The sequence below is a fragment of the Prunus avium genome, chromosome 2 (assembly GCF_965620075.1).
Source record: "Prunus avium chromosome 2, drPruAviu1.hap1.1, whole genome shotgun sequence".
NCBI lineage: Eukaryota > Viridiplantae > Streptophyta > Magnoliopsida > Rosales > Rosaceae > Prunus > Prunus avium.
Window position 1 is genome coordinate 35777073 of NC_142285.1, and position 138750 is coordinate 35915822.

Here is a 138750-nt window from a genome sequence, read left to right on the forward strand (position 1 = left end):
TTTCTAACCATTTTGTTTTGTAGAGTTAGAAAAACGTTTGTGGGTATCGTATCTGTTAAACCCTCAGGAGACACAACTCCTCCTACTAGGGATGCCTAGAGGTTTAAAGGCTTGTTGCATATGCTCAATGCAATCGAGTTACCTACGAAAGTGGTCTAGTTAATTTCTTATTTTGTTTTGTTTTTCTTCATTTTCCTTTTGTTTTGCTCGAGGACTAGCAAAATCTAGGTTTGGGGGTATTTGATCGGTGCATAATTACATATCATTTTATACCCTTCTAATTTATGATTTGGTTATGTTTTTGAGTTAAATTTGTGCTTTTAATAAGTTTTGTGTTTATTTCAATGTGATAAGCTTGAGAATCACTAATTGCATTTTGGAGACAAGTTAGCTCAAAACGGTGTCTGCAGATCAGTCAACTTCACGGATTGGACTGCACTTGCTCAAGAAGAACCAGATGATGAGCCATACATCATTGGAAAGATACGGAAGTCTATTTTCTGTAGAATTTTACGGTTCATGATTCCGAGTCTTCTAGAGAAAGTTATACATGTTTTGGCAACTTAAGGTCAAATTCGGCAGCATCTGCGTTACTGGGCAAAAAATCACATTTGAAGGCCTTCCGGATTTTTCCTTGAGTTGGGCTGCATATGCTTGGAAAGATAATTCAAAGATCTTCAAGATCCATATTTTTCCAGAGTTTTATGGATGGAGAAACAAGCCCAAAACGAGCCCAAAAGAAGACTGCAATGCATTGTCATGCTTGACATATGCATGAGGTGTTATTGATTGTGGGGAAGTTAGGTGAAGCATATTCAATTCCTATAATTGAGTGGAATTTTGCAGCAGCCAAATGAATTGAAAGATGTTGAAGTGGATGATGCAACACTAAGCTTAATGACAAGAAGAATTGTTTTCAAATGCAATTGTGTGTTAGGTTAAGTTGATGAATTAAGTGTTGTGTGTTAGGTGAAGTTAGTGTGTTTAGAAAATTCAATTGTATAATTCAGATTTTCACTTCCCCTAGGCCTATAAATAGGGAGGTTCTCTAAGCTTGTAAACACACCCCAAGGGGGGGAGCTCTCAAACACTTCTCTAGAGCTCCCTTCCCTTCTCTCCCTCAAATTCTCTTAGTTTCTCTTTCTAGTTTTCAATTGTTATAATGAGATCTTTGTGCTGAAATTCTCCTTAAGTTTTTCCAAGTTCTACTTTAATTTTCATTGTTATGTAAATTCTTTTCTTTAGTTTCAAGTTTGATTAGTTTCCAAGTTTCAATTATGATTTTTGTTCTTATTCATTATGCTTATAAGTTAATATGCTAGTTTGAATGATTGATCACCATTTAGGCTTGCATGTTAGCTATCTTGGTTTGAATTAAGAGTAGACACCATACTTTAATTCGAATTGAACTATGAATAGGAAGAGTATGTATGGACATTCGACAACAGGGATTAGATACATGCTTGGTTGTTTAAATTGTTCTTCTATGCTTAATGGGTTCCTAATGCTTAATTTTAGGTTAGACAACAAATGATCAAATTAGGGAATTAGGAACACAAGGTTATGACCACACACCATGGCTTAATCATACATTAGCTAGAATCAATCCGTTAATCTAATTGAACTTGGGAATTTATCTGCTTGAGTTAGTTATTTTCTTTCTTCCTTGTTTTATTTATTTCCCTTCTTTTTCATTTCTGTTTTGTGTAGGGAAAATGAATTGAATCATTCAATCACCAATCCTCGTGGGATCGACCTCGCACTTACATATGCTATACTACCAAACGGCTCGTGCACTTGCGAGTATCACAAGTTGAGGATGCAGTTGAACCCATTTTGGTGCAGCTGTATCTACGCAACAGGGTATTGGAGTTTAGCATGTAAATTTGGTTTTTCCTTAATTAATTAATTTTTATTAAGTCTTGCTTTTATTTTTATTTTGATTTTTTTTAGTCACTTTCCGAATACATATGATGAGATTGTGATAAATGTTTGCATGACTTAAATGAAAATTGGATTTCATATAAAAAAAAAAAAAAAAAAAAAAAAATTGGCATTGTTCTAGCATGATATGCTTGAAACCTTCTTTACACTTGCCATTTGCTTCATAATTTTCCAATTAAAGGATTTGCATGATCTAAAGAATTGTATGAAGCATAAATTAGACTTATATAACCAACCATATAATGTGAGCTTTTGAGCCTTGTGCTTCATTTCATGAGTGTTATACACATACTCTTATTTTCTTGTCATCAAAGTTGTTGTTTGATCTCATTATTCATTGATTTGGTTGAACACTTAAAAGTCATTCATTCTTATGCAATTTGATTTCATGACATTTAAAGAAATGATATTAAGGCCTTCTTTGGATCGTTTGTGCCTTTCAAGCTAACCTTATGCATGCTTAAGCATGATTTTCCATTGTTAACCATTTTGAGCCTACATGTAAACCTTTTCTTTCATTTTACCAATTATATTTCCTCGCCTTAGCCCGAAAAACAAGAATTTACCTTTCTAAGGAACTCATGAGCTCTAATTCGGATGTGTTTTTCATGCTAAGTTTGGGAAGGGATATTACATAAAGAAAAAAAAAATTCACTCAATTGGTGAAAGAAAAGAAAAGAAAAGAGAAAAATTGTGATTAAGTGGTGGTTGAATGAAATTTCATTTTTGGGTTTCATTTTTGGGCCTTCTAAATAAATTGGTGTTTGTTCAATTCAAGGAAAGGAGTATGAATAATTGTAAATAAAGGTATAAGGAGTTTTGATCGTGTAAAAGAAAAAATCTATTCGTGATGATTCGAAGTCTTGTAAACAATTGTTTTATGCTCTTATATTTTGAGTTTCTTGGACTTTGTTTTATCCATACCCTTCATTTCTTACTCACCTTACACCCTTGGCCCCATTACAACCTATGCTAAAGACCTAAATTGATCTTAAATGTCATGTGGTTGAATTGCATTTATTTTTCTACTTTTAAGTGTTTGGCATCCTTCTTGAGATCATATTAATGCAAGTTCTTCATCTTTCTATTGCGAGTTAAGTCCCTTATGGTTTAACTCTAATCTCATGTTTATAACTGAGTGTTGCATTGTAGCCCTCTTCCGAGTGATTCATTTGTGAGAGGACAATTTTGGTGAGATTTGAAGTTGAATTTGTGCTTTGTATGATTTTTGAAATTATGTGAAAACTAAGATTGGGGAATTTGTTGCATTTGGCTATCACACTACCACACTTTGAGCATATTATGTTTTGAACTTTGCCGCTTTGTGAATAATGTCCAAAATTGAGCTTTTATTGTTAAAAACTTTTGAGTCATGTGCATGAGTCATTTCTCTTCAGAAAATGTTCGGAAAGATTGGTTTGAGTTCTTTTTATTTTTTTAATTGTTTTTCTTTTTGTTTTATTTTTTTTTGTTTTTGTTAATGTATTTATGTTTGTTTTTGTTTTTTGTTTTGCTTAAGGACTAACAAATCTAATAAGTTTTCTAACCATTTTGTTTTGTAGAGTTAGAAAAACGTTTGTGGGTATCGTATCTGTTAAACCCTCAGGAGACACAACTCCTCCTACTAGGGATGCCTAGAGGTTTAAAGGCTTGTTGCATACGCTCAATGCAATCGAGTTACCTACGAAAGTGGTCTAGTTAATTTCTTATTTTGTTTTGTTTTTCTTCATTTTCCTTTTGTTTTGCTCGAGGACTAGCAAAATCTAGGTTTGGGGGTATTTGATCGGTGCATAATTACATATCATTTTATACCCTTCTAATTTATGATTTGGTTATGTTTTTGAGTTAAATTTGTGCTTTTAATAAGTTTTGTGTTTATTTCAATGTGATAAGCTTGAGAATCACTAATTGCATTTTGGAGACAAGTTAGCTCAAAACGGTGTCTGCAGATCAGTCAACTTCACGGATTGGACTGCACTTGCTCAAGAAGAACCAGATGATGAGCCATACATCATTGGAAAGATACGGAAGTCTATTTTCTGTAGAATTTTACGGTTCATGATTCCGAGTCTTCTAGAGAAAGTTATACATGTTTTGGCAACTTAAGGTCAAATTCGGCAGCATCTGCGTTACTGGGCAAAAAATCACATTTGAAGGCCTTCCGGATTTTTCCTTGAGTTGGGCTGCATATGCTTGGAAAGATAATTCAAAGATCTTCAAGATCCATATTTTTCCAGAGTTTTATGGATGGAGAAACAAGCCCAAAACGAGCCCAAAAGAAGACTGCAATGCATTGTCATGCTTGACATATGCATGAGGTGTTATTGATTGTGGGGAAGTTAGGTGAAGCATATTCAATTCCTATAATTGAGTGGAATTTTGCAGCAGCCAAATGAATTGAAAGATGTTGAAGTGGATGATGCAACACTAAGCTTAATGACAAGAAGAATTGTTTTCAAATGCAATTGTGTGTTAGGTTAAGTTGATGAATTAAGTGTTGTGTGTTAGGTGAAGTTAGTGTGTTTAGAAAATTCAATTGTATAATTCAGATTTTCACTTCCCCTAGGCCTATAAATAGGGAGGTTCTCTAAGCTTGTAAACACACCCCAAGGGGGGGAGCTCTCAAACACTTCTCTAGAGCTCCCTTCCCTTCTCTCCCTCAAATTCTCTTAGTTTCTCTTTCTAGTTTTCAATTGTTATAATGAGATCTTTGTGCTGAAATTCTCCTTAAGTTTTTCCAAGTTCTACTTTAATTTTCATTGTTATGTAAATTCTTTTCTTTAGTTTCAAGTTTGATTAGTTTCCAAGTTTCAATTATGATTTTTGTTCTTATTCATTATGCTTATAAGTTAATATGCTAGTTTGAATGATTGATCACCATTTAGGCTTGCATGTTAGCTATCTTGGTTTGAATTAAGAGTAGACACCATGCTTTAATTCGAATTGAACTATGAATAGGAAGAGTATGTATGGACATTCGACAACAGGGATTAGATACATGCTTGGTTGTTTAAATTGTTCTTCTATGCTTAATGGGTTCCTAATGCTTAATTTTAGGTTAGACAACAAATGATCAAATTAGGGAATTAGGAACACAAGATTATGACCAAACACCATGGCTTAATCATACTTTAGCTAGAATCAATCCGTTAATCTAATTGAACTTGGGAATTTATCTGCTTGAGTTAGTTATTTCTTTCTTCCTTGTTTTATTTATTTCCTTTCTTTTTCATTTCTGTTTTGTGTAGGGAAAATGAATTGAATCATTCAATCACCAATCCTCGTGGGATCGACCTCGCACTTACATACGCTATACTACCGAACGGCTCGTGCACTTGCGAGTATCACAAGTTGAGGATGCAACTGAATCCATTTTGGTGCAGCTGTATTTACGCAACACCGGCTATACTATTTATATATATAGACCTACCCAGCGCCTATGCGCCACGTGTCAAAAAGTAAAGCCTTAGCTATACTATTTTTTAAATATATATTATTTTTATTCAATAATATGTGAGAATTATGTGTATAATACGTGAATTTTGTGTGTCTTATTGAGATTTTTGTAAAAAAGACATGTATTAAACATGAGAAATACGTGCATTCGTGTATAATACATTATTAAAAAAGAAAGTGCTAAAATCTTTATATGGGTAATAACTCTGAAAAAGTGAAAAATAAAAAAGGGACAATAGATACTCGAGTAATGGCCTAATAATAATGGATAGGGCTCTTGGGCTATGGACAAATTTAATTAAGACACCCAAACGATTTCACAAAAGACTTGATAAATAAAAATTAATTATTTTGTGGACATTTTCTTTAATTTTTTTTTATATTTAAGTAATTCAAAAAGGCTAAGATATTACTTAATTACATATTTTAAATTAAAGAAGTAGGGTTAGCCCCTCAATATCCAAATGTTGATGTGAGTCTTTTTGGGTTGCTCTTTCGTTCACGCGAGGAAAGCCTTGACGTTAGGGTTAGGGTTTCTCCAGTTTTCTTTACTCATTTTCTGCGCCGTCTCTCTTAGTCTTCTCTGATTGTCTATTTGGGTTCATCTTGGTGAATTGGGTATGACGTGTTTTTGCTCTTTTGTTCTCCATGGGATGGCTGCGTTGGCTTCCTTTTTGGGTTCCCAAGGAGTCAGTCATTGGTGAGGGGTCTCCATCTTAGTTATATGGAGATGGCCACTGCCTCTTCTGCTCAAGGAGATGACAAGTATGTGGCACCAAGCAGGAATCAGAAGAGTGCGAAAACGGGTGTTGGGCATCTGATTGTTAGTGGCATGGATTTTTCAGGTAAGCATAGTTTTTGTATCAAGGATATTGTTGACAAGGAGGAGGAGACCAACCTCGAGAGGTCTCCAAGATCTTCCTAATAATTCTCGTATGGAACGTTCGTGGGCTTGGCAACCGATGAATGTTCCTACTATGAAGATCTTTCTTCGGAATTTTCTTCAGGCTAAAAGGCCAATCTTGGTGTCCCTTGCTTGTCAGCTGGGATTTTGGATCAAGAAAATTGGAGGTGGCGGCTGGTGTTTGGCTAGATCTGTTATGATACTCACAATATGTTTTTGACTATGTACGAAGAACTATGTGTTTTTTTTAGATCATATGAGGCTTTCTTTGATAGTATCTGCGTAATGATGGGATGTGTTTCAATGGTTTTGCGGTTGGGTGATTAGCTGGATCTATGTTGATACCCATAGTACATTTTTGACTTTGTATGAAGAACTATGATGGTTTTTCTAGATCATAGGAGAACTTCTTTGACAGTAGCTATGTAGTGATGGGATGTTGTTTTAAGGGTTTTGTGGTTGGGGTTTAGGTTGGTTTGTTTCGTATAAGTTATTTGACTCTTTTGTTTAGTCAATAGCATGGGTGATACTCTTTCCTACCCGGGGATTTTGTTTCTCTGGGAAGGTTTTAATGAGGCTGCCATTAACATGCTAGTTCTTACCATGTAATGTTCTTTTCGGTTGAATGAAATACCATCTTTTCTCAACAAAAAAAAAAAAAAAAAGTAGGCCAAAAAACAAAAGTAAAGAAACTAATTATATATTTTTAAATTAGAAATCGACGAAATGTCGTCGGCACAGGTGTATGCTGGCGAAATTCGCAAGATTAAATTTTCTTTTTAAAAGGTATAGCCGCGTGGCTATACTATTTATATATAAGAAAAAGGGCGTGCCAACGACTAGGTGCCACGTGTTAAAAAGTAAAGCCGGGCGGCTATACTATTTCTTTAAAAAAAATTAAAAAATAAATAAAGTATAATTACTAATTAAAGTAATTCAAAAAGACTAAGATATTACTTAATTGTATATCTATATATATAAAGCAAAAGGAAACATTCAAAATACCAGAAAATGCCATTGGTTAATGTAAACATTAAGAATTGAAATTATTAATTAAATGAGGATAATATGGTAAGTTCACAATTTTCATATTTTAAAAATTAAAATTAAAATAAAATTCAAATAATGGATCCTATTTTTATGGAACACAACTACCCATTCTCTTTTTTAATTCTAAAATAAATTTAAATTTTTTTAGAAAAAACCTGTCGTAAGCGCGGAAGCGCGTGCGGAGAGGTTAGTATTAAATTAAAGAAGTAGGCAAAAAACAAAAATAAAGAAATTAATTATATATTTTTAAAATAAAAATTTAAAAAAAAAACCACTCCCGACAAAAGTTCGGGAAGAGATGCCTATGTCAATTTCCAAAAAAATCCAAAATGTGGAAAATGTACTCTCAAAGAGTCTCTAGCATATTTAGGCCTGGGCACGGTCCGGTTTGGACCGGTTTTCAGGCAAAATTGGAACCGAAACCGGTACTGTTCACCGGTCCGGTCCGGTTTGGATTTTAACAAAAATACCAGACAAAACCGGACCAACCCGATCCAGTTTTGATCCGGTTCGGTTCCGGTTTTTACGGTTTGGGCCGATTCTTCAACTTAATTGAATATTTTTTTGTTCTTAAATTTTTTTAAAGCTTCAGCCCAATTGATATTTAAAACCTTTTGGGCCTAATTATTACCGATTGGCCCAATTCACATTCACACTGCAAATTGAATGAATCCATCAAGCATTAATACAATTTTTTGACAAAACAACAAATAGCAAGCATTAATATAAAACTTAAAACCTAAAAACAAAACAAAATAAAGCAAATTTAATTACAAACAAATTACAGAAATAGAACACATTCAATTTTCTGCAACATCTTCAGTCTTTCTTTTTATCCATGCTACTTCAGTACCTGTTTCAAAGAGCAACAAATTGTCAATTGTTGTAATGTTATTTTCTTTTTCTGAAAAATAATGAATGAGCTTCTCTCCCATCTAAAGTTTACAACAACGTTCAAAGATTTGCATGCCACTGAGGAATGATATCAGGAATAAAGAACAGGTATGTCAAAACACAACAGGAAAAAATCGAAAGAAGAAAAAGAAGAGAATCAGACCTCAGTAACATCATCAGCCCCAAATCATAGAAAATATCAATACCATATCAGAAGAAACAAATGAAACCAAAAGTGAAATAAACGCACCAAAATGGATAGTTGACCAAAAAAAAATACAGATCTGCACAAGGGATTGGAGAGATAAGAGACGCTGACCTGCTTTGGACTGGGACTTAACCCAGATCTCCAAGAACTTCACCCAGATCTACAAGATGAACACATATATGTACAGAGAAACAAAAAATGAAGAGAAAAAAAAGAAGAGAGAAATACAAAAACAGAGTTGCAAAGAAAAGAGATATAGAGGGAGAGAGAGAAACATAAAACCAAGAAGAAAAAAAATCAGAGTAATAGAAAATCAGAGAAAGAGAGGAAGAAAAAAAGAAAATAAAGACGAAATGAGAGGAGAAAGAATAAGAGAGAAGAAAGAAATAATAAGAGGGAAAGAAGAAAAAAGAACTGAGAGGAAAAGAAGCAGAAGAGAGAAGAAAGAAAGAAGAAAAAATAAGTTGAGGAACCGAGAGGAAAAGAAGCAGAAGAGAAAACAAAGAAAGAAAAAGTAAGTTGAGGAAATCTGAGAGGAAAAGAGAGAGAGGGCGTGAGAGAAAGAGAGTGATGTAAGATTTGATAGGATTAGGATATTAAAATATGGCTTGTTGGACTTAGGCAATGGACTTGGGAAATTTGGGCTTTTTGTTGGTATAATGAAATAGTTGGGTTTGGGCCTAAAAAAATTTCACAAATATATATATAATATATAAATATATAAAAATTAATTCTATTGGACCGGTTCGGATTGGACCGGTTCATTAGGGTGAAAAACCAGAACTGGAACCGGTTTGAACCGGTTCGGTTTGGATTGGACTCGGTTTTTGACTTTTCCGGTCAACACGGTTTTTTTCGGTTTTTTTCGGATTGGTTTGGTTCGGTTTTGCGGTTTTACGGTTCCAATGCCCACCCCTAAGCATATTCCTTCCTCATTTGGATGTCCAAGGGCAAAATCGTTAAAATGACCCAAAAAGGGCTTTTTCCCTACCACAAATTCTCATCCCATAAATACTAGTCCTCCCCAGCTCATAAATTCTGCCTTCCTCCACTCTCAAGCTTCCAGAGCGTTTCACAAAGCCTGTAAATTGCTCTCTCTGAAATGCTGACTGAAACCAAAGGCCTCACATGGACTCAGTTGTAACAAAGCACGCATTCAGTTCCTTCAAGCTCAGCCCATCACAGACCCAACAGCCCCTCCACATCACCACAACACACTTCTCCTTCTTGAGATTCTCTCACTGCAACAGAAAATCAACATCTTCAATCTCTTGCTCTCATATACCTCCTTCCAATCCCAGACGCCCAAAATCCATATGGGATTCTCATAACTTACCCTTAAATCCCATCTGGTTCTTGGTCCCAGTCCTCCAAAGCATCAGAGTTTTAGCTTCTTCACGAACCCAGAAGTGGGTTTCTTTCTTACAGGCTTACAAAGGCACGGAGAGTTTTGTACATGAAAATAATAATGATTTTTTACATAATAGCGGGATTGGAGTTGCTTTGTTAAGCGTGACATCCAATGCCAAAGTAAAAATTAGTCCTTTCGTGGCTCAATTGGCCGCGAATCCGACCTTTGTTTCGGGCTTGTTCGCGTGGTTTATGGCACAGTCGACAAAGGTGTTGTTGAATTTCTTTGTGGAGAGGAAATGGGATTTTAGAATATTGTTTGCTTCTGGAGGCATGCCTTCGTCGCACTCGGCGTTGTGCACGGCTTTGACGACCTCTGTGGCTCTTTGTCATGGTGTTGCAGACTCGCTTTTTCCTGTTTGTTTAGGGTTCAGTCTCATTGTTATGTATGATGCTATTGGTGTTCGACGACATGCTGGTATGCAAGCAGAGGTAAGAAGTCAATTTGGTTTCTTTCTATTTTGTATATCAATAACTTATTGAATCTTTTTCTTTCGGGATGTTTGTTTTGTAAGCTGGGTTTTATTGACAGGCTTTTGTCATGATTGATTAGTGTAATATGACAGTTGAATATGATTAACAAATTGGAAGGTTGAGAGTTAATTGATTAAGACCTTGGTTTGGTTGGTCATTCATTGCACTTGGAACTCTTGGTCTAAATGTTGTTGGGGTTTAAAGTAATAATGTTACATCATGAGGTAGATGATAGATTTTGCATCATTGTAATGGAGCCATACAACCCATTATCCTCATCCAGAAATGTCTTACTTCTGAAAGCAATGAGCCATGAGAGAATTCATGAAACTGAAGTACCAAAGCGCAATTCCATATCCTTTCATTTTAATTTGATGTTTGAGTTACAGGCCTATCTGTAATCACAAGTTCAGTTATGTTTAATAGTTCTCTCTGACTGGCCTGTTGAATGTGCAATGTATGTGAGTAGTACTTTTTAGTTTTCTCTAAACAAGGTGCTATAGGATTTATGCCTGTTGTGAGAGTTAACAATTTGTGTCAGGTCCCATTGATCCTAAAAATAAAGAAGGTCCCTCATGCTTTTCTGGGTGTTTAAAAGGTGAAGAAACAGAGAAAACTATAACTTCTGTGGTTAATGTGTCACAGAGTTTATAGGAGGGCATGTAGCATTGGGTCAGGTCTAATAACTAGGAAAATTTTCACTTCTGAATTTTCATGGAATTGAACCTAGGAAAAAATCACAAATCTAAGGTGATATTAATGCTAAAATTTGTATGAATGAGAGGACAATCTAAATTTTGCAGCCTTGCAGTCATAATCTTTGTTGATTTTCCTTCTCATCCCAAATGGCAACCAATTTTAAATTTTGCTGGCATCTTATAAATTCTGCAAATCCTCTGTATTCTGAGCAATCGTGCAATTAGTCATGTTATAGTTCTGGTAGGTTGCTTAGTTATTTACTTGTTTCCCTTACTTGCCAAAGACCGTTCTCTTTTTGGTGTGTGTGTGTGTGTGTGTGTGTTATTTGACTTACCGGTGTTGTATTTTGATTTTCTTGTGAATATTTGTGACTGCGATGACACAGGTTCTTAATATAGTCGTTGAGTACTTGTTCGAAGGGCATCCCATCAGCCAAAATAAGCTCAAGGAACTGCTTGGCCACACTCCCTCTCAGGTTATAGCTGGAGCTCTCCTCGGCATCATAGTCGCTTGTGTTTGTTGTCAGGGAAGCTTGGTTGCTACCTGAGCTGACTTTGCAGGTAATTTTGGTCAGATTGTGTTGACACACACACCATTCTAGTGTTGACATGGCCACAGAAATGATTGTACTCGATTTCTTCATTCGATATCAGATAGACTTTGGTTCAAAAAGTTGACGACAGAAATGTTATTTTGTACCTCTGAGGCTCTGAAACTGTTTAGAGCCATGCCTGACTATAAACAGATTTGAAAAATGTATACAGAGACCCTAGACATGAAGCAAGCTTGCATAACTATCTTGCAAGCAAGTTAGAAATTTCAGAGACTTTGCTAATTGCTTTGGAAGGTCCTAGGCCAGATAATTTGCGTTATGATGTTGCAGAATTCCAAAAATGTTGGCCAGAAATTTGCCTTCAAAGGACTCTGCTGTAAATTTGCATGCAATTTGTATATAAGTGAATAGTTGACGACGTTGACATTTCCTCCATGGAAGTAGCTTTCAAGATTATTTCCTTTTACCAATAATTCCGACCAACATGGTTAATGGAACCCGAGCCTATGCATTTAGAGGTCGTGTATTTATCAACATTTGTTTTTAAACTTTGTTGGATCAACGGAAGAAAACCACATGACACACCATGCTCTTCAAAAGTTTATGAAAAATAAATTGCTCTCCCTTGAGAAAACAGAATGGCCGTATTCTACCAAGGAATCCAAATTAGCGTCATGAAAGATGTAACGAAGTTAGATAAGCCACGTGTTCCAGCTCATGTAATGTGACACCGAGGGAGGAAGATAAGGAAGTTGTAGATTCTAAATGAATAAAATAATTTCCCCAGCCTCTACTCACAATCTTACATCTTATCAATATGTCTCAGTAGTAAAATGTTATGAAAGATAGTTTCGTTTTACTAGCCCCTTCAGCACGTGCTTCCGCGCCTGCGAGAGGCTTTTGTTTTTAATTTTTAAATATATTTTAGAATTAAAAAAGTTAATGGGTAGTCGTGTTTCATAAAAATAGGATTCATTATCTGATTTTTCTTTTCATCTTATTTTTTTAATATGAAAAAAATATGAATTTACCATATTATCCTTATTTAATTAATAATTTCAATTCTTAATGTTTGCATTAACTAATGGCATTTTCTAGTATTTTGAATGTTTTACCATTTTCTGCCCTTTGCTTTATATATATAGATAAAGATAACGGGAACTTGTAATCTCTTCCAACATTATATTTCAGAAATAACAATAATAAGCAATATGTCTTATATCAACGAAATTTCTGTCCGATATGTCATCAAATAATAGAATGGCAAATAACCTCGGACTCGCACAGACCAACATGCGTTTGACCAATACAATACAGTTTGCATAGATTAATTAAACAAGACACATATAAGTCTACAATTTTGGCTTAAATCCACCATAAGAACCATAAGGAGATTTTCCACCAGTCAAAACAAGGAGCAACAGAAAAGATTGAAGTTCAGAAACTCGCAGGAAAAAAGAAGAAGGAGAAGGTTGAATAGGTTGCTGCAACTCAAAGAAAGAGAGAGCCAAAGTTGGCCAAAATGCCAAACCAGCATCTGGGTTGCAGCATCCTGCTGTTCTTGCTTCAAAACCCCCTATGAGTTTAATTTGAACATTGATTGGTTTCATATGTGCTCACACTTTCTGCTCCCTACCAAATATATTTTGTTGATTTTGTTAAATTCAAGTGTGGAAATCTGATGATCCATTTACGTTTTGGCATTTGGCAGTTTCTGTGAGTGAGGTGGAGTCTTTGTATGAGCTGTTTAAGAAACTCAGCAGTTCTGTAGTTAAAGATGGGCTTATACACAAGGTGCGCTTAATTTCCTCCTAGTGTTTTAGTTCTTCTTGAAATGAATATTATGTGAATCATGTATTAATTTATAATCTGTCTTGCTTTGAACTAATTTTAGATTAATTTTGATTAATAGGAAGAGCTCCAGCTTGCACTTTTGCAACATAGCAGTAAAAACCTCTTCTTGGACAACATAGCAGTAAAAACCTCTTCTTGGACAGGGTATGTGGTCTTAATCTTGTTTTTTTTTGACTGCCGGATTTTTCTTTTTCTTTTTTCCATGTAACAGAGGAAAGACTTTATGAAATGCAGCGATTTCGATTTACAGAACCTTGTTTTGGATAAAGCTCCATATGATATAGAGCTATAATTTCATTAAGACTCTCATTCCTAAAAAATTTATGTTCTTCCATGCTTTGTCGGTATTTGATGTTTTCTACGTCAATAACAAACAATGGGCATATAGAGTTTGAAGAATTTGTCCAAACTTTGAGTGTTTTCCACCCAAAAACTCCTGATGCAGTCAAAATTACATGTAAGAACTAGACTCATGATATTAATTCCCTGGTCTTTGAAATCTTCTGCCACAGTACTTTTCTAACTCATATGGGGACACTAAAATGGGTATATCTATGTGGCAGATGCTTTTAAGTTATATGATTTGAAGCACACCGGTTACATCGAGCGTGAGGAGGTAAGTACATTGGATTCTTACTTTTTGCTCTTGATTGTTCATTGAGTTAAAAGATCTTGGTATACAAGTTTTTCATTTCCTGTGGACTAGCTTTCTATTGAAGACAGATAGATATTCTTGATTGTGCTAAATGGTAAGTCAAATTAATTAAATCAGCTTAGTTAAGACCTCATACTTATAACCTAAAATCATCATCATGTTCTGTTTATTTTTAGTAACAAGTTTTTATGCATAAATTTGTCTCTAAATTAGGGTACTCATATAGCAGCTAACTATTTAATGAACTACAGAAAGCTAGACAATTGTAGAACCAGCACCTTACATTCTGGTCTTTGATCTAACTTTGTTTTCACGATTGAAAGAGTGATCCGGTCATCATTCATCAGCCCTGTGGACGATCACTATTTTCTGAATACAAATAGTACGAAGAGAGTTCAAATTTCTTATTAGTTATCTTTCATATTCATGACTTCTGCTTTAAGTGACATAAAGCCCCTCTGTGTTAAAAACAGTTGAAGGAGATGGTGCTGGCTCTTTTGAACGAATCTGATTTGATTCTTTCATATGATATTGTTGAAATGATTGTGGACAAGGTATGGATTTGACTCCACTTGATAATTGCACTTTCCCCATTTTCTGTCTCGATGATCATACTTTCTTATACCAATGTCACAGACATTCATGGAAGCATATAGAAAAGCAGATGGCAGGATTGACGAAGAAGAGTGGAAGGAATACGTAGCAGATAATCCTTCTCTACTGAAAAACATGACTCTTCCATACTTGATGTATGTTGTCCTACGTTCTGCAAACCTTGTCTGGTGTTTGGAAATACACAGCTGAGCAAGTCTTGCATTTTTTAGATCATCCCCGTTTCGTCTTGCACCTCAAGCATCTGCATTTAGAATGCAGATTCACTAGCCTTCAAGTTTTTGGAAAAGTTTAGAATTGTCATCTCCTTTTCTGTTTGCAGGTGTGATTTTCCTTGGATTTTAGTTTTGATATTTCCATATGCACATGCAGGGACATATCTCTAACATTTCCCAGGTTTGTGCTGAACTCTAAAGCATAAAAAATCCGAATTATAGACACGAAGCCAGAAATATTGCTGCATGGAATATAGAATATGGAGAAGCATACACAGTACACTATCCTGTTTGGAAAAGTTTTGCTGACAAAAGATGAAAGAGGATGATCATCACAGTAAAACAGGCAAAATGTACAATATAAATATAGCTTCACTGCTTGAGAGCTTCTATACTGATAGACCACCATGGACATGGAGATTCTAATTCTCTGTCTTAGTTGTTCATATTTTTGTTGAATTTCACTGATTTGTATGGTCAAAACCAAAATGTTCTCAAATGTATAGCATCATAAATACTGCAAATTCTATAAAAGTATCATGCCCCCTTCTTTTCTGTTCTTGTTTTCCATTTTGAACCAGACTCAATCATATACAGCAACATGTCAAGTTACAAGTTACGATCAAAGTTGTCTCAAGTTCGAATCTTCTCTTTTTTCTCTTTTCTTATTAATAAAAAAGAAAAAAACGCGTAAAGTTTAAAGCCGATTGCGAAGCACAAAAGCCGATCTTCAACCGGCCCAACTTGCCCTTATTGTAAAGTCCAAAAAGATAATTATACTTTTTTTGGTCAAGGAAATGAACATGTCATTACCTAATAGGGTTACATAAGAGCCCAATACAAAAGTCAGAAATAAAAAACAAGGGTTCAACCAAACAAAATACAAGCCCAATCCAAAATACAAAAAAGCCCAAAATAACCAAAAAACCCCAAAAATACAAAAACCCTAGAATCAACCCTAGATACACCAAGCAGCCGCCGCCACCTAATCTGCCACCGCCGCCGCAACTAGAAGAGCAAGAAGGTTCAGGGGAACCAACAATGGGGATCTGCAGAGCATGGAATTGGGGGAGCAAGCTGTTAAAAATGTGCCCTAAGAGCCAATACATTTGATGTAATCTCCTTAGAATACATTTCGTATATGATACATAAAGGGCAAACTTATTTGTTATCTTTTATATCGTCTAAAGAAACAAATGTCCAGAGTATGCTAAATAAGAGATAAAGTAATCTAAAGAAGATTAGATTCATGAGACCTTTAATCTCTAATTGTAGTATCCCAAAATGTTCCTAATCATAGGTTATCAAATGGGCATTGATAAATGATCGGTTCATAATTGTATATTATTTCTTACCCTTCTAGCTTATGATTTGGTTATGTTTTTGAGTTAAACTTGTGCTTTTAATCCTTTTTGTGTTTATCTTTCAGTTAATTGAGCTTTAGGTAACAATGATGGCTTTGGAGAACATAATTCATGCAATTCAAGCATGTTAAGGCCTAATTTGGATGAATTGATGAAGAGCTTAAAGACAAATTCATTATGGCTACAGCCCCCTGCCAGTCCAGTTCCGTAGGTCATATTGCAAGCTTTGTTTCAGCAACCTACATAGCTCGGATGAGGCCACATTCTTCATGAAAGTTGCTCCAATTGGTGTGTACTATAACATATCCAAAATTCAGCCCCATTGGATAAATCTGGAGTCCGTTACCTAGCAAACACAGAACCATGCTCAGGATGGATCTTATCAGCGCGGAAAATGAGTTAGCAATTTGTTTCGGCCTTAACTTCTTCCTCCGACCTTGGATTAGCCCAAATAACATATGGCTGGAAAGAAGACATTCTGAACTTCAATTTAGAGTGCTTAAAGTCCTAATTTGATTAAGAGAAGCCCAAGTTGTAAGCCCTTGAAGTTGCTGGTCATGCTGACCTCAGCATGTGCTGGTTGGATGCTTGGTCATGGTGAGCTAGGTATGAGCTATCATTTCTGGTTGGAAGCTTGGTCATGGTGACATGAAGATGAGCTAGGGCTGCTGGTGGGATTTAGTGATGAAGTGCATCAACCAATTCAAGATTTTCTAATACAAGTGCATCACCCATTTCAGATTTTCTAATACAAGTGCATCAACCATTTCAGATTTTATAATTCAAGTGTTGTATGCATTAGTCTTATTGAATTCTGATTTTCACTTCCCCTAGGCCTATAAATAGGGAAGTTCTCTAAGCTTGTAATAACACCCCAAGGGGGGGAGCTCTCAAGCACTTCTCTAGAGCTCCCTTCCCTTCTCTCCCTCAAATTCTCTTAGTTTCCCTTTGTAGTTCTCAATTGTTGTAATAAGATCATTCTATTAAAATTTCTTTGTACTAAATATCAAACATTTTTCCTTTCTCTTCTTCTAAATTCTTCAAATACTCTCCATGTCTCAAACACTTCACAAACACATTTCTCTTCCTTCCCTAAGTTCTCAAATTCTCCAAGTTCACAAACATCCTCCAAGTTCTCAACCACTCTCTTCCAAATTCTCAAAGTTCTTAAACACATTCCCTTCCAAAATCCTCAAAGCTCTCAAACACATGTTCTTCCAAAATTCTCTAAAGTTCCCAAACACTTTCTTCTCCCTCCTCAAAGTTCTCAAACACTTCCTTTCTTCCTCAAAGTTCTCTTAGTTTCCTTAATGTTTTCTTAGTTGTAATTTATTTTTCTTTGTTATGTAAATTCTTTTCTTAAGTTTTCAAGTTGAATTAGTTTCCAAGTTTCAATTATGGTTTTTGTTCTTATTCATTATGCTTATAAGTTAATATGCTAGTTTGAATGATTGATCACCATTTAGGCTTGCATGTTAGCTATCTTGGTTTGAATTAAGAGTATACACCATGCTTTAATTCGAATTGAACTATGAATAGGAAGAGTATGTATGGACATTCGACAACAGGGATTAGATACATACTTGGTTGTTTAAAATGTTCTTCTATGCTTAATGGGTTCCTAATGCTTAATTTTAGGTTAGACAACAAATGATCAAATTAGGGAATTAGGAACACAAGGTTATGACCACACACCATGGCTTAATCATACTTTAGCTAGAATCAATCCATTAATCTAAATTGAACTTGGGAACTTATTTGCTTGAGTTACTTATTTCTTTCTTCCTTGTTTTATGTTCTTTGTTTTTGTTTCTATTTTGTGTAGGGAAACTAAATTGGATCATTCAATCACCAATCCCTGTGGAATCGACCTCGCACTTACATATGCTATACTACCAACGGTTCGTGCACTTGCGAGTATCACAAGTTGAGGATGCAGCTTAATCCATTTTGGTGGAGCTAAATCTACGCAACAAGTTTTTGGCGCCGTTGCCGGGGATTGGCAACATAGTTTGGTTCTATTTCTTTTCCCTACTTGTTTTATTTTTATTTTTCATTTTCATGTTTTTCTAGACAATTTCAAGTTTTAAAGTTAATGACGTTAATGGACAAGTTGTGTTTGTAGTCCAACAGAAAAGGACAATTGCCCAACAAGCAAGAGAACTGGGTTTAAGTCCCAGCTTACACAACCCATTGGTGCTTGTTACTTTGAAGCATGAAATTGGATGTGTGTTGATTTTCCTTTTCATTTTAGTTTTTATTTCCTAATCTTTTAACTCTGTTTCAAGTTTTCTATATTTGTTTTAAGCAATTTATGACAGCTTAATAAAAATGGAGAGAGATGGCAACCTCAATCATAAGAATGGGAAGTGTGGAGCAATGGGAGAAGTCGCGACCTCCAAGTGCATCACATTCGACCTAATCGCTTCAAGGGGGAGCATTTCAATCCTTTCTCTTCTTTGAATTCTGTTTATTTCCGTAGTTGTTTTTGCCTTTTGGTCCGCGCTGAGTTCTTTGTTTTTCTATGCTGAATCTAACCATATAAACAACGTGAAATTTGGACTTACGGTTGGAAAGTTATAGCCTAAAAACTGAACACAGGTCGAAGCTGAAAAACAGAGAAACGAATCTGTCCAAATGGTGATAAACGGGTGATAGAAAGTGTTGTTTGTGTTTTTCTTTGGTTTATTGGTTTGTTTCTTTTAGTACAACAATTTATGTTGTTTGTTTGAATTTGTTTAGAGTACTTAGTTCATTTTCGTTTATGGTTTGTTGTTCCATTTTATCTTAATTTGTTTTTGTTTCTTATCTTAAAAATTTTAAAAAGATTTTTCATATGAGCTGACTTATGGTAACTCCAGTGAGCACTTCCGTCAATACAGTGTCTAGGAGTTCTATAGGCGACACCTTCGGTGTCTAAGAAGTTTGGGTTTTAAGCGGGACCATTGTGACCCCTCCAACCTTCCCGGATCCCCTGGCTGTGTTTTCTGAGGCCCTTAACTGGTCATCCATGAGTTGCTTGTATATTCGTGTGTTTTTAAATTAAGTTTTTTTTATTTTTTTTATTTTTTTTTTATTTTCTTTGTTTTCTTTTCTGTTAAGTCTTTGTTTTTGTTTTGTTAAGTTAGTTTATGTATTTATTTACGTGGTATGGTTAGTTAGTTTTTTTTTTTCTCTGAGTGTTAAAAACAAACTTTATTTCAATTCAAACATTGCATAAAAACAAAAAAAACAAAAAAACAACATCATCATCATCTTCATCATCATCTTCTTCATCTTCTTCATCTCCATCATCATCATGGCTTGCCTCTATTTTCTCGCACTTGTAGAATCTGCAGCAGCTCCACATGGTCCTCATTTTTTCTCTGCAGTGCTTCCACGTGCTGATTGGCACAGTAGAGCCGCTTCTGCAAGTCCGCCACCATAGCCTTCAAGGAAGCTATTTCCTCGCTCATCGCGGCACACTCCCTTGTCCTCGCCAGTAATCGCATGCCCAAATTGGTAGCGGAGACCGCGTGGAGCACAGTTAAATTGTGGGACTCCTCTACCGCTGCCTTATCAGACCTCTGTGCCACATGCAGATGATCTGTCGGAGTGAGCTTGCTGCTAATCATGCCTCCTAGCAGCACTGCTTTGTTCGACAGTGCCTCAGAAAAGTTCGGTATTGCCTCAGCAAAGTTTGAGGCCGTGCCGTGATGATATGAAGAGTTTGGAAAGACAGTGTTTGGAGGAGCCCTTGTCTGGGCATTCGGTGGTGCAAGTGAGAGCTCAAGGTTGAGATCATCAAGGTGAGTGCATGAGGATGCCATTTGTTTTGCTTTTGAATTTTTTGATGTTTTTCCTTGAGTTTGCAGGAAGAAATGCTGGGTATCATCCGCTTGCAGAAATGTGGTTTAAATAGACATATGCTGATGAGAGAGAGCCAACACCATTTCGGATTTCCCGGGCATGCTCGACCTAATCGCTTCAAGGGGAAGCACCTTTACTTTACTTTACTTTTTTTCCTCCGTGTTTTCTGGTGTTTAATATTTTTGCCCGTTACTTTCATTTTCTAGAGCTTTGTGTTTTTGCTTTTCCCTTTCGGCTATCATCTTTAGTTTATTTTAGTTAGGGAAATGTGTTTTCTTTTCCGTTTGTCGTCTTTGTTTTATTTTAGTTGGGAAGTGTGTTTTCTTTTTCTTTTTTTCTTTTTCTTTCTGCAACCTTACTCTTTTATTTCCGAAACAAAATAACGAAAATACAAAAACAACAAAATAAAATAAAAACAACAATAATGCAGTAGGAAATCATTTCTTCTCGGTGCTTGGTGTCTCGACCATTGGAGCTTTGAGTTTGGCCCTCTGGCTGTCCTCTTCCGGGGCTTCACGCACAGCTTCTTGGGGCTCATCACTTGAGCTCCCAAAGATCGCAATCTTAGCTTGAGCGTAACTACTCTCGCGATCCGCTTGCTTGCGTTTACCCGGTCGGTCTAGGTCCTCCAGTTGCTTTCTCATGTCGCGAGAGTACAACTCTACCATCTTTGATAGATTTTTATTCTCGTCTCGCAATACTTCTAGCTGGTGTCGATTCACCTCCACAATCCTTGACCTCTCCCTTTTCAAGCTTTTTATAGCACTCTGACAGTCTTCAACCAAACTTCGCTCCGCCGCCAACTGAGCTTTAAGCACCTCTACCTCATGGGACTTCGCAAGTAGGCGATGACCCAAACTTGCGACACATGCTGTACTCTGCACGCTCAGTGCCAGGGCATCACTCGTGACCCGGTTGTCATCCCTTGTCCCGAACACACGTATATCTTTGGGAGTCACTAAATTTCTGCAAACTCCAATGGCAACATCGTTGTCCAGGAGTATTGAGTCATTGACAGTCACAGGCCCCCGTGCGGAGGCAAAGTAGGGCATCCATACTGGTGCTACTGCTTGGCCTCGTGTCTGAGTCGGTGGAGCTAGGTTGAGATCTAACGAAAAGGGGTAGGAAGAAGCCATTTGATTTCTCACTTTTTTTTTCTTCTTTTTCTTGCTTCTTTTCTCTTTTGTGTTTCTGAGTTTGTGTGTTTTTTGTTTTTTGTTTTTTTTTCCCTTCTTTTTCCTTCTTATAGATGTAGTCTTTGACAAACAAACCCTAGCCGTTGCAGCGTCTAAGCGTTTTCTGAATATCCAGCGTTCCTCGAGTCCCACAACCTTCTCACTTTCCAACCGTTTCCAACACATTTGTCACGACTTGCTTTGTCTGAACGGACGCGTTCAGCAAAGTTGTCGCGCCTTTCCATGAGCCCGTAATTTTCGCTTGTGGATCTGCGGCGCCTCTATGCGTCGACACGTGGCTCCTGCTTTCTGCCCGTGACTATCCATGAAACGACATCAGGGACCACATTCCCTCTTTTTAGAAATCCCGCTTTGCGCTCATAATTCACGTTTTATCTTTTTAAGAAAAAAATTAAATTTAAACGTGTGGGCTTCAGATTTCATGTTGGGTCGGGTTTTACCGTTGTTGGGTTAATTTCATTTTGGGTTGGGCTTTCAATTGTTTGGGTTTCAGTTTGTGTAAGACTATCTGTTAGGGCTTACTGTTTTGAGTGTTTTACTGTTTCGTGTTTTTTTTTATTTATTTATTTTATTTTATTTTATTTGATTGTTTGTTTTGTAATTTTTATTTTGTAATTGTTTTATTTTATTTTTGTATGTTTTGTGATTTTTATTTGCTTTAATACCCTTCATTTGTTGTTATGACATTGGTTGTGGCTAATTTTTAAACATTGAGGACAATGTTCATTTCTAGGTTTGGGGGTATTGGAGTTTAGCAAGTAAATTTGGTTTTTCTTAAAATTAAAAAAAATAATAATTGAAAGAAAAAAAAAATTATTTATTTTTTTGCTTGTTTTTATTTTAAGTATTGTTTTGTTTTGTTTTTGTTTTGAGTCACTTTCCGAACACTTATGATGAGATAGTGATAAATGTTTGCATGACTTAAATAAAAATTGGATTTCATTTTATTTTAGTGTTTTTTTTTTCTTTATTAAAAAATAAAAAAAAATTTGGCATTGTTCTAGCATGATATGTTTGAAACCTTCTTTACACTTGCCATTTGTTTCATAATTTTCCAATTAAAGGATTTGCATGACCCAAAGAATTGTATCAAGCACAAATTAGACTTATATAACCATATAAAGTGAGCTTTTGAGCCTTGTACTTCAATTCATGAGTGTTATATACATACTCTTATTTTCTTGTCATCAAAGTTGTTGTTTGATCTCATTATTTATTGATTTGGTTGAACACTTAAAAGTCATTCATTCTTATGCAATTTGACTTCACGACATTTAAGAAGTGATATTAAGGCCCTCTTTGGATCGTTTGTGCCTTTCAAGCTAACCTTATGCATGCTTAAGCATGATTTTCCATTGTTAACCATTTTGAGCCTATATGTAAACCTTTTCTTTCATTTAACCAATTATATTTCCTCGCCTTAGCCTGAAAAACAAATATTTACCTTTCTAAAGAACTCATGAGCTTTAATTGGGATGTGTTTTTCATACTAAGTTTGGGAATTTCGAAGAAAAAAAAAATCACACAATTGGTGAAAGAAAAGAGAAAAGTTGTGATTAAGTGGTGGTTGAATGAAATTTCATTTTTGGGCCTTCAAAATAAATTGGTGGTTGTTCAGGAAAGGAGTGAATCAATGTAAATGAAGGGTATAAGGAGTTTTGATCAGGTAAAAGAAAAAAATCTAATCGTGATGATTCGAAGTCTTGTAAACAATTATTTTATGCTCTTGCATTGCGAGTTCCTTGGACTTTGTATTATCCATATCCTTCATTTCTTACTCACCTTACACCCTTGGCCCCATTACAACCCATGTTAAAGACCTAAATTGATCTTAAATGTCATGTGGTTGAATTGCATTCATTTTTCTACTTTTAAGTGTTTGACATCCTTCTTGAGATCATATTAATGCAAGTTCTTCATATTTCTATTGCGAGTTAAGTCCCTTATGGTTTAACTCTATTCTCATGTTTATAACTGAGTGTGCATTATAGCCCTCTTCTGAGTGATTCATTTGTGAGAGGACAACTTTGGTGAGATTTGAAGTTGAACTTATGCTTTGTATGATTTTTGAAATTGTGTGAAAACTAAGATTGGGGGAATTTGTTGCATTTGGCTATCACACTACTACACTTTGAGCATATTGTGTTTAGAACTTTGCCGCTTTGTAAATAATGTCTAAAAATTGAGCTTTTATTGTTAAAACGTTTAAGTCATGTGCATGAGTCATTTCTCTTCAGAAAATGTTCGGAAAAATTGTTTTAAGTTCTTTGTGTTTTTGTGTTTGTTTTTGTTTTTGGTTTTGCTTAAGGACTAACAATCTTTAAGTTTTCTAATTACTTTGTTTTACAGAGTCAGTAAAACGTTTGTGGGTATCGTATCTGTTAAACCCTCAGGAGACACAACTCCTCCTACTAGGGATGCCTAGAGGTTTAAAGGCTTGTTGCATATGCTAAATGCAATCGAGTTACCTACGAAAGTGGTTTAGTTAACTTCTAGTTTTGTTTTTTAACTTTGTTTTGTGTTGTTTTGCTCGAGGACTAGCAAAATCTAGGTTTGGGGGTATTTGATCGGTTCATAATTGTATATTATTTCTTACCCTTCTAGCTTATGATTTGGTTATGTTTTTGAGTTAAACTTGTGCTTTTAATCCTTTTTGTGTTTATCTTTCAGTTAATTGAGCTTTAGGTAACAATGATGGCTTTGGAGAACATAATTCATGCAATTCAAGCATGTTAAGGCCTAATTTGGATGAATTGATGAAGAGCTTAAAGACAAATTCATTATGGCTACAGCCCCCTGCCAGTCCAGTTCCGTAGGTCATATTGCAAGCTTTGTTTCAGCAACCTACATAGCTCGGATGAGGCCACATTCTTCATGAAAGTTGCTCCAATTGGTGTGTACTATAACATATCCAAAATTCAGCCCCATTGGATAAATCTGGAGTCCGTTACCTAGCAAACACAGAACCATGCTCAGGATGGATCTTATCAGCGCGGAAAATGAGTTAGCAATTTGTTTCGGCCTTAACTTCTTCCTCCGACCTTGGATTAGCCCAAATAACATATGGCTGGAAAGAAGACATTCTGAACTTCAATTTAGAGTGCTTAAAGTCCTAATTTGATTAAGAGAAGCCCAAGTTGTAAGCCCTTGAAGTTGCTGGTCATGCTGACCTCAGCATGTGCTGGTTGGATGCTTGGTCATGGTGAGCTAGGTATGAGCTATCATTTCTGGTTGGAAGCTTGGTCATGGTGACATGAAGATGAGCTAGGGCTGCTGGTGGGATTTAGTGATGAAGTGCATCAACCAATTCAAGATTTTCTAATACAAGTGCATCACCCATTTCAGATTTTCTAATACAAGTGCATCAACCATTTCAGATTTTATAATTCAAGTGTTGTATGCATTAGTCTTATTGAATTCTGATTTTCACTTCCCCTAGGCCTATAAATAGGGAAGTTCTCTAAGCTTGTAATAACACCCCAAGGGGGGGAGCTCTCAAGCACTTCTCTAGAGCTCCCTTCCCTTCTCTCCCTCAAATTCTCTTAGTTTCCCTTTGTAGTTCTCAATTGTTGTAATAAGATCATTCTATTAAAATTTCTTTGTACTAAATATCAAACATTTTTCCTTTCTCTTCTTCTAAATTCTTCAAATACTCTCCATGTCTCAAACACTTCACAAACACATTTCTCTTCCTTCCCTAAGTTCTCAAATTCTCCAAGTTCACAAACATCCTCCAAGTTCTCAACCACTCTCTTCCAAATTCTCAAAGTTCTTAAACACATTCCCTTCCAAAATCCTCAAAGCTCTCAAACACATGTTCTTCCAAAATTCTCTAAAGTTCCCAAACACTTTCTTCTCCCTCCTCAAAGTTCTCAAACACTTCCTTTCTTCCTCAAAGTTCTCTTAGTTTCCTTAATGTTTTCTTAGTTGTAATTTATTTTTCTTTGTTATGTAAATTCTTTTCTTAAGTTTTCAAGTTGAATTAGTTTCCAAGTTTCAATTATGGTTTTTGTTCTTATTCATTATGCTTATAAGTTAATATGCTAGTTTGAATGATTGATCACCATTTAGGCTTGCATGTTAGCTATCTTGGTTTGAATTAAGAGTATACACCATGCTTTAATTCGAATTGAACTATGAATAGGAAGAGTATGTATGGACATTCGACAACAGGGATTAGATACATACTTGGTTGTTTAAAATGTTCTTCTATGCTTAATGGGTTCCTAATGCTTAATTTTAGGTTAGACAACAAATGATCAAATTAGGGAATTAGGAACACAAGGTTATGACCACACACCATGGCTTAATCATACTTTAGCTAGAATCAATCCATTAATCTAAATTGAACTTGGGAACTTATTTGCTTGAGTTACTTATTTCTTTCTTCCTTGTTTTATGTTCTTTGTTTTTGTTTCTATTTTGTGTAGGGAAACTAAATTGGATCATTCAATCACCAATCCCTGTGGAATCGACCTCGCACTTACATATGCTATACTACCAACGGTTCGTGCACTTGCGAGTATCACAAGTTGAGGATGCAGCTTAATCCATTTTGGTGGAGCTAAATCTACGCAACAATAAACCGTCAAGATTAGCGCATATTATGTATGCTCAATTGGGAGGATGGTTAGTCTCAAACCATTTGTGTAGTTGACACTAATACAAGTATGTGGGTGCTCATTAGTGAATGAGTACACTGAACGCGATCAACCATAGTTCTCATATGGAGTATTTATCTACATGTCAAATGAGAACTCATAGTTGCAATAATGCAAATTAGTCCTTAGACCTGAGGCATCATGGTTGTCCTGTGATGTGTTATTGATCTTTGATAGCTCTTAAAGGCAAGCCGTAAAAGATTTGTCTTAAGTGTTGTTGGGATCTCTTAATTCATCATAGGGGCATGTGAATGTACAATAAGGAATCTCTACTTTCGATAAAGAAGGAGAATGTTTCAAGATGTGATTCAGTAAATCTTTGGCCAAAGTATTTTGAGCTTGATTTAGAAAGTTGTTCTTAATCACGTTCTTTTGAATCACTTGAGGTTGTAAATCATATTAGGGGTTTGACATAATCAATCCGTACCCTAATAATATGATTTGAAACATTGTATAAGAGAAGGACCGTATTGCATTGCAATTCCAACTGAATAGGTTCTTCATCTATTCTGGTTAGCTTGGGTAGCCTTGATATATTGCTAGATGTCACTCTTGGCTTGTGGAAGTCCTAGGATTGATTGTGATCGGTCCAAATAAAGGAAGAATTAAAAAGAGGGTTTTAATTCCAGTTGGTTAGAAAGAGTTCTAATATTTTCCCACTGCCTTGCTAATTAGAACCTAATGGATTGCACACCTTAAATGGTTAACTTTGAGTAATACAAATGAGAATGAGGAAATCAATTTGATTGATTTGATGTGGATGATTTACTACGTGTAAAACCGTATTTGGGCTAAGTAATAGTTAACGGAAAGCCCAAATGGTTGGGTATCAAGCCCAAGGGCTTAAGACAACTAAATATTATGGTTTAAGTGTCATAAGGCCCAATTTTGGAAGCCCAATGAGGTTTGGCCGAAAATGCTTAAGTGAATGTGTATGAGAATTGTTTCCATAAGCTCAATTAACACACAAAACACAATCCAACATCAACCAAATGGGTTTGGGAGATAAAAGAGAGTTAAAAGAGAGTTTTCAAGAGTGAAATACTTTCATCTTTCAAAGTGGTTTAGATTGAAACCAATCTTGAGAATCTTGCACTAGCATCCAAGTATTCTCAAGATACTTATTCTCATTTCAAGGTTCCATTGGTGTGGAGACTTAGAGGCCATATACTTTTGTGGCTCACATGGAGGAGAAAGATCAAGGAGCAAAGATCAAAGATCAAGGAGGAGATCAACAAAGAGGAAATCATCAAGAGAAGACCAAACACAAATTGGTTCATATAATTGCTTCAAGGGTAATTAGATCTTATCCTTTCTCTTGAATTTTCATTTATGAAAAACATATCAATGTTCATGGCTTAAGATACTTGGAAGAAGTTTTGTTTTTGGATTTAAACAACCACCTTAGACTTCCGTTGCGATTAATTTGATTAAATGCATGTTTAATATTCAAATGAACTTTGGAAAAATGTTTTGGAAATTCCTACACAAGCCACCAACATGCATCATGCTCAAGCGATCCAGTAGCAGGTATGGGTCCAAATGGACCATTAAACTACAAAGCCAACACCTCCATAACCTGATCTCAGATCTGAGGTTGGTTTGTAGGGGAGAAACAACAGCAGCAGCAAACAAGTAGACAACCAAGAAAATTCTAGGGAGAAAGGAGGATTTTAGGGTTTTAGTTTTCCTGGGATGGGGAGAGAAATGGACTGATGGGAGGTGAGTGTATGAAAGGGAAAAAGGGTGAGAGAGGCGTAGTGGCTGAAGAGTAGTGATGGAGGGGATGTGGAGGAGATCTGGGCTTACAAAAGGAAAAACATACAAGGAAGGGCAAACCAAAGCAAACTGAAAAAAAAGAAGAAAAGGAAAGCCACACCAAAGGGTGGCAGAGAAGCCACACAAGAGGTGGCGGAGGAGCCGCCCCGAAGGGCGGCGGCACAGCCACCAGCTGCTCAGAAGAGGGCGGTGGGAAAGGAGAGAAGTTCTAGAGAGAAGGAGGAGCCTCTCTCTCTAAAGCTCTCTCAAAAATTAAAAGATAATTATACTTGATCTGCCAACTTTAGCATATTCTCAAAACCTTTAACAAAGTTAATTATTTTATTTTATTCTTTAAAAAAAAATTATTTTTTCATTCTTAAAAATGCCAGTCATGGCTGGCCTGGCCCAAATGAGGATACAAAATTCAGCCGTTAGATCCATATGGACGGTTGAGATCAAATTTTCTCAATAACTTACAACCGGGTATGTGAAACCCAAACCCGAAATTAATACCTAGCAAAAATTCAACACATTCAACATCCACAAGGTTGAAGTTTGAACACAAAAACCCATAACGCTAAGAAACATAGCTAAAAAGTGATGTGTATTGAAATAAGAGAAACAAATGATAAATGCAAAGAATGAATATAACCCAAGTTACGCTTGAGGAGTTTGCTTATAGGGTTTGGCTCTATTAGTGATTAGTTGAACTTTTCCACCCCTATTCATGTGGACAGAGGTTCGAAACTCTTATATACCTTAGTAATATTTGTGTAAACTCAATTGCTTGTACTAAAAAAAAAAATTTACACTCTGAATTTTTAAATTTATTATCTCATGAATTTTTAAACACACTAACGACAACACAACATGTAAAGTTAAACTATTAGTGGAGAAGGGCATATGAACTTCACAATGGGCTGCCCCATTAAAGCCTGGTCTTTTTGTCTTTGTTAGCTTCATTAAAGCATGTTATTAAACTTAAATAAAAAAAGCCTGCAAGTTCACAAGTAGATGGGCCAATCCAATCCATATTTAGTTGTCAGGAAAGAAAGAGGTTAATCAACTATATTTGCGAGTTTCTGTTGGACATAGAGTAACTTAATATCTTTCTTCTTTTTACTTTTTTGTTGTTGTTTTGTTTTTGCAATGTTCAATGTTTAATCCATGTAACAATGCAGGCCCATGGAAAGGGAGGATGATGATTTTGGTAGTCTTCATGAGGATAGCATGGATGTCGGACTTCATGCAACAAATCGGTTGGAATTGAATGTAGAGCAGGACTCCCACCCACAGCCCAAAAGTTGTCTATGTCAACGACACTCAGTCTAATCCTCCCTCAATGGACGAAGACAGTAAAGATTCAGTCTTAGAAGTTGGTACAGAGTTCGAGTTCGAGTCGGATATGCAGATGGCAAATGTGCCAGAATGCTCTCAAGCACCTTAACCACATAGTAAACGATACCGAATCTTTTGCCCATGATTTCAAGAGCTGTATATAAGACCACAAAGATGAGGATGGGTTTATGTATGCTTGGGGGAATATTCTGGATAATTATGGTCTTCAGCAGAATGACTAGTGAACGAGAGAAATGGGCTGTGATATACGGCAGGAATACTTTTTTTGTTGACAGAAAAGGCTCACATCTGGTTGAAAGTTTGTTTCATGATTTGAGAAATTACCTATACTCTGACCTAGATGTGCTTGATTTGGTTAAGTATTTCGAAAGGGTGGTAGAGCAATGTTACAAAGAAATAGAAGCCAATGATAAAATGAACCGTTGCATGCCAAGACTAATGGGGAATGTGATTTTGCTAAAGCATGCAAGTGATGTTTACACTCCAAATGCATTTGATATCTGCACCACCTGGAGTGTGATGAGGCACTCTTGATGACATATAAAAATGCATTTGATATCTGCACCACCTGGTCAACTCCCATTTTTACAACACAAAATGAAGTTTATAACTTGAACTTGACATACAGAAAACCCAAGTTGTATATATGAACTTGGCAGGGCTTCAATGGAGGCAACCTTTGGTCCTTGAAGAAGAAGCTTGAAAAGCATCCATATGCTCAGGGACCTCAAAAGTCACTCTTTGCTGTGTTATAGCCTTTTCTTTCTTTTCATCTTTTTCGTCTATGTTTCTCTACGGACGTGAGAACTGCCCAACCTATCTGAGATAAAATACACATGTTATGCCTTTTATTTACTCAAGCACTAAAACTTTTTAGATGATTTCATTGGTATAGTTCACTATTATTATGCTTGTAAGTTGTAAAGTACATCTTTTCTTCTCTGCTTGATCCTAAATATTGCTTGGACAGGGATCATCCTAAATATATTCACTAACAATTAAGAGTTTATTTATACTTTCGTTAAATATAACATAAGACTTTGTGGTATCCACTAGTGTAAATATTTTAAATTGAAGATCAAATTTAGTCGTTGTATTCATATAGGGTCAAGGAGTGTAACTGTAAAAAAAATCATCAAAATCGGAGTTAAAATAACCGTTAAATCGTGATTTTTCATTTATAACCGTCGAAAAGTTTTGTCCCATTACTTGATCTCTGAATGTCTATTTTTTCCCCATTTTTGGCGTATATGATCTCGAAGTATAAACAAACAAGTTTGACAGTTGGATCGTTGAAACTAGTTTCTTAGAATGCGTATGCCATCAAAACAATATATTCACTAACAATTAAGAGTTTATTTATACTTTCGTTAAATATAACCTAAGATTTTGTGGTATCCACTAGTGTAAAATTTTAAATTGAAGATCAAATTTAGTCGTTGTATTCATATATGGTCAAGGAGTGTAGCTGTAAAAAATCATCAAAATCGGAGTTAACATAACCGTTAAATCGTGATTTTTCATTTATAACCGTCGAAAAGTTTTGTCCCATTACTTGATCTTTGAATGTCTATTTTTTCCCTTTTTTGGCGTATATGATCTCGAAGTATAAACAAACAAGTTTGACGGTTGGATCGTTGAAACTAGTTTCGTAGAATGCGTATGCCATCAAAACAATATATTCATTAACAATTAAGAGTTTATTTATACTTTTGTTAAATATAACATAAGATTTTGTGGTATCTACTAGTGTAAATATTTTAAATTGAAGATAAAATTCAGTCGTTGTATTCATATAGGGTCAGTTAGAGGTGTCAAACGGGACGGGCCGGCCCAGCACGGCACGAGCCCAGCCCGTTTAAATGAGGCACGGCACGGCACGAGCACGAATATTAATGGGCCGTGTCCAGCACGGCACGAAAACTTGGGCTGAGCGGGGATCAAAACAGCTTGGGCTCGGTTTTTTAACTGAAATTGAAGCCAAAATCGAGAAGGCCCAGCCTAGAAACTGTTGGATCTCGATAATGAACAATCTCGGGCTTTGAATTTGAAGAAAAGAAATCAGTCCAAAAATGAAGCCCAAAGTCAATTTCAAGAGCTACCAAATGAACCGAAAGAAAGTCCAGCCCATGTGCTCTGTGCAGCCCACGATCCAAAACTCAACTTGGGCTTGGTCTTGGTGTTGGAATATTAAATGAAATTGGAATCAGCCCATAAACTTTGAAAAAAGCCCAGGCCAGATTTGGGCACTATGATCAATCTCCCAAAGACAAACTCAACTTGGGCTTAGTATTTTAACTGAAATTGGGGAACCAGCCCAAAGATTGGAAGAAGCCCAAGCTATTTTTGACGGCTGCCAATTTTTCACTCAGGCGTGAAAATTAATTACCATTATGGGTAATTTAATTTAAACACGCCCAGCTCCAAAATTACCCAGCCTCAATCTTGATTTCCAAAGACCCAAGGAATTGATCTCCACCGTCCATCTCCAGACAAACAAACAAGAAAAGAGAATTTTTCCTCCACTACCACAAAGCTCATGGTGACTCATTCATAAAGTTGGATAAGGGCAGAGGAATTTCAGGAAAACAGATAGGAATGGGCGAAAAGTGAAGCCAAGGGGGATTAATCATCATGACAGATTGGATTAACAGGCAAGAATACCACAAAGGGAATATTGCAGCAAGTGATTGCCAGGTACCAAGGAGTAAAGCGTCTTGGATTTTGCTTATAAATTCAGAGAAACAAGAGTTCAAAAGGACAATCATCTTCAACAGCAAAATATAAACAAACACTCAAAAACCCAATCAATCAATGGCCAAAGCCACAAATTCTCAGTCAAGCTGACAAAATCAAAGATCATTTGATCTCAAAAGCCTTCAAATCCAGAAGCACTCAAGTCACTTGGCTTACAAAAATTATCTAGCCTTTCTAGCAAAACAGGCAGAACTCTGTTTCTGACCCCAAAAGAACATAACTCAGGTTCTTGGTTCAAAATCCAGCTCAAGGAGACAGCTCACAATCAGGAAAAACGAGATTCCATTCGTTACAAATTTGTTCAGCTCAAAGCCAAATCAGACAAGATTATGGTTTTCCACAAATATGAAAATCTCAACAAATTTCCAGGAATACTTTTGAGTCTTCAGAACAGCCAGAGCTGCTCTCAGCCCTCGTTTGATTCTTATCAAGCCAAGCAGGCATTGCAGCGCAACTCTCAGCCAGCAGTCATTAGTCTAATCATCTCCATCCCAGTGCAGGCTGACGAAACGGCAATTTTGCCTATCCAGCAAGCCTTTCCACGGCTAAAACAGATTAAAGCTCTGCCAATTTCAACATTGGTATCGATTTTCAGCTGAATCCCATCAGTTGAAGATACTGACGAGCAATTCCAGTATAGACACATCCAGTCCAGCCAGACTCACAAATCACAATCTAGGCAGAAGTGAAAGTCCAAGCCCTTGCCTACTTTTCTCTCAAATAGAAATGGCAGTTTTATTTTGTTTTAATGTTGAACATTGGTATAGTTCACTATTATTATGCTTGTAAAGTACATCTTTTATTCTCTGCTTGATCCTAAATATTGCTTGGACAGGGATCATTCAATTCTGGCCATCTTCTCGCTCCAACTGAAATCTTGATTGCTATCCACGTAATTGATCCCGACAGAGATGGAATTCCACTAAAGAAGGCATGTCATCTTTTGTTTTTATTGATTGGCTACCTCTCTGAGTGGCAATAATGAATTGCTGGATATGTTTTTTGTTGAGCAGGTCCCAGATGGATGCAACCCCTGCATTGAGCAGAGGCAGATATTAACCCAACAAGATCTTGCCAAAGTTTTGAATCAGTTGGTCTGTAACATTGGAACTTTATTAAATTTTTGTTACCACTGGTTTCGAGCAGAACTTAAAGACAAGCTTCTTAGTTGCAGGTTGAGCAGATTCCCTTCCTTTACTGTTCATACGCACAGTATTACAAGCCATATGTGCTTTTCCTGCACTGGTAAGATCCCAAAAACTCTTTAAACTGATTGAGGACAAGAAGGGAAATATGTGGGGTATCTGCTCTTTATTTAGTATGAGATGTATGCTGTAAATTGTTGAGAATTAATGAAATATAGGTAAACTCAAGGAACTTTCAGTATGTTGCTTACTTTTCTTTATCAAAAAATATTGTGGGAGCAAATTTCCCCACAAGAATATTCGATTGGGAAGATTCCTCTTTCTTCTTCACCGCCTCTTTCTCCCTTCAAAATAGAACAAATGAGAGGACCACACCCGGGGGGGTCTTGGCCAAAGGCTCTCCGAAGCCTAAATTAGTTCAAGAGTTTATGAGGAAAACACCAGCTAACTAGGGTACGGAGATATATGTGTTTATGGTGTAAACTGGGCGGCCGGAGCCTTTTGTAAGAGAGGGGGAGAGAGGAGGCGGCTAGGGTTTTTGAGAGGAAAATTTATGCAAAGTTTTAGTAGTAATTATGACGTACCTCAACCCTTGTGTATGGCCATCCTTTTATAGAGGTCTCGGGAGCTAGGGTTTCAGAGGAATAATTCCATAGATGGAAGGGAATTATTCCTCCCCAATTTGGGAATGATTTGATTAATTAGGGATTTGATTTATTAGGTTAAATCAAATCCCTAATTGTGGTAGGTATTAAATCAATTCCTAATTTAATTAGGTAACTCCTCCTTTAATTGGGAATTTCCGTAGGAATCAAATCAATTCTCAACCTAATTAGGTAACATTCCATTTAATTGGGTAATCCCCAATTAAATTGAGTAACTCCCAATTAGGTTGATTAATTCCAAATTAGGTCAAATAATCCCCAAATGGAAGGAATTATTTGACCTAGGGTTATGAATTAATTCAGTTCCCACAAATATCATAGGTGGATTTTCTAATGGAGATCCTCTCTCAATTTGTGAGCAAGCAGGCAACTTTCAGTATCCGAAGCATTTTTCTTGCCACTTCTCCTTGACCTGGCTTGGTGCATGAGTTGTGATGATCAGCAGCAGAGTTTGACATGGAGAAGAAAGGAAGAAAGGAAGAAAGAAACAGAGAAGAGGCAGAGTAATAGGAAATGGAAATTACAAAGAGGAGAGGGAGGGAACGTGGGAGGAGGAAGTAACGGCCTGTTGTTAGTGTTACAGAGTTTGTAAATTTAATTCGTTTTTATTTTATTTAATGGGTTTAGAATTTAAAGTGGGAGCGGATTTGTGATGTTGTTGAAAATCATACTATGTGACGTGGGAAAATCATCATGATATTCCCTCCCTCACTCCCATTCACAGTCATCGACTTTCTGTGTGAGAGTGAGAGAGAGAATTGGCCATGTGACGAATAGTGTGGGTTGATAATTTAATTGATATTTATATGTGGTTCATTAATACTTTACTGTGAGTAACTGCCATGCCAATAAGGAATATATCACTTTCGCTCTCTATCTCTCTCTCTGTATAATACATATATATCATATATCCATGTTGCAAAAGATCAATAATAACCGATAAATGGTATTTATAAATATATATGTAAAAGTAATCATGATATTCCTTTCGCACTCTCTCTATCTCTGAGAAACTGAAACTGCGTGTGTGAAAGTGAGAGTGAGGGACAGTAACTTTGCAACAATTTGCTTGGCCTCCAAGTCCTCACCTTTCCAAATTATTCACCACAGAAAATTTACTTACTTTGGTTGATACTCTCTCTCGCTCTCTCTTGTGAGAAAATGGTTCTCTCTCCTCTCTGCCACGCAGTATGAGAAACAGAGTGTGTGTTTGTTAAAGTGTGTGAGAGCGAGAGTGAGAAACAGCGCGAGAGTGAGAGTGAGGAACAGTACTTTTCAATTTGCTTAGCCTCCAAGAAAATCCTCTCTTACTACAAATGTATAGAGGAGAGGAGTAAGAGGCCCAAACCAAAGAAGTAATAGAGAGAGAGAACCAGAGAAAAAGAGAGAGAGAAAGAGATTGAAATTTCATGTGAGTTGTGCCAAGATGCTTTGCCCAGCCAAGCCAGCTTGACAAAGCATACGGAACTGGTCCACTTGGACCAGTATCCCGACGACCAATATCGGTGCTGTTGGCGCTAAAACTAGATGGATAGTAATTAGACCAACTTTAAGATGAGGTGGATGTTGAAGGTGAGGACCCTCAGTATGTGAGAGCATTTGGTAAGTAAATAGGCATGCATACAGAAGACAAATGTACGTGGTTCACCCGAATAATGGGCTACGTCCACGGAGAAGTATGTTCTCATTACGATAATGTGAGTATACATTGCACATAGGTTTAGACTCAAGGAGAAGAGGAAGAATACCGAAGGCCGAAGGCTGGAGGCTGAGGATCTGGCATGATCCATGGGTTTTTAAGTGGGCTCATGGGTAGGCCCATAAGGCCCGAGTAAGCCATATGGAGCCCTAGTAGCATGCCCAACACTCTTCCTTCTTCTTGAAGGAGAGGGGTCTTCTTTTATAAGTGAGGAAGAGTCCCCTCTTCTTGTGTTTTATCGTTGTGGGACTTCCTTCCCTTTACTTGGATTGGCTTGGGAATGCTTGGCCAGATATTGTACAAACAGGTGCTACTTGTGCACCCGCCACTTTGACTATAAGAATGGCTTCCTTGACCATGCCAAGAAGTTACACAGGGAAGAATTTGAAGTTGAGTGCAAATGTCCATGCTGCCGGCAAATCTTCATCAGTCGAGAAGATAAGCAAGTCCACCGATGCGACAAAAAGACTGGCTCTCGGGTTTAGGATCTGCTCTCCTAAATTTCTTTTGGTATATATATATATATATATATATATATATATATATAGACTAGTCGGTGGGGGATGGTAAGTTGGAGCGGTAGTGGATGGTCTTGGGTTTAGGATTGGGTCTCCTAAATTTCTTTTGGGTTATATATATGTTAGGCTAGGCGGTGGTTAGTGGGTTGGTGTCTGTTTGTCTTATCTCACTCCCATTCTCATGTAAATGTAAATCACTTCCAATTCTCTATGAATATGAGATAACTTTTGGTTGCCTTTGCAAGTTTTTTGGTAAATTACACTAAATGAAAGTCATCAACTGTATGAACTGATTCAGACAAAATTTAATATCAGTAACTTGTTTCTGCAGTCATACCACACCAAACAATATCCACAGTCATGTTCCCCTGAATTTTGTTTGTAATTCACTTTAGCCTTACTGCATAATTTTGTTTGTAAGAAAAGCAAATCAAGCAGATACAAAAAATGTAAACTTTGACCATGAAAAATTGAGCAGCCTCCAGAAGTATCAAATTGTCTTTTACAGTTGAACTTGAGTTGATCAGAGTGTTCTGCCTCCACCTCAGTTTCTGGAGCAGTAGCAGAATGTTCTGCCTCCACATCATCAAATAATTCCAATTCTGAGCTTGTGGGTTCTGCCCTCTGAGTCTCTTGCTGCTTTTTTGCCAAGGCAATGCTTTCTGCTATCACCTCAGCGGGAATCTCCTCCTACAGATGGACAGAAGTCAGAATAGAATAACAAACACAAAGTAGAACTGGTTAAGTAGTTGAAGAAAGAGACTCACCTCTTCCTCCACTTCTTTAGTTTTCTCTTAAGGTCCTTCCACGACCCCTTTCTCCTGCTCTACAGCTTCAAAAGCCTCTCTTAACTCCTTATCAGTTCCAGAAGTGGTTGTAGGAGCTGCTGTAGATTATGTGGCCACATATTCCACCACAGTCCTCTTCCTAAGTCTTTTTGACCTAGTAGGAGGAGGGGGAGGACTTTCAACTGCAAAGAACAGAAGATGGAGGGTTAGGATGATTGGAGTGAACAGAACATAATCAAAAAGTTCAAATTCTCGAGTTTTTACCTGAGGTTTCAGGCTGGACAGCATTGTCCAGAGCAGGAGCAGCCTCCTTTCTCTTGTTCCTTCTAGCAAAAGGAGTTGCCTCAACAGCTGGCTGTTCTGCCAAAGACTCATGTTCATCTTCTTCATCCCCAAAAGGAAGTTCCAGGTCTCCAACAGCTATAATAGAAGTGACTGCACAAAAGAAGGGAAAGTTAGAAGACAATCTAGCAAGAAAAAGGTAGAAGGACATGATTCAGGAATTTACCAATCACTTCTCCAACCTGGACAGCCTGACCTCCAATGTTCCTTGTCATAGAAGGATCTGATACAAATTGAGCAGATTGTTAGACATCATCACATAGGCAGAATGGGATAAATACAGACAGAATGGAGGAAAAAGAGGCAGAATTGGGAATCTACCTTCAATAACTTGAGCATTGATATCTTTAATGGTCTGCACCATGAATCCTTTGGCCTCTTCTCCTGCGAAAATGGTCCAAGAATCCCAGCTATCAAAAAGAACTTTTGTGGCAGGGCTTGAGGTAGACAGAACTTTGAACTTGGCTGACCACCAAGCATCAAACTCGGCAGAACTGTAAGAATTGGGCTCCCATGATGGATAGAGAGCACCCGCACTGTTGTTTATCTTGTTCACTGCACACCTGCAATCCTTGTGCACCTCCAAGTCGTCTGAATCTCTCCAGGAGGTGGCCCGGTTGCAGCTTCTGTAGGATTTAAGTGGAATGAGCTGAGGGCAGCCGAGTTGCCTTGCACAGAAGTTGGGGTGGTACACTTCTGCCCCCAAGTGATAGTTGGGAGGCTTCCCTCCTCCAAAGGGCAGGTCCCTTGGTAGTGTCTCGCTCAGGAACTTCTTCCTAAAGTCTATTCTGGCCACTTCTTCTTCTGGTTCCTTCTCGAACAATCTGAATCCAGGCTGGAAACAAGGATAGGTCCTTCTGATCACCACTTGCCACTAAGCTGCAGACCTCTTAGTACAGTGCCTGAAGAACATCAGGTACTCCTCAATTTAGCGCTTGGGCACTTCTGCCGACATCAGAGGAAGAACTAGAACTTGATCTTCAGGCAGAACTATATCTGGGAATCTCAATTCTGGGAAATAGACCTGCAGCCAGATCTGGATCATCCAGAATGCGCCATGAGCAGATAAATTCAGTGGATTCTCCAGGGTGGCAGTGTGCAGGTTCTTGTACAAGTGAGCTAGAACTGTAGGCCCAAGCCCTACATCAGTGTGGTTGTGTAGTGCTTCTGCCAAGTGCTTGTATTCAAGCAGAACTGTTGAGAAGCGATTTGGGAACACAAATTTGTTCAGCCAGTACATAAGGAACAACATGTGTTGTTGATCTTTATCTTTCTCTGTGCTGAAGTTCTTCAGATAATTTGAGAACGAGTAGTTCTGGTTGATTGTGGCCGGCGAGATGGTGAAGGGCTTTGCTAATTTTTCCTGGTTCTTCCTTCTGTGGTAATCACCAATTGCATCCACAAGTCTTCCATGAGGTCTGAACCCAAAAATCTGAGCCATGTCCAGCAGGGTAGGAGTCATAGGGCCCAGGCGGAAGTCAAAAGTGTTGCTGGCAGAATTCCAGAAACACAAAGCAGTAGCCAGAAGATTTTCATCCCTGTTGATGGACTGCTCGGACAGAAGAATTGAATCATAAATTCCTGCCCTTTTCCAGTGTGCTCCATACCTTGGAAGAAGCTTGTCAATCCAGTCTGCCCATTTCACGGAACTGTTTCTCACTTCACTGGATGGGAATGAACGGCTCAGATTCTTGCTAACCCAAGTACGAGAGGCCAGGGCAGAAGAACTCTGAAAACACAGAGGAGCCTCAGCATCTTCTTTGAATAGCTCAGCCATTTCAGCAGGAACAAGGCCAAACCAGTGAGAATTTCATAGAGTTGGCAATGGAAGAAAGGTTAGGGATTCTAGGGCTTAGATTGGAGTGACGGTGAAGTAGTCGATGTTGAGGTAGCGAGTTCGCATTTCAAGTTTCAAAATTTGAGAGAGAGAGAGAGAGAGAGAGAGAGAGAGAGAGAGAACAGACTGATTTTGGTTTTGGAAGAATTCAAATTGGCGCTTTAAATTTCGGCCTCTTATATTAATAAGAATGGCGCGGTTTGTTTGTACTAATTTGCGCACTGTTCGTATCATGCATTCTTGAATTGACTTGACTATAGATTTTTATTTTTATTTTGACAAAAACTTGACTATAGATTATGTACCAAGTTCCCCACCCAAAAAAAAATCTTCACATTTTTTATTTTTGTTTTTCACTCTTCACATTTGGTGACTACTTTTTCACTCTAGGACTTCACATTTTTACTAAAAAGTGATGTGTATTGAAATAAGAGAAACAAATGATGAATGCAAAGAATGAATATAACATAAGTTAAGTTTGAGGAGTTTGCTTATGGGGTTGGCTCTATTTATGTGGGCAGAGATTCGACCGATGAATATTTATGTAAACTCAATTGTTTGTACTTAAAAAAAATTACATTCTTTGAATTTTTAAATTAATTATCTCATGAATTTTTAAGCACACTAACGCACAAACACAACATGTAAAGTTAAACTATTAATGGATGGAGCAGAGCATATGAACTTCACAATGGGCCTGCCCCATTAAAGCATGGTCTTTTTGTTTTTGTTAGCTTCATTAAAGCATGTTCTTAAACTTAAATAATAAAAACATTCAAGTTCACAATAGATGGGCATTGGACTCGACTATTGTTTTTTTTTTTTTTTTTATATATCAAAGACTCAATTATTGTTAAATTATTTTCAGTTCTATTCCCTATTTATTGTTTAACAAGCAGTAATAGTAAAACTTAACAGTGTTAACAGTTCTATTCCCTATTTGATCAAAGACTCAACTTAAATTTTTGACACATGTCCAATCATTTGAAATCAATTAACTAAAACTTAAATTTATTAACCATAACCATCCCTGACTTGGCACGGTCGTCAAAATTGATTGGACTATGTTCATCATGCGAAATAAATATTCCTTCTTTTTTCTTTAAAATTTATTTTAATTACGCAATTATGAAATTAAAACGAGATGATGATCTAGGAAAACGTTCAAATTGGGAAGATATATATATGTAGGAAACACTACTTGTCGTGATAAGGTATTGGAAATTAATCCAAAACCCAAAGTTAATTAGCAAATGATCTCTGTTATATATGTATGCATATGCATGGTCCATGAAAATTCGGAAATAAACCTCTGAAAATGCATCGTGTGTGGTTGTATATGTCAAATTATATATTGAAGCACTTGCAAGAAAAGGAGATCAATTTGTGATGGTCTTGTGGGTCCCCTCCCACCAATAATACAATACAATATAGTATTAGCATGGTTCTTTCCTAGGGCCTAGCTTCCACCCTCTAGCTACAAGACTAGCGATTTTCTATTCTTAGCAGGAGAGAGATCAAATGTCTAGTTTGAGGGTTTTTGTGACTGCATTCCTAATTTTGTTTTTCTTTTTAACTTTAAGGTTTGACTACTCTCAGTGTTTCAATTCAGGGATAAAGGAGAGGAGGGTCTTATTAACCCGGTCGATTCCCACCACATTGGTCGAAAATAGTAAGCAAGTATATGACATTCGATCAGGAAATGAAAAAACAAACAAATTCTGGAACATATGATGAAGTCAAAGCACAGAAGTGAAAAGATTAGCAAAAGGCGGAATGAGTCAAAGCGATCGATCCACGTCATCACTAGCTCACCAGTCATCATAGGAGAGTAAAACTTTCATGTAACATGTGTTCCATACTTTTCGTTGTCTCTATTTCTCATCACAATTTCTCATCACATGATGTGACGAGAATGTGATGAGCGATAAAAGAGAAAAGTGCATTAAACGTGCGATATAGGTAAGTTTCTCTCCATTAGAGGGTGTGTATACCATATATGTTGTAATGTAGGTCCAATATATATAGCTAGCTCCAGTTGAAACACAATCATAATATAATATTATTATATGCAGCTAATCTTACTTGTGCTGAATTAATTGATATAAAGTTTAGCAATACTCGATGTGAGGATGGTGAACTGCAAATAGGGCCTGCCGATCTTCTAGTATTCATTGATTTTGCAGGGGAAGCATACAGAGGAGGTCTTATGAAGATGGGAGGTTGAATGCATGGGGAAGTGGGAGATCGGAGTATGGGAGTGCTGTATGAAGATAGTGGGGATGGCTCTGGAGTTCTCCAATAAATATGAGATGCAGATTTTCTTGGAGATTTTGAGGGTGATGATCTTGAATATGGTAGCAAGCAGGTTGATTTTGATTCTGGAACAAACAGAAACAAAGTAATTATTTGTTAATATCAAATATATACACACACTGAAAGTGTTGACTTTGGAGTTTACAGAGAAGAGAAACATAAAAAATAAAAATTGGTCAGAGTTCACTTGTTGTGGACATCGACATAATTATCTGTTTCATCCAGTATATCTTCCTGGAAGACAGAATAAAAGGAGTAATTAGCTTAATTTTCATAAATGATATAGGGTTTAGGGAAAAAAAAGATAGAAGATCTTAAACTGATGGATCAAATTGATTTTTTCGTAAGTAACTTGGTACCTGTAGCAGTTCGACGATATCTGAGGAGGGGTGGGGTTTTTTTTTTTTTAACTTATACCTTTTTACCAAAAGAAGAAAGAAAAAAAGAAGGGAACTTCGTTATACCCCGATAATTGTAAAACTACCCAATAAAAGCCAGTGAGTGAACTACAAAACAATAAAGAATAATAAGAAATATATTATTGTTTACAATTGAAACACTTATAGAATACAAAAGGGGATTTAAATTATTGATAGGCTAGGTAAAGAATAATAACAAATATAACTTCTCTTTTTATTGGTTACAATTGAAAAGTTGGCACAACCCAATACGGAGGTTTCTTGGTTGTCTTCATAAGAGCCGTAATATTTGGAGCGAAAGACTGTGAAAAGCTCTGACTTTTAACGTCATACACGCCAAAATCATGATGCAGACAACCTCTCAAATAACCACAATAACGATCATGATCATGGTTGAAGTATACGCAATTCGGCCGACATCCTAAAAAATTCGAAGCCAAAACAGATATTGAAAAGTTATCACCCAAAAAGAGAGCAACATCACCCAAGGTTTCTTTCTCAACCCACTCATGCTTATCAAAATCCAATTCATATATTCTAACTTTTTTCGTCACACGATCCTCATCTCCAAAAGCAACATACCTTCGAACCATCCATAATTCTTTATCACTTAAAACCACAAGATATACCTTCTCCTCCATATCATCATGTTGCATGCCCTCTGCAACCAATTGCTTGGATTGAGTAATAATATCAAAAGAAAAAAGTTGACCCCCTCCTTTAACAGCATAAAACTTCTCTTTGACATGAACAACATCTTGAACCATATCCAAGCTTTGACCAATGTATTCCAACCTTGGATCAACGTAAGTCCATGTTGTGTCTTTATTAAGTCTAATGAAAGCTAATTTACATGATCCCTCATAAATGACAACAACAACACAATTGTTGGCATCCAATATTGGATCGGCTGATATTGTAGCCTTGACGACAAATTCGACAATTGTTCTTTCATGGCAAAGATTACCTTTGTCTAGTGGAGGAAGATTGATGAAGGATTCTTTTCTCTTTTTTCTCCCTTTAACCATAAAGGACAGATTTATTAGGGTCACTACCAAATTGAAATTCATACCTATTAACCATCCTTTTGCATAACCACAAAATCGCTTCTTCGGCAATTTAAATTGCAAATCAAGAACATTACCAAACATAACGTTGTACAAATTCCATATATCTTTTTTGGCCGTATGAATCAAAACCATTGGAGAAGGATGCCTTTTAATATCTTTTGCTACACAATACCATGACATACAAACACGACTAAACTGAATATAGTTTGATTGTGTATAGTTTGATTGTAACACTAATCTCAAAATTGAATCCAAAAGTTCCTCAGGCAAATTTGCCCAATCTGAGAAGATTAAAAAGAAAAAAAAAAATCAATTAGAGAGGCTATAGTTACGTAAAATACAGATACAAAATTAATAAGGAGTTTTTATGCACTGAACAAACCAAATAAAAACTATTGAATGCATACTTTTTTTGGTCAATAACTGGAATTCATAAAACCAGAGCGCAAATAAACACGCCAAACGCCAAAAAGGTATTCAACATAAGAGGACTACCAGCAAACAACAAATATATAACAACCCACAATCCAACGATTCAAACCCCAAAAAGGTAGATCCCATCCCTTGTTTATTTTCGTCGTTTATTAGTCAAAAGATAGGAAAGCATACAATTCAAAAACAGTCTAATTAAGGATAAGCATGTAATTAAGCAAAATAACGCATGATTAATTCTGAATGATTTCTATTCCAACCAAAAAAAATATTCTGAATGATTTATATAATTTGATTTACACAAAACATTAGGATATCATAACAACAACTTGCAATATATACCAGAGATTTTATGGTAAAACAGTCTTCAAAATTACAAAAGAAAATTTAATATGCAAACAGAATTGTTTGAATGAGAAAACATACCTGAATCCATAACTCAAAACTCCAACAGAGTAATGATGAATTTTTTACTAGTGTATGAAACTGAAGGGTTTAGGCAATTGCCCTCGTATAACACTGACCTAATGTATACCCCTTATATAGGCAATTGAAAATTATGAGGAAATTAGTGAATAAAGATGAAACCTAATATGGATAGAAATCCGGAAACTTGTGTGAAAATTAAGGAATTAATTACCCATTTATGGTGTGTTTACTAATCAGGAAATTGGAATTAGAATTAGGAATTAAATTCCAATCATGGAGGATTCATGCCGTTTACTTCATATCAAAGAATTAAAAAACACACAAAATCAATTCCTGATTTAGGAGGAATTCAATTGTTGGGTGGAACTGGAAAGTGACATTCTAATTACTAGTGAACTAACCCATTAGGAATCCATCTTTTTTACAATTATAATTATTGGGCAGGAGCTTCTCACCCTTTTTTACACTCAATCAATCCCATTACCAAATTAACATTCAAGGGAAAAACAAAAAACAAAAAACAAAAAACGTATAGAAACCTCTCAGCACAGATAAGAAACCAGTTGGTAGCCTAAGCCAACTATTGTGGGGGGTTCAGCTTTAGGTTGGAACTTCATCACATTTTCAGACAGTAAACCAATCTATTATGGGGTGACAAAGGAGGAATATCGAATACATCAGGAGATGTTAATCTGCCTGCCTATAACGAGTGGACTTTCTTAATAAGGAACAGGGTGGTCCGTCTCTGTAGTAGTATAGTGAGTTAGAAACACCAACAGTTTGCTAGAAAACTGGGGAAAGAAGCTACCCATCATTTTGCTAATAGTATACCGTATACGAAAGAAACACCAACATAACAGTTTGCTACGAAACAGGGGAAATAAGCTACCCATTATTTTTCTGATACTATAAAGACGTTTTATTTCTATACATAGATGTTTTGTCACACAAACAGATCCAAGTGCATTGCAATATTTCTGCTACAATTTGGTTGTTCATTGAGTTAAAAGAACTTGGGTACCGTACAAGTTTTTCATTTTCCTGTGGAATAGCTTTCTATTGAAGACAGATAGATATTCTTGATTGTCATAATTGGTTAGTCAAATTAATTAAATCAGCTTAGTTAAGACCTCATACTTTGAAGTATAACCTAAAAATCATCATCATGTTCTGTTTATTTTTAGTAACAAGTTTTTATGCATAAATTTGTCTCTAAATTAAGGTACTCATATAGCAGCTAACTATTTAATGAACTACAGAAAGCTAGACAATTGTAGAACCAGCACCTTACATTCTGGTCTTTGATCTAACTTTGTTTTCACGATTGAAAGAGTGATCCGGTCATCTTTCATCAGCCCTGAGGACGATCACTATTTTCTGAATACAAATAAGTATGAAGAGAGTTCAAATTTCTTAGTAGTTATCTTTCATGTTCATGACTTTTGCTTTAAGTGACATAAAGCCCCTCTGTGTTAAAAACAGTTGAAGGAGATGGTGCTGGCTCTTTTGAACGAATCTGATTTGATTCTTTCAGATGATATTGTTGAAATGATTGTGGACAAGGTATGGATTTGACTCCACTTGATAATTGCACTTTCCCCATTTTCTGTCTCGATGATCATACTTTCTTATACCAATGTCACAGACATTCATGGAAGCATATAGAAAAGCAGATGGCAGGATTGACGAAGAAGAGTGGAAGGAATACGTAGCAGATAATCCTTCTCTACTGAAAAACATGACTCTTCCATACTTGATGTATGTTGTCCTACATTCTGCAAACCTTGTCTGGTGTTTGGAAATACACAGCTGAGCTGGAGCAAGTCTTGCATTTTTTAGATCATCCCCGTTTCGTCTTGCACCGCAAGCATCTGCATTTAGAATGCAGATTCACTAGCCTTCAAGTTTTTGGTAAAGTTTAGAATTGTCATCTCCTTTTCTGTTTGCAGGTGTGATTTTCCTTGGATTTTAGTTTTGATATTTCCATACGCACTTGCAGGGACATATCTCTAACATTTCCCAGCTTTGTGCTGAACTCTAAAGCATAAAAAATCCGAATTATATACATGAAGCCAGAAATATTGCTGCATGGAATATAGAATATGGAGAAGCATACACTATCCTGTTTGGAAAAGTTTTGCTGACAAAAGATGAAAGAGGATGCTCATCACAGTAAAACAGGCAAAATGTACAGTGTAGATATAGCTTCACTGCTTGAGAGCTTCTACACTGATAGACCACCATGTCGGCACGGAGATTCAAATTCTATATATCTTAGTTGTTCATATTTTGGTTGAATTTCAGTGATTTGTAGGGTCAAAACCAAGATGTTCTCATATGTATAGCATCATAAGTACTGCAAATTCTAGAAAAGTATCATGCTCTTTTCTGTTCTTGTTTTCCATTTTGAACCAGACTCAATCATATACAGTTTATCAACATGTCAAATTACAAGTTACGATCAAAGTTGTTTCAAGTTCGAATTTCCTCATTTTTCTCTTTTCTCGTTAATAAAAAAGAAAAAGAAGCATAAAGTTTAGAGCCGATTGCGAAGCCCAAAAGCCGATCTTCAACCGGCCCAACTTGCCCTTATTCTAAAGTCTAAAAAGATAATTATACTTGATCCGCCAACTTTAGCATATTCTCAACACCTTTAACAAAGTTAATTATTTTATTTTATTCTTTAAAAAAAAATTCAAATTTTTTATTTTATTTTTTCATTCTTGAAAATGACAGTCATGGCTGAGCGCAGTTTTTCTGTTACTATTTCCCTTGTGCCCCCATGTTTCTCTTCTTATATTTTTGACACGTGTTACATGACTTAACAGAAATTTAACACTGTTAACTTTATTTCACATAATAAAATTTATTTAAAAAAGCAAACTCCATTTCCTCGCCTCATCTATTCAGCAAAAACCATGTCTTTGTTTTTGTTGCTCCAGACCAAGTTCATCAGATCCGCCATGGGTTTGTTTATGCCTCCATGGGATGATGGGACCGCAAGTTATATCTAATCTCCACAACCACACCCATTCATCAGACCCGCCATCTCACTATGTCCATTTGCTTCAAGAAACTCTCAAACCCATATAGATAAAGTGCTTCCATGAAAGATTTGTCCCAAGGAAACGTCAATCGAGCACTGCTCTTTTTTTAAAGAGAGGGAGATCGAGAGGGAAGCAGAGAAATCAAAGGGGAGAGAGAGAGAGAGAGAGAGAGAGAGAGAGAGAGAGAGAAGGGGGGCAGAGGTAGAGAAAAGGAGGCTTTGCTGGCGGTGAGAAGGAGATGGGGTTGCTGCCGGCTGGGGGTGGTGGGAGGGAGTTCGCTCTTGGGTCTTCTTTTCCCTTCAATTTTCAGTTTTCATTTTTTAATTTAATTAAACTTAACACTGTTAACTTCGAGTTAAATGGAAGAACAGATGTCAAAAAGTTAGATGGGTAACAGGTGGGCACAGGAGAAATGGTAACAGGAAAACTGCACTCGTCATGGCTGGCCTGGCCCATGCTCAGTGCAAGACCAGCTTGCAGCGGGGGTTGGAAATCCAACTTTCCTACTTTTAATTCCAAAGAATTTTAAAGCTCCATTTCTTTTTCTTTAGGTAAAGGTATAGTTCCTAATTTACCCAGTCCGTTTTAGAAAATCTTAATTTAGCATAATCAACCCATCATTACTCACGTACACGTGGCAACCCCAGATTGGACAACACACGTAATTCAGTATTTTCCCTTTAACTTTTCCCACCACATCCTGTTAACTTGGTCAGTACTCTAAAAGCTGTCGTGTAGCTTCTGAGAATGTTCCTTACGGCAATTAAAATTAATGGAAATAATAAATGCAATCGTCGTCAAAATTCAACCCCTCACCCCTCCACTACGCATATTTCAGGCGGCTACACGCGTCTTCTCTGTCTCTCTCTCTCTCTTTTCTTGTCCATCTCTCCTGTTGTCTTTCAAAATTACAAACCCTAGCTGCTATACGACAAATCTAATCGAGCACCCTTCACTTCTTCGGTTCTTCCTTCTTGGTAAGAATCGAAATCTTTGTTGATAATTTTTTTACTTTTTTTTTTTGGGATTTTTGGCAATGGTCTCAGTGCTGTAACCCAAGCTACTGGGTTTTTGATTTGCCAATTGGTTTCTGGGGGCTCAATTTGTGTTTTTTTATATTCCCAGGTGATGAATTTATAGGGTTTCTGCCTGGGGGGCTTTTTCCCTTTCGTTTTGGAAGGGGAGGGGTATTCAAGTTTGTTCCTTTTGCTGTATAGTTTGTGAATATTGAATCTAGGGTTTGTTTGATCATCTGGGTAGCAATCATGTGGTGAATTTAGGATTCGGAATGGCTGCATTCTTGTAAAGTTGTGAAATTTTCGTAGGGTTTGAAAGTTCTGCATTTGTCTGAAGAGCTTTTGACTTTCTTGCAATTTTTCAAATTAAGAGCAAAATGTCGTCGGCCGGTATTGCTGCTCTTACACCGGCTCATAGTGAGCCCATGTTTTCGCAATCGTGTCTGTCATCAAATGAGTCAATTATGATATTTCTCTCTGTTTCTGGATCAACTACTCCCATGAGTGTTTTGGAATCTGACTCTATTGAGTCAGTTAAGTTTAGGATCCAAACCTATAAAGGGTTTGTTGCTAAGAAGCAGAAGTTAGTTTGTGGAGGTAGGGAACTTGCTAGGAGCGATTCCATACTCCGGGAATACGGGGTCACAGATGGAAATGTTTTACATTTGGTTCTTAGGCTTTCTGACCTTCAGGAGATCAATGTTCGAACTACTTGTGGGAAAGAATTTACTTTCCACGTGGAACGTGGTAAAGATGTTGGGTATGTGAAACAAAAAATCGCAAAGAAGAGTAAAGAGTTTGTTGATCTAGAAGAGCAAGAAGTTGTGTGTGATGGAAAATTACTCGAGGATCAGAGACTTATTGATGACATTTGTAAACATAATGATGCTGTCTTACATTTGTTGATTCGGAAATCTGCAAAAGTTCGGGCCAGACCAGTTGAGAAGAACTTTGAATTGTCTGTTGTGGCATCACATTTGAATGATGGGAAAAGTTATGAAGTTGATGGAGATAATGTGAAGCGACAATATGATGTCGGTGAACAAGACTTTAGGAGAGGTTATGAAGTTGATGAAGAAGTTGTGCCAAGAAAACCTCCTGACAGGGATTTTTTGTTCGAGCCTGTCATTGTTAACCCCAAGATTAAATTACCATCCCTGATTTGGGATATGGTTAATGAAACATCTAACGGATTAGATAGCGGGAGTTATCCAATTAGGTCCATGGAGGGTACAGGAGGAGCGTATTTTATGCTCGACTCAACGGGGCAAAAGTATGTATCTGTTTTTAAGCCAATTGATGAGGAGCCTATGGCTCTAAACAATCCGAGGGGGCTTCCATTGTCACTTGATGGGGAAGGATTGAAAAAGGGAACAAGAGTTGGAGAAGGAGCATTCAGGGAAGTTGCAGCTTACCTTTTGGATCACCCAAAGGGTGGGCATCGCATGCTGTCTGGTAATGCAAAGGGCTTTGCTGGGGTCCCCCCAACATTTATAGTCAAGTGCTTTCATAGTGCATTCAACCATCCCAAGGATGCAATTGTCAAGATTGGGTCCTTGCAGAAGTTCATGGAGAATAATGGAAGTTGTGAGGACATGGGCCCTGCCACTTTCCCAGTTGAGGAAGTCCATAAAATTTCTGTTTTGGATATTAGATTGGCAAATGCGGATAGGCATGCTGGAAATATATTGCTGAGCAAGGAGGGTGAAGGTGGCCAGACTGTGCTGATTCCAATTGATCACGGGTACTGCTTGCCCGAAAGTGTACGTACTGCCTTCGCTTCATTTTTGCTTAACTGAGTAATTTTATGTGTGTTGTTGCTGTGTTTGACATTTATTTTTGTTTCGTTTATGTGTGTTATTTTTGTCGCTGATTTTATTTTTGTTGTTCCTGCAGTTTGAAGATATTACATTTGACTGGCTGTACTGGCCACAAGCGCGCAAGCCTTATGCCGATGAGGTCATTGATTACATAAAATCACTGGATGCAGAGGAGGATATCGCCCTTTTGAAGTTCCATGGATGGGACGTGCCGCCTAAATGTGCTCGAACACTTCGCATTTCAACCATGCTTCTGAAGAAAGGGGTACGGAGGCGGCTCTCTCCCTTTGCCATAGGAAGCATAATGTGCAGGAAGACCTTGAACAAGGAATCCCTCATTGAGGAGATAGTGCAAGAAGCGGAGGATTCTGTGCTTCCCGATTCAAGCGAAGATGCTTTTCTTGAGACTATATCCGAAATCATGGATTGTCACCTTGATGAGATCGCTAGATCACCTTCTTGATGGTAATGCTACTGGATCATGTGGTGAACATAGGTATATAAGTGTATATGTCATGTGATTGACGTACATATGTTTGTATGGCAGGCCGACTAGATCTCCTCTTGCCCATACAAACCTTTACTCTTCCAAGAATTTCATCTTTGTTTTTTCGTTGTAGACCAAAATCCATTTCGTCTTTGTTTTTCCATTGTAGACCAAAGTCCATTCCGTATTTGTTTTTCCATTGTAGACCAAAATCCCTTCTGTTTGACATTGGTCATGATTCATTTCGTGATAATTTCTCATGCTTTTGTAATTGCACCTCAAATTTGTATTGATAATAGAAATTTCATTTGTTAGATTTGGGATGCCTTTTTTTTATTTTCTTTCTAGATACTGCATGTACCTAAAATGTATACAGAGAACCAAATTTTGGTACATGTACAACAACTAAGAGGGCAGTAAATATGTGTGAATTTGTTGGCCTAAAGGTATTACGGAAATACAATCCGATTGATTTTGGGTTTAGTGAGCCATCAGATATTGTGGAATATATGTTGAACTTTCCTCAAAACTAGTAGAGGGAAGGAAGCAGTGTCTCGAATTTCAGTCCTGCTGGAACTTTTTGGCCAGGAAATAATAATTGAATTTCATTTAAGAAACAAAGCCGATGATTCTGCTTGCATGTTGAATAAACTAGAAATTACAGTATTACAAGAACAAAATACAGTAAGGTTGGATATTATTCACACATTAAAAAGCAAACATTGAAACTAATATCTTAAATACAAGGAGTTCAAGGGAATATCAGTTCCCAGTTCCTACGATGAGCTCCCACAATCCACAGAGAAACTGCATGGATGTGTCACTGCGCGGGAATTGTATCCAGAATTAATTAGTTTTGTCTGGCTTCCCGGAGAAAGTGACCATGGTGAGGAGCTGGAACCTGTTATGGTACACCACAAACCAAATCTTCAACAGCCGCACACAAGCAGGGAATTGAGAGCTAGCTGAACTGCAATCCACCTCCAGCCTTGGGTGAGACAGAATGCAAATGAATCTGGGGCAGTAGCGGCTTTATACTCTTTGCTACCACCAAACAGATGCAGTTTCTTGCCACAATGACTCGGGTTAAGGTGGCTTGAAAGGTCAATGGCTTGCACCTAGTCATGGATCTCCAAACGCTTGCAGAGAGTTTGCCCGGCATTTGCGTAAGAATGCGGAGTACACATCCAAAGCCTCCATTACCATGAACTGGTCATATGGTCGATTATCGCTGTCTCTCGGAGTATGTATGAACAAGCATCACCTTTCTTTCTTGCTAGGCTTCTTCAGCGTCTGCTTTGATCTTTTTCTGCAATCAATCAAACAACAAGGCGTAAGAAATGTGCCTACAACGAAAATAGAACACAAAGATAAAGCAACACACATGGAATTTACCTCTTAGCGGGTTTGCCACCGAATCCAATTGCAGTCTTCATCGTTTGCTTTGATCTTGTTCTGAAATCAAGACAAACCAAGATAAAAAACGTGACTACCCCGAAAAAGAATGCAATGATTTTTGTGTGCCACATGCCAGGTAAATTATGAAACTACCTCTTAGTAGGTTTGCCGCTGAAACCAAATACACCCTTCATCAATGAGCTTATGTCCATAGAACGCTCCTGCATGATCTCATCATGATATATTTTGCTCCCGATCTCAGTGATCTGTTCCTCCACTTCTTCCAAAGTTTGGTCCACGTTGAGCTGAACCTCTCCTTTCCTAATGACAGTTACACCGAAGCCATTTGCTTTGGCTTCCCGAAAAACATCCTTGAGGGGAGATAAGAGACGATTCAGATAAATACGTCAAGCATCTCAACAGATCAAGAAAAATTGGACTAAAAACAACTAGATAGAAAGAGCACAATAAACCAGCAGTGAGTAACATATGAAAGTCATAGAGCACCAGATCTTGAGTCTCTTGAATTAAAAGGAAAAACATTACAAGTCACATACGTGGAAAGCAAGAATCAGGTATGTTCCACCTAAGTGGCCTCTCTTGGGATATGATAATTTACTAAGACCATAAATTGCACGGCAGTTTCCAACAACTGCAACTGAAAAATGATGATCTGCTTGAAAACTTAAATTCCGCATTATTTACCTTAGGTGGCTGGGCAACAACAAAGGCATTGCCATTCCCAAACATATCCATCTGTGCCTGGATGATATAACCAAGATTTTTGCAATCATTAGTGTCCTCGAAAGCAATAACATGATACGGCTTTGGTTCCAATTCAAGATCTGCAGCCATCTCCAATGAGTAAAATCCTATCCTTCGTTCTTCATTATCAACTGTGTACAACTCGATGCACTGGGAAATCAAGAGAGAATTAACTATTGGTTGAGTATTTTCTGTATAATCTGGGAAAATATCTAACATAAAACTAAAAATCAAGATGGATGGTTAGAAAACAAATAGTTGGGGATAAGGATGAGATGTTTGAAACCCAGGACCTCCTGGAACTTTTGATGCCGTGTGTTAGAACCAGTAAACTCCAAAAACATAAACTATCAGGAAAAGAACTAACAATGTAAATCAAGCTAAAACAAAATAGCAGAAAAGTCGAAACGCATGTATAGCTTACCAGCACATAAGGAAGATCTAACCACCACAAGTAATCTTCTTTCTTATCTTCTGCATATTCACGGTATTTGCTCACTACAGCTTGTGGGCCAAACAATTCCATCTCTCTTTTAAGCTTGCTGAGTTTCTTTTCCATGAATTTCTTGTTTTTTTCAGGCATTTTGTTCATCAGATCAGCAGCTTCCTGTATTTCTTTTTCTGTGATCCATCGATCCAAACCCTTCCCCATGTCCCTCATTGTGGCTTTAATTTCTGGGTCGGTCTCTGCATTGTAGGATTCCAAAAACCCCTGGGACCATTTTTTTGTGTGTTGCCAAAACTCCTTCCCTGATTTTTTGCCAGCTCTGACAGAACCATCACTCCCTTCTATAACTATCTTTGAATTTCTATTATCCTTCTTATTTGGGTCACCAACTACAGAAGAAGTGGCAATATTCTCATGGGATTGGGATTCTGTTGATTTCTGAAGAATGTTCTGCTCATCTTTTTTCACTGAAATCCCATCATTTCCAGCAAAAATTGCGCTGCGCTGCTCTTGGAAATAATTCAAGAACTCTGGACTCCTTTCTAAAGGGGGACCTTTCCATCGTGGTATAATTTTTTCTGGTGGATCATACAAGCTGATACCCTCTACATGGAAAGCAAAAGTTTTTATTTATTACCCCAAGCACTTTGAAATCAGAAATCTCATGTTTATGCATTCATATTTAAAAAATAAATAAATAAACATCTATATCTGCCTCTATGATGAAAAGTGGATCAATATATATGAGCCTAAGAAAGATTAATTACCAGCACCATAATCAAGATTTTCAATGTTTGAGTGGAGCCACTCGTGCAGTTTCGACAGCTTTTTATTCTCTTTCTCAACTTTCTTCTCAAGACCCTTGAAGAATGCATCCTTATCTTCAGCATCCATCATATAAAACGGATCTTGCCCTCCCAACTCATTTTCTCGGACTTGAAGAACAATTTCCCTGAGACTGTCATCTTTCATCCATTCAAGTTCACTGTCATCTTCTTCATTAGACCCAAGATGTGTCATGTCAGAACTCATACTTGATTGTTGATCTCCCTTTTCTCTTGAAACCATGTAATTATCTCTAAAACCAACTCCAATCTTCTTAGCTATAGGTTCAAATTCATTGAAGTTTTCCTCCATCCAGTTCTCATATTTTACAGATGGCTCTGTAATTGAATCACTGTCATTACTTTCACAATCTAAAGAAACCTGTTGCTTTTGAACATCGTCCCTGATGTATCTTTTCTCAGTTTCATCAGGTTTATCAATCTTCTTATCCTTCAGATCACAATGTTCACATGCATTTTCCATAGATGGAGAATCTGATGCTCTGTCTGGAACTTCAGGTGCAAATATATTATTAACCATGACCGGTCCCTGACTCACATTGTTGCCAGAGTCTTCATTACTTTGTAGCCGTACAAGAGCATCACTTCCTGTGACAGGTTCAAACTGGGGCTCTTCATTAAGCTTTATTTTGTCACGGGTTTTAGATAGGTACTCCCTAGCTTCTTTCACAGACCTTATGACCCTTGGTTTTACTTGGATAGAACTATTTTTGGGCTTGTTGGACTCCCTAAAAGGAGAATCATCTGTTAAGTGTAAATTATGTTCACTGCCTCTTACATCCTGGTTACTGCTTTGCCTATCATCTGAAACTTCTATATGTGGAATACTAGAAGTTGGAATATCCCCATCCTTAGCACAGTCTAACTTTTCAAGAGATGCAGTATCACCACTACCCTTAGTTTGTCTGCAATCTCCATTTAAAGAATTGGTCAGAGTATTTGCTCCCTCTTCTTCATGCTGTTTGGCAACTTCGATTTCATCCAAAATTTCATCTGAAAGTTCATCATTCACAGTGTCATCTGATATTTCATCATTCACAGTCTGAATTTCTTTTCTATCCGTACCAACCAAAGAATGTTCCCTACCCTCGATGTCACGCGCTTGCCTGGCCATATTTCTGATTTCCTGAACTTTATCATCAAAATCAGTATTTTCGGCAACGATCATGGAAGTTGAAGAATCTTGTAAAGCCAGGTTGCCATTTGACAAGTTTTCTCTCATAATAGCCTTCATAAGTTCTTGCTTATCAATGCTAGGCTTTTTAAAGGGACCTAGTGGCAATTCTGAAGATGCTTGAACAACTTCCACGCTGCCCTTCTCTAACATCTCTTTCTCCTTTCTTGATTTTATCTTTCTCCTCATCATTTCCTTCTCCAACTCTGAGTATCGTTCTTCTTTATTTCCAAAAGTGAATAACTTCTTCAATGCCCACAATGCAATGAAACCATACAACACCAGTCTCCCAAATCTAGATATCTTCGGCAAGAACTCTGGTCGAAAACTAAAACCCTGAATTGCCTTCATAAAACCCGAGTCCTCACCCTCAACAACAAACTTGGCTACCGAACTATTCCTTGGAATCACATTTTTCCCACTCTCCATCTCTCTAGCCAAACTCTCTGCTTGCAAAATTTTCAAGTTCACCTCTGCCGAGTCCTCCAATTCCAGTCTCTCAACTCGGCTTCTTCTCAAGATTTCATCCTCATTAACCGAAACCACTTTCACATTACCATCAGAATCTTGATTAACTGTAAAAATATGACCAGAACCAATACCCCAATACTCGGTATCTCTCTTATACTGCTCCATCCAACTATCCAATTTACTCAACAAAACAGAATCACCAAGGCTTTTTGCATTTGGTTCTTTTACATTACTCGTTTCAGCTACACTACTATCACCAGCAACAACCTCATTACTAAATTCACTCTCTTTCACACTATCACAGTTCACTTTCTCTAAGGGACTCTCGGTATCATCAAAATTATTATTCAAAAACTGAAAATCAAAACTTGGGTTTAAAGGAACGGAAATCTGGTTCACCTTTTGCTCGTCAATAAGCTTCTTCCTCAGCGAATTTCTGCGGCTCATGGGTCGACCAAAGTGTGCTAAAGCTCGAAATTTTGTGCTATGACATGAGAGTAAATAGATCGAAAATGATGGGTTTTTGTGTAACCCGAAGCTGGGAATGTTGTATCTACATGGATTTTTCTTGTTCCAAGAATTGGCGGGAAAATTGGTAGGGAAAGGTGAATTTAGAGAGAGAATTTTGCGGTTGGTTGGGGTTGAAGAATAAAAAACCTCCATGGATGAAGATAGAGAGGAGGCTACATAGAGCAACTCTCATTCAGAGCTTTGCGGAGATTTTGGGGAGGTTTTTGAGTATTTTACTCGTCGGTAGTTGATAATATATAATCTACCTGTCGTTCCAAGGAGAACGACACTACAAAATAAGTCGTTCTAATTACAAAATCTTCATTCAACTACACCCCTAAGATTGATGGTGTTTTGATAAATCTAGTTCTAGTAATCCAATCCAATTGTTTGTATTTGCACACCGCTTTAACTTAATGTGTACCACATCACCACTTTTGTCCATACTTGACACGTATTAGTTAGCGTTGTTTTTTCCGGTTCTATAAATTGAGCAACGACACTAAATTTTATATTTTTAAATTTATTTTCGGCAACTTTACTTTATACTAGCCTCTCTGCACGCGCTTCTGCGCCTGCGAGAGGCTTTTTTTTAAAAAAAATTAAATTTTATTTTAGAATTAAAAAAGATAATGGGTATTTGTTTTCCATAAAAATAGGATTCATTATCCGATTTTTCTTTTAATTTTAATTTTTTAAAATATGAAAAAATGTGAATTTACCATATTATCCTCATTTAATTAATAATCTCAATTCTTAATGTTTGTATTAACCAAGGGCATTTATGGTATTTTGAATGTTTCACCATTCTCTGCCTTTTGCTTTATATATATTGATATTAGCAAATTTTAATATATATATATAACTTAAAGAATTCGATATTAGCAAATTTGGTGTGTATGATTGCAGGTGTAGACTCAATAAAAAGGTATGTTGTAGAAAAAGAAAAAAATAAACTAATAGAATAATAAAAGAAAGATAAAAGGTGGATTTTAGTTGACCATACAATAGGAAAGTAGAGAGTAATAATTTTCTTTATTACTGACATGGAGTAATATACACAAAGATTTACATTCCCGATTTACTACAAATATTTATCTCAAATCACATGCAATCGAGTAATTTTTGAGTGTTCCCGGTACACCACGTGGTTGGTGTACCATCCAATAGACGGAAGACATATGGAATATGTCCAATACAGTCCGCCACATGTCATAAGAAGAAATGCAGTAAATTGGATAACAATTCCACATGTTCTATGTTTATTGGATGGTACACCAGACAGGTGTACCTGGAACATTTAAAAATTTCTCCATGCAATCACATCCGATCATGTCATTTATTATTCTTTTAAGGTTACCCTAAACTTCATCCCATATATATATATATATATATAGGTTACGCCGAAACCCCAAATCGTAAACCTTTGATCCCATCCCACCACCCTATAAACATTCAACCTCTCAAGTTTTAGACCTCCAAACAAAGAAGCAAACCATGGCATCATCAACACTCATATTCTCCCTCATTGCCCTAATTTTAATCATCACCACCATCCCTCACTCCATGTCTTCTCCTGTCCAAGGCTTCGCTGCACGTCTCATCCACCGCGACTCCCCCGAATCCCCGCTCTACAACCCCGCGGCCACACGTGCTCATCTTGCGCAATCAGCTCGCCGCAGAACCATAGCCCGACAAAACTACTTCAACCGCCTTATGTCGTCCGGCAACAAATGGGGCAGCAGCCTCATCAGTGCAACCCTTGACCAGGCCCACGGAGACTTCATCATGCAGTACAAAATCGGCACCCCGAGGGTGGACACCTTCGGCATCTTCGACACAGGCAGCTCCTTGATCTGGATGCAGTGCGAGCCCTGCCAGAAATGCTACATGCAAACCATACCAATATACGATCCTGCAAAGTCTGAAAGCTACCAAAAGGTCAAGTGCGGCTCTGTCGAATGCAGCACAACTGCATACACCTCATGCGCTGAAGATGGTGAATGCAAGTACAGGATAAAGTATCAAGACGGATCATTAACAGAAGGAGATATCGCCACAGAAACCCTAATGCTTGAAGACGACGGGTTAAGCGGCAACGTCAACTTATCGAACATGGTAATTGGATGCGGCCACTACAATCTAGACACCGTGGAAGACTATAGCCCAGGAGTTGTAGGTCTCAACAGAGAACCTTCTTCCCTGGTCGGGCAGATTGGGTTTCGCCACGTGTCGTATTGCATCCCATCGGAGGACAAAGGCAACCGGAGCTCTGTGAAAATCGGCCTCCCGGCGGTGATCACTGAGGAGAACACTCAAACACCTATGCTGAGCGGCAAAGGTGGCTTGTACTATCTGAGTCTAGAAGGCATCAGCGTCGACGGCGCCAGGCTCAACATTCCGAGGTCGGTTTTTGACATGACGCCGGAGGGAGACGGAGGCGTGATCATGGATTCCGGCACGTCTTTTACTTTGATTGCACCGGAGGGTTTTGGTGCAGTGAAGCAAGCGGTGCTGGATGCTTTGTCGGAATTCAAGCCGGTAGAAGATTCGGATAAGCTCTATCCGTTTTGCTACAATGATGGTAGGTTTAAACTAGAGACGACGCCGGAAATCGTGTTCCATTTCACGAGGCTGGATTTTCCTCTGGCCGCGGGAAACACTTGGATCAGGAATTCTCAGGGACACTTCTGCTTGGCCATAAGAGAGAGTGTTGGAAATTTTAATATCTTTGGGTTGTACCAGCACAGGAACGCTAATGTTGGGTTTGACTTCAACAACAACATTGTGTCCTTGAAGTATACTGACTGCCAATAAAATCAATAGGACAGTCTAGTGTTAGGAGCTCTTATTATTATTATTTTTTTTAAAATTTATTTTGATGATACAAGCGAGATATATTTGAGGGAGGGGGGAAATCGAACCAGGTTATCTTTGGGTTTGCGTAGTTATGATGTTTTGCCTTCTTCTCTTGAGTATATTTTGGATGATGATAGCTTAAGTTGGGCTTTGCCTCGAAGTGTTCTTTGTTAGTTTTTCTTTGCTTATGGGCTTTGCTCCGCCATGTAACAAAAAAGAGAAAAATAATGAGTACTCTTAATCACTTGAGTTGCAAAGCCCCTTTCAATGAGATTTTGTGTTGGCTATTATCCTATGATTTCAAATTTTCAGTCTGAATAACCAGAACAATAATATCTTGTATTTCAACTTAAAAGGCTTTGCTATAATACTTGGTTGCAATTGCAAACTTTTGCCTAAAACAGCTTTGCTTTGATATAATTACGAAATACATGTATAAAATATGGGCTTTTTCATGTACTTGATACTTCAATATAAAAAATATTCTCAATATTCTTTATATATAAGGTACTCATATTTCGGACTCGATTAGTTTACAAGATTGAATGGCCAATTCTCCTCCGGACCCTCGATTTTTTTATGGTCACTTTTCGGGACTGAAGAATCCTTTGTGGTTTGTAGGTGATGAGGTTAAATTTTCACAGAAAAAAAAAAATCAAACTGAAACCTTACAACAGAAAATACATATATATTTCAGGTTCCTTCTTTGCAGCCATCAACACAGCAGAAGTTTGGCTTTCTTGGTAGATTATTGCAACATGCACAAGTCCTTTTGCCAACCTGGTCTGAGCCGCTACTGCACAGTACCATCATCTTCTGATGATGGTGTGGATCAAAGAGAAGATACTGATGATGGATCGCATCAAACGGTTGTTTGGGCTATGAGATCATTGGCAACCACCACATGTTACAACAGTGCAAGCATTCATCATCAACGGCCATGATGGAAACCACCATGGATGCAAGATCGAGTGGTTGTTTGTCTCTGATCCGGTTGAGGGCTGGAGACTTGAAGATTTCATATCTTATCTTCACTCGTCTCCAACTCATATCAAACAAAGATGGAGCATTCTTTTCTATGATTTTCATTGTTTAGGTTTCATTTGATTCAAAATTGAGCTTTGTAATTACAAATAAAAGTCAAGCAATGCCAAAGACAAGTAAAGGAGTAATTTCCTGTTGAGTAATGTATATTCTGGAATAAAAGTTTACTGTTTTTATATGTATTTGACAATGATAAATATTTGAAGAATTTACCAAGTAAAGAAACCGATACCCCAGGACCCCACTGCTTTATCACTCAATTTAAACCGCAAATGATACGTTGTACTTCACAAACTTTAGCCCCTGAGAATGGGTAAAAACACTTGTCAAGGTTGAGGGGGCAGAGGCTTAGCTTAAAATTTAGGCCCTGAAGACAAAGGCTTAGTTTAAAACTTAGGATCTAAAGAGAACTGCCTGCCAAGATTCGTATCCGTATAATTTTCCCTTAGTTTTTCCTTTACAAGATTGAGGACCTACCTCTCTGTCTCAGCCACTGCTTTATAACTCAAGTTAAACCGCAATGGCATGAAGCCTTGCTTTTATGTTATGTCATTGAGCAGAGTTTTTGTTAGAAATTATAGGCAACCATTCTGTTGGTTAATCTTATGCTAATCGTAGATTGTAACTAAAACCCCATCAATGACAGAAGTTTCGTATTTCAGCTAAGACTAAGAGTATATCTGGAAGCATAACAGACCATGTATAGAAACTAAAGCTTCCAGCATTGAAACATTTTAAATCAATGAAAGAATCCGTTAACATCTGCATTCACTAGTAACATTAAGATAATGTTTAGCACACAGATGAGATAAAAAGATATCCAACCAGGCTAACTACATAGAGGTATGCAGGTACCACCTTCTGGGTTCTGCTGTTCCTTCCATATCCGTCCTGTGACTCGCAGCTTCAGCTCTTTCCTATCCCCTCCAGAGAAGAAAAGTGCCATGTTGCGCTGTATTATGAGGCCATCATGGCTGTCTCTAACCTTCTTGTGGCTATCCCTTATGCTTCTGGGGTTGCCCTCCCAAATGAGCTTTCGGCCATTTCCTCCAACCTCCAGGCTGTAGGTGTAGTTCCGAGCTTCTGTTTCATCACCCATGAACCGGAGAAATGCCATGTAAACAGGACCCATACCAAGCTGGAATGCTTCAAAATGGAGACAAAAGTACTGACCAAAACAGTGGAAGACCTATCAAGGTTGAAAAATAAGACAATTACTTTGCTATCATAAAGATCAAAGCATAAATCTTGAATCTGCAACATAGTCATAATTCATCTAGTCTCAAATATTGATATCAACAGTCCCATGATTGCCATAGTCCCATCTTAATAGAGAAAGTTGAACCAGTAAGCTAAAGTGAGAATATTTTCAACGGTTAATAATGCAATTCCTGCGGTAACTTAACACTAATGCCCCCATATTGAGAACTCAGGGTTTCTTGATTTATGCAACCTCTACCTAATAACGGATCAGCCAGCTCAAGTCAAAATCTAGTGTAAGCCAACTAAGCATTAATAAGGTTTCTATTCATCAAATTCTACCTTGTCAACTTTTCATTTACAGTCGCAAGTTTTAACAGCCAATGAAATACATATATACTTACAGTTAGCATCCACGTGGCATTTTCTACTTCACGAGGATTAGACTTGACATAGCGATGGTTAAAAGTGCATCCAGAATGCATGTCCACCTTGTGATCATCCCGTAGATGAGTAACAAGGAATGGAATATCCCCAACAGCAGAGCAATCGGATCCAGCATATGGACAGTTGTATGGCCTGAAGTTGCAGACAGCCTCGTGTTTAAGTTTACTGTAATAGGGGAAGATCTCTGGGCAACCAAGAGAGCAGTACTTGCAAGGCAGTTCAAGAGATTCAGCAACCTTTTCCAGTGCTAGGCACCTTATGTCACCAAGCTCTTGTCTACAAGTTGGGCACCGGTTATGGACCCTTGTTTTACAGGTGGAGCAAAGGGTATGCCCATTGTGACACTGCAGAAACAAAAAATTTAGATTTATAAGCCATAAAGGTCAACCAATCAAAAATGAATTTTACAACCAGCTAAATATTAGAACATTGCCCATGCTTAGCCATCCCAAATAAATCTAAGGGTAGTGATTCATTGAGCATCCCTTGATTTCAATAAGCACAATATCCAAGATACAAGGTTTATCATTCAAACTAAAGGAAGACGCATCTAGAACTCAGAAAACTCACATCTTCAAACACATGTCACAACACTTAAAATGAAACACATATGATGGTTTACACCTTCAAAAAAAATGTCATGTGAACCTATATAGCCGTGAGAGCTGTGACAGTACATGGAGAGAGAGAGAGAGTACATAGGTCTCTACTCCATACGAATTAAAAGCACTCCACAAATTCAAACAAACAACTGATAACTTTCATCTGGAACAGCACTAAAAGGATTTTTGAATAAATAATATGAACTCGGAGCACCCAAATTTCAAACCAAATATTCCAGAAATAAAGCATCTTAAAGACCTCTAACCATTCTTGGCCACCTGGTAATACCCTTCACTTCACAAACCAAGTGGTAAACATGTTCTGAACAACATATTCACCAACCCCAGGTATTCCCTTGGCCACCTGGTAATACTTAATCTCTTCATCTAAATTACCAAAGCTCCTAATTGTTAGTATTCCCTTTCCAAACCAAGTGATACATATCCTCAACTATATGCTCACCAAGCCCAGGTATCCCAACACATAGACACGATGTTTCAATGAAATTTGTTGACTTTTGTACTCTATGCTTCCCGTTACTATGAACTCCAGAAACACACTTCAATTGAACTAAATATTCAAAACCTTTGATGCTGATCATTTTATCACAAAACAAAGTCAAACCAAACTAGAGCATTGTTGTAGATTGTTGTTTGGCTAAACAAATTATAGGATTCCAATTACAAGGGTCAACTCTGCTTTATAACAAATATCAGAAACTAATAGTATCTTCTACCCTATATTCCCTCACTCTCCAATCCAAAAAACTTACAAACCTAAACCCCAGAAATAAAATCTCCCCATAGAACAAATAATCAATTTAATACAACCTTCCAGCCTTAACCCCAAACCAAGCCAGTTCAACTGCACCACAAAAATTCAAAATCTTCAAAAATCAGCCACTCACAAATAAAAATATACCTACCCATTGCAAGAAAATTGAACAAATCAAGAGAGGCAAAAGCAGAAAATAACCCATTGAGCAAAATGCAAATAAAGGCGAACCTGATGGATTGGAGGGTACATTGAATTGGTGCAAACAGGGCATTCAAGAAGTTCATGGACACTGGTGGTGCCGGGAATGTTAATGCTATTGTTGTGAGGTTTTGGAACTGAAACAAAGTGGTGAGGACGGCCATGGATCTCATCCTCGTCCATCAAATCCAAAGATGTCACACTTTCAATGCCATCTGATTCCATTCATACAGGGGAAACCAAAACCCCCAAAAAGAATTTGGAAGGCAAAAAAGAAATCAAAATTTGGGCAATGTATATGATATGATTGCTACTGTACAAAGCGGAAGATGACGAAAGAAGAGAAAGAAATATCAAATCTTTCGATTCTTGACAGATGGGTATGATCCGTCAATACGCAATTCTACAAAATTCAACAAAGAATTGGTAGGAAAACGGGAAATTTTCGATTGCAATGTGTATAATAAGAAACAAAAAAATATTTTTCCTCAAAAGGGGTGCTTTTTCTTCGTTGGTTTTACAGATAGAGAGAGAGAGAGAGAAAGAGATGGGTCACCGTCCAGATAACATCAACCGTCTGATTAACATCAGACGGGTTTCATGTTCTGAAGAAAAGATTCAGTTAAGGGCTTTTCCATGGCAATTTGATTGGTTAATAGAAGAGTGGGGAATGTCGGTAAATTAGGGTTTTTTTTTTTTAACTTTTTATTTTGGTTATTAGCTGTGTTTTGTTACTGTGTAATTATTGGGCTTTGTTTCTTTTAACCAATTTTCTTTGTGAGTTGGGGGAGAGAGAATGAGATGCCTCTCTGCTGTATGTGGTGCACATTATTGTTTTTTTTTTTTTTTAATAACCAATTATGATGAGGGGGTATGCTTACCATTTGTCCTAAGATGGGTCCCCATTTTATTCTTTTGCCAAATGTGGGTCCTATTTTATCCTCACAAAACTTGCTACTTATCTGAGGCATTTTTATTATAAATTTATAGGTGGGTTTTGGTATGATCAGATTGTTTTGTGATGACATGAGGTTAGGAAGATATAGATTGTGTTCAAAAAGCCTTGCTGGTTAATCTGGAAAAACAATTTAGGTTTGTAAATTAACATTTTGTTGAGAGAGGAAAGTTGGACCCTTTTTTGTGGTAGCAAGAAAAGTTTGACTTTGGGGGATTTTTCACATTTATATACACAATCAAACTTTCAATATCTTATCTTATGACATGGGAATGAAGATGTGTTAGTTCAACTAGATTTGGAAGGTTTAAGCTATAATTCCCATATATTATACAGTCCAATACAATCCTTAGGTCGACACAAGTTTCACCTTGTCTGTTGGTTACGTGGTTTTGGATATTTTGAGTAGATTCAAGTTGATTTGGATTGGATTATTTTGGGTTAAATTCCTATGCACGACTAATGGCTAGATTCCGTTGGTTCACTAGATTAAGAGTTAGTTAGATATTATATACTTAAGGGCTTAAAAGTTATGTCGATATGTTTTTATGGAAAGAGTATTTCTTTCTTTGATCAATAGGAGGGGTTATTCGATCTTGGGATCTCTTTTAATATTGAGAAAAAGAAGAAGAAAAAAAAAGTACCACTAGATTAAATGTTAGTTGGTATGAACCGAATAATTCGAACTTTCAAAAGGCATGAATAGTTTTCTTTATTTTTAATGAAGGCAAATGAAAACATGAAAAGATGCACTTATGAACATAAATTCAATAGCAACATAGAAAATATAAGGATCTGAGATCCTCAGATATAAACTTTACCTCAGTTCAAAAAGGGCTTAAACAAACATAGAAGCTATGCCCCATCTATCTTCAAATTCAAAGTGTGAACAAAAGGATTACTCCTCCAGATATAAAGCTTAATGTGCCTAATAATAAGGGTGGTGAATTTAACAACTACACCATGGATTCTATTAGTTATGCCTTCAAGCAATTAAGTCATTTACATTTTAAGTTGAATCTTCCTTTTACTCAAGAGAATCCAACGTATCTTGCACGGGGTAGACACACACACTCACACACCACTTTGTGACAATTTTTTATAAAAATTTCTTTATAGCAAAGCAATGATGTTTACTTCCCATTTGGAAAACATAAATAAAAACCTAGTGAGGCAAAGGTGACTTGGACGTCTCTAGTTTCATAAGCATTCATGAAGTTATCAAGTCAAAATTTATTATATTATTAAGGACATATTATTTTAATAAGAATCATCTATTTCACCTGATCAGTGGTTCTGATTCATAGTCGGACAACGCAATATCTCAAATTATTTGAAGAACTTTAATTGTTACTTCTGGTCATGGGATAAGACAAATGCATGATGCACATCATGGTTTAAAAAGTAACATTAATAATAGCATAAAAGATGACTTGATCTCAACGTTATTAACATTAATGTGTCATTTTGTGCCACAAGTAGCCATCCAAAAAGTAGTTGAAATTGAAACCTAAAGTTCAGCTATTCAGACTTATCTCTTCGGTTATGATTCTTTGTCTGTGGATGGCATAACCAAACTGAACAAGGCAACAATGACACTTAACTTATTCTTATATTGCTGTAATTGTCAATGATTCAACAACAGCCAAAGGAAGCAACAAAACTTACAATGATAAGAGTAGCAGAATATGGAGATTCAGAAGCCTTCCCCCGCCATTAGCAATTTACTTCCAACTTCTTATTTATTCACCTCCCTTTTATGCATACATTTCGAAAGAATTAAAATACGAAAAATTAACATATGTTACAAAACCGGCAAAAACCAGACAAATCAATCAGTAACACTCTTCAGTAGACAGGAAAGTGGAATCTGGTCTATCCCATTGCATTGCACCACCAACTGCTCATTTTTCGATCAGGCTATTAATTCTCTCAATTAGACCACAAGCACAGAAACAAAGTGTCCAGTTACCACTGATTCGGGAAGGCTTCTCTGTAATTTGCATCCTCACCCAATGTAAGCTGTCTTACAGTGGCAGCACTTGCACGAGTATTTAAAAGCCTCTGAGCTAATCTGTCTTTTGGTGTCTCTTTCTTCTGCAGCATTGAGGCAAGGGCTTTCTTTTTGTTTCTGGATGATCGGTTCTCACCATTAGTTGCCACCCAATCTTCTCCAATATCCGCAGATCTAGAAGTTGAAGCCATTGCAGCATCACGTAAAACTGCTTCATTGTGTTCTCGTATTTTTGCAAGCTTTGCACGCTTCAGTGACTTTTTATCTATTTCTCTCTTCCTTGCCAACTCTTTATCTTTTTCACGAACATTCTTCACGGCTTGTTTCGCTAACTGCTCCACTATATCTGTGCCTAAATCAGGAGTTTTCTCATCTTTTGAAGGGTTCTGATTGAGTGGCTTTCCCTCATCATCTCTGGGTATAATAGGTCCATGAAATGGGCAAGTTCTCAAATCTCTTCTCTGACAAAGTTCTCCTTTGCTTAGAGGAGCTCGGCATGGTTGAATTTCAACCTGCTGTTCTTTGTATAGAGTAGTCTGAAGATTTAATTCCGCAATCTTTTCTGCTGGAATAACTGCGTCCTGATCCACCCTGCCCCAATGACTTTCAAGCTCCAATCCCCGATGGTTAGCCAATACATCCCTCTTTGAACCCCAGTTGTCCAAATAAGAGCCCCAATTCACCTCTGGAGCTTCAGCCAAAAGCTTACTCCTCAAAGGGTCTGAATTGGTTGCTCCATCTTTACGACTGAGCCTTTTATTGCCATCTCTCTCATTAGCATGGCATTCAGGAACTCTGTCTAGTACCTCCTTGGAAGTTGATGCCACTGAATCTTCAGTTCTGTTATTGGGAATACTAGAACTCTTACTCTCAATTGATCCAATCTTGCCTTCCTCCCAAAAATCTTCTTCTTCATGATTTGTAGTGTTTGGAATAGCACAACCCGATTCTTCACACTTCTTCTTCACTGATCGAATATGATTCCGGATATCAATGAACTCCTTCAAATAAGAATCTCTGGCCCTGTTATCAGTCAGTTCAACCCTTACAAGAACAGAGATCCATTCTTGCACTGCAACCAAATGCTTCATTACCAATAGCTTGTAAAGCTCTCTCAGTGCATCAAAAACTACTTTGTTTTCACTATTCTCATGAATTTTCTCTGCTTCTTCCAACGAATGTAAGCGCAACTGCCGGAACTCATAAGAATGAAACTCTTCCATATCTTCATCATCTAAAGGACACAAAAGTTCCTCTTTAGCACGTACAATTTCTAAACACTCCCCAATCTCATCAGCTGTTGACTGTATTTCTTCCTTCATTGATGCAAAATTCTTTTTCAAAGTCTCAAACTTGTTCAATAAGATCTCTTTCGACTTCTTCTCCCTTTCCCTTCTTTCCTGCTGAAGCCGAGCCGCATTTGCCTGTAGATTTGGGAATTGATACTTAAGCGTGTTTTTAAGGTAATCAAATCCTAATCTAATCTGCCTATAATGTATCCCAAATGAAGCATTCCACTTCTCCAAAAACTCAATTGCCTTCGAACGCAGAGCAGTCGCAACATTTGTCGGACCTGGGAGTGGCGAATTGTGTCTAAATCCAACACTCAAAGTCAATAACTGATCCAAACTCTCCACAACAAGGGTTCTAAAAAGCTTTGACCTCATAAAAAGCTCATCGATTATAAGAAGTGTGAGGTACCGGACCTGCAAAATTTTTACTTTAGCAAAAACTTCTTCTCTCCCAAAAATCATCATACAGAAGCAATATAAAACCCTACAATTTTTACACACACACACATCAAACAAAAATTTCCAACAAAATTGAATACCAGAGTGATGGAGCATAACATACTATCAAAGACTATATCTTTATTTCCTTAAAATTTCAGCAAAATGAAAAGGCAAAAGAAATCTAATTTGACAACCTCTCGAATTGTGCATCGCAATTTTATAAATAAACCCTAGCCAAAATACACTACATAAATTTCAATCAGAAACGCAGAACTGAAACTAAAGATCAATTCTTTTATCGAAGAAAGAGAAATTATATAAATACAAAGGACCTGAGAGTGCTCGCGCTTCATAAGATCCATGAGAATATGGGCGGCGAGTCGGAGCTCCGAATCGGAGCGGCGTACCACCGACTTGATGGCCTTGAGGAGGCGCGGGTCCACCTCTGGTTCGGTCGAGGTCGTTGCCTTCTCTATCAAAACCCTCACCTTCCCTCCCCCCTCTTCTTCCATTTTTCAATTCAGCCACGCAGAAAAAGATAGCTTCTTTGAATTTTCAAAATTTTAGGATGATATATAGTCTGTCTTTTGGGGTATTTTCGCGCTGAGGAAGGAAGGGGTAAAATGTCAAAATCTGAAAGTTACGAGGGACGCAAAAGATAAAGGGTCTTTGCTATAAAAGGCCCCAGTAAAATGAGAGCTAAATTAATCCAATTAAATGAAAAGGAAAAAGAATATTAATAAATAAGAATATTAAGAGAAAAATTGTCATAAAATTTCTTATTAATTATTTTTTTTATTACTATAAACAAATTTATTTTGTTCTAATTTTCAACTTCAATTTCTTCTCTTTTTTCTTAGAATGTACATAATTAAAATACAATGAGAAATTTTCATAATGGGCCTCCATCACCAAACCTGCTATGAAAACCCCAACTAGGGATTATAGCCCATTCCAAATCCAAGCCCAAAAAATCAAAAACCGAAAAAACCAATCCCAATAATGTATTTCCACTTTCAATATGTTTTCCACGTGACGGTGCGACTAACACTGAAAAATTGATCAAGCGGACATGGATTTGATTAGTATCAAGTGATCAGTTAATCAAAATAGTGAACTCTCTCCTTGCATCCAAGTTCGGGTCCTACTCGAAGATAGTTTAGTACCCAAAATTAAATAATTTATGCATGAGATTACTTGGTTGACTCGGCAAAAGATGGGATCATACACTCGTTGATCTTTTGACCCAAAAAATAAAATTACTCTTTGATCTGTGGCACATGGACGACGAATGGCCACATGTGTTGGGGACAGGATATTTAGGATGTAGGTTCCTCTCTTGTTCTTCCACGTGTCTAATTTAATAAATAATATCTGAAAACCAATACAATATAAAGGATTATTCATTTTTCTTCTAGATCTTCATGAATTCTCATTTGGTCCGAAATAATACAAAACCCTTGTCCGAAATCTCCCAACATTGTCCGCGGACCATGATGTGGTATTGAAGCAGAAGCAAGCCATGTGCATGCGTATGTTCTAACTTAGTCATCTCTTCCTAGATCAAATTATCTGGTTAGATGGAACTTTAGTGCTGCAATTAGAATGACAATGGAAAAGTTAAGATGAACAATGGTGAATGGTTCTACAAATGAACACTTTGATGCACACGTTCGGTAATGTTATTGGTACATGTTAACAATATTGAGTACAACTACTTAAGATTTCTGTGAGTGGACGTTTTGTCTTCTGTAGATGGTAATTTTGTCAGTATTAATTGAGAATTCAATCAACTAATGACTACTTAAGATTTTTGTGAGTGGTTTTTACAAATGAATACTTTCTCATACGTTGTTACTAATTTTGCCAGTATCAATCGAGAATTTAACTAAGTATGAACTATTTAAGATTATTGTAAGTGAATTTATAAATGAAAACTTTTCTAGTCGAGGTTTAATGAATCTACATACATCTACAAACTACAATTGTCATATCACTAGCTCGAGAGAATCTTACATGCCCTAGATTTATGCGACAATTGTTCGTAAAACACACATCATGTGATGTGTGTACTTTATGAGTTTTTGTAAGAACAATTGTCCAATCAGTACATACGTTTTTCCCCACTAGCTGAACCCATTACCCATGTCCAAATTATGCAACTAGGAGAGGAAACCATTTACTCGAACAATTTTCACCAACAACATTACTGCATCATTTGGTAGGGTCAATATCTAATTTTTGAAAGCGATGAGAGAACCCATGTTGCAGTGTTGTGCATTCATAATTGTAATTTCATCAAGGATATTGCTGTACTTGTCTTGTGTCCACACACACCTTTAACTTTAATGTTTTGTTTTGCAGCTAGACCCCATTAAAGGGGGGAGAGAAATAGAGGGAGAAGAGAATTGGCAATTGCCATGCTCTTTCCTATCCAAACCTACCGCCACTAACTTTTTTGACAAATTTTTCTTTCCATCCACGCTGTGTGTTATTATTGATTGAAATTTCCAAATGAAAGCTCACTTATCATCTCTCTCGCGCACACACACACCAAACCAATGAAAGTGAGAGAAGAGAAATATCGTCACAAAGAGACAAGCCGATTGTACGTGATCGTATAGTGAGGTAACCGACGAGATTGAGAAAATGACATCGTGTTTTGTCTAAAAGTAGAAGGTCCATGTGCTTAATTTGACTTTACACCTCGAGCCTCTATTCTTTTAGATCATGAGATGATGAGGGCCTCTTTTCTTATTCACTACTCATTTTCTTCACATTATCAATCAAAACACCCCCTAATTCCAAAAGTATCTTCCTCAATACAACGCTTCTAAGTTCTATTACATGATCAATGTAAATCTCTGATCGATTTCTGATCGTTAATTAAATATACATCAAATGAGGTTTCACGCACACACAATTGACCGTAACACAACTCTGAAACCTCAATTGATTGACCGTAACACAACTCTGAAACCTCAATTGACCGTAACACAACTCTTTCACAGTAAGGGTAGTGTAGGTAGTAATTTCATATGAGAATGCAAATAAAACTGTCATTACGAGTCAAAGATGGTGTGTTTATTAGAAAGAAGAAAAAAAGGAACATGATTTGTTTAATCTCAGCCATTACGAAGATTCAAAATCAGCTTGGTTAAATAATAATTGTTCAAGTGGATAATACAATACAAGAAACAACACGTGAAGCTTGTAAATTAAGCAGTAAAAACAACACAAACATCTCAAAATCCTATTCTTTCATTCATCATCAGATCATGATCCTAATGCAAGGAAGGAAGGTTTGCTCTTCCCGCTTTGATTTTATAAATAAAATAAAATAAAGCAAAAATTAAATTGGGAAAGGAAAGGAGGGCTTTTTCTGTTTCTCATTACGCCACTACCAAAATTACTCAAGCGCAGCCACGTGGGGCGAACCCGACCCGAGAGCTTGCCAGGTCATACACTACCCGGAACCCCTGCTGCTGGATGTTACCGATTATGGACAACCCGCCCATCGTACCAGCGAACGCAAAGCAGAAGCTCCCGCTACTGTCCACGGGGATCAAGTAGTTCGTGGCCGGCAGCGAAACGTCAGCGTTTCGGAAATGCAGCACCACGGTCGGGACTTTCACCTCGCTTCTACCCGACAAGTCGAAACACGTGTCGAACAGAGAGAACTCGGGCGCCCGCTTCAGACCCCTCGTCCCGGCCCGGAAAGCGTCACGGAGAGAATTGTAAGCGGCTCGGGTCAGGCGCGTCACGGACGTACCCGAATCCAGAATGACACCTCCGTTTCCAGCCGCGTCGAGCTTGAAAAGCGACGCCGTGATTCCCCGGACACGTGCCCCGCCGACACTGATACCGATTAGCTCGACGTAGTAAAACGTGTCCAGTTTCGGGTTCGCGAGGAGCGGAGTGAACCGGGCGGTCCGAGAAACGGCCGAGTCACCGAAGACGACGGAGGACGGTTTGGACGAAGCGGACCGGTCCACTAGACAGTAGGAGAATTTCTTGTTGAACCGGAACCCGGTCTGGGTGGGAAATGATAACTTACCCCGGCCGAGCCCCAGAAGCCCCGCCGCACCGACGAACAAGCCCTCGTTGTCGTGACCGCATCCGAGCGCCACGCGTCCCACTTTGGTGCCTCGAAATGTCAGCGTTTCGGTGGAGAAATCACCGAAAGTGAACGAACCGTCGCCGTAGGAGACTTGGTATTGGCAGGTCTTCCTGGATTTGCAACCCGGGGAGTCGAGCTTCCGGCAGAGGGGGGACCCACAGGGGATGGTGGAGAAGGTTCCCGATTTCCTCGGGTCGAAGACCGGGTCGGTCTGGGAATAGCAGCGCTTGCAGGGAGCGCATTGGAGCCAAACGACGTCGCTTCCGGTGTCGAGCACCATGTAGACGTACTTGGGAGGCGTGCCGACGCCGAGGCGCGTGAAGTACTCGCCACTGCCCTGCGCGAGTCCCGAGACGATGGAGCTGCTGAAACCCGTGACGGGTACGCGACCGCCTCTGGCTGTTCTATTCGGCGACGCGACGGCTGCGGCGATGGAGGTTAGGGTTTTGACTCGGACGGCGTCGCGCTGAAGGCGGAGGTTGAAGAGTTGGGAGGGGGTCTTGTTGAAGGACAAGGCGTCCATGTGGTGCAACTGTACGGACAGAGTGTTCGGGTCCGTGCTGGTTGTCGGGTCAGGTTGTACGGTCTCGGACACGGATTCGGGCCATGAGAGGGTGGGTGGGTTGGGTAGGGGGTTGAGGAGGAGGGTCTGGTGCTCGAGGGCGGTGGAGAGAGACAGGAAAATGGCGGTGAGGGAAAAGAAGAGAAGGCCAAGTTTTGCTTTACCTTCCATTTTGGATCGCAGAGTTTAGAGAGAGAGAGAGAGGAAATGGAGTTTAGGGATGGGGAGAGAGGAGAGTATAAATAATTGGAGTGAGAGTGAGAGTGAGTGTGTGAATTCTGAAAAAGGCAGTTCTGCAGAGGCTGAAGTTAATCAGTGTTTTGGTTGGGGGTAAAGATGTCAGATTGTCAGGTTTATTGTGTTTATCTATGAACGAAGAAAATTTTAAAAAAAATTAGTTAATAAATTTTTCACCAATTAAACCTAAACTAATTTGTTTAGAACTTAAATATGATTTGTGGAATTAGATGGAAGTTTATCCTTCAACTAATTTTATTTATGACATGTAAGTGAAAGGACAAAAGTGTCCCTGGGGTTTAAGTGGGGGGCAAACAAATATCCCGAGTTCATTTGCTTGGGCTGGTGAAAGTTGGGTTTGTATTAAGTATTGTTAATGAATGCTTTATTTATATCAACAAAGATTAATTGGTGAGTTTGAGCTGGCCAGGACCACTTTGAGACTCGTAATGGAATGATTTTTCTATTTGATTAAGAAAAGGCGTTTCTATTCTCATATTTGTTTTTATCATGCTATCATTTTTCATTGGAGTCATGTTGTATATAATAGGACATTATGATAAAAGCAGAATTTTTTCATCATTTTACTTTAAGTACATTGAAATCGAACTCGAGTGTAAGAGGGTGAATATAGCATCTTAGTCAACTAATTTAACGCCCGCATATGCCCATTCTACCTTGTTAGTCCTAACTTGTTTTCATTACTCGATCTAAGATGGAAGATGGTGTTTATTCATCGAATTATACCGGCTGTGGTAATCAATATCACGGGTGTGTACAGTAAAAAAGAAAGAAAATTGCATGGTGGACTTGCCGATTGCCGTGACCAAATTCCCACAATCTCGGCAGGATTTAATGTGGGTTGGTCATGAGATGACCCATGAATCCTGATGCATCATTTAATCATATCTAACCATTCAGATCATTATACCTTAGGGTTTGACTTTGGAAAATGAAAACATGAAATTCCCATGCAGCCATTGCCATTGATTGTGCTTTGGGGGGGTCAAGCCAGAAAAAAAGGAAGGCATAATATTATATAAGAGTCTCAAGAAATTCATGCCTCCTCCATGCTTGTTTGTCACAGAGCTTCTCGGTGTTTCCCCGTGACTCTCTATCCCTTCTTTGATTTTATTTTCAAATTAATATGCACATATAAATATAAAAAAAGCCTAATGAAGTACAGAATCTAAGTACCAGATTTGTCTTGCAAAGTTTCGAACTAGAGCTTCACATGGTGGTTTTCAACAATAGGCCAATATGAGTAAAATATTTATTTTCGAGATTTCAAAACAAAATATAGAAAATGGATCTACATTGTTACACACTGTTTAAGGTATTCTCACACACACTGTGAAGGTTTTATGGGAGTTCGAACTTGAGACTAATGGTCTACAAGTCAAGGTCTTTTTCCACTAGGTTAGACCGCGTCGACGAAAATTGATCTACAATTTAGTTGCATAGTTTGGTTCTCGGTTGTGAAATGGAATGAAAATGATGAAAAATATATTTGGTTTTATGCAGATATGTAAGAGTCAGGATTAAGAATTTGAAATAAATTATAACCAGTGAACATTGTCACTTTAAAAAAAATGAAAGAGAAAAGGGTTTCTGGTAAGGATGGTTAGGCTGAAGAGTTAAAGAGTAGGGCCATGGCCCTGCGCCAATATGAGCAACCTTATAATTGAAGCCTACTTGAATAACCGCGTGGGGAAAGCACTAAAGCTAAAAAGAGCAAGAAAAAAAGAGGAACCAGCAACTGGAAAGAGCATAAAAGCGAGGCAGAGACTCAATAAAGCATTGCAGGCTTAAAATTTAGGCAACAAAAGACAGATCTGCATACCCAACAAGATAACCTTTTCCAAACACCCAAGTTAAATTCAATGATACTGCAGCTAGTGATCTTCTTCCTTTTTTCTCTGAGCAAAAGAAAAAAAGTTGAGAAATTCACATTAGCTTTGTCAAAGGTCATATCCAATTCATATTCCATTTCATCCAAAATGGAGAACTTCCATTACAATGTGGCATCTTTCACTAAAGCATTAACCTGCAGATAGTGACATCTTGCACTTACTCCTTCCTGGACCAGTCCCCACTCTTCCCACCAGTTTTACTCTTGAGTCGTATATCAGTGATCTGTATAGACTTTGAGGCAGCTTTGCACATATCATAGACTGTTAGGCCAGCAACACTCACTGCTGTCATTGCTTCCATCTCAACCCCAGTTTTCCCTGTTGAACTGGCTTCTGCCTCAATATCCACACTGAAATCCTTGGGATTTAGTGTCAGATCGACACGAACATGGGTCAGTGGTATGTTGTGGCATAGTGGGATGAGACTACTTGTGTGCTTTGCTCCACTTATTCCAGCAAGTTTTGCTACACTGAGGACATCACCCTTGGCCATCTGGTTAGCTAAGACCAAATCAAACACCTGCTTTCCAAGAATTACCTTGCCACTAGAAATGGCAGTTCTCTTACTGCTTTCTTTGGGAGAAACATCCACCATTTGGGCTTCCCCTTTATTGCCAATGTGGGTTAGGCCAAGTTCACTTTCGACTTTTTCTTGAGGTGCTAACTGGGGTTCTTGAGGCATAAAATCATTACTCGGAGAACTGGCAGGCCCATTTGCTGGAGGTTCACCAAACACGGATTCCATTTCCTGAAACCAGGATTATAGTTACATGCCTTAATGAATTTTCTTCAAAAGAGAAAACTTTTCACATTAGATACTGAGCAATTATAAACAACTACGAAATATTTCTTGAGATAAACGCTAAAGCTCGAATCTGATAACAGAAGATAACTTCAAACACTGGAATTATCTGTTTGAACGCAATAATGTATGAGACAGGTCTCCTTTCTTTTTTTTCCAAGAGGCTCAAGTCCTTTTTCTGCATTATTCTTTTGAATTTAAGTAACCAATTACTCTGAAGCAAATAAGCAGTGGTGCATTTCTATCCTCATTGTCTGCTATAGTGCATCATATTAGTTGAATCTAATAGCAAAGCAAACAAAGGCAGGCAACTGATTTCCTAACCCAGTATTCAATTGTTTTCAAATCATTCAAAACAGCTGGAAATAAGAACCAACAGACTCTGTACATATGCAGCATAAACAATATTTTACCTTATTAAGCTCAGCAATAGTTCTTGCAAGATCATGGCTGCTATTACTGCTAAGAAACCTTCTCGAGCGAGAAGATGCTACTGCAAGTCTCCGAAGAAACATGGCCGGCAGAATCTAGATTGGGAATTTCAGCTGCAAGTATCGGAAAAATATCCAACTCTATTTGGCTTCTCAAAAAAGTAGAAAGATAAAAACCATACTGACATTAACTGCCTAACAATTTTGGAAGGAAATAAATTGCTTTTGGAAGCAACATTTGCTACAAATATGAATGATTGAGTAAATGAGATACATAAATGATAAAACCCAGTTCTTAGTCAGGCAATTTAACAAACACTTTGAGGTCATCATCTAAAAAAAACATGAAACCTCCAATTTCAGAGGGGAAAATTTATTTTAAGAATTCCGTATTCATTACAAGAGAGAAGCAGTATGAGGAAATTATAGAGAGCTCGAAGCCATGCAAAGATTGGGTAAAGTACGTACCTTAGTGAAAGCAGCTATTGGCGAAGAGCATGTACCTTCTGCGTTTGCGCTGCATTTTTCAGACAGGAGGGCTTTGCGCAGAGGAGAGGCCCAATAGGAACTAAAAGTGGGCCAAAATAGAAGTGAAAGATATATAGATTATAGCAAACGTATTTTCGAAAAAATACTTCCATTTTCGTATAAGTCTAAAAAATACGAAAAATTACGCATTCTTTTTTAAAGCAAACGTATTTTTCACATATTATATGCATATTGAAGTATTTTTCACGAATAATAAACATTTTTCTTGATTATTTTTACAATAATACACATATTTTTCACGTACCGTTGAGAAAAGAACTATAAGTAACAAATTTGAATATAAATTTAAATTTTTTACAATGGCAGGATTTTTCATCATATATTTTTAAGAAAATTTGTAGAATAATACATGTATAATATTATACTCGTGCCGTATTTTATTGAGTCATTTGTAAGTAACAAACAAGTTAACCTTCGTAATTTTTTTTATGTAGAACTTGGTGGACTCATCTTTTACTTTCATGGGCGCTAGATTGACCTCATCTGGATTGTTGAATGCCATAAAGACAACAAATGAGAACTTTTCTAGAGAAAAATATAACCTTCAAGATTCAAGGTGAAAAAATAAACCACATGACAACAACTAGTGTCAAAGTCACACCAAAAGATAAACTTTAGGAATAGGAGAGCGAAGGGTGTAACAGCTAGTAACTTAAGTTGTTTTTGCAAGTACGCAATTAGCAAAGCCTTATACACGACGCCTTCTGTGAATGCATAAAATTCTGTTATTTTTTATGAGATCATACAAAAGTAGATTAGAAGCCTTGTAGTTCTTGCCCAACTGGTTACTCCTCCTGTTCAATTTTCAATGGGTTTGATGTCCTACAAGAAAAGCCATACCATTCGTTAGTGCATGGAAAAAATAAGGTCAATAGAAAGAACATAAATCTTTTAAGATATTAAAAACTATTTGTCAAATCAAAATACGCTATGCAATGAGAGCACAATTAAGAGTCGAGCTACTGTTAGTCAACAAATTAATGTGATATTTGTACATTATCCCCCATCGAGGAGAAACTTGTGTCGACTGTTCCTTGCCACGTAGCAGTCACAACAAATCAGTCCAGTTAAAAGATGATATAGTTTGCAAAGGACCCACTAGTGTAGTGGTTTGGACTAATTGTTCCCTCAAGCAAGGTCCCGGATCCGAGTCCTAACATCTGTGTAGTGTGTATGAGTTTAGTATATCATATTCAAACACAGAGCCTCAAGTACATGAGTTTTTAAGGAGATCACTACATTTCGATTCAAAACTGAATGATTTATTAAATTCTTATGAAATTATGAACATTGAAGATTATATAACCAAAATCTAGGTACTAAAACTGATTATACTTACACGGGGGAAGTTATCAGCATGCTTGCCATACAACGTTTTCATTGTATTTGTGTTTGATTGCCACCATATGCTCCCATTCATATCTACTGTAGATACTTTCCACTTTTGCTTTTGAAAACAACTTCTCTTGTCTTCATTGATTGTTGGGGGCTTCACAACCAAGGTTGTTCATGGAGCAGCTCCAACATTGTCAATGAAGTCTCCACAAAGCAGCAACTCCTTCAAGATTGACTTCAATAGGCACACAGCATAACCAAACAATTGTCTGGCTACTAGTATGTTGGGTAACCACTAAACCCCAAAAGCTTAAACTGTTAGGGAGTGGGCCAACAATGTATGCAAAACCAACGCCCTCATTCACATAGTCCCTTACATGCAGCTCCATCCTACAACGCGCAAACACGTCGAACAAATGCAGGCATAGAGAAACATAAATGTACAACCTCATCCTCCACCTTGCAAATTAACAAATAAGTGAGAGATTTCGTTTGGAGATTTCGAACCCAGAACCTCTTGCCGTTAGAGCTCCGGTATTATATTAAACGACTAAGTCTGAAAATTTTAAGATGTTACAATGTTTTTGGATGGAGAAAGTAAAACATAGAATTTGAACAAAACCCAGAACTTCTAAAATGACATATGCTAATTTCCTTATGTATAATCAGGAAATGTATAACTTCTACGCGGTTCAAAAATACTTGGAATTTAGTCATAAATCCCATGTTTAAATCCACGTGAAGTGGTGTCATTTCCAAAACCTCTAAGACAATTCAGTTTTGAGAAGAAAAACAATATAACCATAATCACCACCACCACTTACCTCCACCATCATTGCCACCACCCTTACCATTACCACCACACCCGCTACCACTCATTTATAGATTTTTTTTTTCTTTTTCCAAGCGATATTCTAAACTACTATAATACAGGGAGGAGTATCAAACTCCGGTACAAGAGGGTGGACACATTGCCTTGACCAACTAGCCTAACCCACGTTTGCACTCATTTATAGTTTGATACATCCATCAAAATAAATTTTATGTTTCGTATTTAAAAATCATTAACTCTTAAACTTCCTCATCCAAGCGCCAAAGTTGGGAATGAACCAAGAATGGGTTGAGACCATATGACATCTCAAATGAGAATGTGGGTCAAGATTATGAAACAAGTATAATGTTCTCCTTCTCAAAGAAAAACTGTGGCTGCGCAAAGTATGCATCAACAAGGGAATGCTAGGTTATACGTAAGAAGAAACTCTATACTTTGTGATAATGAACGAGACACAATCCGAGCCACACCTTATGAGCACATAGGGACTCTTGTGGCTTCGTGGAGTCTTGAGTGTTGGGGTCGGAGCAATTGTAAGAAAACTTGCTTGGTTGAACCACTAGACAACTTGACCAAGGTCTTCAAACAATGCCAATGTGTTCAATATTATATATATAATTTAAAAAATAGTGTAGAATGCAAAGGGCTTGTAGCTCAAGTGGTTAAGAGCATTTAACCCTGAACCCAAGGTCCTAGGTTCGATTCCCCCTTCCCTAATATCGCTTCGCTTGTATCAATGACAAAAGAAGTGTAAAATGATGTCATCATGCTGACATGGTATGACCCACCTTTCAAATAAATGACATATACTTTAAAACATACCATTTAACTTCTCGGTTTGATTGATAAATCCAGTAATTTATACATCCCTCTAGATTCTTACTCTATTTGAATTTCAAATGGAGGGACTATCCCTTAATATAGAGCCTAACTCACTTTAATGAAAATTATAGACATAAAACTACTATATTACTAGGAAAGAAAAACATTTCTAAATTCATTCACACAGCCAAAAAAAAATTTATGTTCTCCAAAAGCTAAAAGTTTGCTTCTTGGAGAAGCCCATATTTCAAATGTACTTCCCTGGAAAAGACTCGGAGCTTGTTCCACATTGCTTTTGGGTTTTGGCAAAAAGTACTTTCTACAGCAGAAATAGACAAAAGGTGCTCTTGGGAATCACAGAAGCCCTTGTAGAGGTCCCTAGATATGTACCTATCTGAGGAAGCCCTTCCAAGTGAATATGCAGGAAGACTTGAATTTTACAAGAAATTTTTCATTTTCTTCTAATAAAACCGCTACTAACAAAAGCTTTATTGAGTAAGAGCGCTTCATACAAAAGCATTTCCTAACTGATCCTTGTCACTGGTATGCAAAACAAACCTTAAGTACTTGGAACATAAGCTTTCTTTTTGGGCTTTGGTTTTGGCTCAACCTTTACCCTCTTCAAGATATCCTTTTTATAAACTTTAATTGAAGCATGAAAGCCCTTCACATAGTACAACTAAAGAACTCCACAAAAGTGCTTTTGGACACCCAGAAGTTACCCCAACCAGGCCCTTAATCTGACTAATATGTGAAACACCTACAACTACTAATCTAGCCTAACATCATTCTGCTCCGTGATCTACCTTGTAAGTGGATAAGAAGGGCTGCCTGTATCCACCTAATAAATCATCTGATTTTCTGCATTACGTATGATACGCTTGTACCCACCAGCTTCTTCCCTCTTGATATATCTTCTAACTTCACGTGGTTCTTTAGATTCCATTTTACTCAAAGTAACCACTTCCTTCGATTTTGAGGAACATAATAAAATGATCACATATCTCCTTAAGGAGATGGAGATAAATCATAATGTAAGAGAATTTATTCATGGACGTGCATCCTTTACTCAGAAAGATGGTGTTGTGATCCCATAGTTTGGTTCTTTCATCTGTTGCTGAGGGGCCATTATCTAGTGGAATGGTATATCTCATACTGTCAAGCGCAAGCTCGCGTCTTCAATTCTTATCACTTTATACCAAAAGAACAAAGTTAATAGTTTATTTCAAAGAAACCTGAAACTTATATGGTATTGACCTTTTTTGGTCAATCAAATGATTCACCATCTCTCTCTATATAAAAAGGACCATCAATAATGCAGCAACAGTACCAAGGACCAACCAAGATCTAATTCATGCCTTAGAACAAATGTTAGCCATATATTCAAATCTAGACCCATAAAAAGTAATCAAGCCAGAGGTCTTAGCACAGGTGGTCGTAAAAGAGAATAAAGGATGAGAAATAAATAGGTCATTGGTCTAGATTTTCCCCCTCGGGAGAAAAGGGTAATGATATGGAAGAGGAAGAAAATACATACCAAACAAAGGTTTACAATGACATTCAACAAATAATACTTTCCAATACAGTAGAAACGAGAGTGGAGAGATTGGTAGTTAAGAAGCTAGGTCAAGTAATAATCATTGGCTAAAGTGAAATTTTGTAACGCATTAGGGCATCCTATTAGTACCCAGGACAGGTTAATATTATTTTCCTGCCCTCGACAGTAATCATAGGATAACTATTTACTTTATTTTTTTCTTTCCTGAGACTAGTATATATGTTAAAATGCAAGAAAGTGTTCTTTGTGCGTGTGTGTGTGTGCGCGTCGCTCAACACACAATCACTTAGCATAGGTGTGAATGTGAAATTTTCGCAACCAAAGAAGATAGGTGAATTAACGGGCGGTTCTGTCAGCTCACATGTCACACTCACACCTTAATAAAAGAGAAATAAGATGCTGACTACAATTCAAATCATAGCAGCACATATAAAGCAAAGAAAAGAAAATGAACCTTACTCAAGCTTTGACATCAAACTTTCGGCTTCTCTTAGAGCTGAACTTACAGCATAAAGTGTCATCTTTCTCACCTGTTAAACAAGGAAAGAGAAACCAACATAACCTAAGAGGTACATAAGGTAGTCATGGACTCATAGTGTGGTTAAGGTGCATTTTCTTAATGTATATTGATGCCTAAAATCTACTACTAATTATGAGTGAAGTAACCAGCGGACAATTTACAGTGTCGACTAATTAAACTAAAATCTAGTCAACATCAATACCAAAATCCCTTTAATCACATAGTTACTAGCCTCTTGACACAAGCTTCAAAGCATGCCAAGTGGTTTTTTATACTGTGTATTAAAGAACAAATGAAATTTAGCGGAAACAAAAAGCGGCAGTTATTTTAATCTAATTAAATTAGTTTACTATTTTACCCTTCTTAAATAAGAATTACTTTTTTTTACAATTTTATTTTAATAAGGGGCATCTTTGAAATTTCAAAAGTTACATCAAAACCCAAACTTCTCCCTTTACTATTAAAAACAAATACATGAACTTTAAAATTTTGGATTACGTCCGTTAATCACCATGAAACCCTAGTAAGAAGAGACAAACTGTCAATTGCATTTGGGCAGCCTCCTTAACAGTATTCTAGTACAATTAAGTAAAAGTAGAATACTTGAGATGTGAAAAATCAATGTTTATGACGTAGTGAAAGACATGAAAATAAATTGATACCTCCAATTTGTCTTCCTTGGCTCTATGGTTTTTTGGGAGCAAACGGAACTCTTCAGTCAATCGAAGACATTCTTCAAGACTCTCAGGAGATACAAAATCAAGTGCTACCTTTATGCAAGACTGAGAGGAATCAAATAAAAATAAATTCAAATGAGGGAAAACTAATAAGAGAGGAACTTAACCAAATCTTTGAAGTCTAGAAGAAAGCCACAAATATTTTTAATACAGTGTAGAACAGAAAGGTATAACTTCAAAAATTGAATAATTTGTTCAAAATGTATAATTAGTATTTACTTGTGTATTTCTCACTTGATGAGGACATCCTGCGGGAATAAAAACTGCCTCACCAAGGTATTGCGTAAATGTCCAAGGCTCCACATCTGCATTTAAAATCACACATCAATTATATTGCAGTCGAAGATTGCAACTTATCAAGATTAATTGAAGTAAAAACTAGATAAGATTCTTACTGAACTCCTGCTTTAGTTGTTTCTTATGTCTCTCATTTACGTAAAGAGTCTGATCATGAATAGGATGAACAACCTAAGACAAAACGCATTACACATGCTCAGGAACCCTCTTGTACAATGTACATATAGCATAGTGACAAATACTAGGCTTGAAACTTACAGAATCTACAGGATGATTATTAATGTGGCGAAACTCTTTCTTGTGTTTATCCAAGTACTTTATTAACTTGGGAACATCCTGGTTGCGAAAGATGTCCCAAACAGCACCACCATGGGCAGCGTCTAACCCATCATTACTTTCAAGAGAATCCTTTGTTTGCCTCACGTTTGACTTTTTTATATCATCAACTGTGTTATTGCCTGAGAAACAAAACCCTGAAGCATCTTTCCCTCCAAGCCTCCCAATCATCATGTCACTGGAACATTGAACATGTTCTTGCTCTGCTTCAACCTTATTTGTATGAGGCAAGGTGGATTGTATCCGTTCACTCCTCTGATGATCAAGACTCAGAGTATCAGGAGATTCCGAAACATACTCTGTTTCTTCATGTCTGACAATGCCACCTAGATCCACGGAATCTGACAACTGTTCCTGTTTTGGCATTAGATGGTCACTCTCCACAATGTTCTCACTTTTAGTACATTCCGCAGAATCAGCACTCATGATCTGCAGTTTGTGAGTTTTCTTCAACGATTTTCCTCTAACTCTCCCATTGTCGTCATCTCTTTCATTGTAGAGTTCACACAAGTCTTCAGCTTCATGCTTGCTCTGCAAACCTTCTATTTTTTTCTGCTGCCAAGGAGCGATCTTCACTCTTGTTGTGTGAGTCAGAACGTTTACCTAATCCCAAATCAAATAACTGTTGGTTAAACCCTGTTTAAATAACTATATCGAAGGTACAAATAGAATAAAATAAAATTTAAAAAAGCGGTGTAAAAAAACTGTTAGACCATATTAAATGACATTTGAAGTACAATTACAAATTCAATAACCACAGAACATATAAGTCAATATTCAAGTTACATAAATTTGTACAAGATCTCAAAGAACTTCCACTCACTAATCCCACCTCCAAGTTCCAATCCAGTTAGCATTTATAGTGTAGTCAGTGTGCCATAAGTGTAAATTGTTAAGACATGATGAGATGAAAAAGGAAAGAAAGAGAAAAAAAATATTAATATTAATATTATTCAGGTGAAAGTTCAATGACATGGAACATAGCCGTGATATCACATAGGTAGATGAAGCTAGCATGAGAATTAAGCCAGAATTGTCACAAAAGCTATGATTTGAGCACATGGACATGGAATGTCTGACATGTAAACTGCCAGAAGTATCTTTACTTGAACTGATCTTCACTTATAAAAGAACCATGGCTATTGAGATAATTATGGAAATGATGACCATGTGTAAACAGTCCACACCTTGATAATTTGGCACTTTTTCAACACAAATGAACGTAGGTTAATTTTAAGCATCCAAAGCAGCGTACAACTTGGGTGGACATGAGTTTGTGTCCTTAAGAGCCCAATCATAGCAGAAAAGCAATAACCAATATCTTCATAAGGAAGATTCATAAAGAGTGATTGAAGTATTGACTCAAAGAAATCAACCGTGAGGTCAAAGTAAAGATCATAAGAAGAAAACCAGAAGAATTTCTAATGAAAGAAAGCAAGCTATATCCAGTGTAGTTGGAAACAGGGTGTTGGGAGCCGACAGAGAAAGTAACCATAGTCTTAAGATAGACTAACTGCTAAACCCAAAGGTTGATGACCTTCTAACTTCCATGACTGATGTATGGGAGGGAAATAGTCATTCTCATCCACTAAAAATTTATCTTTTAAATTACCCAACTTCGCGCATGATAACAGCTGAAAAAAAAAACACAATCAAATTTGGTATTTGGATAACATGATCACTAAGGACACATCAAGAAAAGGATAATAAAAGTAACAAAATGGTCAAACCAAACTCTCCCAAGCTTAAGCGGGCATTTACGACCTAATAAAAAACATTGTAGTGAGAAAACATTACCGCATCAGACATATCACAGTGTAACTTTGTTACTGAATCGCCTCTACCAAGCTCTTCAGAAAATCCATAGGCAATGTATGTTTTCGGTCCCATATCAGGTTTCAATGAATCAACAGGAAGTTTTGTAGCAAGATTGAGACAACCTATGCCTGAATCTTTTGGATCAGTATAGTCACTGTAGGGGAGTGCTGCGATAAATTCAGCACAATGCCTTGGCAGTCGCTCCTCAAATAAAGTTGATGAGGGCCAATCCTTCAATTTCAACATCTCTGGCCACCCACTTTTATGTACACGACCCTCTAAGTAGCCCGTGAAAAATTGGTGAATATTAATTTCAACCTACATGAAAGTGAAATGTCAAGAATTTCAATTCTCATAGCAGCAGATGTTTTAAAACTCTTCTCATTATCTATGAGTAATTTAGCTAGTTTTTTATAGCTACCTCACACCAATCCCAGCAGTCAATGGCCTTCACACTTCGTGTCTCCTCTTTAAACTTTACCTTGGCACCCGTTTCTCTAAAAGCCCTCCACATGACCATAGGTTCCCAACTAAGACCAGATGTCTTGTCAAGAACATTTCTGACTATCACAGGTTCCCCATTCATCCAGTGCCTCTGAAAATGCTCAATTTCATCATCTGCAATGTCAACAGCACTTGGACAGTATAAGAAGTTATCATCACTGTTTTTCCTGAACGCCGCCTGCCTCACTTCAGACTGTAGGTCATTATTTTCCTCGGAATCATTCAGCTGGCACCAGGAGCATCGTTGAGACATATCGATATCTTGCTTCTTGAAGTCACTAGTAACATCCTCTGCACTTTTTAACAGCTTTGTTACCCAATTAGCTTTACATTTGCGCCTCAATTCCAGCTTTACCTTACCACAACCTCCACATTCTTTTGGAGGACATGGAATGCTCCCATCAGGATTAGCTCTCCAGTTAGGAAAAGAAGGAGGCACATCAGTTTTAGAATCAACAGCAGCAAGGGTAATTTGGTTCTCCCAGCCATGTCTTTTCCTTTTCAAATTAGTATTGTCCTCGCTTTTAGTCACTTGTTTCTGAGCTCTTTCCACTGATTGTTGGTGAGATGTTTCTGATTCACTACCTCCAGGTTGGCAGCCTTTCCTTAGCTCTTGGCAACAAGTAAGACAGAGATCGTAGGAACAACGGAGGTTGGGGCAGCTTCTGTGGAAATCAACAATAGATGTATAGCAATTGTCGCTGTCATACAAGAACGCATGCATTGTTATGACAATATGTGAAGGTTCCATAAATAAAAACACAAAAACAAATGTTTTCTGCTAAAAAATGTGCACGATCTATGGACTGCATATAAATAAGAATATGAAATAGGACAATAATTAAGAAAAGGGTATCAAGATATGCATGTAATATATGGGAGTCCAGCCACAACTTTAAACCTCCTATGTGTCTAGTGAAAGAACTCTAACAATTTACTATTCTTCTTATTGATAACAGGCAGGGATGTCGGAAACACCATACCAAAAATATTACTTAGCTAGGACCACCATTTTCTATAAATTCAAATGATGTTTATGGATTTTGCTTCAGCTTTGAAGAATAAGTGAAAGTGGAGAACAGACCATAGACAGTTTGGTGCCTCAAAAAAATCATTTCTTGACACCTAAGACCTCTCTAGTCCTTAAAAACATTTCATTGTAGTATCTAACACTTGAATGACAGGAATTTAAACTAAGCACAAATTCTTGTAGATTCACTACAGACATAATGACAAAAGATATTCGATAAAAGATGCTAAACGAAATGCATTTCTCAGTTTAACTGTCAGGGAGCCTGGACTTACCAGTACATACGTTCACTTTGATCTATTTTAGTTCTCGTTATGTCCATTTCACTCAACTGAACACCTACCAAAAAAACAAAACACAACATGAGATAAACAACAATCCTCGGCCAAGGAAGTAAAAACTACATTTACTAGAATCTCAAAAAAGGTCACCTCGTATTTTGGCTTCAATCTCTAGTTCAAAGCTCTGCTCAGTATGAATATGCCTCAGAACAGGTAAAGCTTTATATAGCAAGTACTTCAGCCGCTGTAATTTGACACTGGGCTCAACTTTCATGTTGCAAGGCTGTCGAAACAAATAAAACCATAGGGGAGGGGGAGAGAGATTAGACTCAAAACTTGGTAGTTTCAGATTAAAGTGCAGAGAGACTGCGGGAAAGAGAACCCACTTTCTTAATAAACTGGCGCAAGCAATCTTTGCAGTTGCAGTTGCGACAGCAAAATGGGCAATTCTTCGCTATTTCCTCTCTTGTCTTCCCAGGGTACCTATCTCAATATTGAACAATGCAAAAACTAATGAAAAGCCCTATCATTCGAAACCAATACATCAAAAGATAACAAAGGCTTGCAATTATGGACAAATGCAAATAATGCAAACACAATGAGCTCACTCAAATTAAAATTGTCAACCATCTTAGTCCTTACTTACCATCTTTCAATGCACTCGAAGCAAAATCGCTTTATCTTACAATTAGAACAGTGGACAACGCCACTCTTGTCGTTCCGCTGACACTGGTGGCACATCAAGCTCACACGCTGCTCCGTCTTCTTGTTAGGCTTCTCCTACAAAACCCAAAATTTTCATTTTCGTTCATTTCTCAGATAACTTAGAGCAGCACAAAAAAAAATTGAGGAAAAAGAATCAAAATTTGGATATTTCACCTCCTTTAATTTGCAATTCTTCACAGGATTCTCGGAACCGCTGTCTCCGTCTGATCTTTCTCTCTGAATTTTCTTATTCCTAGTCTTATTCTTGAGCTGCGCCAAGTGCTTTTCACAGTTCTTCATAGGATTATCGGTATCGCTGTCTCCTTTGGGTCTTTCTCTCTGAATGTTCTTATTCTTAGTCTTACTCTTGAGCTGCGCCAAGTGCTTTTCACAGTACGACTTCCCCAACGACGCCGTTTCCCTGCACCGCCACTTTTGACCATCGCTGCGCTTGCACCGGCGATCATCTGCCTTCGATTCCATCGTCGAAGGACAGATCGTGTTCGGAAATCAACGGCTGTTATTGCTCTGGAAAGTTACGAACTGCAAAGTGTATCGACCATCTGATTTCCGCGGTTAGGTAGGCAATGCAAATAGGAATTGGATATTTGGATGCCTTATATTTATAGTCATATTATTTTATCAATTTTCTTTTCGATAAGTGTACGTTATTTATAACGTCTTGTTTCGCTGGTCACGTGTAAGTGTAACACGTGTTATTTTTTTCTTAAATAATTTCCATTTGGATGATTTCATAATTCTTGTTTCGCTGGTCACGTGTAAGTGTAACACGTGTTATTTTTTTCTTAAATAATTTACATCTATGCACACGCCCCACCACTCTTCATATTAAGTTTTAGAAAAATACAAACTTCTCTACATCATATTGCCGGATTACTCTTCTTTTTAAAGATATAAAACGTTGAGGAGCCTCTCTCTTTAAAATCTCCTTGGGAGTTGATGGAAAGGCTTGTTGATTGCTTGGTTGTAATGATCTTATTCTCTTCCCTTTGTTTATTGCTTGGTTGTTCTTATTTTTTATTTAAAATTTTATATTTACTTGGACTTCTTATATGCTTAAAAGTAAGTTGTAGACAGGGACGGACCCAGGATTTCAAATTGGGGTGAGCTAAATTTACATTATGCACAAACCTAGAAAACTCGACTCGAGTGAATTTCATTGATCACAAAAAAAAAATATCCTAATCAAGAGGACATAATGAGTTTTACCCCATAAAATTCATCTAGTACATGTATCTTTTTTGTTTTCTACGAGTAGGAGTGTGTGAAGTGAAGAATATGTTATTTTCTATCAAAAAAGAAAATAGGGGTATTTTTAACCAAAAAATGGGGGCTTAGCCTTTGGCCCTTTTTGTACCAAAAATAAATAAAAAAGGAGAAGGTTTAGGGTTGAGTAACTGACCCTGACTTATATCTTAATATTTCTAGTGCAAAATTGCAAAAGAAAAAAAAAAAAAAAAAAAAGAAGAAAAAGTCCAAAAACAAAACAAAACGAATGACCATAGACTCATAACAGTGGAGCACCCAAGTGGCCCACAACCAATAAAAGAGTGCAGTGCGTGGTTGTTTATTGGCTGGGCTGAGTATATTATTTTAGGCTGAAAAAAGACAAAGTTACCTGGGCTATAGCCCAGGTTAGCCAAAGGGTAGGTCCGTCCCTGGTTGTAGATGATTACTGTACTTTCGTGTAAGTGAAATTTGTTCTTGCCGAGGTAAGTTGCACCTTTTTGTCTACAATGCAAATAAATATCTTCTCATTTAATTTCTAATTTAGAAATCTTTATTTGGTCTAGGATCACTACTAAAAAAACTCACAGAAGATACTGAGTTTGATTTGTCTCTTAAATTGATTTTTGAGATAATTAATTGTCTCTACTAAACAATAGAGACTATGCAGCCACCATTTTTACATCAGTATCCTAGTTTGGGGTTGCTATTGCTTATAGGATACCATTTTGGAATTCAGTCCTTCAATATTTTCAAATAAAGAAATACATTATCAGCCAAGCCACAGTTCAAGCCATGGTGTCTTTGGAGGGTCTGATATTTGAGATAGTATTTTTTAACATCAGTCCCCAATTGTTTAAAAAAGCTCATTTTTAAAATTCAAAATTTATGCACCATTATTTTAATATTGATTCCTATCCAATAATGCCGAATTTTGAAAATGTTTTTTTGGGGCTGGAATCACTACTAATAAAACTGTTCAAATATATTCAACAATTCCTCCTTTTGTTACCAAAATCCCTCCAATAATAATCAATATTTATGCAGATTAATTTCTGAGAGAATCTCCAAGAGAGAACCATATCACACAACATGCACTAAAAAACCTTAACTTTATTAGAAAATAAGAGGCAGAATACAAATTATGTCCCAACAAAAAATGAGCCTAAAATGTAAAATAACAAAACAGCTTTACATATTTCCCATGGATTCTTAGGTGGTCTGGTTTGGCGTTTTCTTCTGCTGGATTGGATCTAGGGTTGCTCCAACTGACTCTGTGAAGGGGCTGGGAAAAAAAAACACAACACGTTAAAGAAACAACACTTTAAAACCAAATTTTATACAAACATAGCGAATTTTATAATCCTAGTTAGAAAAATAAAAATCCATCCAAAATTGAATTTTCAAATTCCAACCACCCCCACTTATTTTTAAGCAAACTGATAACTCAACAGTCCTTGTTAGTGAAATAAAAAAAACAAAGTGAAAAGATTTATCTACAAACAGAGTAAATCCAAATCTAATTCCAGATCCTACCATGTGGATGCTGTAGGCGTCCGTTTTGGGGTTTTCGAGGTGTGGTCGTGCTCCACAGTGATATCAAGGAAGCACCATTGTTAACTTGTGCCTCTCTCTCTCTCTGTCTCTCTCTCTCTCTCTCTCTCTCTCTCAGTTTTTAGTTGCAGAGAAGAAGAGAGAGAGAAGAAGAAGAAGATGAATACTAAAGATGAGAAGAAGATGGATGACACTTCGGGAATAGATAAAGAAAAGAGAAAGTGGCCTAGGAGACTGCATCCATCTCATTTCAAATTCGTAGTTTTTTTTAAATTAATTTTTTTGATGTTCTCCACAGTGGAGGAGCAAACTTATGGCATTTTAGCGGGAAATGTCAAATTCCAGCATTTTAAAATATTTTTAAAAAGCAAATTATCTGTAATGTATATATATCTTCCTATATTTGTAAAAAGCATTTAAAAATATCTTCTTTTCTTTTAGATTCAATTTAAAATTATCAGTTTCTATTAGTTGGAAAAGTAAGAAGCAAAAAGGATAAAAAGTAGCCAACTTAATCCGGCTTGAGCTGCAAAAAGCAGCTTTCTAAATGGAGCCTCACTGGTGGTAGCCGGCTTTCTCCAATTGGGACTGATAAGAGACTCAATTGAAGCAAAACCATATTAAGCAAAAGTGTGAATTCATTTTAATTGTATTGGATATTGATGTCTATCCCACTTATTTTTAACAAGGACTGTTGAGTTATCAGTTTGCTTAAAACTTTCAAAAGCCACCCTTATGCATTTGTATCTATCTATCAGTATGTAGTGAATGATATTCTAGTAGTGGATCTCTTTCCATTGACAGTAAACGATGCACTGTAAGATTTAGCAAGTCTATTTGGCTTGGAGCAAGCACAGAGACCTTCATCTTCTTCTCAAAAAATAGGGGGCTTCTTCATCTTTTCCCCCACTATTTAGTTTAGATATATGCTTTTTCCTATAATTTGTAGTAAGAAGATAGTGAGGTTTAAATAGAAAAACTCCTTTATTTATTTTTTTCCAACTTGGGGTGTATTTAAGGGTAATTTGGGAAGATAGTGGGGTTTTCTTAGAAATTGTGAAAATTTAAATTAGAAGTTGGGGTAAACTTGGAACATGGGGTGAACAAAGAGAAGTGTGGGGTTTAAATAGAAAAATAATGTTTTTAATCTAGAGAAAGAGAGAGAGAGAGAGAGAGAGAGAGAGAGAGAGAGAGAGAGAGAGAGAGAGTTATTTATCTATATATATAAAGTAAAAGGCAGAGAATGGTGAAACATTCAAAATACTAGAAAATGCCCTTAGTTAATGCAAACATTAAGAATTAAAATTATTAATTAAATGAGAATAATATGGTAAATTCACACTTTTTCATATTTAAAAAAAATTAAAATTAAAAGAAAAATCAAATAATGGATCCTATTTTTTTGGAACACAACTACCCATTATCTTTTTTAATTCTAAAATAAATTTAAATTTTTTTAAAAAAAACCTCTCGCAGGCACGGAAGCGCGTGCAGAGAGGCTAGTATATATAAACCAAAAGGCAGAGAATGGTAAAACATTCAAAATACCAGAAAATGACATTGATTAATGCAAACATTAAGAATTGAAATTATTAATTAAATGAGGATAATATGGTAAATTCACACTTTTTCATATTTAAAAAAATTAAAATTAAAAGAAAATTTAGATAATGGATCCTATTTTTATGAGACACAACTACCCATTATCTTTTTTAATTCTAAAAAAAATTTAAATTTTTTTAAAAAATGACTCTCGTGTGCGAAGTGGCTAGTGAAAAATAGCATATTTTGATACCTATCCAGTGCTCTTGCTCTTCAGAAATCTAATCTCCTCGATTCCAAACGTTTCGATGGGAAGGATTATCATTCTTGGGCAAAACAGATGGTGTCTACGCTAAGGGAACTACGGTTAGAACATGTGCTTTTTGAGCCATGTCCAAGCATTCTTCCATCAAAGGCTGCCTTTAAGAACACTCTTATCATGATGGGGAGACTAGCCTTGCTGTTCATAAATGTAATCCTCTTGAGATTGCTCGTTTCGATGGGAAGAACTACCTTCTCTGGGCAGAACAGATGCAGTCTATACTAAAGCATTTTCAGATGGAGCATCTGCTGTCCGAGCCATGCCCAAGATCAGAGGCTGCTTTTGAAAAATGGATGCATGCTGATCAAAGGAGCAACTTTTTGTTGAGCTTTTTGTGAACCACATAAGTTGTTTTTTTTTTGGGTCAACCTCCTCCGATCCCTAAGGCTCACTAGTTAGGATTCTTGTACCTATTGGGAAAGCAACACTCCACTTTCTATATATATATATATCATTCGTTTTGGTAGATATGGAGAACAAGAGTTTCAAACATGGCCTGAGAGTTTCAACCGATTGGGAATACGAGGTGAAAAACAAACCCTAATTTCTATGTTTGGTTGCTTAGAAAGTGTAGGAAATGGAAGGAATATTGAATTATATAATAATGGGTTTCTTTAATCCATGTTACTTGTAAAGAATCCAAATTTAGGGTTTGCTTGTTTGTTTTTTTCAGAAAGATATAGACTTTTTTTGGATGATGAAAAATTGCAGGCAAAAAACTGAGAATTTTATATTTGATTGGTAGAAAATTACAGTTTTTTGTTTTGTTTGATTAGCTATCAAACAAGACAAGTGTGGTGGTTCATAATGTAGGACGGCTAACTTTTGTGTCAATTGAGCAATTTCATCAAATCGGTGGAAGTCAAGTTCCCGCTAGATGTCCACAGATTATACTAAAACCGGGAGCAAAGTTTAAAGAATTTGTTGTACAAGTAAATACTAGAAGAAATTATCTTAATTTTTAAATGGTTTTTATTTCTTTATTTAAGGCAAAGGGTTTTTATTTTGCGAACTAAATTTGTAAATTTTGTACTACATGGGAGAATTGAAAATCTTCCACAACCCTAATGGTACATATGGTTAGGCAAGCGAGGCTTAGCAATGGCCATCAAAGGTTGGCCCTTGGGCATAGTCATCCCATAAACCTCTTTGGTATCAATATCTTGAGGCCTTAACCCATCTGGTGGGGCCCAATCAAAACAATGAAAAAGCCGAGCCAATGCCATCAAAACCAGAGTCACTCCAAGTGGCGCGCCGGGACACTTTCTCTTCCCAGCACTGAATGGCAAGATCTTGAAATCGGCTCCATGGCTAATCTCAACTCGGCTCCCATCAGCAAGCCAATGCCTTTCGGGTCTAAACTCCTCCACATTGTCCCATATCTTGGTGTTTCGGCCTAGTCCATGAGTATTGATGAAGACACGCGTCTTGGCGGGTATGTAGTAACCGTCGATCCACGTGGCACGAAGTGATTCATGCGGGATGAGGAAGGGTCCAGCTGGGTGCATGCGAAAGGTTTCGCGTACAACGCATCGTAAGTAGTTAAGATGGGCTAGGTCTGATTCATGGACCATTCGGTTTGGACCGACGACAGAATCGAGCTCTTCTTGGATCTTACGAAGTACACGTGGATGCTTGATCACCTCAGCCATTGCCCATTCGTTGGTCACAGCTGAAGTGTCCGTGGCAGCGGCTATCATATCCTGAAGAAATTCATAATAATTTTTTAATTAAATATTAGATAATTAAAACAAAATATGGTTCTTATATGAGTTGAGTTATAATCAGTCGTTTACGTGTATTTAGGCAATTTCTGACCATTGATCGATATGAGAATCACATTTCATCAACGATTAGAATTCACTCTTAAGCGCATGGGGTATTGACATTAGCAAAGTTCTTCTAATATTATTGGAAAAATATTACCTGAATTAGAGCTTTGATTTCCACATCATCCATGTGTTCTTTCCCATCCTCACCTGGCAAAGACAACAAAACATCAACGAAGTCCATTTCTCCTCCTTCCTCCCCGGTAGTTTTTTTTCCCTTCTCCTCCCTTGCCCTCCTCCTATGTTCTTCAATAATGTTGGTATGAAAATCATCCACTCTTTTCTCCACTTCCCTCATTTTCTTCTCACACCCATAAGGATCCACCCACCTCCAAATTGGCAAATAATCACCCAAATATATCAACCCCAACAACCAAAACAACTCATGGGTTATGTGCATGAACTCCATGGCCTCTTGTGGGCCTGCCGACCCAGCCCCAAAATACTGCTTCCCAAGTAGCATCCTAGTCACATTGTTCATTGAAAACCCACCCAACACGTCCCTCAAGTTCACCGCCTTCCCCGTTTGAGCCATGGCCCAAACATCTCGAACAAGGTGTTGGGCCTCTTCAGCCCGATGCCGTGCGAAAGAGTCAAGCCGCTTCGTTGTCAGCAAGTGCTCCATGCATATCCTCCTCATTCGCTTCCATTGCGGCCCGAACGGGGCAAGTGCCACGTCACCACACCCATAGGCCAAATGAACAGCAGCAAGAGTTCTTGGTCTGGATGCAAAAACCTCATCTTGTTTGAGAAGTATTTCCCGGATGATATTTGGGTCATTGGTTGTGATGGCATCAACGCTACCAAGTTTCAGGTAGACGAGAGGCCCATATTTGTCACATAAAGAGGCTAGGTCCCTATGTGGAAGTGGGCCCAACTGGAGCAAGTTGCCCAAGATAGGCCATCTTGGTGGGCCTGGAGGAAGCTTTTGGGGTTTGGGTGAAGATCTGCATTTCAGCCTTTGGTATATGATGCAGGCAATGATGGCTGCAAAAATGAGAGTTATATGAGAGGTGTCTAAATCCATGTATAAAATTGTACAGGGAAGGAAAAGCTTGGGCTTATGAATCTGTTTATAAACTTAATCAATGGGAAGGTACAAGATTGGCCGGCCAACAACATTTTTGGGTCAAACCATGCTCTTTATATGGCATGTATTGTTGGTTATAAGTGATGTTGGCATGTTATTCAAACATTTGGTGACTAGAATATTTACCAAGAACAAAGAAATGAGTTTTGTATGTTTTGCTAATGTATTAGAATAAAGGTAGAAAAACAGTACCAAGAATATGAGCCTTTAAATTAGGTGAAGACCTAGGGCTATTTGGTAGCTTATTTGTTATTTCTTTTTGTAAAAAAATTTGGATGCTTTCCATACTCGGCCTACGGAACGAACTCACTTAATACATGTACACACAATTCGAATTTAAGTTAACTTAAGTAAACTTGTAACATCACGTGACATTCTCGACCGTTATTACAGTTTTAAAAGTTAAAGAAAAAAAATTCAGAGTTATCATTGTGACTCCAAAAAATTTCTCATGCATAAGCTCTTGTCAAAAGAAAGAAAAAAATTTAGAAATTGTAAGTACTATGATTACCGTGACAATAATCTCATATTTTTACACCCACCAACAAAAAGGAGAAAAAAAATAAAAATAAAAACAAATGTTTGTGCCTCCTTAGTCGCTCGAAGCCGTTTCTCGGTGTCTGAACTCTCCTCCACTCCCCCTCTAATTTAACCTCACAAAATCAAAACTCGTTCTTAGCATTTTCTAAGAAAATCATAATTTTCCGAGAAAACCAGTCGGAAAATGGACTCTGAAAGTCGACGGAAAATCGAGGATACGGTTTTGGACATATTGAGAAGAACCAACTTGGAGGAGATGACTGAGTTCAAAGTCCGAGAGGTAACCTCGGAGCAACTCGGAATCGATTTCTCTGATACAGAGCACAAGAGCTTCGTGAGAAGCGTGATCGAAAGGTTCCTGCTTTCGGCTCCGGAGCCCGAGGTGAACGCTCGGGAGGAGCTCATGGAGACTAATGTGCAAGAAGAGCAGGGCACGAGGTCGAAGAAGGAGGTGAATGAGGATGGACACCGTGTTATTTGTAAGGTAAAACCCTAATCTCTGTGTTTGGCTGCTCAGAAAGTAAAGTTTAATTCTTTAATAATTAGTTTCATCAGTCTTAACTTTCAGGTGAGTGTTTAGTAAAGTGAAGCAAATGCAACTATTGGGCTACAAAAATGTTGTTGACACTCAAATGTGAATAAAGAATTGAAATTTAGTGTTTTTTTTTCTGTTTATTTGTATCATTTTTTGAAAAAGTTTGTATATATTTAAAACAACACTAGATTCTAGTTGGTTGATGAGAAATGCAGGCAAATAACCAAGAGAAACTGGGATTTTATAAGAACACAATCATTGCTCCAAATTGAGAAATTCAGAACCTTTTTTTTTCTCGCACTTTGATCATATTTTGTGTGTCTATGTATCTGTGAGACTCTGCGTTTGGATTTCTGATCTGAAGTTTATTTGTTTCATTAGCTTTCTAACAGGAAAACTGTGGTGATTAACGATTTCAAAGAGAAAACTTACGTGTCCTTTAGAGAATTTTGTCAAAAAGATGGAAAGCAACTTCCTACTGCCAAAGGTGACCCCATATCTGTGAAACTGCTTTATATTTTTTTTATTGGTCGCGTTTGATGTTTTCATCATTCACATCGCTTTCCTGGTTATTGATAAGAAATAATTTATTTTATTTACTGTGTTGATTATAGTCCTAACAATATGTATTGCTTGCATAATCACATACTTATGTTCTATATTGCAGTCCATTGCCCTGTATCTTTCTGTATATTCAATGCTTTTGTTTTAATAGTGATTTGTATTGATGTTATACTTTCAGGAATTAGCTTGCCAACTGAACAATGGGCAACGTTCAAAAAGAGTGTCCCTGCAATAGAGGAAGCCGTTAAAAAGATGGAATCAAAGATAAGGTGAGAGTATACTGTTGATAATTTGTTTGAGTGCTGATCTGGACTCTTAAATCCCTTTTATTAGATTTCTGCTCGTATTCACCTTTATCTTGAGCAAGTCGATTCGGAGGCTTCTCCTTGATAACTCTTTTGTCGCTGGAAAGCAGGTAGTTGAACTATTGACTGACTTATAATTAATTATAATGCAGATCTGAACTTGACAGTAAACGAACTGAAAATGGTAAGCAAACTGAAGATGGTAAGCAAACTGGAGACGGTTTGCAAACTGAAGACATGTCTAATTCATTAAATTGTATTGCTCCGCAACAACTTGTTACCATTGAGACTAGGCGTTTTGATGGGAAAAACTACCCGTTCTGGGCGGAACAGATGGTGCTTCTGTTGAAGCAATTAAAGATTGCATATGTGCTCTTTGAGCCATGCCCAAGCAGTATGCTTGGCCCGGAAGCAAGTAGTGAAGAAATTGTTCATTCAAAGGCTGCTGACCGGAAATGGGTGAATGATGATTCCGTGTGTCGTCGTGGCATCTTAAACGCTCTATCTGATGATCTGTTTTATCTTTACTCAAAGAAAACCATGACTGCTAAAGAGCTGTGGGAAGATCTAAAGCTAATATATCTTTATGAGCAATTTGGAACAGATAGAACTCGAGTTAAAAAGTACATCGAATTTGTGATGCTTGAAGGGAAATCAATTGTGGAGCAAGTTGAAAATTTTAATAGGCTTGCTGATTCCATTGTAGGTTCTGGAATGATGATTGAGGAAAAATTTCATGTCAGTGTCATCATCTCCAAACTCCCCCCGTCTTGGAAGGATGTGTGCATTAAGTTGATGCGTGAGGAGCATCTACCTTTTGCAATGTTGATGGAACGTTTGAGGGTCGAAGAAGAGATGCGTATTAGGGAGAACCAGGGAGCACCTTTTGACCTAGTAGGTGATCTAGCAAGGAAGTACGCACCAAGGCACAGAGATATGAAGCCACGAAGTATGCAATGGAAGAGGCAAGAATTGGAGACAAATGGCAAAGTTATTTGCCAAGTTTGTGGCAAGAAGGGGCACATCTCTCAACATTGTCGTTATCGTAACAGGAAGGATGACAAGGAAGGTAATGATATGGAACATGAGGGAAATGGATCAATGCCTGCAATTATGGAGGTCAACATGTCTGAGAGGGCAGCGGAATAGCTAAATTCCATACAGCTTCCCTCCCATCTCATTTGCATTAACAGCATTTTTAACTTACAGAGTTAGCAAGTACAAAGGGAATGTGTGATATTGTTCCGAAGACAGGCATGGGGCTTATGTTCAGGTGAAATTGGTATCAGGTGATAGTCTGCATTAGAGGATAAATGTGGGGTTTGCACCCATTTCTTGTAAAGCAAGGTTTTGAAACTGATCTGTAGTTTTGTACCATAAGTTTTTCTTTTTAAATTTATTGTAAATGCATACCATTCTTTCCGAAAAGCGTATGTTGGTGTTGGTTCATGAGATTCATTTAGGTCTGATGTTGTGAAATTTTGCATACAAAGAATGTCTACAGTTGCTCTCCAATGTACTTATGCGACATCTATTGCTTCTCTTTTGCAGTTGTGTTCCATAGAAATCAATTTGATGAAGTTGGATATATAACTGATACATAATTAACACGTGAAAGTTACACCACCATCTTGGCCATGGAGAGTATATTGAAGGGAAAAGTAAAAACTGAAAAACTGGAGTGTCAAAAGATAAAAAATGAGACAATAAATATACGGGCGTTTGATACACATCCAATAAGGGGGGAAATGTCGTTCCTTCATGTTTATATTGTTCATGCTAAGGAAAAAGAATCCACAATTTTTAAAGTCACAAACCAACTTGGCCTGAGGATGTACTGATTGTAGCTAAAGCCAACCAACCAAAAAACAACAGAAGGAGAGAATCAATACATTTTGCTGCTTTTACAATTTGATACAAAGACAGCACATGAAGCAGGAACTTAGAGATGGAAAAAAAAAATTCCAAGCAATCTGCTGATATGCCACCATCTTGGCCTGCATGCTTCTGTTATAGCCAACACAAGAAAGTGTTAGTAATATTCAAATATTGTCTAGAATTGCAAGAGCTTCAGGACACCAATCATGATGGTTTATGCATGGATAGTTGATACGCATCCAACATCTTGAATTACTAACAATATGGAGGGGCAACAATCTTTCATGACCTTAACAGAAATGTCCTTTAAAATAATAACATGGGGGAATTGCCGAAACAAAATGCCAAAATATGGAGCATAGAAGCTTAGATATTGACTTGAAATTTTAAGCACAATGAAATTAGAATCTGATCCTTTGAGTTTCATTCAAACGCTACAGTTTTCTGATTAAATTTGCAAAGACAGAGGTTGTACGAATCAGTGCTTACAGTCTTCAAGAGATCCTTAGGCCAGTACCCGCTAAAAGGAAAACCCACAGAATCACAACTGTCTGGTGAAGTTTGCCTTAGCGAAGTCCAACAATTCTTGTTCTCTTTGCATATCCTCGGTAACATGAGATCGCTCCCATTTCAGCTTCTTGATCATATCCTCAGTTTCAAGGTATTTTGCAGGCATACTAGATTCTCCAGAGGTTGCAGGAAATTTGACCTCTATATCTTTCCTGAGAGTAGATAACACTTCTATAAGAAGAAGAAAAAAAACATAGCAATAAACAAGGTTTTTGAGAGTTTCATTTAGTTCCAAACTAACCTGCTTCCCAGGATGAACACGCCACTCTTTTTAATAACCCCGCCATCTAAAGACAGTGCTCCATCATTTATGCATGGCAGAGCAAGACGCATCTCCACTCTGGTTCTATATATTTGGAGGCGAGAAAAGAGGCTATAGAATAGTGTCTCTCTGAGACCATGCCCACTGCTGGTGAGACAATCCAAGTTTTTGTCATCCAAATTGATTGTGTTCACTGCATAATCAAGAAAGCCAGGCGGACACTCCCCATTTGGTAGTTTTGGTTTTGGAAGAGCAAGCTTCCTTTGTGGGTCATCAGCAACAAATCCCCCAACATATGGGCTAAAAACAAACAACAGTTAGAAATTTTATAAGCAATAACAACTTGAGAGAAAAAGGGGACAGGTTTCTTGCCTTAAATCTTCAAGACATATAACAAGAAACCGCCCTTTTATGCTCTTCCCAATAGAAGATCCTAGCCCATGTATACCAGCAGTGCTGATTATTGTGCCATCCGCATCATACTTTTCTAGAACCTTAACACCTTCATACGTCCTGCATACAATTGCTAGCATCGTTTCCAGTCCCAAGTATTCTGAGAGAAGCCTAGTTCAAAGTTACAGGAAAGCAGCATGTCAGGCAACTTTGGAAAAGAAAGAAATAGGGTATGTGATAGATAGTGATCTATCTTTCTTCTATATTTTTATACTTTTTACTTAACTTAATGAAGAGCAACAAACGAAATAATAAGTTTTTTTTTATATAATATTGTGGTCTTTCTATCTGTACTTTGTTGGAAATGTTGAACTGGGTCATAGATTAATCAGAATAGCAGATCATAAATTTTTGAAAGACCCCATATGAATCCCACATACAAGTTGGGCAAATTATTTGTCTGGTATAAACAAAACTGATGGATTATTTTTGTTATCAGAAATTATATGGGTCACAGTAAGTTTGAGCAGTAGCAGGAAGAAACTCGAGGAAGCAACCTAATAACCCTTATCATGAACTCTATCATCTGGATGATCAATAAAACTAATCAAGAAATATGATCTGAAGAAATTTTGACTTCATCAAGCCAATAAACTCTCTTTCATACGGGATATCACGAGAAAGAGATGGACGACAAGCAAAACAGACCTGCTAAGGTTGTCATCATCTACTCTGCCAAGGGTGGCAACAATGCCAACAATACCCAGAACATCCTTTGTCAGTGCCAAATTCAAAGCCTGAGTTGCGTGAGGAGATTTCAACAGTTTGCACAATAAACTAGCTGCAGATTTCTCATGCCGCAATATCTGTTCTGTTTCATCCTTCTCAGCAAGAGTAGCGCCACTTTCATTTGTTGTTCCAGTTCGGAGATGCTTTCCAAGACTCCCTAGACAAAAAAAAAACAGAACAATTTCGAATATCACAATGATGTCCAGCTAGTTAATACTGAAGTGGAGGTGGAACTTATTCAATGCGAGTTGAACTTTTAGATAAGAAGAAAATGAATAACCAAGTTTAAAACATTCGTATCAAAAAGCATCATACTTTTAACTGTGATTCATATGGATACTTAGAAGGTGATAGGAAATGAAGAGACAAGAGAATATATATAAGATACGAAGATACCTTGCAAATCAAGTATAGATTCACTCAAGCAGTTTATCTCACTCTGCAGAAATTTAATATTATCTTCATGCCGCTTGATTTCTAGATTAATCTGAAGAATGTTAAAATGAGCTAATAAGAAATTGGTTGTTGTTGGTTCAACATATGGCAGCAGTTTGCAGCAATTACTTGGCATATAAAATGACAACACAAACTGGAGGGACAGTATGACATATTTACAAATGAAAGTACACAACTTTACATATCGAAAATTCACATTACATTGCCCCATTCTCACACCACACTCAACTTCTCTTTGCTCACCAACATTTCAATTATTTAGAAAAAATTAACAAAACCCATATCCAGCATATATATCTCTCTGTTAATAACATTCCAAATCTTTATCTGGGTTTTGCATACCAACTAAAAAAATTAACTCAGCATTGTCCAAAAAATAGTTAACCAATCAATTAAGACTTCATCACAACCAAATGGAGCAATCTTACACAATCCCAGTAGGTTTTTCAACTATGAGCCCAATAACAGCAAGAAAGAACAATTAAACATTCTGGGTACTTAGAGAATCCCAAAAAAATAACAAGGGTGACTTCAATTCATAGTGCAAATTGAAAGGGTGGTTCAAGCCAAGAAATTAGAGAAAAGAATATGAGACCTTGTGCTGTAACAAGAAGCTTAAAAAAGAGAAAGCAGTGATGAAGAAATGGAAAGTATGAGAAAGAAACAAAATGGGCAGAGAAGTAACCTGGTGCTGGTGGTTTGATCTAGACATGGCTGCGAAGAAGTTGACTCAGCAGCTCTCTGTTTCGGTCTCTAATTTTGCTCTGTGGAGCTGTCGGATAGTTCAAAACACAGCGGCAGTTTCGTAGGTTTTCTGTAACTGGAACTTTCTTGGCATTTTTTGTTTCTGAATATCGGCCATCAAATCAAATGCATGTCAATTTGAAGTACAATATGAAATTCGTACTTCTTCCCTCAAATATATTTGTATTAAATGAGTTTGGCTAAATTGTTAGCAATCCTAAGTAGAAGAGGTCCAATTCATCGGGATTTAATTTTTAAAATTTTGAACTTTTTATTACGTTTACAAGTGGTCATTGGAGGTTTTCTTTTCCAAAGTGATTATTGGAGTTTATTAGTGTTAAGATTCCGTACGGTTTAAGAGAATTAGCTTAAAATTTAGGGTTATTTTTAGAATGTAGAATTATGATATTAAATCTTAAGATTTAGAGTTCATTAGTTCTTGAATTTCGGTTTTAGAGCCATAACTAAACTTGAGTTTGAAGTGAATAATGCAATTCTAGAAAAAGAAACAAGTAAAAGCACAACTATATAGGTTTAATTGTGTCACATTTTCGTTTCGGCACCTTTTAAGCACATCCGATCTAGCCAAGGCTAGTCCATATCTTCATATTATATAATTCTCTTACAAGCAAAACTACCATTTCTGACATGGGGTGCAAATGGCCCAAATCTATATATAATATGGCACCTTGGTTTGGCCCAAAGCTTAAAGGCTTTATGCATTTTAAGCCCAAGAATGTCACCCAAACTTGTCATATATAAGCAATAGTTTTAAACTACAAGGGGGAGGGGAGTTTTTCACACCAAGGTATTTTGGAGGTTCAAACTTGGGATTTGGTATGCAAATTAAAGCTATTTTCCACTAAGTTGGACTCCGTTTGTAAACTCAATTTCAATTTTAAATTCAATCTTGTGTTGACAAGTTATATATGATATTTGAAGAAAAAATAATTAATTAATAAAAAAACAAACTTCACGATAATGATTCCTTTTTGAGAGCTCAGGATAATGAATTTTATTCTTCAGACTGTGGAAACAATTTCAAACACGCTAAGCTAGCTGATATTTGTATTTCTATTGCATTGGAATTGACTGAAAGTCTGAAACTTGTTTGCCAAGTACCATTTTTAGTTGCTAAAAGTCCGCATGAAATCAGTCAAACTCTTCATCTTCTCAGAAATCTTAGGAAATCCCTTTTTCTTAAACTTTACTTTTCTTTGCAACCAATATGGTTGTGGACTAGTGGTAGGCATGCATTTTGACTGTTGAATTCAAGCTACGCATTCTTGATAACATAAAATAAAACATGAGTTTTTCTTCTCAACTAGTCACTGGTCCACAGTTCCATTTAGGCCGCATATCCATGGACTTGGAAAAACTCTATTTATCTTTTTCTTCTTTCTTCTATACAAGTATATTTTACTTTTATTTAATCTAAACTATGGGGACCGGGATTCGAATTTCAATGCAAAATGAGGAGCATATCCGCTCTAACTAACTTGGCTAAGCCCTTTTTTTTTTTCTTTTTTATCGCAAATAAAACGTCAACATTAAATGGACTTAACCACCACAATTTCTAAATGTGCATAGAGATGTGGGCACAAAAGCAAAACCCTAAACCCCACATGGACTTGTAATCAGCCTTCCCCATTTAGCCATATATATATATATATATATATATATATATACCAAACCTGAAAAGATTAGGCACAGAAAGCACAAATGTGGGCATGCGTGTGTTTGTGTTTTGGGGTGCAATCTAATCTGTCAACTTGCACCAAATTGTTCCAAAAGTCTTAGCAAATGAAGAGATAGGCATTTAATTCCACAAGCAAACAATACAGGAACCTAAAGAAGTCTACGCAGATTGGACAAGAGAGCTTCTTGGTTTTGTTCTTTAGCAAAATATGAACCACATATGTTTGGTTATATATATCGCTTTCATTGAGGGATCCCTCAAATAACTTATTTGAGGGACATTCTTGTAGAGCCCATCTCGTATTGTATTTTACTAATCCAAACCGTCTAGTTTGTAGATATTCATTCAAAGATCATCTCTACAAAAAATCACTTGAATCTGATATCATTTGACCACTCAATTGAATTATTGAAATTTTAGTACTTTCGTGAAGCACCGTGTTCATTGATTTTGTAGGGCACAATTGGATGTCCAAACGGTTTTCGATTTGTCTAATTTTTTGCAAGGATGATCTATTAATGTAGACTTAAAAAATAGATTGTTTGGATCGTTGAAAAAAAATTTGTAAGGAACCCTAAGGCCCCGTTTGGTTCACGGAATGGATTTGATGGGAAATCATTTCCCATGTCATTTCCCAAGGGATAGAAAATTGTGATTCATTTCCCATGTTTGGTAATGCCGGGAAAGTAACTCGGAAATATTACTTTATTTCCTTTCCCATATTTGTTTTGAGTAGGAATGGAAAATTAATTTTGTTTAGTTTCCCAATTTTACCCCTATTAAAATATGTTATGAATTAAAAAATAAAAAAGGAATACCAATAGTTGTTGGATAAAACTATAATTATAAATTATTAGTAAGGACAAATTAGTCAAAAAGAGATGCATTTAATGCTAGCCTTACTTTCCCATGAGAAGGGAAAGTAAAATCCAATGAGGGAGGGTGGCTTCACTTTCCCCCTACTTTCCCCTGTTCAAGGCAACGATTTCCCATGCCTAACTTACCAAATATGGGAAAGCAATTGATTTCACATCCCCAAGTTTCCTTTCCCATGAACCAAATGGGGCCTAAAGGGTATCCCTTAAATAAAATTATATGAGGAATCCATCAATATAAGGGGATTGATGTATACATATATAACAGGCTTTTAACTTATAAAAAGGGGCTTTTCTTTCAAATTTTCAGCCATCTTCTAGAATAAAAGAGCATCGAAGAAAGGTAGCACTGGAAGGGTAGAGTAATGATCATGTCAGCATTTTTTAAAAAATATATTGAATTAGTCAATTCAAATTAATTGTAAAATCATCCATAACTGTAGTCAAAACAACAATTTATTTTGATCAAAGAATCATTGTATAAGAATCGTCGTATGCTCCGGAAGATAGATTATTACGGGCCATACTTGGCATTCAAGTATCCACTTCAAAGGAAACTTGTTATATATATATATATTCGTTTTTGCCTTTAACTTTTCATAATCCTTAGCTCTTTTTTCGTGAGCACACACACATGGAGAACATGGTTTCTGTCACTACAAGAGGACCACATGGTTTATATATTCTTACTTTATTCTTTTTTATTATTGATCATTGTTTGTTAATTATATATGCTGATCTCTGGGAACCATGGGTTCAGTTTGTTTGCTTTTTTTTTTCTTTTCTCAAATTCTTTTCTGGCAAGGTTAACTTAGAGAGATACCTCAACAAGTCCTTTATAGAAAGGAGAAATATTAAAAGGGATGGCCTAGAATTTGACAACAGGATCTATTCCTTGCTCCTTTCTCATGTGCATCTATGCAAAGCTCTTTTGTCTGCTAAGACGAGAGAGAGAGAGAGAGAGAGAGAGAGAGAGAGAGAGAGAATTGAATTGAATTTGAGAAGGTTCTTGGTTTTGTTGTTTTATGCAGCAAAGTATTTTCAGATTGCTTCAGAACCAAATAGCAAACCAAGTTTACCATTTCAACTGCAACCAAACAGAAGACATATACAAAAATAGTTTTGCTGTCAACATCTCCAGACAGTCTATAGAATAGTAGCTGCCCTCGTGAAAAGCATGCCGACCACTAAAACTTATATCTCATTATTATGAAAGAAATATGAAACATATGTGTCACCAATATGAAGCATATGTTACCAAAAGTTTTGAGGCAGACAGGGAGATGTCACCAAAAGTCCACCTCTGCTGCTTGCCCATAGACCACAACATTTTCAGAGCTGTTGTTATTAATGTCCAGGGAAATTATTTGGAACATGTTTCTTTCTTTCTGTTGAGAGATCAACTTGAAAATAGGTTTCAAAAGTGTTTCTCGGTGCAGAAGGCTTTCCTTCCAACAATCTAAGAGAATAACAAATTTACCTTGATTTTGGGAACAAAATTGCCCATCATACAAATTCACAATTCAGAAAGGAAAAACATGAAAGAGAGGATGAAATGCCTAAAGAAGACAATCGAATTTAAATGTACAATCTATATGTGACTTCCCTTAATCCCTTGGGTCACATTTGGTGGCTCGAACTCGATTGAATTGGATAACTCGCTCAATTCAAGGTATGTCCAAGGAACAAATAGAGGCCAATTTTCAGAATTTGTCCAAGTAGAAGATGGATTAGCAAGAATCCAGCACATTATATAACACTGGTATCCAGTAAAAATAAGAGTCATTATGATATATATAAAAAAATTATGGTAAGATTCATACGAGGAGCAAATAACAAAAGGGAAAAACAACGAAACTAGCATTTAAAAAACAAAACAAATCTATGAGCTTCTTGATAACCAACAATTTTAGAGTCGGTTAAACTTACAAATGTAATCGACCTTGCAAGAATACTTAGGACAGAATATGTATGCTATAAACAATCATAGAAATTTTGCTCCCCTACTTGGTCATTAGGTAGTTATTTTTTCTACTTCTAGCTAGCAATGCTATTCCTTTTCAGGATCCCCTGGCTGTATATCAAAACCTCTGAAGAAACTTTTAAATGGGTTCTTCACTTACTATACCTATGGACTATGTTAATTGCAATTCTCCTGCTACCCAACCGATGACAATGACTGTAAGGAGTTGGATTCCCCGGAAAATGCTGCAATCAACTTTTCCTTCGTCAATGGCTCGGATCCCTGAGATTTTATGACAAACGTATGACACACAGTATCGTTTGCTGCGCAGCAAAGTTTTGACTCGAGAACGGTGATTTGTGCCTCTTTGAATGCTTGGATGACTCTTGATGCAGGGTGGGAATCCAAAGGGCAGCTCACCCTTACAACAACCTCATCATGCACAGCTTGAATATCAACATCAGGTGCCTGGCTCTGGTTTTCCATACTGATACCTGGATTTGCCCCCAAAGCTGACGCATCTCTTGAAGTGCCCCCGAGGTTCTCCCTATCTGCTTCCATCACCTTAAGCTTCGCCTGGAGCTCATTGATGTAAGCAATGGCATCTCCCAACAAGGATGCTTTGTCCATCTTGGATATGTTGGGTACAACAGCTCGTAAAGCATAAAACCGCTGGTTCAGCTTCTCACGCCGCTGCCTCTCTGCCTCCACATGATTGAGGGGTTCTTCTCTTCCATTTGCAGGCTTCCTGCCCCGTTTTCGCGGCCTCCTTTCATCAGCTGTGCCTGGCCGCTCTTCCTTGCATGGAGCTTCCGCATCTGAGTTCTCAGAATCAGCACCAACGGGTCGGGCAACCACAGAAGGCCTTGAAGTGGCCCCTGAAAAGTCAATTTGCATGGTTACCTGCTTCTGTGGTTGATAATGGTTAAGACGAAAATCATCCCTGACCCCATTAACAAGCTCCTGTATATTATTCACAGGACTTTGAGAAGCATATATCTCAGTTGGGCTCCCCTGTTTTGCATCATGAATATGCGGCCAACTTGAACCTTGAATACCATTTCGAGGACTTGAAAATGCAATCCTGTTCCCATTTGAGTACACATCCCACGGCCTCTCCTCCACCTTTCTAACGGCAAGTTTCTCTCTATAACGAGGCCGGCCTGAGTTCCCTGAGTTCAAATCTTGCCCAAAAATTTTGGGAACTCCTTCCCCTCTCTCCACAAGGCTCAAATTAGTTAGCTGGGCATTTTCATCTCTCCTCTTTCCCATCACCGGGAACCCTGTCAGGGGCTTAGACTTCATGAGCGAGGACTGAGTCGAAAACAGTGACCTTATGGAGTGCAACAACTCTAAACTCTCCCCTACACATCTCACTGAACCCAATTCAACGACACCCACATCTGTTGGGACTAAAACAATTGTCTGAACTCCAGCAGACTTAGCAAGAAACGATCGAACACAATAATCTGACCCCGATTTCAACAAGTCCGAGAGCCAGACATGCTTCCCGGACGCAAAGCACTTGCCAGGGCCCCCTTCTCCTCTTGGAAACGAAAAATACATAGAAGCAAGCAAGAACATCTCTGTATCAGTGACCCGGTCTAATCCAAGAGCACCATTATACTCATCTGAGCTCCCAAACAAAGTGTGCAACTTCTGAAGCACTATCTTCCTCATCGTCTGCTGGGTCTCATCCTCAAGCCTAAGATTGAGATTTCTTGTGGCTTCAGACTCTTCACCTTCCTTGGGCTCTCTACAAGAACCATCCCCCCAACACAAAGCCCAATCACCAGACTTGGACCTTGAAATTTGCCAGAAAATTGCATAATTCCAGCTAAAATTTGAAGCATGCGGAGGCTCCACAAGATCCGAGAGCTTATTGTGCAAATTTTCATCAGTCCCTATACCCATGCACGAATTCTCATTCGAAGAAACCGAGCTCGATATCAAGTAATCGAAAGCTCGAGTGCCTAAAACTGCAGCAACCATAGCCTTATCTCCATCATTCCAAACCCCACCTCCTAAACCCATCTCAATCTTCATCTATAAAATCCAGAAAATCAATTACCCAACAAATATCAAACTTGAAATTTCAATACCCACATCAAATCTCAGCCCCAAATAGCTGAAACTTTATACTTTCAACCAAATCAAATACACCCAGCAAGCATGGCTACAATTTCAGATCTCAAATAACCATAATTTCAAGCCACAAAGAAAACCCAGAAACAAAATAAATCCAGAAAACACAAGGGTCAAGAGAAAACTATACACACCAGTTTTGGCATACAAAATGGGATCATGAGGAATTGATTGGATAAGGCAGCAAAGCAAGAAGAGTCCTTCTTTGGCACTGGAACCATTCCCGGGAAAGTGAGAGTTTCAACTTAGGGACAGACTTCTTTTTTTCCCGGAAAACAAACAGCCAGTTATTTCACGAGCAATAATGAGAGCCCAGAAATTAAAAAACCATAAAAAGCTTTGGCCTTTGCTTTGTTTAAAGCGAAAGTATGGAGGTTAGAGGAACTGGGTTTTGTTTGTGTTCGTTCTTTGTTGTTGGGCTCTCCTAAATCCTAACTGCATGAGTGTACTCTGGTTAAAAAGCTTAAACTCTGATTTAGGGTTAATTCTGAACCGTGGTTAAACTCCTCAGGTTGGTTTGGTTTGGTTTGGGGTCGAGGAGGTCGGCAAAGATTCTGTGTGGGTGTGTTTTTTTGCCGAATGAGGGGAAGGCACCTGAGAGAGAGCCTTAAAGCTACGAACTTTTTAAATAATTATCTCATGGGATTTATAGTAAGTCATGACTTTTCTTTTTTAGGTAAATTACAACCTGCGACTGACATTAGTTTCTTTATTTTTAGGGGCTTGATCCTTTTTTCTTTTTTCTTTTTTCTTTTTTCTTTTTTACGAAAAAAAATGTAAAACTATCGTATACGTGTAATCACCGGCAAAATAGACGCGGGAAGTAAACTCAAGAACAAAACGATATACCGTCATAAAATTTGTTATACATGCAATTACCAACAAGTTATATGTATCAAATAAATTCGAGTGAACGTTTTAGTTTACACCTTTAGAACTTTTTACGTATTTGTTTCACTATTAGCATTCTTGACTCATGGTCTAGTGTCATGAAATTCTCGTATGAAACTAAGAACATTGAACTTGACTTATTTTATATTTGTTATTGACTTCATTGTCTCGTGATAAATTCCTTCTACCGACAAACAAACAATATCTATAAAATATACTTGGTTCGAAACTAAGTAGTTTGAGCTTAACACTCTTGCAAGTGGGGCTTAATCGAGTTTAAGGTATATTTACGAATAAGTTTAGCATAAAAGATTACAAACTAGTCACCCTTGGTCACTGAGTCAAAAGAAGAACCATTACGTTACATTCCTTTACCTTTGGTTAAGGAACATGACAGATTATATGGTACCTTTGTTAAGGAAATTGCTTTAATGCTCCATCTTTTGAGATTTGAACTCGTTTCTTTTTATACTTTTTTCAAATAAGATTTATGCATATATGAAATAATAATAATAATAATAATAATAATCAGTAAATAACCCACTAGTGTAGTGGTTTGGAATAATTACTTATTCAGAAAATATCATTTGTTCGAGTCCTAATATCTGTGTGAATAGCGTGTGTGAGTTTAGTATACTATTACTTATTTCAATAAGAGAAGTCCTAAAAGCTCATTAACATAACAAAAACGCGTCTACCTTATCAAAATAAATTAATTAATTGAATGATTAAACTATAGGAATTAAAATAGATCTCCGAATCAAAATCCTTTTTCACTAGACTACTCAATCATTAATTGTGTGAATTTTGATACACATACTTGCGGGTGACTTTTTTAAAAGGAACCAAAATAGGAAAAGGATAAAAAGATAAATGTGGTGAGAGATGACTATGTTGTCTCCTCCGATGCCATTAAATTATCTTCATTCATGTGCCTAATAGTTCTTGGTAGGATCCACCCAAAAAGTAAAACGAGGTTGACCCGTGTGGGTCCCCAAAACATAAACAACCATAGATTAATTAGTAAATTGAGTTTAGACTTATAAAATTCATTTTTAATCACTTACACCACCTCTCTTTATTTTTGTATTTAAAATATCCACTTTTTTTCAAATAAAACCCGATGATTGTGATTCAACTAAACAAGTTACCTAATCTAACTTAAATATGATTTATTACATTTTTTGGATTCCAAAACTACCCCTATTTACAAGTTAACGTGTTATGTGGTAGGTGTATTAAGTCTTGGTTCCTGAATTTATTGTTTTGATTTTCTCCCACCGAATTAGCCTACAATTCAATACCTTTTTTTGTTTGTTTTTGTGTAACTGCAATTCAATACTCTTTACCAACAGGAGTTGGTCCAAGTGGAAGGGCCTTGGATCCTTTAAACAAGAGGTCCTGGGTTCGATCCCAGGCGCTTGCGAATATAGCAGACTTTGTTAGGAGAGGTCCCCACTTTGCGCCCGACAGTACCTCGAGGGTTAGTCCCCGCAATCGCACGGGGTATACCTTGGTTTTCACAAAAAAAAAAAAAAAAATTCAATACTCTTTATGCATAAGTTTTTAAATACATAATGTACCTTAGGTAACTATGTAGGTACATGTCAGAGAGGTAAATTATTTTATTTAGAAATGAGCACCATTGTAGGAAAAGAATCAATTTACAGTTGCAAACGAATGAATTAATGAAGGTTAATGGCACAAATTGTAATTTAATTGATAATATTAGGATAAATATTATCTTAAATGATAGCATATTTTAAATTTGAGTTTATCTTAAACATTTAGAAATAGTTAAATTTATATATAGCAAATAAGAATTGCATGAGTATTTCCCTTAAGAAGGAAACACAATCCAACGGTGTTTCCATTTGATTGTGTTTCATCGTTGGCCATCATGATGTTGAAAGTGAAACGAGAAAGAGATGAAAACCAATCCTAAAAAACCCAAAATAATTTGATAAGTTTGAGGTTAGAAGCTTAATGAATATTAAAAGTAGGATTATGAGGCATGATAATGCCGATGGTGGCCCTTAATTGAGTAGAATCAAAGGCACATGAAAGTTGAAAGCGATTCTTAGCTAAAGGCTTTCTTTTTTTCTTTGTTTTTTCTTCTTTCTTGAGCAATAATCCTAAGAATAATGGGGCATGCCCGAAAGCAATTGAATATTGTTTACACTTATCTTATCCTTATCATATTTAAATTTATTATTCATAAGTTTTAATTTCGTTAGATAAATTTTTTATTAATTAGGTACGTAACATTGACATGTATGCCTATGTCATTATGGTTTTAATTGATAAGTTAACAACTTAAGATATTTATAAGAATTTGGTGCGTCATATTGTTAATACAAGCAATATTGACAAAGGAGGAAATAGAGATTCCCAAATTTACACGTTTCACGCACTCTCAAACGAGTGGGTTACTTTATCCCACGAGAATATCAATTCAGGAATCAACGATTGGTCTGTGTAAGAGGCAGCATTTATAAATTTTTATACTTGATTAATAAAAATGTTTGGATATTTATATGAATTATGTATGGAAAGTATACATAATGTTAAAAAAGAAAAAGTGTGCCCTACAAGGAGAAGGCCAATTATGGACACTTACTATATAGGATATTTCTATAAATGTATCGGTTGCAAGTTGCAAGTTGCAAGAACATGAGGACCACAAATTGATGAGCTGAAAGCTATGTTGGCTTATGTTGTAATCCAACCCAATTTTAACGTTAAACGCTACCGTTAAGATTGTGTTATATTTTCTAGTTATTGTAATTCTATTTTCGTTTTTAGCTGGAAAAAACAAAAACAAAAACAGAAACAGTAAAAATAATAAATAGCCCAAAACGCACAGTAGCAGCACACGGTTTTGGTGTGCGTCTGAGTCGGTTTCAGCACACGTGAGAAACGCTATCGTTACAAACTGTCACACTGCCGGGCCGCACAAGGCGACAATAAGGTCGACATGGCTGGGGCCCACGTGAAGTGAAAGGTCATGAAAGTCCCATAACGACCTTTGTTCATGTGCGGTTTAACTGAGGGTATTTTGGTCTATTTTCATGGCGGGTGATACTGTATTGATATACCGCGTGATGCGACGACCGACGTCAGAGGCGACGCGGTTCACGTGCTCGTAAAGAGGCGGGGGGTAGGTTGGGAAGTGAGCCATATGGGACTTTTGAGCCAATAGGTGGGGGCCACGCTAGGGCTGGTCAGAGGGTCCACGACCGAGACACTGTACGCGATCACAGCCCTACCACCGGCTTCGACTTTGGCTGAGAGGGAATGAATGGCTGTAGGGCTTCACAAATTATATTTGTGAGAGATTCTGTTTGGTTTTGCAAAAGTCCAAGGCTGAAAACGCGTTTAGCCACGGTCACGCCACGTGGTGGACCATCTCCCATTGATTTTTACCCTTTTTTTTGTGGGGTTTTACCTTTTTTACCCTCATAAATCATCACACGCGATACGGTTGAAGAAAATGGTGTCACACATCTCTTGTGTGTCATGTCCTGTGTCACGTGTCACTTTCGCAATCAATTGTTTCTAGAGATATTTTTAGCCAATTTTTTCAAAAGTGAATGGAAATAAGTTTCACATTCTTTCTTTCTTTTGCATTGTTTTTAAAAATTTGTACAATTTTAGAACGTACTAACATCATTTTCATTTTATATTACACTCAACGTTTTTATACAGAAATTCTTCTATGTGAATGTTCAAACGTTATTATCGTACGAACATCATATATTTTTTAAAGATATTTAGTCATATACCCATTCTTAGCACTAAAACTATAAATAAACCCTACACCATTTAATTTAGGGAGTTTCACTAAAATACCCAAAATGGGGGCTGAAATTATAAAAATACCCAACACCCAAAACACTTTATAAACATACCCAAAACTCATCATTATACACACTCAAAACCCATTTATAAACATACCCAAAACTCATCATTACACACATACCCAAAACCCATTTTGGGTATGTTTCTATGTTTAAATAGTGCTTGGGTATTTTTAGAAATACATGTCTAGGATTGAGTATTTTTATAAATATCTATTTAATCTATTTACTTTGATGCCCTATTGAGTTTTTTGGGCTTTTTTATGAGGTTTTGGGGTTGGGTTTGTTTTAAGAAATCAATGACAGTTTTGTAATTTAAAAGAAGTTAAAAGCCGTTTTGTTATGTTGTAAATTGGCTTTAGGTGTGTTTCTAAAGTCCATTTCATATAGGTATTTTTTTATAATTTGGGCTCTTACATTGGGTATAATAGTGAATCTCCATATTTTTTATTATCTCACCCTACTTTCTTATCTGTTTACAATAGTATCCGCATGATAATAATATGTGGACATCTAGATGAGAGAATAACTTATTTATATATATAATATGCAAATAAAAGTCAAGACTCCGTAATTTTTGAATTATAACACAAACGTGTAGATAAGCGCAAATAAGAATAAAATGTTTTACGGTTTACAGAGAACCAAAACTCTGACCGAACCAAACCAATACAATTTGCTTTAGTTTTGAGACCATTTAACTTTTAATCATCGCCAAGCTATGTTGCAGAGTTGGCAGTTCCAATTTGCTGGCTCACCCATTCTAAAATGTGAGTTGGGTCATGTGGTCCATGCGAAGGCTCGAGCCACGTGTCTCTTTAGACCAGAGGGCACACCGTGAGGCTGCTTTCACATAGTAGCCTCACAACAGTCGCGGGATAACGGGTCAGTGCCTGCCAACCCACATTTGCATGATGGGTTGAGATGAATCACCAATTTTTTTTTAAAAAAACTTTTAAATTATCAAAACTAAAGGTCAAGGGGGTCTAGTCCAATGAAAATGGACTTTGATTTGAATACCAATGGTTTCATGTGTTTTTTTTTTTTTGTCTGAACCACGAGGTGGTCCTGTATGGGCCCCAACTATGGGTGACACCTTTAAGCCTTAACCACAACCCAGACTAATCCCTGCTCACACCGGGTCGGCCCGTAAAGGGTAAAGTGCTGGCCAAAGTGGTGACTCCATACGAGAGTATGGATCGAACCTCTGACCTCTCTTAAAGAATGAAAGTGCTGAACCACTTACACCAACCACCTTGGTTAATACCAATGGTTTCATGTTCAAATCTCCATGACACCTTCATAGTGCATGTAAGAAATCTCATTTCCCTTGAGTAATAAAAGAGAATGTGATATACAAATAGATAGATAAAATTGAACTGTGAAATTGTTGTTTCATTATCGATACCGAAGATTGAGTGAGTCAATATTCTTTTCTTTTAGTAGTAGTATCTGATTCATTTTCACTCGCTTGTGAAATCTTTGTGTCACTTTCGTTATGCTCATAACAACTGACGAAAACAAGAGGTTAAGAAAATTGTTTAAGATCATTAATCAATATAAGTTTTGCTAATCATATTATTACACCGTTACACTTACACAAAGTGAGGTTAAGAAAATGTTTTTTATATGAAGAATATGGTAAGCCATTGTCGTGGACATGGTCAAAGGCTAGCTTGCTTGGTCTCGTCTCGCGCACCTAACTAAAAGGCAACGAAAGGTAAAAGGTGCAAAGCACGTGGGTTGATTGAATGGGAATTGGCCATGGCTGTGTGCTGTCTGAGATCGTAACGTAATTGAAGGCTCTGCACGTGTACAACATGCACACATTTAACTTCGCACGTTCTGCTTGTGTCTGCCTACTCTCCATCTATCTAGCTTTAGATCGCTATGCCCTCTCAATTGAAATCGTTTTACTACCTTGAACCGGATATGCATACGTGAGTTAGATCAGTTGGTGAAGAACGCTCATTTTCTTGCACTCGAGTTCGATATTCTTATGTACATTAGAATTGTTTAGAATTCTGATTTGTATAAAAAATAAAAAATAAAAACTTTTGTTTCATATGCCTTTTGAGTTTGTATTGGGGTTGGAGGAACATGCAGCCATATAAATATATTGTTTATTGAGTTTGATTAGGTCGCGAGACTACTTCCCATTTTTGCATGTGACATCTAGATCCAGCTACCCCAACTTTAAATATACCAGAAAAATGTTAGGCATGTTGTCTCCCAATAATTTGCACTTGGGCATATATGTTGCCAATTGTTATAATCAAAGACAAAAACACACACAGTTTGTATTTAATTTGTATTTGACGCTGGATTTTGATCACAATGTCTGTTTTTGTCTCAGTTCATCAATTTCTCATCCTTTAAGCCAAAATTTATCTTTGGAGTTTTTCATGTTTTGTCTGTTGAAAACAACTACATATATGAACCCTAAATCCGATTGAGTCATAGCATTAAGACATAAATGAACCCCAAAAACCAAAACTCTGAGTGAGCAGATAGATAAATCCATCCACTAGCCATTAAAACACAACCTAGTTTGACACATCAAAGCTCAGCTGTTTCTGATGGTGTGTATATCCTATTTAGACCTTATCCATTTTATCTTATTATACGTCCGGTTTTAACGTTTGTCAAACTTCCGCAACATTGATAAAATTTCAACAAGAAAATAAAAAAATATTAAAATTATTTAACACGTATCAAAATCACATTACTTGTAAGGAGGAGCTTCTCCTCAATCGTAAGGAACCAAGCTTTTTCATTATATTTTTACTTTTATTCTTCTCTTGAAAAGAAAAAAAAAACCTAAAAAGGAGGTGTGATTTATGGGCCTTTTGAACCGGCCTCATAGGCCTATGGGTTGCATTAGATCGAACTCAGCCCTCTCTTTTTGGCTGGGCTGAATAAGAGGCAGCCTTAAGGTCCATCATTTTTATTGTTTTCTTTCTGGGAATGGGAGGCTGCTCAGCTTTCACTGCTCTATCCCTTCTCCTGATGATATATATATATATATATATATCTCTCTCTTTGTGTAAACTTACTTCATCATATACAAAAACAAGCAATAAATTACTTTAAATTAATCTAATATACGGGAAGAGGGATTCGACTTGAGTACAAGGTGGGCCGGCTCACTGCCTTAACCAAATTGGTCTAACCCACATTTTAGACTTAAGGACCCAAGAATAAATCTGTGCAGACGGAGATTTTTTGAAAATTAGATGCAGTTACTAATTCATGATTTGACATGTACATTCTCAATTCTATGAGAATTATTATGAAAGCCTTCCATTTGCTTATTTTTTATATAAGTTTTATCTTCCCAAAATGTATCATAATTTTTGGCATAATTCTTCTTATGATGACCAATTCAACCTCTGATAATAAATAAATAAAAGATATACATTGGTTAAATTTCGTCTCTTCAACAAGTTTAATAATCCTAAAGCGGACAATTTCTACTACAATATAAAATCCCTTGAAATCTAGAGATGTGGAGTAATGTACAATGACCATACTATCCTCGATTCTTTCTATACTTTTGCTAGAATAGTTGGAATATATTGGACATTTCATTGACACTTCTTTATTTATTTATTTTTATAAAATATTGACGTTAACCCCATTTCATACAAGTTTTTCAACGCATTTAAAGAGTCAATTCAACAATGAGAGTAGGACCATTTGATAGTTACCCTAGAAGCGACACATTTACTTAAATAATTATCAATTAGCCAGATTTGGAGATGCCTACTTTCGTCCTCTTTATTTATTGTCTTGGCCTTCTAATTAATAATAATTATTGTTCTAGCTACCCTCTGTCCTTTACTTAATTGGTGCAATGTTCATATTATGTGGCTACTAACTCATAATTAAATTAGTAGTTCGGTTAATTAATTACTTCATATATAATTGTCCTCCCTATTTATGAAGGCTTCTCTTGCTCTCTTGCTACCCAATATAAAATATAAAGAATTAAATTAGTAGATATATATAATATGAGAGCTGGTGTACCAATAACAACCAGCAGCTCTGGCATAGTTCTCTAATTGAGATTAATGGTGATGGTACCACTGCTTTCTCTGCATATTCCTTTTCATTGAACTGATAAGATTTTAATGGCAGAGATTGTGGCCAGTCACAGCCCAAGCCAAAAGCCAAAAGCCAAAAGCCAAAAAGCCTTGAGGTCTTTCGTTGCCAATGAATGGATTCTAACATCCATGTCCATTAATAATATTATGATCTTCCCCCTATATCTATAAATATGAATCTCTTTATCTTTTTCTAAAGATTCTTAATTTTTTGTTTTGTTTTAAATGTTGGTTGATGGTGGTAATGTCCACAGAAGTGCACTTCCTTCCAATCCATGTTTCATTTACTTTCTTTGTTTGCCAGTCTATGTTGAAATAGACTTGGAATTTTGAGTGGTTTCCTAGCTACTATCACTCTCTTATCTCCCCTTAGAAAATGAAGTGAAAGTTACTTGATTATTAACCACCTTTTTCATCACCCTTTTTATAACTATAGAAAGAAATGTTACAACAAAGTCAACAAATAACACAATTCTTAGCTATCACTCTCTTGTCTTTCCCTATAAAATGAAGTGAAAGTTACGTCAGTAATTAAGCGCGTTTTCCATTCTTATCACCCTTTTTTCTATAGAAAGAAAAGGAATCTCATTAATCTAAAGCAATGGTTACGACAACATCATTATTAATACACAACTTCTAACTACCCTCTCTTATCGTACCCTATAAAATAAAGTGAAAGTTACTTGATTAATTAAGCACCTTTCCATTCTCATCACCCTTCTTTCTATAAAAAGAAGGGAAAATCTCATCAATCGGAAGCAATGGTTACAACAAAGTCATTAATAATCCAATTCATAGCCACTTTGACCTTCTTCTAATCAATAAAAAAACTTTGTTCATGTAAAGTGAAAAGGGCAAAAGCGTAAGCCACTTTGTTACACTCTCTCTAGAAGACTAACTAGTCATAATGCTGCTCGCATCTGCATAAAAAATTACCATCACCCTTGATTATTGTCACAAAGCTAATTATGATACCCAACTAAATATGAAAACATATATATATTTATGTCTGGTTTTACGGTGTTCTTATTTTATGGGAAAAAGACTACTATAACCTTATCTATATCCATGTAAAGGGGATAATGACCTTTCTCCATTTTGAATTATTTGACCCTATAACCTCTTCCTTTTTCCCTTTTGCCCTTTGAATGAAAGGCAAACTAGTATTATCTCTAAAGATAAATCGTTCATTATCGTAATGAATGTTGAATTATCTATGTTCCTTTTATGACAATACATGCATCATTATCATAATAATGATTGAATGAATTAGTAATCCAAATTCCAGTGGTGATTAGAAGTCTCATAGTACGGATGCAAATTGTGGTCCTTATCAAACTCATTATCTATGCAGCAAAGAGAGAGACCAATTAGATTAGAGGAGCCGTCCTTCATGGATGGATGTAGTGGCGGAGCTAGTAGCCTGTCTTTAAGGGGGCTCAGTATTGTAGTTTCTAAGTTTTATAGTTTTAGAGCATCTACAATCATGCTTTCTGTTTTTTAGTTAAAATGTAACTAAAAACACACAAAAGTTATTTTAGGAGATCTCTATAAAATTTGAACTCAAATCATACTCCCTAATTTAAAGAGTCATAAATACTTTAATTATTTTTTAATTCAATATAATTGGTCCATCTCTATACAAAATAATATTAAAAATAGTTTGAATGAATTAAAGTTTAAAATATGCATAAAACAAAGCAACATTAAATTATAGGGAGCCACTAGAAGTTCGTTCTCTCTCCTCAAATTTAAGAGCTTTTAGAGGTATCCCTATTTTAGAAGGTGGATAGGGAGCATGGTTAGAGTTGTATTTTTCCAATTCCTCCCTAAAATTTGTCTAAAGAGGTGGTTTAGCGAGCCTATTGTGGATGCTCTTATATTTCAACTAATATTGCAGCATGTGTTTAAGAGTTATTAGCTTTTTCATAGAGCTTGGGGGCCATGTCCACTACAAGCTTGTATGTGGCTCCACCCCTAAATGAATAAGAGGCAGAATTCTATAGTAAGGGTGTCATATAAAGACCTCTCATGTGGACCTTCATATTAGCCACAAGATCATTTCATTAAACTTAAGTGAAGTTACTATTTAGATGAATCGTGTGACTAATATAAAGGTCCACATCTGTGATCTATATATGACACCTTCACTATAAAAGGACTCGAGATGAGAGGGAGGGAGGAGCAAAACTTTACATGGGCCTTCTGTCTTTGTCAAGTACACATCAAAGCTACGAAACCCACCAACATATCATGAACCAAAAACCCCCACCAAAAGGCCCATAAGAGAAAGAAAGGACAAAAGCTAGAAGAAAAAAAAATCATCTAAATCCCGTGCTCATTTCATTATGCACCATGTGATGAGTGAACCTGCCAAAACCCACAGGAACTAAAACCAAAAGCAAAGCAATAGCTAGGTAGCCCCTTTTGAGTATTTGATAATGATATTGCTTCAAAGGGTAGGTTGGTCATTGTATGTTGCGGCCGCTGCCTTTGTGACAATCGTCCTCCACCACTCCTTGTAAGAGAGGCAGATAAAATTGGTAGAACTACGGCGGTGGTTGTAGAAATCACAACCATATTTCATTTGGGACCAACATAGGTGTAATTACAAGGCTAAAGCCTCACCTTTTGGTGGTTAGTGATGTTTTTGGAACCCTAAATAGGGTTTCTTTTCCAGATTCGCATTCATATTCATTTTCAAAAAACATTTACATGTCAAACTATTTAACAATAGAATATCTCACTAATATTATTACTTTTTGCTCGAGTTTGCGTGACAATTAAGATCTTTCTTTGTTTGGTGAGTATATATGTACGACACATACATACTCAACATATATAGTAGAAGAATTAAAACGATGCAAAGGGGGGGTTATTTTTCTTATCATAATTTTCACTTTTCTTGGCCCTGAGGGCGTTTTGATTTGTTATATCCAATTAATCATGCATGTAGTTAGTACCCATGGCCCCATCCCACAATATCACAATCACTTGGCGCACAGGGCATTGTAAATTAAATGTACTTTTAATTTGTAATGCAAGGGCACAACAGTCATTTCATGGGCCGCTATAAACTTATCATATAAGGCCAAGTCTTAAGACAAACTAAATTATAAATGTGAGTGACACTCCCATCCAAAGTGTACATGGAGATGGAGCAAACACCATACACTAAGGATGACCTGAGCACCACCTCCACCTCCACCACAACCACCACCCAGAAATCTGACTTGCAACACGCCGCCACCCGCCACCCGGTGTACCGAGGAGTGCGGAAGCGAAGGTGGGGCAAATGGGTGTCTGAAATTAGGGAGCCACGAAAGAAATCACGCATTTGGCTAGGGTCTTTCCCTGTGCCTGAGATGGCAGCCAAGGCCTACGACGTTGCCGCCTACTGCTTGAAAGGCCAGAAAGCGCAGCTGAATTTCCCCGAAGATATCGAGCACTTGCCTAGGCCCTCCACGTGTACGGCTAGGGACATTCAGGCAGCAGCAGCTAAAGCAGCACATACAATGAAGTCAAATAGTACTACTCCCAAGGAACACGATCATCATCATCACCATGATCATGATGGATTGGACGGTGATGATGATTTTTGGGGTGAGATTGAGCTGCCTGAGCTGATGAATAGTGGGTGCCACTGGAATTCATCATGTGGTTGGAATACGACTGCGTTTTCAGGTGATGCAGCAGCATGGCCGGAAGGAGAGGCTCCACAACAATTTATGGGGATGGTGCTTGTCTCTGATTAAGAATTGTGTTGTGGTTGGTATGTCCATTTATGTGTTCCAACTAAGTTAGGTAGATAGCTTTGTGTGTTTCACTCTATCTTCTGCTTATTTGTTGTGTGGTTCCTCAAGTCTCAAGTTCCAATAAATTAATCCACGCATAAATTTGAACCTAATTACCTTCTATCTGGATTTGCAGACGTGAATTAGGCAGTTGGTCATCGCATTGTGCTTCTCGTACCTGAATTCAATCCCCCTTATTTACAGTAGTTTAGTTAGACTAATGTCTAAAAAAAAACAAATCTAAAAGTAATTATCGGATATGACAATCTCTTATGCATGCATCTCAGCTATTAATTAGTTGGTTTTTTATGAGTTTGAACTTTCAACAAGTTGGCTATCACAAAAAGCTTTTCATCATCACAATCATGAAGAGATTTTAAGTGATCCGTGAAGCTTGACTTAAATGAATTAATTCATAACTTTAAGCTCATCAAATCAAATTGACATTATGGAAAAACACATGCTAATTAACGAGGAAAAGAATATTGGTCAACAAATCATAAGCATATGTTTCTTCTTTACTTAGAGCACTTTCACCGGTTGCCTGCAAAAGACAGCCCAGTCTTGAATTAATGCCCACAACAACCAAGGTTAGACTGGGCAAAAATGGGCCCCATTTACCCGGCCAGTTTAAAGGTAAGAATTGTCTGGGCTGTTGCCTGAGTTTGCTGATATCAGCGTGACTTCGTCGACTAATTTAAATACCCGAAAAAATAAAAAATCAAAATCAAAATATTCAATATATATATATATATAAATACGTAGACATGTTCTTCACTTCCCACACCAAAACTCCATACAAATCCTCTCCTCATATCTCATGTGAATAGTATTTGCCTTTACTTGTCATGGCAATGGTTGAGAAAGCAAAATTAAAATGGGTAGGGCAGAATAGTGTATGCCCTTGTCCTTTGCTACGAGTCAAAATATATAGCAGGAAGCCACTCTGTGAGTGTAAGAGCATCCACAGTGGGGGGGTGTATGTTAAATATACACCCATTGTGATCGGAATCACCCGCAATGTGGGGGTGTATATGGATGTATAATTACATCACCACCTTGGAGATGTATATTTAGATGCAATTGTACATCTTTTTTTACATCTCTTGCAGGTGGGACCCAACTGCAAAAAGGTGAGGGAAAATGGAGAAAAGTGGCTTTACACCCCTGAAAATACACCCTCTCATTGGAGCAAAAAGCGTATTTACACCCCCCGGAGATGTAAAGGGGATGTAAAAGTGGCTTTACACCCCCGAAAATACACCCCCCACTGTGGATGCTCTAAAGGCTAAGGAAAAGAATTGGTCAACAAATCATTAGGATTCTGGAGGTTGATTGAATAATTCAAGGCATGGATTGATATTGTTCTTGTTAAAATATACCAAATTTTGGATATTAGCCAAACTCACCATATAGCTTCAGTTCTAAATTAGGCCCGTAATTTTAGCTGATTGATGGGTACTTGCAGATGAGGATTTTGATCAAACACATATCATGGGAAATGTTGAAGTAGGCCCTTAAATTTGACCTTTCTTAACAAGGAAAAAATAACTAAGACCAAATTCAAACTACCAATCTGAACCACCATCAGGTGATTTTCCTGTTTAATTGTGACCAGGCTCAAATTGATCATACCAAAAGTTGAAGACTACCGATTCAATGTTACATTCATACTGGAACCTTCTTCAACTATCTAGCATTGGCTGTGATCAAGCGCCAGTGCCATGCATGTCCACTTGAGAGATAAAGTAGATATTTTAGGTGAAAAAGTGAAGACGAAGAGAGATAAAACTAGCACTTTGAGGCCATTATCAATGCACGTGGATATGAAATGCAATAAAAAAGAAGAAGAAGAAAATAAACGCCATTGTTGGTCGGATGTCATTGTAAACAAAGAGAAAATTAGAAACTATATGACGTCCACACAGTAATAACATTTGAACGTCGGCATATATATATACCAATGCGGTGTCACCAGCCCTGTAAAAAGAGAACTAAAAGTTAATAAATTGATTCTTCAAGTACCCTTTACTGTAAATTGCATATATAACGAGTCCAAATTTGGACCACCAAGATTTTGTTATATCTTGGCCGCAACGCGTGCAAGCTTTGTTCTGCAGTGTCAATTTCTCTCTGGTTTTTGCTCCTTTTTTGGAGCTTAATTTCAAGCTCAAGTTGGGTTCATTTCCAAATTTCCAGTAAGTCTGCTCTACTATATATGCATACACAATCCCGTATCATTAATTGATAGAGAGCCATGGAAGCAACAAATATTGCAGATGAGATCAAAAGGCCACTTGGGGAGATTTTTGGCATATGCATGCATGAATTGAAACTTTGAGATTTTAACACGAGGAATTTCTGCTATGAATTATATGGGACAGTTCTTTCAGTGGTGGGACAGTTGCAGGCATAATATCACTGCTGCATAATACAACTACAAAGATGCTTGAAAACGCCATGCACGGCTCTGAATCAAATCAAATAAAAATCATAAGTTGCCTTCAATTTGTGGAGCCGTCCCATAATAACATATATACAACGTGTCACCAATCACCTTATCCTATTTTACTGCTGCAGCATATGACAAAAATGCAGAGATATTTGATTTAGAATTTGCATTTCTTTTTACAGCAGCGACAGTTTCACCATAGGAAACAGTCACTTTTTTTTTGCTCAACTATAAGAAACAACAATCAACCGTTGTGTTGAACCACCGTGTCTGTAATAATCATATACTTAGAATAGAACTACTGTAGAATAACGCTTTAGTTTGGCCTTGTTTTAAGGAATAAATTTGTGATTTAAATTGTGGTTTTAGCATTATTGGGGGCGTGACACAGTATTGTGATCTGTGGCTTATCCGTGGTTCTCCGGTGGCCAATCCCTATTGCTTGCCACAGATCTTTCGTGGCCCTTTTTGAGGTTTTCTAGTAGTGATTAGGCTTAAATGAAGAGATAAAAAAGAAAGAGAAATAAAATCCCAAGAACATGTTAAAACAGAAGCTGGGGTTGGGTGGGGCAAGTTGTACTGCATTAATGACTTTGTTGGGTAGCTCGAGTTTGTTGTTTTTCTATTTCAGACCACAGAAGCAGATACCAAATGTAACACGTGAGAAAAAAATTCGAAGAAAGATGTGGAGGGAAATTCACTCACTAATTCAGGGGTTCGTGTCAGGGTTTTAATTTTAAGCATGGCCAGCGGGAATAGGAAAGCTGTATTGTGCCTGTCTCGTATTTTTGTTGAATAGGATAGCAGCATGAAGTGTTGTTACTTCATTGGTTATTAGGATTTCAATCAAGTGAAAGCATTGAGATCTCTCTGTGAAGGATGCTATTGCTTAGAAAGAAGCTACTGTCAATATCATTTTTATGCATCAGTAGAGGATTGTTTTCTATTTCATTTTTCAGTATTCTAAGAAGGTTTTATAGAGAGAGGAAGTGAAAGCGAAACTCTTTATCGAGAATGCAAATAGTAAGTACTTTACCACTAAAGTTATAATCGTGTTTTCAAATAAAAATGGAAGTTAAACAATACTCCAACTCTAGAGTTACGATTTTGCGGATACTCAACACTTAAATTTTGCACAAAACCACCTAGGGTTGGCTGGCAACCTATAGTTTTTTTTTAAGTTTTTGCCCTTATGTTTTGTGATTATAGGTACAAAATTGGAAAATTCAGAGAAAAGAACTGGAGGTTGGGTGTCTAGAGAGCACCATATATGATTGTGTGTTCATGGAATCACTCCTCGGCAAGTTTGGCAGGCAGGAAAGATTTTTGGGTCATTTCAAAAGGGCCAAATAATGAGCCCAATCTCAGGCATGGCTTGTTTGCTTCCAAGAGCCCAAAGCTCAGCCACAACGCAAAGATATTAGCCCACTCAGGAGGACCAAAAGTTATAAGCTTGTGTAATGCCTGGATATTATAATTAGGACCAAATCAATCTTGCAACTCAAGGGTTTTATCTAAGGCCCTTAGATGAAGCCCTATCTCTTAACCGTTGGATTGCACTAACTAATTTGATTCAACGATTAAGAAATATGACCTCATCTAAAGGTCTTAGATAAGACACACTATAGAATTCTACTCCTGTACATATGGTTTGTTTCAGATTTGTCAATTCAAACATGCAAAAGAAGAAGGGTTTTTTGTGCATTTATTTAGGTCCATTGGGCTCTAGGGCTGCAAAGCATAGAGAACCCTTTTAAGTGCAAGAATTATATTGGCATCTCTAGAAGAGATTTTAAACTTCATAATTCTCCTATTATGAAATAAAACAGAATCTATTTATTTATGAGTTAATTATCTAGACATATATATGATATATCTCATGAATCACAAATTCAAGATTAGTATAACCAAATGATCACTCATACGTCTTTCTAAATAGGCTTAATTGTTGATTTGCCTGCTGAACTTGTAACTAATTTTCGTTTTACTCCTTATACTTTTTTTTAGAAAATTAAGGATATTAACTTCTTTTTTTTGCCAATTTCCCCCTTGCCGTCTAGATCTTAAACATTTAATCCAATTTTTTTGTAAAATCATTTTTTTAAAATATTTTTTTGGGAATTTGAAGAAAAAGAGGAAAACAAATTCATGGGCCCCATTGAACCAAACCTAGTGCCAACCCCCCCTCACCCCTCCTCTTCCCCTTCCCTTCCATCTCCCTCACCCTACCCCTATGATCTCTCTCTCTCTCCTCCTGCAACCCCATCGACCACAGACCCTCTCCCGATGCACCCCCCTCACCAACTCAACATCACAAACCCCACTTCCTCGACCCAATCCCTAACCCTGCCTTCCCTGACTTGCTTCCTCCTTGTCTTCCTCTCTCTCACCCTCTATTTTTCTCTCTACCCATACCACCCCCAAGCCCAATGTCACCATACAACCACCCCCATCCCCAGCACCAACCTAGACCCATCCCCCAGCCCTTGCCCTATCCCCGAGGAGATCCACCCCCAGACCCATATCCATCCCTCCCCTCCCCCTTGTGGCGGCAATAGATCCCTACTCCCACCACCCACCCATAGAACCTAGCATGCAAAAAGAGAGAGAAAAATATTATTTTAATTTTTAAAAGTTTTATTTTATTTTTCAGTTTTTCTTTATTTTTAACATGCGAAATGACCATTTTGCCCTCATATTTAACGGCAAATTGCATGAAATGTTGTGGATTTAGACGACAAGGGGAAATTGGCAACAAAAAAGAAGAAGTTCATATCCTTAATTTTCTATAAATAAAAAAAAGTATATGGGGTAAATTGAAAGTCATGTACAAGTTGAAGGGGCAAATCAACAGTAAAACCTTCTAAATATCATTCACTTGATCCAAACTCTTAATTAGGATAACCAATAACAAAAATATATTTAAAAAAATTAATTAATATTTATTTGGGTTTATTTGGGTATACAAATTCCCTATTATAGTTAGGGTGAATTTGTACTTCTATAAAGAATAAAGAAATTTCCACATAAAACTTTCACCTTCACAACCTAAATACGACATCGTTTAGAACCAGGGCGAAGAAAGCATTCGAACTTTTCTTGGTCAGCAGTACTCAGTTCACAGACCAAAACCCCAAAATTAAAATCCCCGAAAAATTTTCGTTTTTCCCTCTCGCCAAACTCTCTTCTCTTTCAGTTACTTACGCAAACACCTTTGGCTCCCATTCAAAATCTCCACATCTCGCATAAACCCTAGTCCAGTAGCAGTCTCCCCGCAGACAAAGCCCTAGAGAAACGACAGAGCTTCAAAACCCCATCAATGGAATGGAACGCCGAAAACTTACAGTTCCTCTCTCAGTGCTTCCTCCACACTCTCTCTCCAGCCCCGGAGCCTCGCCGCCGCGCCGAGGCTTCTCTTTCCGAGGTCTCTCAACAAGCCAACTACGGCCTCGCCGTCCTCCGCCTTGTCGCCGAACCCACCGTCGATGACCAGATCCGGCAGGCCGCCTCCGTCAACTTCAAAAACCACCTCAAGGCCCGATGGGCCCCCGATTCCTCTTCCGACGACGAGCACACTATCACCGAAGCCGAGAAGGAGCAGATCAAAGCCCTTATCGTCTCCCTCATGCTCTCTGCGGCGCCCAAAATCCAGGGCCAACTCAGTGAAGCACTAGTCCTCATCGGCAAGCACGATTTCCCAAAGCGGTGGCCCGCTTTGCTCCCCGAGCTCATTTCCCGCCTCCAGAACGCTTCGAGTGCTGGCGACTACGCCGCCATTAACGGTATTCTCGGCACTGCTAACTCTATATTTAAGAAATTTCGGTATCAGTACAAGACCAATGATCTTTTGCTTGATTTGAAATACTGTTTGGACCATTTTGCCGCACCCCTTCTGGAAATTTTCATTAAAACCGCGAATTTGATTGAGTCTGCCAATTCCCGTGGTGAGCCCGCTGTTGTGCTTAAGCCGCTGTTCGAGTCGCAGAGATTGTGTTGTAGGATTTTCTACTCATTGAATTTTCAAGATTTGCCTGAATTTTTTGAGGACCATATGAATGAGTGGATGAGTGAGATGCAAAAGTATTTAACCACTAATTATCCAGCGCTTGAGAGTAGTGCTGATGGGCTTGCTGTGGTTGATGAGCTGCGCGCAGCAGTGTGCGAGAATATTAACCTTTATATGGAGCAGAATGAGGAAGAGTTTCAAAACTTCTTGAATGGTTTTGCTCTTTCTGTGTGGAATTTATTGTCGAATGTGTCTCAGGTGTCGAGCCGTGATCATCTTGCTGTTACAGCTATAAAGTTTTTGACCACCGTTAGCACAAGTGTGCATCATAATCTTTTTGCTGGAGAGGGAGTGATACCACAGATTTGTCAGGGCATTGTGATCCCTAATGTGAGGTTGAGGGATGAGGATGAAGAACTGTTTGAGATGAACTATATTGAGTTCATTAGAAGGGATATGGAAGGTAGTGATCTTGATACTAGGAGGAGGATTGCATGTGAGCTTCTTAAAGGGATTGCTACCAATTATAAACCACAGGTTACCAATTTGGTTTCTGTACAGATACAGAATTTGCTAAGCTCTTTTGCTGCAAACCCAGTTGGGAATTGGAAGGATAAAGACTGTGCTATATACTTGGTTGTATCACTTGCTATTAAGAAGGCCAGTGGTACTTCTGTTTCGACTGATCTTGTTGATGTTCAGAACTTCTTTTTGACTGTAATTGTTCCGGAATTGCAGAGTCAGGATGTGAATGGGTTTCCAATGCTCAAGGCTGGTGCACTGAAATTTTTCACAATGTTCCGGAACCATATACCAAAGCCTATGGCATTACAGTTTTTTCCGGATTTGATTCGGTTCCTTCGTGCCGAGTCAAATGTTGTTCACTCTTATGCTGCAAGTTGTATTGAGAAACTTTTGCTTGTAAAGGATGAGGGTGGAAGAGCAAGATATAATTCAGCAGATGTTTCTCCTGTGCTGCCACAGCTGATGACCAACCTCTTTGAGGCCTTGAAGGTTCCAGAATCTGAAGAAAACCAATATGTAATGACGTGTATTATGCGAGTTCTCGGGGTTGCAGACATCTCTCGTGAGATTGCTGATCCTTGCATTACTGGGTTGATAGTTATTCTCAACAAAGCTTGTGAAAATCCCAAGAATCCAGTATTTAACCACTATATTTTTGAGTCACTTGCTGTTCTTTTGAAGCGTGCATGTGGGAAGGATGCCTCTCTAATATCAATTTTTGAGAGAAGCCTATTTCCCAGCCTCCAGAAGATATTGGGTGAAGATGTGACCGAGTTCTTTCCTTATGCATTTCAGCTGCTAGCTCAACTAGTTGAGTTGAATAGGCCACCAATTTCATCGGCATACATTCAGATTTTTGAGATACTTTTGACTCCTGACTTATGGAGAAAGGCTTCTAATGTTCCTGCTCTTGTGCGATTGCTTCAAGCATTCCTTCATAAGGTACCACATGAACTTAATCAAGAGGGGAGGTTGACACAGGTGCTTGGGATATCCTATAAACTTGTTTCAGCTCGTAACACAGATGAACAGGGTTTCTATGTGCTAAATACTATTATTGAAAGCCTTGATTATAGTGTGATTGCGCCTTACGTTGGCCAAATTTGGAGTGCCCTTTTCACCGTGCTCCAAGACAAACAAACAGGAAAGTTCATCAAGTCTCTCTTGATTTATATGTCACTCTTTCTGGTCAAACACGGCTCTAAAAACCTTGCAGATACAATGAATGCTATTCAGGCCAACATATTTCAGGTGATCTTGGTGCAGTTTTGGATATCCAATCTTAAGCTTATTACAGGATTCATTGAGACTAAGTTGACTGCAGTTGCATCAACTAGACTTCTATGCGAATCTCCAGCCCTTCTGGATGCTGCAGTTGTTGAACATTGGGGGAAAATGCTGGACAGTATTGTGACCCTTCTTTCACGGCCTGAGCAGGATAGGGTTGAAGAAGAACCAGAAATGCCTGATATTGCAGAAAATGTGGGTTATTCTGCCACCTTTGTTCGTCTTCACAATGCTGGGAAGACAGAGGATGACCCTCTGAAAGATATAAGGGATCCGAAGGAATTTTTGGTGACTTCTTTGGCTAGGCTTTCTGCACTTTCCCCTGGCAGATACCCTCTAATCATCAATCAATATCTTGACCAAACCAATCAGGCAGAACTACTTCGCCTCTGCAGCTCTTATAATTGCGCAATTGTTTGAGTGAGTATGCATCTGAAGTTAAATTTTCCTGATGTGTATGAATCATGTCGTTATTACAATTTGGAATTGTTTGTGATATATTTATATTCTGAGTCTATTACAATAGTTTGTTGAATAAGCATGTGAAACACAATGAGGATTAAAGTTTAGTCAGTGCTAGACTGAATTATATTTATAAAAGGTTGTTTCCTTGTTATTTGTTTCTCATTATCCTATACTAATTAGAAACTGATTATGTGCACTGACCGTCATCAACGATTTTAACTTGCAGTTTGATGAATGTTCTAACCTTAGTCTCTCTTTTCCATTATATGCTCTCCTTCCACTCTCTGATATGTAACCAGAGTTGCTTTTTAGAAAATATGTTTCCGTCTCTTTATATCATTGCTTTTACCTTCATAGAGTGTTATTCTTTTTCAATCATCCACACCATATTTCTCAGTGATGTGTACTCATAAGAATTTTTGTGCATATCTTATTGATATATTGTCCATCGGCTGAGAGCATATGTGCATTGGACCCTAAAGTTACCCGTTGCATAAAAGTCCAGGAATACATCTTGTTTAGGCAAGTGTTGTGAGCATGTTTGATTCATGTTGCAAATACTGCCACCAAGAAACTACAGATTTAAATTAGGATGACAATGAAAAGTATCACTTGCTTGGAAATATTCATTGATTAAAGTGTAAACAAAATTAGTTGAAAATAGATGGTGAGTCTGGGGTATTAACAGTGGCCTGGGAGCATTAGACTTCGGTGTTTTGTGATTTGTAGGTACATTTTTATGGTGAATGTTTTTGTGGTTTGCAAAAACTTTTTTAGGTTGAATGGGACTGGTTTGAGGTTTGAGTATTGCCAGAAATTGGTTTGCTCATGGTGAGACAGGAGGAAAGCAACAGCCTTCCTGATGAGTTGACTATTAGTTGTGCTTCCTTGGCCAGTTTTGTGAGTATGTGAAATAATGATGTATGTCTTGGTTTCATTTCTGCACTAGAGGAGGGGTCTTTATGGCTGATATTTAGCCTTGTTGGTTCAATGCTCAAGGGGTTTCCCCAAGTCACAGTGAAATTTTACCTGGAAATATTGGTAATGATGGATTAGTTGGTCCTGTAGGTCTTTGAAACATCTGAAACCTGCTCAAACCTTTTTTAAGCTCTGGCTGTATTTGTCTTCATTTCTCAATCTAGCAATGTTATTCAGCCCACGAGTGAGTGTGTTACCTATGAATTTCCCCGTGTCCCTTTTTGCGTATGTTACAGTTATGTATGACAAATTTTCCTTTGTCTTTGATGCCATTTCTTCCTCTATTGTGGTAAATATGATTAGGCACGTTTGTCTATATTTTCAATATAGTTGTTGAAGTTATCCCAGTATGCCATGCATAACATGTAATTGTAACCTTTTTTGTTGGTAATGTATATTTCTTCATGTACTAGCTTGTTAATGGCATGTATGATATGTGAAAATTTGTTCTGTCTATCTGTGTGTAGATAAGTGCATAAACCAGTCAAGTTACTGCTCCTCTTTTGTACAGTTTTACCCCCTTTAAATCTTTGTTTTATGTTCTATTTTAGTTTCTGTTCAATTGAAATTTAATTCGTGCCACCACTTCAAGAAATCATCTAAACTTCATGTGTGAACTTCCAGAATTTTATGCGGCGATGAAGATGTGGACTATTTTTGTTTGAAGTTTCAACAAGTCTTGGTCAGCATGCATGTGTGAGCAAACGTATACCATCTTGCAGTCTATTGGTTTGGACGATTCTCTTCATCTCTGCAACTTTTAAGATCTTCAGCAGAAATGATGCGGGATTTTTTGTTACACTTCTCTGAGTGGATCTACCGTGCACAGCAAGCACCCGCTGGTTAATTGGATTTTAGGTTTTAAATCATACATCATCATGGGTTATTTCTGTGGCTTCCTGCCCTTTCTCAGCATGCATTTGTCTAAAAATGGTAGATCTGTATTGTTATCGTGTAAGTTTGTTTTTGTTCAGTAATATTGCATGTATGCATTATTCCACCACCGTCTTCTCAAAAAGATTTATATAAAAGAAAGTTATTGCATCATTTTAAGTTAAGAAGGTTTGTCATTTTTCTTGTTTAGCAAGTGTGTGCAGAGACCAAAAATTAAGTAATCATTTTGCCTTGCGTTTTTGAGAAATGAAACTAAACATAATTTTGCTGAACCATGGAGAACTGGAAGCCTTTAGGTCTGAGGAAGAAAAGAAAAGAAAGCTTTACTTTCAACTTTGTCGATGCCGAAGAAAAGGAAGTTTTAGTGGAAGAATGCTTGCAGCACTTATGCAAATAATGTGCATATTGTGTTAGTGCACTGCATTCTCGAGCACCCTGCAATCTGTGGTTCCCAATGGTGCAAATGATATTGGTTGGCCAGCTTACTTAATGTTGTATTTGTTGGAGTTGAAAATGTCGTTCTTAGAGCATTACTCTAATAGGGGAGGGGGATTGAACTCGGGTTTAAAACGCGGGCGTATTGCCTTAGCCAATTGGCTTAACGCTCAACTGCTAATAGAATGATATTTTAATTTCTCCGCCAGTTGGTAAGATGTAAAAGGCTCCGCAACTGAAGTTATAAGCTAAACAAGTGCTAAAAGCCTTCTTAGATGTTAATTAATTACACAAATATTATGGCCTTAACTGACATCATGCACTTGCCATGCCCACGTAAGTTTTGAAAATTTATTTAAATCCTTCTTAAGCCAACGCCAACCATTTGTTGCTATCAGCTTTATAAATAAAGAAAAACACAAACTTCTTGAATCAGTCCAACAACAGTAATTCCATAAAAGAGAAAACAAAAGCAAAAACAAAGTTTCTGTGGGTTTCTTTTCCTCTCTTTCCCTATTGAATGCTGATAAAATAAATGAAATTTAACTAGGTTTTAATTTTTTTTTTAATCAACTAATGATTTTCGTAAACAAGCACTAACCATCTATATAGTAATAGAATGATGTTAACCCTAACCCTAAGCAGTGTTTAACGAAATGTGATCAAATTATGATCAGCTAATGCTATGAAGTTTGCTTGACTGCCTAACTGACTTCCACTAAAACCTTTTTTTTTCTTCTTCTTTTTTTGTTAATCTTTTCTTGGAGGATTAATTAGCGTATGGTTGACATAACATAACTAGATCTTTTCAAGTGCATGATATCATGTTTCTTACCAGCAAGCCTTCTCCAATCCAAATATTGATACCAAAGAAAAACTATGATTGGTCATGTCTTTCTTTTGGGGACCCCACCAAATGGTCCAAGGGATAGCCAGTGGTCCCCACATCTATGCCCTGATAACCTATCATCATCATCACCAAATTTGATGGTCCAAAGGCCATTCTGTGACCTATATAATTAACAAGCCACACCCTATATTACTACTTTTGTTAATCTAATTATAGCGGTAGTGGTGTGACTTCACCTAATCCCTTTGACCAATCCTTTGCAATCTATATGCGTGTGGCTTGTATTCTGTGTTTCATTGAAAACAATTGTTCCAAGGAAGCATTTCCTCTTGTTTGGTGGAAACAAGACATTAGACCAACACAACAAAGGCATATATATATATTTCAAAGCTAAGATCCTTTCTTATTAGAGGATCATTAGACCTCAAAATTTAAAGTCATTGGGAAAGATAGCAATAAAAATTCACGTCAATTTAACAAATAGGAATATTATTAAAAACTAGATACGTACTATTTGGACCAACATCATTGACACAGTTATTGACGGGTCTGTTTGGGAGTGTTTATGAAAGTGTGAACAAATGTAATTGTTATACGAGCAATCCCAAACGACAAATTCAAGAATTTGTTTGCATCAACTGCTATTAGTCATATGTAAACAACAAATTCAAGAATTTCAAAGGTATGAAAACTATATTGGGGACACATTTAAATTCCAATAAAACCATTTCCCATTAGGGTTTCAGAAATAAAGTGAAGAAAACTGAGGAAAATGACCCCACATGTTTGCTTTCTAGTGGCGACTTCCACAGAGGCCTCACCTCCTTTTTCTGTACGTATATGTAAAGGCGAAATGAAATGCGGTTTCTTACCCAAAAGTAGATAAAAGAAGGTGGAAAGGAAAGGAAAGGGCAGAGAAGCAAATGAGGTCCAATGGATCTCAAAGATTCTGAGCCAAAGAAATGGATCCAACGGCTTAGAGAGTTTCAAACTTGGTCAAAAGTGGGTCATGGTCCTGGACCAATATCTCACTCAGCCTCCCTTGTATGGTTTTAAAATGTTATGGACCATCAAGGTATTATCAGGCTGGAATTACAAAAGTAGAAAAATCATTCTTGCATAATTAATTTTTCATTAATTTGCATTAAACAACTCTGCATTATTGACTTTCTATAGGAAAATTTATAAATAAATATGGTATTAACAATGCAGCTAATATCTTACTCATAACTCATGAATTGAAGACATAATTTCGAAAAGAGCGACGTTAATTTGCTTCATGGTTATGAAAAACCGATTGAAATTGAATGAATTTTTTTTTTTCCAAAACTATATTATTTGTTGCCACCATAATTCTACTAATGATTGTTTTCACATGTGTTAACATGAGTTTCTAACCTTAAATTCTTATTTGTTTCGTTAAATTTAGGTAAGGTAGGGTAGGGTATGGTAGGGTACCCACATCAAATAATACTAAAACCTTAGTGGAAAAGAAGGGTAAAGGACTAGGGTACCCCAGCCTCAAGCTCCTTCTTAATGATGTGTTAAGGATTAGGGCAGCCAAGAAACACAGATTGAATTGGTCTCCACATGGGGTTTGCATTCAAAATCAATAGTCCCACCACCAATCATGCCTTTATTTTTTTTCAAAATATTTTAATGTCACACAAGTAGGGCACATACCCTATATGTGGAGGTCACACCTCTCTCTCTCTCTCTCTCTCTCTCTCTCTCTCTCTCTCTCTCTCTCTCTCTCTCAGAGAAAACATTCATTTACAACCCAAAGTAATGGGTATAGTAGTTTCAGAAGATTCTGCCAAGATACCAACTCTTTTTATACAAATTTGTGACAAATAGAAGCAAAGGAGATGCTAAGGGTCAGGTCAAGAAGACAAAAGAAGCCATCCTTCTATTAGCATGATCCTTAATCATGTTATAATTTTATTTTTTTGTCAATTTTGAGGGATCTAATCTCCAATCCAAATGGAATCTACAGATCACACATAGATAAGAATATGATTATACGATAGGGTTAATTCAACTTTTTTTTCTTATTTTTATTTGAGCAGTAATTATAACTAATGGAGGTCTTACCCCTTCAGAAGTGGGAAGAGTCATTTTACCTTGTTTTTTAAGCTTAAAATATAATTTCTAATCTGAATATTAATACTCTAAATAATTAGGGTTAGCTGTAGCTGGAGCATTGTTAGCCACTGGCCTCATGTCAAAGCTTTTTTTGTTTCTTTGGGTGGTTAGTGGGAATAGGGAGGAAAGATTATGAGTCAAAAAGCTAGCTTAATGTTGGAAAAGATGCAAAGCAAGAATCAAATCCTCCTCTTTACCCTTAATTTAAAGTTGGTTATTAAAACATACCCTCTCATTATCATCTAATTATTCTCTAAAAAGGAGATTAAGCCTCTTATCCACCTAGATGCATTCCATGATTCACATTCATTTGTCAATTTCATCATATAAAAACAAAGAAACAAAAAAAAATAAATAAAAGAAAGGGCATACAAAAAATCATGTTGAATTTCTTTTTTCTTTTTTCACTTAATTTTAAAGGAGATTTTTCCTTAAAAAATAAACTCAAACTCTTACCTATATATGAAGCTAAAAGCCCTACGTTTCATGGCCTAAGCAAAAATTTTTTTAAAGATAAAGACGATAAAGACGATAGATTGCATTTATAATTGAGGCACAAAATCTTCACTAATCTTTGATTAGGCTTTTAATTAGGCAGTGAAACATATTAGCATTATATATAAAGAGTCATTAATTTGGTGGTATATATAAAATAAATCATAGTGTAGAGTATAGACTATAGACTATATATTGGATCCTACTCCACCACTAAGCTTTTCTTAATAAATGCAAAAATATCCCTACCCGTGTGCTTTCATTATGCAATAGAATATTATTTTGTACATAGTTAGTGGTTGCTTTGGAAGCAATGGTTCTCATTAAGCTTCAAAATTACCTTTAATTAATAAATAATTAAGAAGCTAATATGATTCTTTCCGCAGCTCCATTCCCCTACCTATGTCTGGTCAAAGACTCAAGGCCTAAAATAAAATTAAATCACACGCGTGCATGCATGCATACACATTCGACTATAACCCAATTAACCAATAACATGCATTCACCACTAGCCACCATTTGTTGTAAATTATTATTATATGTACATATATCCAAAGTAATATTTCTTGCTAAACCGTCTAATCACAAAATTAAATAATAATTCATTTCGTAATAGTTTCAAATGCCTATTTGGTTGAAAAATATGATTGTACATGTGAAGTTATAAACTTAAAAATTCTAAATTCGAAATTGGAAGTCAAAAAACAATTTCCTCACTAACCCAAAAAAAGAGAGATTGTATATGATTGATTCCGATTACGAATTAATAAACACACTATTAAAGAATTAGATGGCAAACCTACTCAATTTAAATTTCCAGGAAGCAATGAAGTGGGAATTGTACTTTCCAATGTTTCCTTCATTCCGTAGTCAACGAGGTGGGAATGTGGCCAACTTTTGCTTCGTTTTGTATGCTTAATAATAAGCATGTTATTAATTTTTTTTTTTACAAGCAGTAGAATTGTTATATTATAAATTTGCGCTAATTTACAGAGGAGGGGAATCGAACTCGAGTGCAAAGGATTAGACGCACTGACCAAATCAAATACGCTAATTCGCATACAAAAAGAAAAAGAATTAAGACTAATATTCCTTAAGATAAAATGCTCCCACGCAAGTCAGCTAAAAAAATGCTCAAGTATAATAAGGAATTCAACTTTCCTCGTGCTTCTTTTGGCAATTGCATTTCGTTTTAAGGCACTCTGTTATTTTCTTCTATTTTTTTCCCCTTCTCAATAAGATATTCTATTCTTCAGTATCATTGATTTATGTTTTTAACTTTGTTTCTCTTATCTCAATCAATGTTCTCATCTTGCTGAAGGTGCCAAAAGAATATACAAAGAGGAAAATATAAAAATAAAAGTGTGGTCCACTGCACTGCAAGAGAGCTGTGATTTATCAGGATCAACTTCAGTTGACTATTCAATTTTATTTGTCACAAAGATAAGGTAATAAAATGTTAGATTAATGAAAATGAGGATCGCCATGTCCGACGGTTTGGGACAACATAATAGGCAGATTATTAATTAAATTACTTATCGCGAATGTGAATATGTATTTGTCAAACATTCTCAAGGGCGGGGCAGGGCGGAGTTAGAAATTTTCACGGAATTTGGCTATAATATATAATTTTTCTTCTATTTATCATGTGTGGGTGGCTGACGGACTTTGTATAGATAGGAAACCAATTCTTACAAAGATTAGGTGAAAATATCATCCCAAATATTGTAATAATGACGTGTGTGCTTGTAATTTTTTTTAGCAACAAAATAACGTGGAAAACGTTGTTCTTGTTCTTTTTTTGTTTCGTTTTGTTTTGTTGGAAAATAAGCTAAGAAAAAACCCTGTCCTTAGAATAGAACAACCAACTATTGTTCTTTTTATTTATATTCTATGAAATTCTTTTATAAAATAATCCATTGGGTTATGCTTTGTCCAATGACTTGGAAACAGAATGTCCTGCATCGGAGAGGAAAAACTAGTGGGCTCATGACACGTGGGTACGGAAACGACCAAACCACGTGGCTAAGCTTAATGAGCTATGCATTATGACGTGTACGGTGGGACCACACACAGGTTTTTTTTTTCTTCTAATTTATTTATTATTTCATCTCCGGGAGCAGGACCACCAAACAGATCGGAGTGGTCAGTAGATATATACGTGTGGTGAAGTGGCAAAGCCAAGCCCCAACCCCATCTTTGTAAGAAAGTGCATTTCACGCTCATCTTAAATTTAAACCGAAAAATGAAGTAAATTAAAAAAGAGTATATCATTTCAAGACAATGTTATACATTTTTATGTTGGGTTTCACAACATTTAATTTAATTTATTTTAAAAATAATATATGTGGGTATCATGTATAAGTCCGGAAAACAATAATTCAAGTTGAATTTGATGGAGCATGTGACTTAAATGGTGAAAAGCATGGTCTTAAAGTTGTTAAGGAATGGATGTGTGATTTTCATATTTGGCTTGGCAATTTCTATCTAATAAATTTTTTTGTCTTCAAGCTACTGAAATTATGGATTTGAATGCGGGACTTCATTTTGCAAGAGAGGAAGGCATTTCTAGCCTAGACATTGAGGGGTGATGCACTTTATGATATCTGAGAAATTATAGATAAAATAATAATTTAAGTATGGAAGCACAATTGATTGAAGATGTTAAGTTAATGTTGAGGATGCTTAAAGGAGGTTGTTTTCACAATGGTGGAACTAGAGATATGTTATTGACCGGGGCATATAAAAGTATGAGAAAAAATAATTTATTTTTTAATTAAAAAGTTATATTGTAAAATCAAGATACAAAGTAAATACTTAAAAATACTACAAGGTAGAGTGGGTTTCTTATACACACTACCAAGTTGTGATGTGGTTCGAATTTAAGACCACTGATATGTAAGTAAATGCCATTTTCTAATGGGGTTAGACCCGTCGATGTTAAAAACTATTTATTGCTTCAACAATTAGCATTTGTACTTGTTATTTTGGCCTTCTTTGTCACACAAAATACACAATTTAAAAAAATTATGATGTTGATGTTATTGTACTGTAATTATTTTGAATGAATTCCATTTCTCATAAGAAAAAGGAATACGTAGTATTTTTCTATTACTCCATAGTCTATTAATAAATTGTCAAAGAATTTCCAAAAATTTGTGTGTGATGTATGGCTCTATGGTAAATCTATGACAGATGAGATGTGCTTTCGACTTCATGTAGTGAATAAGTAGATAAATTAATTTGGTGACAGTTATGTTTTAATCTAATTTTGAATTGTACCTTTTGAGCAAGAAGTTGATATATATATATATATATATATTACTTTTTTAACATTAAAAAAAATGATGTTACGAAACTCTTTGGCTTCATCTAGCATCTACATTCCAAATTTATTAAAATTTATATGCCATGTTGAATTTTTTTTAAAATCAGAAAAATATAATATTTGGAGGAGAATGCAACTCTTTTTACCATTAGAACATGATGAAACAATTTCTTTTTGGAAAACTGAATAAATTTAATATGA

The 138750-nt window shown here is 37.1% G+C and overlaps 19 protein-coding genes and 1 long non-coding RNA gene across 32 annotated transcripts; 9 read left to right on the top strand and 11 right to left on the bottom strand.

Moving 5' to 3' along the window:
* Nucleotides 1-8016: 8016 nt before the first annotated feature.
* Nucleotides 8017-9022, bottom strand: LOC148296942 (uncharacterized). The gene is made up of 2 exons (XR_015833610.1): nucleotides 8568-9022; nucleotides 8017-8207 (listed from the first exon to the last, which is right to left on the bottom strand). It is a non-coding gene; the product is annotated as an uncharacterized LOC148296942 (long non-coding RNA).
* A 453-nt stretch (nucleotides 9023-9475) lies between these two features.
* LOC110747654 (Acid phosphatase/vanadium-dependent haloperoxidase-related protein) lies at nucleotides 9476-12022 on the top strand. The gene is made up of 2 exons (XM_021947798.2): nucleotides 9476-10298; nucleotides 11425-12022. Exons 1-2 carry the CDS (start codon nucleotides 9585-9587, stop codon nucleotides 11584-11586), a joined length of 876 nt encoding a protein of 291 aa, XP_021803490.1. The 5' UTR covers nucleotides 9476-9584; the 3' UTR covers nucleotides 11587-12022.
* Nucleotides 12023-13068: 1046 nt separating this feature from the next.
* LOC110747655 (calcineurin B-like protein 7) lies at nucleotides 13069-15467 on the top strand (the record flags this gene model as incomplete). Its single annotated transcript, XM_088248677.1, has 8 exons — nucleotides 13069-13174; nucleotides 13304-13386; nucleotides 13505-13568; nucleotides 13793-13903; nucleotides 14010-14062; nucleotides 14575-14655; nucleotides 14738-14850; nucleotides 15086-15467. Coding segments are annotated over 8 exons (660 nt in total), but the record flags the coding sequence as incomplete, so codon positions are not given.
* Nucleotides 15468-31659: 16192 nt separating this feature from the next.
* On the top strand, nucleotides 31660-34507 carry LOC110757612 (uncharacterized). Of its 3 annotated transcripts, XM_088247855.1 has the most exons (5): nucleotides 31660-31815; nucleotides 32711-32806; nucleotides 32889-32969; nucleotides 33050-33120; nucleotides 34052-34507. In XM_088247855.1, exons 1-5 carry the CDS (start codon nucleotides 31753-31755, stop codon nucleotides 34275-34277), a joined length of 537 nt encoding a protein of 178 aa, XP_088103981.1. In that variant the 5' UTR covers nucleotides 31660-31752; the 3' UTR covers nucleotides 34278-34507. The 3 variants fall into 3 exon arrangements, 1 of the variants encoding a protein (XP_088103981.1); XR_015833437.1 differs by lacking the exons at nucleotides 31660-31815; nucleotides 34052-34507 and adding an exon at nucleotides 31823-32636 and having other exon boundaries at nucleotides 32889-34045; XR_015833438.1 differs by lacking the exons at nucleotides 31660-31815; nucleotides 34052-34507 and adding an exon at nucleotides 31823-32560 and having other exon boundaries at nucleotides 32889-34045.
* Nucleotides 34508-41825: 7318 nt separating this feature from the next.
* Nucleotides 41826-42632, bottom strand: LOC110757623 (putative F-box protein At5g60060). Its single transcript, XM_021959304.1, has one exon. The coding sequence runs from the start codon at nucleotides 42630-42632 to the stop codon at nucleotides 41826-41828; it is 807 nt and encodes a 268-aa protein (XP_021814996.1).
* A 2389-nt stretch (nucleotides 42633-45021) lies between these two features.
* LOC110757603 (calcineurin B-like protein 7) lies at nucleotides 45022-45774 on the top strand. The gene is made up of 3 exons (XM_088247720.1): nucleotides 45022-45098; nucleotides 45181-45293; nucleotides 45535-45774. The coding sequence occupies exons 1-3, from the start codon at nucleotides 45027-45029 to the stop codon at nucleotides 45581-45583; spliced, it is 234 nt and encodes a 77-aa protein (XP_088103846.1). The 5' UTR covers nucleotides 45022-45026; the 3' UTR covers nucleotides 45584-45774.
* A 1540-nt stretch (nucleotides 45775-47314) lies between these two features.
* Nucleotides 47315-50221, top strand: LOC110757670 (phosphatidylinositol 4-kinase gamma 4). Of its 3 annotated transcripts, none has more exons than XM_021959368.2 (3): nucleotides 47315-49361; nucleotides 49495-49883; nucleotides 49966-50221. In XM_021959368.2, the coding sequence occupies exons 1-2, from the start codon at nucleotides 47976-47978 to the stop codon at nucleotides 49879-49881; spliced, it is 1773 nt and encodes a 590-aa protein (XP_021815060.1). In that variant the 5' UTR covers nucleotides 47315-47975; the 3' UTR covers nucleotides 49882-49883; nucleotides 49966-50221. The 3 variants fall into 3 exon arrangements, with proteins under 3 accessions (XP_021815060.1, XP_021815059.1, XP_021815058.1); XM_021959367.2 differs by having other exon boundaries at nucleotides 47316-47559; nucleotides 47708-49361; nucleotides 49495-50221; XM_021959366.2 differs by having other exon boundaries at nucleotides 47316-49361; nucleotides 49495-50221.
* A 261-nt stretch (nucleotides 50222-50482) lies between these two features.
* On the bottom strand, nucleotides 50483-55728 carry LOC110757669 (uncharacterized). Its single transcript, XM_021959365.2, has 6 exons — nucleotides 53284-55728; nucleotides 52493-53121; nucleotides 52009-52218; nucleotides 51457-51674; nucleotides 51301-51360; nucleotides 50483-51214 (listed from the first exon to the last, which is right to left on the bottom strand). The coding sequence occupies exons 1-6, from the start codon at nucleotides 55667-55669 to the stop codon at nucleotides 51166-51168; spliced, it is 3552 nt and encodes a 1183-aa protein (XP_021815057.1). The 5' UTR covers nucleotides 55670-55728; the 3' UTR covers nucleotides 50483-51165.
* A 1285-nt stretch (nucleotides 55729-57013) lies between these two features.
* LOC110757624 (aspartic proteinase CDR1-like) lies at nucleotides 57014-58333 on the top strand. Its single transcript, XM_021959305.1, has one exon. The coding sequence runs from the start codon at nucleotides 57014-57016 to the stop codon at nucleotides 58331-58333; it is 1320 nt and encodes a 439-aa protein (XP_021814997.1).
* A 1234-nt stretch (nucleotides 58334-59567) lies between these two features.
* LOC110757676 (Protein with RING/U-box and TRAF-like domain) lies at nucleotides 59568-63212 on the bottom strand. The gene is made up of 4 exons (XM_021959373.2): nucleotides 62675-63212; nucleotides 61024-61410; nucleotides 60278-60608; nucleotides 59568-59722 (listed from the first exon to the last, which is right to left on the bottom strand). Exons 1-4 carry the CDS (start codon nucleotides 62867-62869, stop codon nucleotides 59676-59678), a joined length of 960 nt encoding a protein of 319 aa, XP_021815065.1. The 5' UTR covers nucleotides 62870-63212; the 3' UTR covers nucleotides 59568-59675.
* A 1980-nt stretch (nucleotides 63213-65192) lies between these two features.
* LOC110757607 (ENTH/VHS protein) lies at nucleotides 65193-67927 on the bottom strand. The gene is made up of 2 exons (XM_021959275.2): nucleotides 67679-67927; nucleotides 65193-67319 (listed from the first exon to the last, which is right to left on the bottom strand). Exons 1-2 carry the CDS (start codon nucleotides 67856-67858, stop codon nucleotides 65568-65570), a joined length of 1932 nt encoding a protein of 643 aa, XP_021814967.1. The 5' UTR covers nucleotides 67859-67927; the 3' UTR covers nucleotides 65193-65567.
* Nucleotides 67928-70589: 2662 nt separating this feature from the next.
* On the bottom strand, nucleotides 70590-72294 carry LOC110757608 (aspartyl protease family protein 2-like). Its single transcript, XM_021959276.2, has one exon. The coding sequence runs from the start codon at nucleotides 72197-72199 to the stop codon at nucleotides 70760-70762; it is 1440 nt and encodes a 479-aa protein (XP_021814968.2). The 5' UTR covers nucleotides 72200-72294; the 3' UTR covers nucleotides 70590-70759.
* A 1896-nt stretch (nucleotides 72295-74190) lies between these two features.
* Nucleotides 74191-76036, bottom strand: CNX3 (cofactor of nitrate reductase and xanthine dehydrogenase 3). Its single transcript, XM_021959277.2, has 3 exons — nucleotides 75880-76036; nucleotides 75394-75525; nucleotides 74191-74926 (listed from the first exon to the last, which is right to left on the bottom strand). Exons 2-3 carry the CDS (start codon nucleotides 75493-75495, stop codon nucleotides 74336-74338), a joined length of 693 nt encoding a protein of 230 aa, XP_021814969.1. The 5' UTR covers nucleotides 75496-75525; nucleotides 75880-76036; the 3' UTR covers nucleotides 74191-74335.
* Nucleotides 76037-76465: 429 nt separating this feature from the next.
* LOC110757606 (lysine-specific demethylase JMJ27) lies at nucleotides 76466-87343 on the bottom strand. 9 transcript variants are annotated; one of them, XM_021959264.2, is made up of 15 exons: nucleotides 86910-87343; nucleotides 86677-86810; nucleotides 86417-86513; nucleotides 86181-86313; nucleotides 86025-86088; nucleotides 84637-85420; nucleotides 84195-84533; nucleotides 82320-83000; nucleotides 82160-82232; nucleotides 81984-82069; nucleotides 81690-81809; nucleotides 80967-81037; nucleotides 77300-77754; nucleotides 76956-77120; nucleotides 76466-76782 (listed from the first exon to the last, which is right to left on the bottom strand). In XM_021959264.2, exons 1-13 carry the CDS (start codon nucleotides 87216-87218, stop codon nucleotides 77490-77492), a joined length of 3156 nt encoding a protein of 1051 aa, XP_021814956.2. In that variant the 5' UTR covers nucleotides 87219-87343; the 3' UTR covers nucleotides 76466-76782; nucleotides 76956-77120; nucleotides 77300-77489. The 9 variants fall into 9 exon arrangements, with proteins under 9 accessions (XP_021814956.2, XP_021814959.2, XP_021814955.2 ...); XM_021959267.2 differs by lacking the exon at nucleotides 76956-77120 and having other exon boundaries at nucleotides 77300-77685; XM_021959263.2 differs by lacking the exon at nucleotides 76956-77120.
* Nucleotides 87344-92350: 5007 nt separating this feature from the next.
* On the bottom strand, nucleotides 92351-94362 carry CYP703A2 (cytochrome P450, family 703, subfamily A, polypeptide 2). The gene is made up of 2 exons (XM_021959376.2): nucleotides 93328-94362; nucleotides 92351-93104 (listed from the first exon to the last, which is right to left on the bottom strand). Exons 1-2 carry the CDS (start codon nucleotides 94255-94257, stop codon nucleotides 92466-92468), a joined length of 1569 nt encoding a protein of 522 aa, XP_021815068.2. The 5' UTR covers nucleotides 94258-94362; the 3' UTR covers nucleotides 92351-92465.
* A 451-nt stretch (nucleotides 94363-94813) lies between these two features.
* Nucleotides 94814-97722, top strand: LOC110757613 (uncharacterized). Its single transcript, XM_021959280.2, has 4 exons — nucleotides 94814-95344; nucleotides 95777-95882; nucleotides 96138-96228; nucleotides 96417-97722. Exons 1-4 carry the CDS (start codon nucleotides 95045-95047, stop codon nucleotides 97411-97413), a joined length of 1494 nt encoding a protein of 497 aa, XP_021814972.1. The 5' UTR covers nucleotides 94814-95044; the 3' UTR covers nucleotides 97414-97722.
* A 226-nt stretch (nucleotides 97723-97948) lies between these two features.
* LOC110757614 (protein DEFECTIVE IN MERISTEM SILENCING 3) lies at nucleotides 97949-101596 on the bottom strand. The gene is made up of 7 exons (XM_021959281.2): nucleotides 101298-101596; nucleotides 100553-100643; nucleotides 100076-100313; nucleotides 99347-99538; nucleotides 98954-99274; nucleotides 98632-98864; nucleotides 97949-98271 (listed from the first exon to the last, which is right to left on the bottom strand). The coding sequence occupies exons 1-6, from the start codon at nucleotides 101322-101324 to the stop codon at nucleotides 98684-98686; spliced, it is 1050 nt and encodes a 349-aa protein (XP_021814973.2). The 5' UTR covers nucleotides 101325-101596; the 3' UTR covers nucleotides 97949-98271; nucleotides 98632-98683.
* A 4197-nt stretch (nucleotides 101597-105793) lies between these two features.
* Nucleotides 105794-108572, bottom strand: AIB (ABA-inducible BHLH-type transcription factor). Its single transcript, XM_021959322.2, has 2 exons — nucleotides 108173-108572; nucleotides 105794-107939 (listed from the first exon to the last, which is right to left on the bottom strand). The coding sequence occupies exons 1-2, from the start codon at nucleotides 108257-108259 to the stop codon at nucleotides 106089-106091; spliced, it is 1938 nt and encodes a 645-aa protein (XP_021815014.2). The 5' UTR covers nucleotides 108260-108572; the 3' UTR covers nucleotides 105794-106088.
* Nucleotides 108573-119999: 11427 nt separating this feature from the next.
* Nucleotides 120000-120802, top strand: LOC110757637 (Integrase-type DNA-binding superfamily protein). Its single transcript, XM_021959321.2, has one exon. It carries the CDS (start codon nucleotides 120045-120047, stop codon nucleotides 120648-120650), a length of 606 nt encoding a protein of 201 aa, XP_021815013.1. The 5' UTR covers nucleotides 120000-120044; the 3' UTR covers nucleotides 120651-120802.
* Nucleotides 120803-126238: 5436 nt separating this feature from the next.
* On the top strand, nucleotides 126239-131463 carry LOC110757631 (cellular apoptosis susceptibility protein, putative / importin-alpha re-exporter). Its single transcript, XM_021959311.2, has 2 exons — nucleotides 126239-129379; nucleotides 131027-131463. The coding sequence occupies exon 1, from the start codon at nucleotides 126461-126463 to the stop codon at nucleotides 129377-129379; it is 2919 nt and encodes a 972-aa protein (XP_021815003.2). The 5' UTR covers nucleotides 126239-126460; the 3' UTR covers nucleotides 131027-131463.
* Nucleotides 131464-138750: the final 7287 nt, after the last annotated feature.

Excerpts from the sequence above, each read along its gene's own strand:
- LOC110757624 (XM_021959305.1), top strand. The coding sequence starts at position 57,014 with ATGGCATCATCAACACTCATATTCTCCCTCATTGCCCTAATTTTAATC.
- LOC110757669 (XM_021959365.2), bottom strand. The coding sequence starts at position 55,669 with ATGGAGGTTTTTTATTCTTCAACCCCAACCAACCGCAAAATTCTCTCT. Across the intron at positions 51,361-51,456 it reads AGCGGCAAACCTACTAAGAG|AACAAGATCAAAGCAAACGA; the intron begins GTAGTTTCATAA and ends TCTTGATTTCAG. Across the intron at positions 51,215-51,300 it reads GGTGGCAAACCCGCTAAGAG|AAAAAGATCAAAGCAGACGC; the intron begins GTAAATTCCATG and ends GATTGATTGCAG.
- LOC110757612 (XM_088247855.1), top strand. The coding sequence starts at position 31,753 with ATGACAGATTGGATTAACAGGCAAGAATACCACAAAGGGAATATTGCA. Across the intron at positions 31,816-32,710 it reads TTGCAGCAAGTGATTGCCAG|GGATCATTCAATTCTGGCCA; the intron begins GTACCAAGGAGT and ends TTGCTTGGACAG. Across the intron at positions 33,121-34,051 it reads TATGTGCTTTTCCTGCACTG|GCAACTTTCAGTATCCGAAG; the intron begins GTAAGATCCCAA and ends GTGAGCAAGCAG.
- LOC110757603 (XM_088247720.1), top strand. The coding sequence starts at position 45,027 with ATGGTGCTGGCTCTTTTGAACGAATCTGATTTGATTCTTTCAGATGAT. Across the intron at positions 45,099-45,180 it reads TTGAAATGATTGTGGACAAG|ACATTCATGGAAGCATATAG; the intron begins GTATGGATTTGA and ends CCAATGTCACAG. Across the intron at positions 45,294-45,534 it reads ATGACTCTTCCATACTTGAT|GGACATATCTCTAACATTTC; the intron begins GTATGTTGTCCT and ends ACGCACTTGCAG.
- CYP703A2 (XM_021959376.2), bottom strand. The coding sequence starts at position 94,257 with ATGGATTTAGACACCTCTCATATAACTCTCATTTTTGCAGCCATCATT. Across the intron at positions 93,105-93,327 it reads AAATCAAAGCTCTAATTCAG|GATATGATAGCCGCTGCCAC; the intron begins GTAATATTTTTC and ends GAATTTCTTCAG.
- LOC110747654 (XM_021947798.2), top strand. The coding sequence starts at position 9,585 with ATGGACTCAGTTGTAACAAAGCACGCATTCAGTTCCTTCAAGCTCAGC. Across the intron at positions 10,299-11,424 it reads ATGCTGGTATGCAAGCAGAG|GTTCTTAATATAGTCGTTGA; the intron begins GTAAGAAGTCAA and ends GCGATGACACAG.
- CNX3 (XM_021959277.2), bottom strand. The coding sequence starts at position 75,495 with ATGTTTCTTCGGAGACTTGCAGTAGCATCTTCTCGCTCGAGAAGGTTT. Across the intron at positions 74,927-75,393 it reads CTATTGCTGAGCTTAATAAG|GAAATGGAATCCGTGTTTGG; the intron begins GTAAAATATTGT and ends TCCTGGTTTCAG.
- LOC110757670 (XM_021959368.2), top strand. The coding sequence starts at position 47,976 with ATGTCGTCGGCCGGTATTGCTGCTCTTACACCGGCTCATAGTGAGCCC. Across the intron at positions 49,362-49,494 it reads GGTACTGCTTGCCCGAAAGT|TTTGAAGATATTACATTTGA; the intron begins GTACGTACTGCC and ends TTGTTCCTGCAG.
- LOC110757613 (XM_021959280.2), top strand. The coding sequence starts at position 95,045 with ATGGACTCTGAAAGTCGACGGAAAATCGAGGATACGGTTTTGGACATA. Across the intron at positions 95,345-95,776 it reads GACACCGTGTTATTTGTAAG|CTTTCTAACAGGAAAACTGT; the intron begins GTAAAACCCTAA and ends TTGTTTCATTAG. Across the intron at positions 95,883-96,137 it reads GCAACTTCCTACTGCCAAAG|GAATTAGCTTGCCAACTGAA; the intron begins GTGACCCCATAT and ends TTATACTTTCAG.
- LOC110757631 (XM_021959311.2), top strand. The coding sequence starts at position 126,461 with ATGGAATGGAACGCCGAAAACTTACAGTTCCTCTCTCAGTGCTTCCTC.
- LOC110757623 (XM_021959304.1), bottom strand. The coding sequence starts at position 42,632 with ATGGTTAAAGGGAGAAAAAAGAGAAAAGAATCCTTCATCAATCTTCCT.
- LOC110757614 (XM_021959281.2), bottom strand. The coding sequence starts at position 101,324 with ATGTCTAGATCAAACCACCAGCACCAG. Across the intron at positions 100,644-101,297 it reads GATCAAACCACCAGCACCAG|ATTAATCTAGAAATCAAGCG; the intron begins GTTACTTCTCTG and ends AACATTCTTCAG. Across the intron at positions 99,539-100,075 it reads GATGATGACAACCTTAGCAG|GCTTCTCTCAGAATACTTGG; the intron begins GTCTGTTTTGCT and ends ACTTTGAACTAG.
- LOC110757607 (XM_021959275.2), bottom strand. The coding sequence starts at position 67,858 with ATGGAAGAAGAGGGGGGAGGGAAGGTGAGGGTTTTGATAGAGAAGGCA. Across the intron at positions 67,320-67,678 it reads TGAAGCGCGAGCACTCTCAG|GTCCGGTACCTCACACTTCT; the intron begins GTCCTTTGTATT and ends AAAATTTTGCAG.
- LOC110757676 (XM_021959373.2), bottom strand. The coding sequence starts at position 62,869 with ATGGAATCAGATGGCATTGAAAGTGTGACATCTTTGGATTTGATGGAC. Across the intron at positions 61,411-62,674 it reads TGTACCCTCCAATCCATCAG|TGTCACAATGGGCATACCCT; the intron begins GTTCGCCTTTAT and ends TTGTTTCTGCAG. Across the intron at positions 59,723-60,277 it reads GGAACAGCAGAACCCAGAAG|GGGCTAAAGTTTGTGAAGTA; the intron begins GTGGTACCTGCA and ends ACCCATTCTCAG.
- AIB (XM_021959322.2), bottom strand. The coding sequence starts at position 108,259 with ATGGTTCCAGTGCCAAAGAAGGACTCTTCTTGCTTTGCTGCCTTATCC. Across the intron at positions 107,940-108,172 it reads CATTTTGTATGCCAAAACTG|ATGAAGATTGAGATGGGTTT; the intron begins GTGTGTATAGTT and ends TGGATTTTATAG.
- LOC110757637 (XM_021959321.2), top strand. The coding sequence starts at position 120,045 with ATGGAGATGGAGCAAACACCATACACTAAGGATGACCTGAGCACCACC.
- LOC110757606 (XM_021959263.2), bottom strand. The coding sequence starts at position 87,218 with ATGGAATCGAAGGCAGATGATCGCCGGTGCAAGCGCAGCGATGGTCAA. Across the intron at positions 83,001-84,194 it reads ACTGTGATATGTCTGATGCG|GTAAACGTTCTGACTCACAC; the intron begins GTAATGTTTTCT and ends ATTTGGGATTAG. Across the intron at positions 82,070-82,159 it reads ACAACTAAAGCAGGAGTTCA|ATGTGGAGCCTTGGACATTT; the intron begins GTAAGAATCTTA and ends TTTTAAATGCAG.
- LOC110757608 (XM_021959276.2), bottom strand. The coding sequence starts at position 72,199 with ATGGAAGGTAAAGCAAAACTTGGCCTTCTCTTCTTTTCCCTCACCGCC.